At 37.8% G+C, this 143,771-nt stretch overlaps 6 protein-coding genes and 1 pseudogene across 8 annotated transcripts; 2 read left to right on the top strand and 5 right to left on the bottom strand.

Moving 5' to 3' along the window:
* Positions 1–88,571: 88,571 nt before the first annotated feature.
* Positions 88,572–100,084, top strand: LOC106639328 (diacylglycerol lipase-beta). Its single transcript, XM_014352882.2, has 14 exons — positions 88,572–88,741; positions 92,175–92,273; positions 92,754–92,966; positions 93,786–94,108; positions 94,874–95,017; positions 95,741–95,909; positions 96,415–96,538; positions 96,679–96,822; positions 97,127–97,238; positions 97,317–97,409; positions 97,773–97,927; positions 98,085–98,231; positions 98,705–98,823; positions 98,915–100,084. The coding sequence occupies exons 2-14, from the start codon at positions 92,179–92,181 to the stop codon at positions 99,075–99,077; spliced, it is 2,001 nt and encodes a 666-aa protein (XP_014208368.1). The 5' UTR covers positions 88,572–88,741; positions 92,175–92,178; the 3' UTR covers positions 99,078–100,084.
* Tif-IA (RNA polymerase I-specific transcription initiation factor RRN3 homolog Tif-IA) lies at positions 98,043–102,463 on the bottom strand. 2 transcript variants are annotated; one of them, XM_014352883.2, is made up of 8 exons: positions 102,297–102,463; positions 101,769–101,972; positions 101,415–101,634; positions 101,221–101,329; positions 100,999–101,151; positions 100,424–100,915; positions 100,103–100,275; positions 98,043–100,023 (listed from the first exon to the last, which is right to left on the bottom strand). In XM_014352883.2, exons 2-8 carry the CDS (start codon positions 101,970–101,972, stop codon positions 99,578–99,580), a joined length of 1,797 nt encoding a protein of 598 aa, XP_014208369.2. In that variant the 5' UTR covers positions 102,297–102,463; the 3' UTR covers positions 98,043–99,577. The 2 variants fall into 2 exon arrangements, with proteins under 2 accessions (XP_014208369.2, XP_014208370.2); XM_014352884.2 differs by lacking the exon at positions 102,297–102,463 and adding an exon at positions 102,131–102,174.
* Positions 102,464–102,746: 283 nt separating this feature from the next.
* On the bottom strand, positions 102,747–103,548 carry Tom7 (translocase of outer membrane 7). Of its 2 annotated transcripts, XM_089593201.1 has the most exons (4): positions 103,487–103,548; positions 103,253–103,378; positions 103,112–103,160; positions 102,747–102,961 (listed from the first exon to the last, which is right to left on the bottom strand). In XM_089593201.1, the coding sequence occupies exons 2-4, from the start codon at positions 103,356–103,358 to the stop codon at positions 102,946–102,948; spliced, it is 171 nt and encodes a 56-aa protein (XP_089449327.1). In that variant the 5' UTR covers positions 103,359–103,378; positions 103,487–103,548; the 3' UTR covers positions 102,747–102,945. The 2 variants fall into 2 exon arrangements, with proteins under 2 accessions (XP_089449327.1, XP_023245027.2); XM_023389259.2 differs by lacking the exon at positions 103,487–103,548 and having other exon boundaries at positions 102,748–102,961; positions 103,253–103,480.
* Positions 103,549–119,548: 16,000 nt separating this feature from the next.
* Positions 119,549–125,660, top strand: LOC149374472 (uncharacterized). The gene is made up of 8 exons (XM_089593567.1): positions 119,549–120,401; positions 120,484–121,350; positions 121,450–121,622; positions 121,722–121,863; positions 123,695–123,746; positions 123,807–123,871; positions 123,947–125,230; positions 125,316–125,660. Exons 1-8 carry the CDS (start codon positions 119,549–119,551, stop codon positions 125,369–125,371), a joined length of 3,492 nt encoding a protein of 1,163 aa, XP_089449693.1. The 3' UTR covers positions 125,372–125,660.
* Positions 125,661–126,615: 955 nt separating this feature from the next.
* LOC149374471 (uncharacterized) lies at positions 126,616–131,116 on the bottom strand (annotated as a pseudogene).
* Positions 131,117–136,913: 5,797 nt separating this feature from the next.
* LOC106637704 (Gustatory receptor-like Holozoa) lies at positions 136,914–139,947 on the bottom strand. Its single transcript, XM_089593566.1, has 7 exons — positions 139,942–139,947; positions 139,529–139,705; positions 139,178–139,416; positions 138,721–139,101; positions 138,445–138,625; positions 138,045–138,260; positions 136,914–137,581 (listed from the first exon to the last, which is right to left on the bottom strand). The coding sequence occupies exons 1-7, from the start codon at positions 139,945–139,947 to the stop codon at positions 137,339–137,341; spliced, it is 1,443 nt and encodes a 480-aa protein (XP_089449692.1). The 3' UTR covers positions 136,914–137,338.
* Positions 139,948–140,304: 357 nt separating this feature from the next.
* l(2)34Fd (nucleolar protein 10 lethal (2) 34Fd) lies at positions 140,305–143,267 on the bottom strand. Its single transcript, XM_014350587.2, has 10 exons — positions 143,141–143,267; positions 142,989–143,034; positions 142,660–142,874; positions 142,449–142,585; positions 142,170–142,382; positions 141,869–142,097; positions 141,107–141,803; positions 140,766–141,021; positions 140,543–140,639; positions 140,305–140,463 (listed from the first exon to the last, which is right to left on the bottom strand). The coding sequence occupies exons 1-10, from the start codon at positions 143,204–143,206 to the stop codon at positions 140,365–140,367; spliced, it is 2,055 nt and encodes a 684-aa protein (XP_014206073.2). The 5' UTR covers positions 143,207–143,267; the 3' UTR covers positions 140,305–140,364.
* Positions 143,268–143,771: the final 504 nt, after the last annotated feature.

The raw sequence follows: 143,771 nt of genomic DNA, 5'->3' as shown, positions 1-143,771 counted from the left end.
GTAAAGGCGTATGTGCTGCATTGTGCGGTAGAGAATTGGACGGAAGAGAAGGCAAAAATGAAAAAGTGAGTTTTTACATTTTTTGGGAGAGGAAAAGGGCACGTTTTGCCTTTGCACAGACTGCGTTTGTCACTTAAGCCGTCTGAAATTAAACAAAGTGCGTTTTTTCGCTTTGTCTGGACTTACTTCAAAGTCTTTATTTTTTTTCTTCTTCAATTGTGGGTTTTGAAAAATTCTCACCTCCTTGAAGTTCATACATACCCTCTACAAGGCTTAGTGGTGCTTAAATTGTCTGAGTGTCTCCCCTAAGAAAGTACAATAGTGTTGGTAAGATGCAAATGAAGCAGTGAAATTTTAAACAACGACTATATATACATAGTGTCAGAAAACTATTTTTTAAGTATCTCTCCACCACATAATTTTTATCAATGCAACCATTAAGTTTGAAGTTTTTACATAAGACCTTACCTAAAACAATAAATTTAGGCTCATGTTGGCTAAAAAATTAAAAGTATAAAGACAATAGGACAAACATAGTAATTGACATATAGAATCGAGCACTGCTCCTATTTAGAGGAAGTGGAAGTCTCTTGCTCTGTAATTATTTAATTGTTCCTCGCTTAAACATCCACCTTGTTATCAACGTTTTTTAAAATTAAGTTTCTTTATGTCCTTTACATTTTCATCTCCACACATCGTGGACTGTATTTGCAGTACGAGCTAAACTATGTAGCATCGATACCTCTTTCACCTCAGTCTTTTTATAAATATATGTTCTCTAATCTTCATAATATATATCTTGTTGTCTCTGGGTAAACTCCTTAGAGTCGAGAGCCCGCAGGTACACTGTCGGACAACGAGCGAACTTTTCTCAGTCATTCAACTGACTCCGACCGAACCACCACATTGGATGTATTATATACATGCAGGGTTGGTTGTACACATTGCTCTCTTGAACACCGGACACGCATATCAGTCTCGCGCTCATATATACACACCTACATCGAGAAGACGCGCTTTAATGCGAGCTCGTGCGAACCGAGTGTGGGAAACCGCGACATGGTCGGATCTCTTTCTTCTCCTTAGACGACTTTTTTCCTCGATGCTTCACTTCGAGAGAACGTCAAGTCTTTTCACGCGCGCTCTCGCCAGAAAAACCAAAACGGTATGCACCAAAGCCTTTTGCTCCTCCTCCTTCTGGTCGTCTCTAACGTATATAGGACATAGGAGTAACCGATGCTCCCTTTCGCCTCCTCTTTTTTTTATGTTAACCATACTTGATGTTTGTGTAAAATGACTTTATTGGCTTGCACAGCGCATGCACTCGATCATCGTCAAACAAACTGAGAGCCCCAGCGTTTCGTGTGAACCCGTTCCAACGAAGCGGATGGATTTCAAAGCGAGGAGTTACAAGTCACGATGTAAAGTAGCGACGTTTGATTTGCAAAAAAATACTTTGCTGCTTTTTTTTCCTCTAACGATGCATCCTTTACGATCGACGGCCGACTAAAACGATCTTGGCGATGGAAATCTGTGTGCAATTAATTTTCTTTCCAAACGAGGTGTAATCCCTGATGTGGACCCACATATTTTTCCAAAGAGTATCGCAGTCTCCGTCTCACCTCCCACCAATGAGGAACAAAAAAAAAAATCATCATCATCATCGTCATTAGTCATCCGATAAATCGCCCCAACCATCATCCCAAGGATATCAATTCACGTTTAACACACACGAATAACTTGTGACTCTTCTCCCTACCGCCGAGACGAAATCAAAATGAATAATATATTTGCTTGAAAATCCAATATATATACATATATATTACGTGTGCGTTATATACAACAACTGATTAAAGTTGTATTAATAACGTACGCTCGATCTCGGAGGCATTTAATCTGCACGCAACCCACCCTGCAAATGAACAATGAGCGCGCAATCGAAGGCGTTCCGAGATACCTGTGTTTCCACGCCGTCTTATCTCGCTTGTGAAGTGTGTACACGTGCACACAATAACGTTTATTGTACGGGTCATCTCGATCCAGCGCTCGTTCGCCCCGAACAAAAGCCTCTGATGCTCGATCGCGCGCTCGCTCGTACGTGAACACGTGTAATCTGACATCGCGGCGGCGACTCGGGAGAAAAAAAGGAGTGTGTATACGCGAGCAAGAGGATAATAGAGAGAAAGAGCAGTTGTAGGAGTAAGAGGATGACCACGCGAGAATCTTGTAACCATTGGATGGGCTGACGATTTGTGTTTCAATGTGTGTGCTTGTATAGGATGTATACTGTCCATGAGCTCGAAATGTGTCCTTTTCTGTACTATACTTGCGGTGATTGCGTATACTCTATGTCCGAGTCCGGCCGATCGTGCGTGAAAACGTATACCTACACAAAGAGAAAGGGAATAAAGAGTAAGCGATCGACAATTACGCAGCCAAATGAGGACTTTTTTTTGTTTTACCAATTCGCCGGATTGATCTTAATTAATGATTTGACAAGCCAACCAGAAACGCGCGCTGTCTTTGTTGTACTTCGAGGTATGTGTATACCGATTCCATGAGTCTTATCTGCATTCGAATCGGTTGGCTTATTACCCAGACTTTGCGAGAGAGAGTAATATACTTAGTGCTCGTCATGGCAATTTCGTCGTTTCTTTATTTGCCCGTTTTCATGACCTGCATGGGTTTTTCGTTTCGCGTTGCGTTCGCGTGCCTTGTGAGGATCGAAGGTGCAAATATCATGATTAATTGTACAAGTACCGTATAAATACTACGAGATGGTGAACAGGAAAAACAGGAAAGACTCAAAGAATTCAGCTCAGAGATCTACTGCTCCATCACCAGCACAATTTCTCACTAATCAAATGATACTTACGTGAATTGATGAAATTTATTCATTACCTATTGGTTAAAAAATGTCAACGAAAAGTTTTTTTACAGAAATTTTCACACCAACTGTGAGTATTTTCTTCATGTACCTATGAACTTGTTTTATTATGCTTGTATAATCGTACTTATCATAAGTATTATTATTATTCATATTGATTTAATAGAGATATTTAATCAAAAATTTACTTTGTCGATTTCTCGATCAGCGGAAAAATCGGTACTTATCCGAGGTTTAGTTAAAAAATTTAGCTTAAAATCATATTGACGTTCATAGAAAACATATAAATAATTTGTATACCTAGTCATAGGTAAAGACTAATTCAACGTTTTTTTGTTTCGTAAGCCTCACGGAGATATTATATATACCTACTCAATCGTATCCTTAAAAAAAATCAGCTACACCTATTATATCCAAAAACGTAGTTTCTACACGTTACTAAGAAGCCAATGCACGAACGCACATAAGAGACCAACAAATTTATACGGAACCAAAGTGATATCCATTCCAGCCTCCTCGAGTCCTCCACTGCAGTAAGAGCTCATACCGCGCAGCTATATTGTAATTCGCTCGAATCTGCCGAGAGAGCACAAATCGCACGTAGCACACGCATACCCAAATAATACACATGCAGTCGTACTGGTATACACGATGTGGTACCCACATGCAAAAGCACCCGAGTCATGCTACGTAGGCGCGCACGTGCTGACTCGCGTATGGATTCCCCAGAGACATGTACCTGTATACAATATATTATAGTATGTATAGGTAGAAAAGAAAGAAATAGAGAGCAAACTGATTGCACGCCGCTCGGGACTTGCCCCCCCTTCATTTCATCGGTCGTCTCCAGACACGATTCGATCTATCGCCCGATTTATCATACACACCAGACGCACGTGCATATAATATACACGTGATGCACATGCGAGTAAGGTATACATAACATGTATGCCAGTGCGGGGTACATCTTCGGCTTCGATCTCCAAACGATTTATTGGCTTTTTAAGTGGCTGTCATTGAACTGTCGCGCGGTACAAAGGCACGTGCACTAGTTCTTTTGGTGTGGTTCAGAGAGATGGTGACTTTCGCATGGCTCAAAAATAATACAACGCACACGAGCACACGATGACCGGATGGAAAAACAGCAGACGGCAAGAGCTCGAGATGTTTCGGCCGGATAAGAGAGCGGGGATGGGAAAATTATCTTGATTGCGGGGAGGGGGAGAGTGTAAGAGATTGGCTGTTGGGTGATCCGGGGAAAATTGCTCGTATTTAAACGCGTCGTCTTGTAATATTGATGATACTAATGACGTCTGATCTTGACTCTGTAGTGGGGGGATGGTGAGTCTAGACAACGCATGGAATCTTGCTCAAGGAAAAATTTTAATGTCAATTAAGATACCACATCAAGGATTTTCTTTTTTGTCTCGGATTTGCTGTGACTTTTTCCCTATTCTTTTATTTGCACCTATTAACTACAGTTTCATTGTATAGTGACTATAAATTACAAGTTTCAATAGTCCTTGAATAACTTAACAAGGACAAAAATTACCTGTGTCTCTAGAAATAACTAATATTTACAGTCGGGTACTATGGCTGATTCTATACGGTAGGTCAATGTATTTCAAAATTCAATTGAAGTTTGTCTTCTCAACATCAGACGTCCATAATTTATTTTTTTTTAACTGCAGATTATTACTGTTATCTGTACAAGCTAGTTTTTTAACGTAGCACGATTCTGTGAGTATCAGATTTGTTTCAAGTATCATATTTCTGATGAATATTTCTGAAATCGACAAAATTAACAAACAAAAACACATTAAACTGGTCAATAGTACAAGGACATTTTTTTTATCTATGAAAAATAATTATGCGACGAGATATTGAAAATTTTATAAGTTGAGTTCGTCCATCCATTTTTTCAAATGGCACCCTTAAACATGAAATCATAGCGTTAAAGTGTTGAAAAAAAAAAAAAAAAAAAAAAAAAAAAAAAAATAGAAAAGGAAACAACTCGCATTCGGATGAATTCAATCATGCAAGAAAATGGAGAGGCAAATGAGGTAAGGTAATACTGAAAAACAACCACCGGATCATGGGATGGAAAAAAAAAAAAAACGATCGCTAAACCTCAATGAGAAACCCAAGAAATCACGTATCAATCACGCGTACCAACGAACACGACTCTCTCCATCAGGCACATGATAGCCAGTAGTCCACCCCACTCGGATCAAAAACACACTCGTCTCAATCTCACACACAGCGCATCTCAAAGGGCTGGGGGGAGGGGGAGGAGCTCAAACAACAAACGCAAAGAAAGAGGGGGAGAAAAAAAGGGATTAGGAATCAAACCCACCTACTTATTTATTTTGCTTCCCCCTAAGCTTTACACCACAAAATCCGTGCACTGCTCGCCGCCAGTAGTCATTAAATTTCGTTCCCGAGAGTCTTGGGTGTATTGTTATTGGCCCCCATGTACTCTTTTCTCACTCTCCTCGTCAATGTGTGTGTATCTATGTATACATGTATATATAGAGATGTCGACAGGTGCCCCTGTAGCCACACGAAGACAGGTGTGCGCGCACGAAGAGAGGCGCGTGAAACCTTATATATATAATACATCCCACTATTGGCGGCACCGACATTAGCGCTTTTCGGGGATGATTTCGCCGCCACCTACGGCGTGTGGTAAGGAGGCCTACATGTATATACAAGTGGAGGTGGGCTGATCGCGCGAGTTCTGATGCGTTAAATTAAAGTTCGAACCCATGCGGAGGGAACTAGAGCGTAGACGCTTTCTCTCTCTCTCTCTCTCTCTATACCTTCGTTCGGATAGATTAAACGGATGACGCTCCTTTATCTCCCTCTCGTTCTCTCGTATATATACATACGCAATACACGTATACGCACGAATGTGTATGGCGGCACATGCAAGGGGCACGCGGAGAAAAAAGAGAGTTGCGGTAGCAGCTAGCCAAATTGATTTGCTCGCTCCCGTGTGCTGTGTTCCTGTTGTTACTGCTGCTCCCCTTGCGTGGGTCTTGTTCCGATTTTCTTCTTTTTTTTTTTTTTTTTTTTTTTTTTTTTTACTTCTCTCTTGTCTTCTTTGCTCTATGTGTATATACGTATATCGGTAGGCAGGTAGATAGGTGGGCACCTGCTGTTGATGGTTGCTTTGGCCATGATTGTTTTCTTAGGATTGGTGTGAAGGTATTAAATTCCAATCATGACGCCTGGAAAGTGGGGGGATACTACTCTATTTTTATAAATGAGCTAACGTCCATTTTTTTTATTCCTTTTTTTTTGTGTGCGTTGCACGTAACAGTATAAGATATTGGGTACACAAACAAACTATATCGTCATGAGTAGAAGAAAGTACTGATACAAAATGGCATATGGATACAATGCCATTAAATTTTTGTGGTTTAATACTTTTTAAAATATTTGTTAATTTTCGAAATCACTTTCAGTAAAGATAATAATTTTAAATATATTTTTCTATAATCACTACTTACAGTCATTGCGATACACATCCCCTTTATGTAATAATATTTTCATTTACCTACGAAAACGGTTTCATTCCTAATTTAAGCTAAGGATGAATACCCTTTAGCTACCAAGCCATCAAAAAATCTATACTTACAGTAACCAATCTAATATTAGTACCTTTTATAGTAAAGAACAAATTACAATTGTATACTTGGTTTATAGATAATCTAAAAATACATAAAATTAACTTATTTTTTTATTAAAATACAGCAAAGTCCTCGTTTCCCTGATACTAATCGTTTTTTAAGTAATATTGAAACAAAACATAAATTTTTTCAATAATAGAACCACAAAAAATTTTTCTCAAAAATTAACCACCGAGTCCTAAAAAGTCTTCGGCAGAGCCAATAGAATAAACTTTTCACCCAATCAAGAATAACCAATCACAAAGCTGACGTTAAAAAAAAAAACCCCTACTCTCCTACTTGTATCCCTCCCTTGGAACTTCCTCCAAAACGTGAATAGCGAAGGGCCATTAAAACCCACAGAGGAACAACCCAACAAAAGTTCACGAGGCATTAATCACTGAACGAGCTTAAACAGTGTGGAGCGTCAAAAAAGATGTAGGTAGGTATATCAGCAAGCTAACTCTCGCCCCCTCTAGTGGGCCGTCGAATTTTTCCGGTCCTCCAGTTCTTTGCAAAACAACGCTCAAGAACAAGCTCCAGCATCGCGAGTCGTTATCCACGCGTATACCCGTGCTTACAACATCGACTTCAGCGGGGGGGTAGGTAACCGAGCTCTTTTTCGGGGGGGGAGTTCGCGGAGCCTTTTTTAAAATGCACCCTTCTCTCCGAGGCTTCAGCGCCACTTCCTCCTCTTTCCACGCACGAGTGAAACTCCGAAGGCGGGTCTCCTCTCCTTCAACCCTTTTCCTTACTTAAATCCAAATAAAGGCTGAGATTCTTGAGCCTCTCGACGCTCCGAGGGAGAGACGTACGTGCACACGCGCGCAAAGAAAGAGAGGGAAAAGAGGCAGAAACGAGCGCGAGTTTCCCCGGAACCCGAGAGCCTGCCGGGGTGTGTACCCACGTATAGCGTGCTCTTGCGTTTTAGGGGCTCGATTATAAAGTACAATTAAAGCGTTCGGTCCCCCCCCCACCACCCGCGCCCTTGAAACAAGAAGGGAGCTTCGTTCGTATGTGTATTTATTTTTTTCATTCGTCGTTATTGAATCTATGCCCACGTACCCTTACACCTTATAGGCAAATACGCGTGGGTCAGAGCTTTTTTAATAAAGACCCCTAAAAATATAGGAGCTCCCCGGCTCGACCAAGATGCCCTTCTTCGTTAATACTGCACTTTTACGCGGTGCATAACACATCGTCTCTGATGTACGGATTTTGTAACATCAGCGAGGTAAAAAGATACGACGAGACGCGGAGTTACGTCGTATTTATGAGTGTACGTGTGTACGCACGCGGTGGCTAATTAAACCTCAATTCGCGATTCACGACTTATTAATTAAGCCGAAAGTTGCGGGTATCATCGGCGTATTGCGGGGTAAAAGAAAAAGAAACAGACGAAGAAAGGGAGTCTCTTCTTTTTTTTGTCTTTAAAACGCGCAAACGTGAATTACGTGGTAAGGGGGTGGGGGGCATTTCCTCGGGTAACGATCGTGCAGAGTCTCACGCGCGTCTTCCTTTAACGAATGAATAATATCGTTCAATTGCTCCTCGAGAAGGTAGAGGAAGGGGAGGGGGGGTGCAGAGAAAGCAAAAGAGAGAACCGAAAGGAGGGTGCAGGGGTGAGTAAGGAAGGAAGGAAGGAAGGCTTTTTTTTAATGAAAATTCAGCATTTAAATGTACTTTGTCTCTCCAGCCGGGCTTCGCGTATAAATAACACCCCCACGTAGCCGGTACACCCGCTCGCACGTACTTACACGCGCACACAGCCAGCCACTCATTTGCACACGTAGGTATATATACGGCACCCAGAGAGAAAGAGAAGCCAAGACGTCCCGGCAAAAGAGATAGAAAGAGAGAGAGAGCGGCTCTCACCCCCCTAAAGATCGGATGCGGGACTCTTTCCCACCCAGCCCTCTCTCTTCCTTAGCCTCCGCACGTTTGTTACACTCGAAGCAGAGCTTCCATCTCCCTCTTTGCCTGCGCGCTTTTCTTCATTCTCGCCCGTCCACCTCACCCCCCTTTTCCTGATTCCATCCAGCGCAACACCCTTTCTTCTGTTTTTCCTTCTCCGCCGAGAGCCTGTATACGTACATGCCCATAAGTACATGCGCCCCGTCAGTCCCGTGTACAGTAGGGTACTGTACACACGTACACGTGCACTCGTCTTCGTCTTGCCTCTATCCATCTCCTTGCGTCCCGAGACTCTTTTTCTCTCTTCTCCTCCCCCCTCGTCTGTGTACATGTCCTCCCCCCCTCCCATCTCCCCCGGCGTCTCCTCGCGCCCTCCATCAGCCGAGCCACCTCCCGCGCTCGGTAACGAGAGGAGAAACACCCTCGCTACTTTTAATCGACCCGCGCTTTCTTGCGCTCGTACACCCACACGCGTATACCCTGCCACCGCGCCTCCCCTTAAGAAAAAGCGAGAATGAGCGGAGGGAGGAAAGATCTCTCGGGCTGCTATAACGTCGGCTCTTGGACTACCTCTCGTGTACACATTACGTTTTTACCGTGTGTATAATACAAACATATATGCGTATGTTTATACATCACGAGTGCGTGTACCCGCGGCCGCGTGTTGTACCGCGAGAGAAGAAGAAAAACCGTGGCGTTTTTTTCTGCTCATTTCTATGTGTACACATGCATGCGCGTACCTGTGCAGGCTCTCGTATTTTACCACTGTGACGCACATATAAGCAAGGGCGTTGTCTGAAGACGATGAAAGAGAGAGAGAAGGCCGTGTACAATGTCCGTGAAGGGTGGCCCAGTCGATTCCGGAATCACTGGCTCTGTAATCTTGATGCACATCTAGCTTGTTTTTTTTTTTTGATCGAGTGGGAAAAAAATTGGAGGCGCTGTAGGACAGCGGAGATGAGGAGAAAGCCCATCGAGGACCATCCTGATGTTGAAAACCGCGGCAAGAGGGGGAGGGGTTGTTGCTAGCTCCTTGGCCCTGTTTCTCCGCTGATATTGCTCATCTTTGGCTTTTCTTTTTTTTTTGTACATTATTTTTAATTGAAAGCAGAGAATTGCCGATCTTCATTAAATTCGCGGCGATGCAATCTGAGATTTGGTGTGTATAAAAGACGAGAATGAAGTGAAAGGAAGACCAGGGGGGGGAGGGTATATTTTTCTCAGGCTGGTTTTTCTTTTTTTTCCCCCGTGTTTTTCCCATCACCGGGAGTTTATGAATCTAATTAAAATTATCGAAGACACGCGCTGCTCTATACATATACATCTCAAGGGCTATTTTCCTTTGTTTCGCGGCCCGACTTGTGGTCCTTACTCACCAACCTCGATTTTTCTTCCTCCACCTCCTTTTTCCCCCTTCATTCTTGCCTTTTTATCGTGTATAGCTTGCATGCATCGTGTTATATACACACCGGTGGCAATTTTTCGCGCGTAGACATTGAAATTTTAGATCTACGAGATTACTTGTCCCTTGCCCAATAGGTAATGTGATGGGGGTCATGAATACTACGATTTCAAAAGGGTCTTCAATTGACGCAAAAAGTTTTAGTGGTTAAGATACAAATTACACGGTAAATGGTATAATTTTATCCGACACGTTGTTTGTTTTTTCAAATTAAATCCACAACTGTGAGCAAATCACGTAATAATCAGTTATCAGTTTTTAATCACCTAATCACACTTTAAGTTTTCATCTACGTGCTCTTACTTTGTTTTCATTGCTACCTACCGCCTTGCTTTTCTAATCCTTGTTTCCGTATCGTTTACTGCATAATCATCTTCATGGACCAGATAATGCACAATTCAATTAACTTTTCGTAATCCTTAATGACTTTTACGCTGTTTTACCTTAATTCCACAATTTTTCTTACGTTAAATTTTCCCCTATTACAACCTCGCTTCTTCATTTTTTTAATGTTCCGATCTGCAGTGCCCGTGACTAGATCTTCCAATTTTTAATTCCAGACTTTTATATACGTCAAACTTATCATGTAGGCACTTCCGATGGCACCTCTTTTTTTTTGGCGTTGCTCACGTTTCATTCTCATGTCATTTCTATTCCATAACACTCTCTGTATGTATTAAACTATTCGTACTTAAAGCAAAGCAGCTTTTCAACAAAGCTACCGATTTGTGAGATGGATAAACTCAGAAAAACACCTATGAAAATACTCTTTTCAACTGTACAGCCATCACTCGTTATCATAGATAAATGATGAAAAAAAAAAAAAAAACATTTTACCCGAAGACTACGCTTTTACCGCTCATTGAATTTCCAAGCCACCACAACTGCATGGATCGTAATATCCAACACGCAATCAATAACCCCATTAACATCCACCCTCCGATGATTTCAATAGAAATGCGTTGTAAAGACGTTGCCATACAAACATCTCTAATGGCTTACCTACTTAGCCACCTAATCAATGCTAGCCAGCTAGGATGAAAAAAAAAAAAAAAAAAAAGAAAAACACGAGCGAACGATGGAAGCGACGAGCGTTTATCGCGAATCACAGGCAAACCCATAGCCGGTACACCGTGAAATCCGCGGCTTGTACCGCGTGCGCGCCTCGGGCAGGATACCTATACATGTACGTGGCAGCAATTTTCTTTTTTCTTCTTCACCTTTCCTCCTTCCCGAGAAAAACTCTCCTCTGCGTAGTAGCTCGAACCTCGAATTTGAAATTCATACGTGTCTCAGGAATGCCGTACACGCTCGCGTGTATATTACAAACGCCCATGTATGCACGCTCGTGAACGGAGCTATCTCGTCCGACTTTATGCTCCACGGCAGTGAAACCCGCGCACACATATTACGCATTGGGCGCAGGCTAGGGAAAAGCTGTAAGATAGAAAAAAAAAAAAAAAAAATACCCTCTTGCGTTAAACGCTGGTATGGGAGCTTTAACTTTTATCCGTATAGATTCGCATACGTGTAAGGGTTCACGCACTCGTAGCCGGAGAGAAAATTGAGTGCAGAAGAGAGAAGAGTAGTTTCGTGGGTTTATGACCGATTTTGTACATACGCGTAACATAGTCCGCGTGTATATGTATATGGTCAGGCTGATGGTTGTTGAATATACCTGTGATAGGTACTACCAATATACCCTGAGAATACCGTGCACGTGTGTCGATCGGTTGCTACCGATCCGGCCCTACGAACCTTTTGTTCTCTCCCTCTCTCCTGTACAGGTGAAAATATCAGGGACTTGCAGTACGCGTGTTATTAGCGTAGGCGATAAAAGCCCGTGGCCTTTATGTTGTTTTAAAGACGAGCTCTTCCTTTTTACGTTCTTTTGCATTTTTATCCGGCTCCGATGGATTTTACGAGCGCGCGCGTTATGACGCACATCGTAGTAGTTTTGCACAGTGCGACGTGTGGAGTGCAGTTTTCCTTCTGTTTTGCGCGTATACACGTCCGTTTTGAAAGTTTGTCTATTTGCGTTTTGTGCGCAAACTCTTGCGTAAGATCCATACATATGCGAGTTTAAAACGTGTGTGGGCACGTATAGTTGTTTGAAATTGACTTTAGTTACTCGCAAGCTTCGTAGCACTGATCGGAAAGTGGTTACTCTAAAGGAATATTATCCTCGCAGTCCTCGAAAAAACATTACGTAGAAGATAATCGAATGAGAAGTAGGCTTGGCTTTTTTTTAAACTGTAGAACAATTTCTTGGCTCTTTATTGAACTAGCAAAACGACAAATATAATGTTTTCGGTCGACTCTAAAGATGTAACAGTATATAGCACAAATGACTGAATTGCCCTTATTGAAATAACTGTGAGAATCACAAAGTTTAACGATTGAGTTCATGAACTTTTAGTCCACGATAATAGTCATCACGATGTCAAAAGAGCCGTGTAAAATAAATACGTAAAATTCAGGTTTTGCAAAAAAAAAAAAAAAGATATTTTTTGCTACTTCATTGTTTCTGATTGTCCAATTTGTTGTGCAATTGAGATAACAGCGTGTTAGACACTTGTGCACCACACGATCAAAGTACACGAGCGTCGACACCTGAAGCCCATCCACTGGATCACCCAACATCCATCGCACGTATCAGCTAGCCGCACATGTGAAAAACAAGCTACTGCAACCATGAGTTCCGTATACAAGGTGTATAACACCACCACTTAGCCAAACGCGGGCTCGTCGCTCTCAGCTCGTATACCACTGCACCATTAGCGCTCATGCACGACTTTCACGAGATGGGCGCGCATTACACTGTTACATTTATACACACGTACCTCGTGAAGTATGGTATAAGTAGGTGTACGCCTTCCGCAAACGTATACGGACGTGGTGGTGTATACGGTTCGCTATTATTTCTCCCAGTTTTTTTTTCCCCCTTCATACATCCGAAGTATCGCTCGACTGCTCCTATTTGGCGTATCCACGAGCAAGCAGGGCCTTTCACTTCGTGGTCCAGGGAGCACGCGGGGCCTGTGTGTGCGGTGTGCCATCCGCGAGTGATTTTTCCCACAGAGCCGGCGAGACGAATCCTTGCCGCGGGAGATGAGCTCTCCGTGCCCCACTCGCCGATGGTGACGCTGCTTCGCGGAAAGATCGATGGGATCATCGTGGGCCAGCGCAATGCTCCTTTTGTCCCTCGGCTTTTGCTTGTTTATTGTACACCCGCTCGCGTTGCACTTGTACTTGCACTTTGTTTCATTGCTCCGTTTGGGATCGCGCCATGAGAGGCTACGCCTCTTTCACGTGTTGTTGTTGTTCGACCAAGGAAGTTTACTGATTGCCGATCTGCTTTTTGTAGGGAGGATCGTTGAACTGGTATATTTTTATGGATTTTAATGGGAATCTCGATTGCAGGGTGAGGTGATGGTGTACGTTGCGTTGCTCTGTGATGCATATACCTATAAAATTGCGTCAATTAACCCAACTCGCAAAGAAAATTTTTTTTTTTTTCTTTTTCATTCGTTGTTTTAAAATGCTACGGTACTTTATGGCTGGACGACGAAAGATCAAAGGAAATTTTGCACAAAATCTTCTTTCGGTTGCACTTTGGCTGTGAGATGATTAAAATAATATGGTTTTTGTACAGTTTTTTTAATTGACATAAGCAATGAAAATTTGTTGAGGCCGTTACGGTTAAGTTTCTTCAGAATCCTAAACATTTATAGAAATACGAGAATGTCTTGCTTTCTACTTCATAAAAAATGAGGCTAACGACACGCAATGAAATATTTTCGTACCAAAAATGCTTAGTTTCGTCATTTTTATTTATAAGAAACATATTTTTGTCGTAAAGAACATGAGTAAAAAGTAATATTTGGTGTATAGTATTGGATATGATTACAAACGTTAATATTGAGTTGTAGTTGATGGGACTGGGTTATTGGTACTTTTGTCTTCTTTTAACCTTGTCAAATTCGTGAAACGTCATTTGTAAGCGTAATTTTCTCATCTATTAAAAAAGTATCTTTTTTCCAGTAATATATTGGAGATGGATTGTTTACCAGTGATTAGAAGCAATTTTTTTTCATAAAATTACCACGATATTATGTCTTTCTAAAGTACATAGTAAACATATGAGCCCCACCGGTTGAGTGATCCAAAAAAAGTGATTACGACTCCGATTCGACAACAATTAAGTTGTTATCTTCCGACTATGACGAACTCGATGTCACCCTCTGGCTCCTTATCATGGATCAAAAATTCGTAGGATAATTGCGTGAAACTGTCTTTCGATACAGAGCCGTTCTCTGTCATTAGTCACACTCGTACACAAGTATCGGAAAAAAATACTTTCTCCGCTTTCACGCAAAAAGTAACCACCACCACCCAACATCACCACCCGTCTTAGCGACAATATTGAAAAAAAAGTACATGCTTATAACCCAATAGTTCTGCTCCGTAGTTACGCAAGGATATCCTGAAAACCACGCATATATATACATATAACCGTACACCGTCAGCTTTCCCCAGAGTCGATGTCGCCCCGCGAGAAAACAAGAGCCGCAATGAAAGAAAAGGGCACGCGTGGTGTTGTAATTGTCGGTGATCGAAGCCGGCGTCGTTCGAGCGGAATTTCACGGAACCGGGCCCCAAATGGGTTATGAGGAACAAACAATTTACGGCAAATAGCGAGCCTGATTGCTCGTAAAGTTGTCCTGCTCGGCGCTTTGCTTCGGTATACATGATACCACTCGCAGCTACGCGTATATATATACACAGACGCGAAGGTAAGAACAGTTCTTCATGGTCCCTCCGCTCTCGTCTTCTCGCACCGCGTCTCTTTTGGGCTTCCCCATCCCCCTCTGTACGAGGAGGACCACTGCTACGCCCTCGCGAAATTAGCCTTAATCAGCTTCAATTAACCCTTTCTGGCCTTTTCCTCGAGCTCGGCTGCGGGATATGGCCTCCCTCGGGGGGATTTCACTTTTGGTATTTACTTGGGCTTCATTTTTTTTTTTTTTTTTTTCCCACTGAAAGTTAGGGGTGGTAATATCTTCACTCCTAATATTGCATCGTAAGGTTGCGGATTATACGAATTTTTTTTCAATTACTTTCCTTTCCGTAGACTCAACGAAACTCCATGTGTAGGTTATTGAAAATCATCATATCCAGAGCACCGATAATTCTCGTTGTAAAAGTTAAATTGCTTGTACATAACTTCATCTTACACGTGTAATGGCGTACCGAGAAGTATGCGCAATAATACGAGTAAGCAAGTACGTGATTATTATAATAACTCGTGAACTGTGCTGCATACCACATAAAGTGTTTCTACACGATGGTTCAACTATTTTTCTTGTATTCAATTACTCAAAGGCTCAATTGCGATAATATGTTTTTGTTTTACCTGTAATTTTGAACAATTTTCAATTCAATACTTTGAGCCAAGGTTATTGAAATTCGATGGGGTAAGAAAATTTGGTTCCACATTGCAATAGAATAAAATACCGAGTGGTATCGAAAGGAGATATAAAATAATGTTTTCATCTTTCCTAAATCATAGAGATTTTGTACGGAATCATAGTATCTGTATATCAGAAAGATCTATGAAAAAAAGTCCTGCAGGATAGTATATATATTTGCAGGGGGTCTCGTGAGAGCCAATGATTGTAATAAACCAACACACCGGAGCGAGTTTCCACGTGAAACCCAAGCTAAAAAAAAAATTATCTCATGGGTTGGTGGTTTTCACGATTGAGATCTTTCTAAACAATTAACTCCTGATGCTTTGTCCTCGTCTCTCTCGACCTACCTGTATGTGTATACTGCCGGGCGCTGGACATTGACAGCTGTTGTTGCCAAGTCGAGACGTCGGTTCCGGACGAGGTGATGTGGTGACAGAGAAATCAGCGGTGCCTGGCTTGGCGAGATCTGGAACAGATGAAAAAAATGCAGAGAGTACGAAAAAAATTTATGCGCACTAGTCCTCGCTGTACGTACGTGTGGATAAGAAAGAGGCGGTGCAAGCTAAGGCTCTCACCTCAAATGTACTTTTACCACTCTCTTAGCGAGCGTAACTACGTCTCGGATGTACTCTTTTTTTTCGTACGAACTTTCCAAGTAAAAAGATTAGCTTGAGCAACTACTGGGGCCCTACTTTTTTTTTTTTTTTTTCTGTCGTGATAAATACACGGGATGTCTTGTGTCCTTTACTATTGACTTTGGGCGTATCTTATGTGGTGACGCCAATACAAGAATACAAGTCAACACACCAAATTTGTCAGCAAAAAGCATTAGACTTCAAGAAAACGTGTACACTTTTGTTTTTTACAATATAATCGAGATGAAATCATATTGATTAGTTCCTAATGAATAAAAATGCACACTTGTTTTCATAACTTCAAATACTTTTTATGGATTAAGTTCACGACTGCATTACTGGTGGCAATACGTACAACACAGAGAGTGTCAAAGGAAATGATAGACAAACTTTTTTAATCCATTAATTAGTATCTTTCGTTTTATACAAGTTGCGTGGGAAATACATGAATATACGCTGCGTGACAAATATGTTTATTAATGTTAAAAATCTCTTTTGATACATATTTTTTTATAACTACCTGCAAACAGTAGCTCGATTGAAGTGTTATAGTAGTTTCTACACATAATGGGGATGTTTAGGGCACTAAATTTACAGTTGAGTGATAAATAGATATTTACTTGATTGCAAAACAATTATATATTGTCGTCAGTCGAAAAAAATTTTCGAAAAAAATCTAATGTTGTGAACATGTTGGTTAACACTGATGTACAATTGATCAATTGTTGTAAGTACAAATCAATGGATCTGTGATGGGTTTGAAATCACACCAAATTAATTTTTTTTTTTTTTCACATTTTCTGGTATCTTTATTCATCCAAATCATAAATTCCCTATAAAATCAGATGGAACTTTCTTTTTTTAGTAAATAAACAGAGCACAGTATGGTATTCAGTAGCATATGCTCTGACATAGTCAGACATGTGCCGATGTACGAAACGATTGTTTCGCTGGATAATTTTGAGCAATTACAATAAAAAAAGTAAAGTCTTCTGGAATTTTTCACTCAAGTACATCAAGCTCGTGCGCATTTCTGTAACAAATGATAACGAATATCGTAGGATCAGGTGTGCAAGCCTATACAGTTAGCAGCAGTGAACACAAGCTAGCTACAAAAATACGTGAGGAGTCACGCGCGCGCGCGCGCGTGTAGCGACAAATGCTCAGCGAGAAGAAAAAAGTGTCGCGAATGGGAAAAAGGGGGCGGGTAAAGCGATTGTCCCGTCTTCCTCGCACCTCCGTTATAGTGTAGTTGCAAGCCGCGGTAGGGAGGAGTGACGATGTGGGTGGTGGTAGGGAGAGAGGAAAGCGCGCGTGACAAAGCGAGAGAGACGGAGGGAGGCTGCATAAGTGGGAGGTCGGCGGAGTGCTGGTGGGAGAACCAGCGGAGGAGGAGGAGGAGGAGGGGAAGGTGGAGGACGACGACTTGACGACGTGTCGTCGTGCGTTGAAGTCTCCGGTGGTGCTGCTGTGCTGACTACAGCTAATTATAGGGTTACTTTTTTTTTTTCTTTCTTTTTTTTTTTTTTTTTTTATGAACATATACATCCGTTACACGGTTACCCTGGTTCCGTTGGATTTTCTTGTGACAATGGGTTTTAGCAATGGATGTGGGTTTGAGCAGATGTTAGTTGATGTATAGTGTTGGGTATTGGATTAAACGTTGACAATGGGAGTTTTTAGCATACATTCTTCATTTTTTAAGTATTACATGCCTGTACTTTTATTTTTTATCTTTTATTGGTTTTTATAATAACTTGTTAATAGTAAAATGGATCCTGAAATGAAATAATTTTGTTCTCTAAAAAAGGGGGTGCCAACGAAAGCAAAAGCTTTTTAATAGCGTCTTGGAGTAAGAACATAAGTAGTAAAAAAAGTGTCTTATTGTATTTATTTTTGATTAAGCTGTCTGACTGAAAACACAGTTATTTTAAAAGGTTTGTTTGTGTACGTTATATTTGTTTTCTTTCGTTTAGCCATTTTTTTTTTTCCACGTACAAAAAAAAAGATCATGAAATGGTCTTTCGTCACTTTGGTATTATTATTAGAGGTGAAAATTCTCAGTGTCGTAAATCTTTTTTGAAATTTGTAGCTATTAGTAGCCACTTATAATGTGAAGATTAATTCATGTATATTTTTCAAAAAAATAGTGCACGTTGATAAACACAATAGGATAGTACTAAGAGGTTTATTGAAAACAAATAGTTTTATCAGGCACTAAAAGTGCACATACAATTAATACAATGATAATACGACCAGTTTTAATGTTATATGAAGTTCATTCTCCACAAAAAACAACATCTAGTATAAAATACAAGACTATCATTCATGTGATCGAAATCATATTTCGTAACAAAAGAGAATCACTGTTACTTATACATATGTAAGCAACACAAAAGCTATTCAGAGGATACGTGTACGCAGTTTCTGTATTTCTTACATCAAATGACTCGACGAAAATAATGAAGTCTCATGTATTACACACGTCTACCTATCCACTACTATGCAGCAAACAACATGATGTTTAATCAAGCATATAATACTGTATGGATAGACATTAAATATGCTAGGATGTTTAGTGCCCCTTAAGCACCGATTCATTACATACGTGATACTCTCGATTGCTTAATCAACGGCATTTAGGTATAAGTAGAGATCACATATCCATAGCTTGCTAGTTCATCCATCCTCTATGAATACTCTTGGTAACAATGGCAATAATAATAGTAAAAATAATGATATAATAATAAAAGTAATAACAATAATATAACTATAGTAATAAAAAAAATAACGATAATAACGATTAGAGCAAAAACTCTCAGAGACCTATTTACGTCTTCGTAAATCTGGTTTAGCTTCACTTATTAATGTGGTAAATTTTCGTTCGTGAAATATCAAAACCGAAAAATAAACGACTAATCCAAATGATGAGCAACGGTATTTTCTTTACATGTATTCTCGTCTTCTATGCATGTATATGTCTATCTGTACACTACTCCTTTTATATTCTTTTGTACCTTTTTTCGTATCCATATGCTAACGTGTTTATATTTATCTCTTTGCCTTATTACACTTTTGTCTTAAAATTTAAAAAAATTAAATTTCTTACTCATCTTTGTTTATTTCTGTCTCTGTAACAGAATTAAAAAATTGTTCTATCTATTATTTTTCTTGTTAATCTGATACCATATTTTTTACACAAAAATGTCTTTAAAGCTGTGTCTCTTTTTTTTTGTTTCTGAGTCTTCCTCATCCCAATTTATGAATTTCTGACATTTGTGGATCTATGATCTAATCACCAAATGACTTTGTCATTGTTACTGGTGCTATGTTCTAGTCTTTAAATTTTAATAATAATTGTGTAAAATATTTTTACTCAATACAATATTTTCTAACTTTTTGGCAGTACCCTCTTGCCCCTCTTGCCCAAAAAAAATTTTAAGTGGTCTTTTTACAGACCTTTTGCTGACCACTGCTTTTTCTAGGATTAGGAAAATACATATTTGAGTTATGGAACATAGTAAAAGAGTCAGACGTCACGAAGACAAATATATCGAGACAGAGGTACAATTACAAAAATGTAGAAACAAAGAAGCATGAATATTCAGATACAAAAACTAAAACACAAGTATCGAAATAGAGAAATGGAAAGAAATTAAAAAAATAGCAATCAGAAAAATAAATACAAAACTTTGTGCGAAAAAATTAAGACAAACATGTAAAATAGATTCATGGATACTAGAGTAAAGACAAAACTACCGAAGTAGATGCTATGAACAGGATTGACTCAGAGAAAGAGATAAAGGGTCAGTGGTACAAAGTCGGAGATAGATAGGTATTTAGTTATTAGAGATATTCAGTGTTGTTCTCACCTATTCGCGTACACGAAACACGCCGTTGTTTTCATGTTGAACATAAATAATTTTGCGTGTAACGATTGCGTTTTATTACTTTTGTAATCGACCAATTATTGTTTTGGAAAAATAAAATTTTTATTTCACTAGACTAGCATAATCATTCATTAGTGCCAGAATGTAACGCGAGTAAAGAGCATTAACTAATGCTGCACATTAATTCAATAAAAAAATCCATATCTGTATCCATGAGAAACATCACAATCTTAATGAGCTTGGCAAAAATTTTAAGAAAGCCCCTTTTGTTCTTTCCTCATCAAGTTCGATTAAATCCACACACATGCGTGTATCAATCTATATCTCGGGGCGCATGAAATTTCTGATACATGCATTAGATTGCCACTATCGATACAATAGATAAAACTAATAAACGCAATGTTTTCCCAGCGTAGGCCTGAAAGCCAGGACCCCGTAAAAACACGTACGCTCGACGAACAGAAGAAAAATCATTTCCATTATTCCGTACTTATCTTGATGTTGCCTCATACACATGGTACGTCAAATCATTCACGCGCAAGAAACTTCACGAATACGATATACTTTGCGCATATTTGTCTGGTCTCTTGGCTGCTCTGCACCGAGGCGTGTGTTTACAGCAATTTTTCATCCTCTCCGTTCGACGTGCAGAACCTACCTACCTACGTATTAAAATGTTACACGATCGAGGCGTGTCTCATGAACGATGCAATACGTGCACCAACACAACGTAATGAAGCATACAGACGGCCTTTCTTTTTCACTTTTTCTACTCCTCATGTCGGTGACCTACATCCAACTTGGGTGAAGGAGGGCACCTTCTTGCGGTACACCATCACATGTCTTTTTCATCCTACATTAGCATGCATTAATTACGTGATTCAAAAAACATATGCATGGGTTTGATCATAGTAGATTACTGTAGCAAAAGCTGTTGAACATGTAATCTCAATATCGCCATCAGCTTCGTATAATCACAAAGGATTGTTTACTTCGTAAGGCTGTTTATTCTTAAATTTTTTAAGTAAAAAAAAAAAAAAATGAAAATCGTCAACTCTTTCAAACAAATATTCACGTATCAGTAGCAGTGGGAGTGAAGTAGTCCATACACACCAGCAGAGTTGCACGATTCCTCGGTTGCACTTGTCACGCTACTCGGGACAAGAGTACACACTCGCGCGTGGACGAGCGAACCCACTCCTTGGCAACAATCCTCGTGAGCATTGAGTCCGAGCGACGGTACAGTACGTATAGGGAGCAGGTATACAATAAACGCGCTCAAACACCACCTATAGGTATATGAAACTGGGGGTAATATTGTAAGAGAAGTTCGAGAGCGGACTACAGTCGACCTCGCGACCACTGTACGAGGAAAAGGAGCGCAAGGCGCCACGCCGGTGGCACAGGTGCACGTTATATGCGGCCTACACGTACGTGTACGTACAATGCTCGGGGTGAAGTAGCTCCGAACTGCTTTTCACTTGTGTAGGTGAGCCGTGAACATGTGGGGGGAAGAGGGGCAATGATCGTGCGAGCAACACTGGGAGAAAGAATGACCTGGTGCATGGAAAGAGAAAGAGAGAAAGATCTCGTGAAGGTTGTACGTACTTGTTTTATACCGAGCTTCCAGTGCGAGGAGAGCAAGCAAGAATTCCGTCGGAAGCTGTGTACAGTCTGTACGAGCGGTGATTCCGGCGAGAGAGAACGAGGCACGACTCGTACAATATATGTGCATGCATCTCGCAGAAGTTTTTGCGGGGCATTATCTTTCTTATTTATAATATGTATCACTGGACGGGTCGGGAGTCGTGATTTTGTTGTTTTCGAGTTGCTTCTTTTAAAAAGCTCGCCCCCGCGAGATGCGGATGAACATTAAATGCGAAATTAAATTTCCATCCGATGCCCATCACTCGACAGAACGATTCACATTTTGTGTTGTGATCCAACATACTATCCTACGAGTATATAATTAAACCAATGAAATTTATACAATAACAACATACTCGTGGCAATTGTGGATCCACGTGCGAGCGAGTCTTTTTTTAAATCTCGTTTCGTAAATAGAAATATAATGATTGGACGAAGCCCACAGTGCCATGATGCGAAGGATCGGTGCGCAGTCACGTGTGTGCTTCGCCAATCACGGAGTGTACACACGTGCTCATCTCGACTTTTAATACGTCTCCGATCGATCCTGCACCGGTACTTAATTTCGCCTCGGAGCGACGCACGTATGAGTTACACAACGGGCAACGGCAGCCATGATTACACGCATGCCCAGCTCAAATAAGAGCGAAATGAAATAGATATACCTTCTGAAAGCGCGGGGCAGGGGGAGGAACAATGCAAATTCAAAGCTATACAGTAGAGACAGCGGGTGCATGTGGATAGAGAGGCAAAAAAGGAAGGGGTACGGGGGGAGAGAAAGAGAGGACAAGCGCGCAAACGACGAGCACCCGAGAGCCCAGTGATTACGAGGCTGATTGGCCGCGCGGAGATGAGACGGCGGTGTCCTCGGCCGCGACCGCAGCTCGTGACGACGACAGGCAGTCAGTGGCGGCAGCCTCACACGCCCACTCATATCCTGCGCCATGCGGTCCAGCCAGCGCGGCTTTTTTTCGCGTTGTGTGCACCGTCTCTGGTCTAGCTCTGTACGTAGCGTGTGCGCGGGGGAAACAAATAAACGGACGCGGACCGACCACCGGCGACAGGATCGTATATAAAAACGAGCGACCGATGAGGGTGGGAGGGGGGGGGAGTGGATTACCACCTCTTGCCGAACGTAATTTTCGTCCCTCTTTTCCTTCCTCCGCGCAAGCATGGATTCGCGAGTGCGGTATCTACGTGTGTAGGTACTGTACATAGAAGAGATACGTGGGTTAGAGAAGAGCAGGAAAAGAGGAGACGGGTGGCGAGGCGGCGGTGCGTACATGCGCGCGACACACATGGTAACACTTTGCTGGTGCTTACGCCACGCCCACCTGTGTGCCGTACCTATATGCTTTGGCCAGGTCTGCTCGTGTTTCTTCTTTTTCTACTGATGGGCACGGGTGTTGCGTGATCGTTCGTCTGGCCGTGCATGGCTGTATCTACTGATTTCTATTCATCTATTGATTGTCGGTATTGCGCACGGCATATATCGGGATGTATACCAATGTCATCGATTTATGGGTTTTTTTCAACTGTATCATATATGTACCTCTACACTTTTCAACATCTCTTTGGGGTTGTGACTTTACATGAATTCTTTCAATCGAAAAAACTACCAGGACAACTCTTTTATCTCAGCTGTCCTTTTCCTGGTTTGCAAAATAAATCTAAAATTACCTTCGGAGCTGTCGTTTCACTCGGCTCGCAAGCAAACAAGTCTTAGTCAATGAAAAAAACCGTAATGGTATATTAATAACAATGAGCCCCAAGCAAACAGAGGTATAGGTACACTCGTCGTGACCGTCAGCGCTCGGCTCGAAAATACACACGCACCGGATTGCGCCTCTCGGTGTATCATCACCTTACGAAACGGCGATTCATCGTCTCACATCTGACTCCTTGGGCTGTAATAACCCCAGCCGGGGACAATAAGCGGCGACAGTAGCAATAAAAAAAAAAATAAAAAAAAAAAAAATAAAAAAAATCAACAACAGTATACGTATATATGCTGGAATGCGGGAAAAATCGTGATTGTGTCTCATCTTGCGCGCGAGCGCGGAATTTCAAAATTCCAGTACAGCAGCAGCCGCAGCCAAGTGGAATGGGCACATGTACGACACGCCAGACGTCCATCACACGCAGACACGGCCAGCACTCTGTCTCTGATATATCCGCCTCCTCCTCATCACTGTGTGTGTATATGTGTAAGATGGTACGTGTATCGCAGCGGCGCGCAAGCATCAATTTCCGAGAGAGAGAGAGAACGCCACCATCAGTGCCGGCGCTACAGTATATATATATATATACATCTGCAGCTCGCGAAACCGCAACACGTGACAGTCCTAACTGCTTTTCGTTTAAATCCCAAGCTGCGGCCTCCACCTCCTCCCCCCGTGGAGGGTATATAAGATTCGGTCGTGCGCGGCCACTCATCTGTTCGCATGTATATGCACATGCACCTGACGGCAGCCGGACGACCCTGCACCGGCGCCAAGTAATTGCATCGCCAGGCGCGCGCGCGCGAGCGACTATTGTTTTTTTTCTTTTTTTCACTTAGCGCCAAAGGCGAATTGAATATCTGCAAATGATGCGTGGAAGGCGTGTCTTTGTGGATTTTTTGTTCGCTCGAGTTAGAGCCACTTGCGAGGAGGACACAGGGAGGGTGTAGGTGTAGGAAAAAGCGATAAGACAAGGTGTGCGGGGGGATAAATGCAGTTTTCCTAAATACACGTTTTCTTCCTCGAGTTGGCGGCACACGGGTACGCGGAGATGCATAACGTGGTCGTGCAGCCGCGCGAGAGTAAAAAAAAATTGAATGACGAGAAGAAGGGAGAGGAGGAGGAGATGCCGCGAACGTACATCCATCTATGTGGGTTGACTGTCGCGTAAGTGATGGCTTTGCGCACGAGAGAGTCGAGCGATATTTTTTTCGAGGATTAAACACAATGCCGGTGCTTGGCCGAAGCGCCTTATGCCGTCGTCGTCGACTCGTCGTGGATTGTCGCCAACGACATTTTTGCGGCTGAGATTTTTTTTGTTTGTTTGCTTTCTTTCGGGCTGCCGCGCCGCGATTAGACCTCCTCCTCCTCCTCTAAAAACATGTACCTACCGTGTATTAATTGAAAATTGCGTTTCTTTTGTTATACGTGAAACTGCTTGCTTTCGCGTGCACATGTATCTATGGGAAAAGGCGGAGGAGGAAGAGAGTGCACAACTCTCGGAGAGACGGATGGATTTTAACGGTAAAAAAAAATTACTTGATGGTTTCGTAATTATTGTAATTATAGAGGGGTGGTGTGGGGGAAAGGGGGGGGGATCGCGATGTCTTTCATTCGATGAATAATGTACGGGTGCAGTGTTGTCGCGCGGATGGGTATATTGTGTTCGCGTCAAATTGTTAGAGGCTGAACTCGTGAATCTGACTTACACTGTGGTTGCGCAAATGGGGAATTCCGTTTACTACTATTATTGATGGTGTATACTTCGTGAATACCAGATGTTGTAGAGAGGTAAAATTTATGAATAATTCAAGTTTAAGGAATAAGTAAATAAATAAAAAGAGATGACAAATTTTTTAATTGCCAGATGTATGTAACGAAAACTGTGTATACTTTTTTTGGTGCATTTATTAATATTTTGGTCTATGATTGCCAACTCATACATTGACTTTTTATGACACAAGTATTTTTCATACCTCATGCATGTTCCGCAATAAATTTGTTTATTAGGGATCCTTTTTGTTCTTCAAATATTTTATGCTGTTAATCATCGACATACAACATAATATACGATCACAAAAAAGCCCGAGATAAAGTAGTGCTTAAAAAAGTTTCAGTGGGAATCGAGAACCCGTGGCACTTCGAGTTCCCTGTACTGTAGGATGCTAGTGTACGTTTTGAGTAGCAAATAGTGCCGCATAAGAGCAAATAAAACTATTTCATTATTCTAATTTGGTTTTCCACTACGAGATAATAAGAAAATACAGAAAAATTATAACAGGGTACAATACTCTCCTCTAAATCTTTTTTACATGACTACTCATGCATCCTATCAGATTAAATTGCTTCTAAGTTCTAGTTATTCTTGATACTATAAACACATCAACTTAGCGAACAATATATACTTTAGATATACAAAATTAAATCTACAAAGATTATTTATTACAATTGAGGTCAGTTTTGATATATTGATACAAATTTACTTGTTTATCCCTGGTATAGATTGGCACCAAATGAAATCTATGTGCATAAAACGTACGCCTAAAAAATTCTTCCCAGAAAATAAGTGGTTCCTGGGAAAATAATATCCCCTCATGCGAGGAACAAAAGTCAAGCACGTGTAAAAAAAAAAGTCCGTACGGATCAGAGCTGCGAAGAAAGTAAAGTGTGCCTATCCACGGATTTACGGGAGAAACAATTTGTAGGTGCAATTTCACATGTTTCCTGCTTGCGATGGCACCGGTGGACTTAACTGTTCCAAGACAGAACGCAGAGTTAAAGGGAAGCCTCTTATACGTACACCGTACAATGGAGAAGAACGAGTTTGCTTCGCTTCATAAACCGCTTGAAAGAGTGCAGGGCAGTGCCCATGTGCGCGCGGCTTCTCATTTTAAAGAGAGAGAGAGAGAGAGAGAGAGATAAAGAGAGGCAAAGGTAGCAAAGCCAGATAGGGCCATTGTGTGCACTTTTTCTTTTTTTCTTTTGTTTCTCATGCCGTGAGATGTGTGTGTGTGTGTGTGTTGCTGCGCCAAGCTATCACGATGGTATATATTATATACAATACATGTGTACAATGGACGAGATAAATTGTATGCACGCGTCTCTCCCCGATGGCTTGCGCTACATCTGACACCTTTTCGAATGGGCTGCTCACGCTGTTTAATGCATTCTTCTGCTTGTTTTGTTGCTCCTTCGAAGCTACTCTGTGGGTAGTTCAAAGTGACAATTGCTTACCGTTACATATGCTCTTGAGGTTTATTTTTTTGTCGTTGTTTGGCTTGTTTGATTACTGGTGATTTTTGCCACCCAATTCATACTGTATATTCGATACTTTTACTTGATTCGTTTTATGTCTCTTACTTACGTTTCGCTTCGTAACGATTTGATAAACATTTGTGAAGAATCTGTTTCTCCCAGTTTCTTGTTGTTGCTAAAAGAGATATTCTTAAACCATCAGAAATATGACTATACATATCTGATGGTCAAATAGTTGTTGTGGATCAATATGTATTATTATCAAAAAGTGAAAAAAGAAAATCTTTGCGAAAACGTTTATCGATTGATGAATCTTTTTTTCCTCCAAATTTTACTGTACCGCGTATAAAACAACGCGTCCAAGCTATAAAATGTCATCCTTCAAAATTTAGAAAGCTTTTCTTGTGCACACCATAGATCATACATCAATGATGTGTCCCCCAATCGAGCATGAAAGTTCACATTTGTTGGCTCGAGACACACGTTCTGCACATCGAGCATATATAACCAGCGCTAAAATACCAACGTCAGTTTCAACGGCGTAGCAGACAAACCATGGGATTGTATCTTTCGTCTCCCTTCGAGAGAACAATCGTTACTTTCTCGCCAACGACGATGTGTTGGCCAAAGAGAGCCATTGCAAAGATACAAGCCAACCAACGAACTATACAATGATCGGCAGCCGGTTCGATAGAGTCCCGAGTCACTGGGCGATAATCCATCGACGGCAGCTCATCGATCGGTTAACCGATTAAATCGCCACACGTCCAAATCGAAAACCAGATCCCGCGAATCGTCTCTCCCTTGGAAATCGCATACGTGAACGCGGTAAATATACACATACGTGAGACGTGTGCACGCGATCTTTGCTCGGGTACAAACTGCAAAGTGGTACCTATATACGTATATAAGGAAAACAGTGACTCGCTTGGTTGAAGCAGAGAAGACCTTTTCAAGCACCACGTTCGGGTATCCAGTTTTTTTGGAATCCCATTGGTGAAATGGCCCGATGCCGTGAAATGTACGTCAAGCGCAATTTTCCAAATATTTGTTTCGTTGACAAAAATGGCCTTTTGTGTCGTAAAAGGTTTCCGTTTGTTTTAGATAAAAATTTTCAAACAATACCACATTGATACATCAGAATGTATCCCGTGGTACTTAGTCAATTACAGGTTGTTAAACAGCTCCAAATTCACAAAGAAATCCTAGTCCAGATCTCTATAAAACAGACGTACAATTTGTGTGGCTGCAACAAGGGGGTACGAGGCGAAATGCTTGTCTCGAGGAGAACCAACACGCTCATCGAAGGTAAAATCCTCGAACCTGTGCTGGCCGCGGTTCATCACGACCGAGTCGCTCGAGGGGCCCGTATAGAGGCGCAGCTCGCGCTGCACGGAAAATTGAAGCGATCGGTCCCGGGCTTATCGCGGGGCAAACCACTGGCAAATTATTCCATTAGGCAGCGTTGCGCCAGCCCGTCGGCGAGCGTGTATACACTTATCGGCTTGGCACGTTGCACTATTCCTTAACGAGATTTCAATTTTTGGAAACCAGCAGGTTGACGAAAGGAGCCTATGGGAGGTTTTTCAGGTGCTCCAAAATTTTCGCAACATCGGCGATCTGCATTTCAATGGGTGTGCGCTGCAATTTTCATGGGATTTTTGCCCCGATGGAGGCTCACAAAAAGTAGATGACTTCGATAGGGAGAAAATAATTTGTTGTGAAATTTTGATTGATCTTCAAATCATCATCAATAACAACAATCGAACATCACAATGGAGCACGTACGAGAATTGTCATTGATTCATTTTACTTTACTCGATTGCTGGATGTAGCTTAAAAAATAGTTTGAAAGTCTCGTTATTTGTAGTATACTTTCACAAAGCAAAGATATAAAACCATACGGTTCTAAAGTACCTCTATCGTCCTTACGATTTCCTGATACTGATGTATCATCATAACACACAAAACCTCGTTATTCTATGTATTCACCAAAGATCTCATTAAAAACCAAAACATGTATAAATTATATGGAAACAAATGTAGCCGCAGCACTTACAGACGATACTGGAAAGAATAAAGTCGACAGTATCAAATCCTTACACTTGTACAAATACATGTGCTCATCCCTCGAATCCTATTTGTTCGACTTCCTGTACAAACCTCGGATATAATTTATTGTTGCACCGAAAGTAAAAAGCCAAGCTCACCCTCGTCCAATTTCATCTCATGAAGCGAGTCAGTTGGTCGCGCACACGCGGACTCCTCGTATACGCATCACTTGTACAACACAACAGCAGCAGCTCAATTTCATCTCGGCTTCCTTCCTCTCACTCTCTCTCTCCCTCGCATCCCTTTGATCTACCATCGCCGAGAAGAACACATGTAAGCGACGCAGCATCCGACCGCAGACCAGATATTGAAAATGGAATCACGCCTCCGTGTGTAAGGGACTCGAGTGATCATCGAGCCCATGTATCCCTTTTCCCATACTGTCCGTCTCCCATCCCTCCCACACGTCGGACCTATACGTGAGCCGCACGGTAGGCCGCTACTGCCGTATTTACTACCGATCAAAGAAGCCACGTGCGAGAGGGGAAGGGGGGCACAGCACATCGGGACCCTCGCTCGATCGGATACATTGGCCCATTATTATTGAAAACGAATTACGGGCGGCCGAAAAAATCTTAAGTTGTTTTTCCAAATCGCGCGCGGCAGCTTCCACGTACACCGTACATGTGAACGTGTGTGTGTGTGTGTGTGTGCAGGATCGATCATTCGGTACATCATCGATTGCGGCTTCAGGCAGGGGGTAATGAGGCTCAACGGTACTTCTTCCAAGGGCCGCGTAATGGGAGTTGGTGCGGAGTATTGTGTGCGTGTCGTTGCTGTTCCGTAATATCATCAATTAGGGGTCTTCTCTCTCCCATCGCCTTTCCGACTACTGTAATATTTTTTTCGAATCAGCGAAATCCTGTATCTGTGTAGATGCGGTTCCTCACTTACTCGATACTCCTCGATTTTAGGGAACACCGGTTTAATTTAGAAAATCATCATAGATCCTGACAGGCTTTTGTTTCAGTTAGCATGAATTTTCATTAAATTCACATCTCAATCAAGGGATAATTAGATTGATCAAATCTGCGGCAGGGACCCCAAAATAGTGCGTAAAATTTCAGTATTTTTTTAAGAGCTTTGCTCATGTGATACACGTGTTTTTGCAATGTTGATTTAATTTTAAATTTATTTCTCAGTTTTTAATTTCGTGTACCAAATTGCTCGAAAACGTGAGAACGAAAAATGTTGTAGTACGTATCGTCAAACATTACTATTAAACAAACGTTTTCATACATCCCATGCCAATCATGAGAAAAAGGGAGCATTTGAAGAAAAAATAAAATAAAATAAAAATTCGTAAATCATAATTTTATTCAGCTTAGGAGTATAAAACCAGAGGAGGCACCCAATAATTGGCGCACAAACCGTGCAGTAAAATTCTCGTGGAGTATAATCTGTGCAAATGAATTTTAAAGCTCTTTTGTACGGTATAGCTGAGGAAAGAAAAAGATTTACACTCAGTATATACGTATCGATCAACTTACGGAAGGTACCGAGTTGAACCAGTGGATTCGTGGAAGATCCTTTCACGAGCCATGCATCTCAATTTATCGCGTGTATTCACGCACGTAAAGAGAGAGGGAGAGAGAGTGAGCTAGTCCTTCGAGAGGAAATTTATACGAGGCGCTTCTCAACATTTCGAGAGAAACGGGGCAAACTGCACCGAAGTAAAAGAAGACGAGAAAGAAGAGGAAGAAGAATTTCGATCGCTTCTACCGAGAATCTCTAGCGCGAGAGCTTTGGATGTACATACGTACACCTACTCCCGTGTGTACATGTAGACGCACGAACACATACGCATGGGTCCGTGATTCTTTGTACTCGCAATTTTTCTCATAGTATAGGGTGTATTACGGATCATCGGTTTGAAACGTGACTCAGGGGGGGGGGAGCAGCTTTGCCTTTTATTAGTTGCTTGATGTTCGAGCGTTTTGCGTAAAAAATGTTACAGATATTTTACTACAGATATAATGTATACATGTTCACGATTGTTGGGAATATAGTCTCAGACCTGGCATGCCTATGGCAATGTTTTAGATGATGAGAAATATTACTTGTTTTAAATGTATCTTTTACTTAGTTGTTGTCAAAATTTTTTTACTTTTCATTGTTTTGGTGCTCAAGTTGAAAATTTAATTAACGATATTTAACGTTATTATGGGAGTTTAATCGAAGGTAAACAAAAATAGGAAGGCTTTACAAGTGCATGTGTCGTCATGTCTATCTGTTTGATTTTCCCTGTCTCTATGTGCTTATCTTTTTTAGCCTGTGACTTCATATCTCTGTATCTTTTACTATCACAAAATTTTTATTCATACCCTCCTCCTTGCTTTTAATCCGATTTGTACATTGTATTTAGTGTTTTGGACCATTGAAATATGTATACTTTATACAAGAGAAATACTTTTTTTATAATGTACCACATATATCAACATGATACGCATTGGAAAAAAAGCTATTATTTTTAAATAAATAGTTTCTTTCCCAAAAGTATAGGATTGAAATAAATGATACAGATGTACGCTTCTTCAGGTAATAACATAGTATCAGACACGTATTTAGAACAAGAGGAAGTTGTTGGATATAAGAAGTAGGTATATTTTTCTAATTTTGACCTAATTAGGATGGCTCAATCTCAAAAAGTTTCCTTTGACAGGAATTCCTGCCTTTTGTTTGAAAAAAAGGAAAAAAAATGCTTCTGCTTAAATTAATAGTGTCTTAATAGAGTTAAACGTATTTGAGAGTAATTGCACAGAAAAGATAACGAGAGGACCGAAAAAAGGGCCGATTCATTGACTTAAATTAAAAAGATCTGCGTGTACGTGCCCATGTATCTTTGGAAGCCAACGAAGAAGGTCCAGAAGTTGAGAAATAAGGGAAGCTTAAAAAGCAGAAAAAGTATAACAGGTACAGGTAGAGAAGCGGAGTAATGGAGTACAAACTGCAAGGCCGGTATCTCAAAGATTCGAATTAGCCGAGAAGAGAGACAGGCATGTCATTATCCCTCGAAGCGCACGCTCGCGCCCTCGTAAGTAGGTATACATGTACACTGCGCTGCACATCGAATACCAGCGTGTGCACGTCCTTTCGCGTGTGTTGTTGCTCCTCTCTTTCTTCTTCCGCTCCTCTCTTTTTTAACGCTGCTGAGCCCTGACTGGGCCCTTGTTTTTTTTGTATTGTTCGTGCAGCGGTCGTCCATCCGGTGTGTAGGAGCACGCAAAAATCACACGTCCTGTCTGTCATGCTCTGCTTCTGATTATTCTTCGTGCTTCCTTTCTGAGATCGATTGTCGCTACATAGCCAATGTCTTATTATGAGTTTTATCCTTATCGTTGCCCATGTGACGCGAGCGTGGGAGCTGTCTTAGATAAGAACTATAATAGAAGAAATAGAATAGATAAGAACTAGAAAAAATATGTACATATTTTCTCCATTTTTTGCTGATAAAAGAGTATGAGCTACATAAAATAGTATTTTCAAATTTTATATATTTACTGATGGCTTGAGTCACATTTTCTACACGTATTACGCTGCGTTATCAGATGAGCCGTGTAATGAGTCTAAATTGCACGTATCACCTATCAGGTACGTCGTAAGTGCGCAATCATTAAAAAGGTTTTCTTCACTCGGCTTATACCGTACCTACAAACATCAAACATACATCGTGATTGATGGCTCATATTCTAATTTGAATAACAAATTTTAATTCGCGTAATTTGTAATTAATTTGTTTTTGATATCTTTAAAAAGATCTTCTACTCACTTGCACGTTCATAAAGGTTATAATTAAAGAAATTTATTAATAAGTAAGAAAAACAATCTGTTGCTTGTTAAAATGCCAATTTTTATAATTTGTTTTCTCTACGGAGTCAAACTTATACAATTTTATCATTCATGTGCCAACACAATATTAACCCCTATGAAATTCCGCCACAGAAACATTTAAGTACATACCAGTACATACCATTAGTATAAATTAAAATGTCTGAGAATCGAATCAAATAAAATCCCTACGACACAGCGTACGGACAAACTGTGCACGTGTGATTTGTCTTCGGGCACAATTGGTTGATCTACCCTCAAGTTAAACCTCAAGCGAATCGACGTGCGATGTAACAGTTGTTGGTAAAATAAGTGCAACCACAAGGCTGTTTTCTTACGACGGCAGAAGAGTATAACCAGCAAGTATCATCTATTGGCTCTAGTGTAAGTGTACGTGTGTACATATACCGTTCGCGCGCGTGAGAAAAGACGATCAGCTGCGATTTCTCCGTGTGGCGTGTGCACTGCAGGCACGTGACGTCCGTCTCCGGTCTTTTCGTCTACATACATACAGACGTGTGCGAGTGTCAATTTCGATTTTCAATTGAGGAAGCACCTACTTTTATGTTCGTGTATTGAAACGAGGGAAAATGAGCCTGCAGTGCTGGACGTGAGTGTCTTTTTTTTCAGGTATCCACGAGTGGGTTGAGCATTCGATAGACTGTGATTTAAGAAAATTTTCAAATGTAACACAAAGAATAAGTCTGATTCTTTGTCAAAAGTTCTCGTGAAATTGGCAATAGAAACAATCGCGAATCGACAGACAAATATTTTTGTGCCAAGGGTAATTTGTCTGTGCATTATTGTTAATGAATTCAGTAAACTAAGTAAAGGGTCATCTAAAATTTTACGTGTCCAAGTCATAAAGAGCTTTGCAGTTTCTAGAGATACTTACAGGTTCGTCAGACCTGATCTATTCACTGAGAAAAGTGGTGTTGGAAAACGTATTATAATTATAATAAAAATTACTATATTTTTTAAGAAAGCTGAGACATACTCGCCTGATGACGCAAATGACTACGTTTACAGTAGTTTTCATTGTATTTTTGATAATTATTATTAATATAATTATATTTTATTATGCACCATAGTAATTATTATAATATGGCGAGTAAGCCTTGGCTTTCATAAAAAATATAGTAATTTTTATTACAGTTACAATACTTTTTCCTAACACTACTTTTCTCAGTGAATGAGTCCTCAAATTGAATATTAGTATTATGATTTGGAGATGCAAGAAAAACGAAAAAATTGCAACCTATTATGTCATAATAATTACACAAGATTATACCTTAAAGAGCACCAAGTTGTCGAATGAGATGATGGATTACCATCAACCAGATCATTCGCATTAAAAACAGCTTTGAAAGATCAAGGTATTAGCGACACGAATGAAAAGCTCGGGCAATTATAGTTGAATCGTTACAAAAGCCCAAATTGGTTTTGAAAACTTTTTTATCTCGACGTGACAGCTCCCTCGGACCGAGAATGTCGGAAAGAGTCGTCTCTCTTCTTGGAATCGCCAATTGAAATTCACCGATAACTTTCTTCAGCTTTGATATATATTTTTCCCTTCCACTCCCCCTCCTTTACTTCGTGATTGAACGAATGCTTCCTGCCGATTATGGATGCTAATTTCACAAAAACAAAGTACTTTATTAGTCAGAAATTATTTCTGCTTCAGCTTAAGAAAGAAAACAAACCACGGCTGACTGGTTATTTCGCAATTAGCATGCCAAGCGTTAATTTTCGGCAACGAGGCGCTCTCTTCGCCACATCCTGACCCTTATCTCGAGTTCCTTTTTTCGGTTTCCACTTTTTTTTCAGATTCCCATGTAAAGAGGAATAGTATATCACGCACCTAGTGAGCGAGGTTAAGAATGTCGCAGATTTCACGTGAATTAACGGACAACGTGAAATCTAGCACATTTCTTAACCTCCGAACGTAGCGCGTATAATATTTTTCTGCATACCTTCGTCGAAAGAGCTGATTATCTGTTTTGGAGCAGGGCAGATATAAAGCACTTTCGGCGGGGTTGGGTGTTAGTTTGTTGATAAGAGCTTAGGATATTTTATTAATATCATTTTTTTATTTTTCCTCCATTGTCGTAAATAAACTTTTGACCCGACAAGTGGGGAGACGTTCATTATTTTTGAGTATGAGTAGGATCTTGAATCCTTCACTAGGCAGCCGAAATAATCTAACTTTATGCCTTATAAAATTAAGCTATTTCTATAGGTTGGGTCCACGTGGCAGTCACGTACATCGTACTGTGCGCATGATTTTTTAGATTTACTAAGATTACACCATTACGTTCAGTGCTCGTTCGATATCCCCTATAGTATATGCCTTAAATCATTATAATTATCCAAAGTAATAACTTGAGTAAGAAAAATATAAAATTTCGTACACTAATAAGAATGTAGTCGTGGTATTTTTCTACACCTGATACAGATGTTAATATCTGAAAAAGATAAATTGTCATTTAATGTAACTACGCATAATTTAGATATTAAAGCCATTATTTCTGTTATTTCTTATCTTTGATTGGCTTTGTTTTATGCATACTAGTCACATACCAAAATGTTTCTTCATGTACAATCTTACAAGGTCGAAATTCGAAACACGCAGTTCGCACTGCCTTCCGTCAGACCAGTGTTCTTAAGAAATATTATTAAAACTTTGCCGACTAATATCCATTATAACGCTATTAACATTTTTTTGTATATCGTTAAAAACTAATTACTTCTCGGGCTTCTGGATGATGCTTCAAAATTAGTTATGCTTTGTCTTTACAAACGTATCACTGTTCGGACTTTGGCTTTTTTTTCTTTTTTCTCAGTGCTTCTGATAGTTTCTTTACGAAATACTTTAAGGTAAATTTAAGTGATAATATACAAGTTTTGATATATTTTTTTAATACAAGTAGTGATGCATATCAAGGGAGTGTAAAATCAATTCCTGAATCCAAGATACGAATACCATCTACTGTCCATTGAACAAGTGTAGAAAATTCGATACAACTGGTACTGGTACAGCCTCAAAAACGATAAATATTAGGATTAAAAAATAATAAGGTAAGTTTGTTTAAAATGTAAGCATGACCTTCCTTCATAAATTTATTAACAAATAGTAAAATTGAACTAAACTGCGGTCGCGTATTAAAGTTCATTCAAGATGATATGATTAACGTTTTTATTTGTTTATCAACAGAAAAACGACTCGTGAAACAGATAAAATTTTCCATGAAACCATAGCACCAACCATACTCAACTTGAAATAGAGAATAAACAGCAACAACGACAACGAAATCATCGCCAAGCAAATTGAAATACAATTCCAAGTGACCTGCAGCTTCTGAGGTGCATCATGGCTGACGGTGAAGGTTTCTGTCAGGGTTTATACTTGTGTGAAATTTGTGGAAAATCGTGCCAAGATCCCTCGGATTTCAGGACTCACAGGCGTACCCATGTGAGTCAGGTGCTCTTTCGCTGCTATCGGTGTTTAAAAGAATTCACCCAAAAAAGATACCTTGAGAGGCATCAAATTATACACACGACTTTAAAGTCACACTTCTGCACCATGTGCCCGCGAGGTTTCACTGAAAAGTACTTGTTGACAAGACATTTAAACTCCCAACATCCCCACCATTGCAAAATCTGCTTACAAATATTCGACATAACAACCGATCTTGTAAGGCATATTAGAACCCAGCATGTCTTTCATTGCTACTACTGTTTGCAGAAATTTGGGGCATACGAAGATTTAACAACACATATGTACACGCACTTTTGCTGCGATGTATGTCACCAAACGTTTCCCGAATCTCTTAGTCTCGCGAGACACAAACGAGACACACACCCAAATTAATCACGTAATGACTTCTCAAATGTTATCTCCAATGGTCCTGGGAATATCCATTTTATTTCAATGAAATGTTTAAAGTTATTCTAGTGCGGATGTCAAGCATAAGCTCAAAATCATGTTGGAAGAATTGAGGGTTGTTTCGACTGTTAAGACAGTCTCTTCTACTACTGTAAGTAATAAGGGGATTGAAGGTTAATTTTTTCGACTTTGTTTCATCATGTAAGTTGTACACATTTTATACGGACATAAGATCTACGATATTTTAAAATTTTTGGTAATTTATAATTTTTTTTCTAAAATAAAAATGTATTTCTGCTTAAACAGTATTGTTTCACAATTCTTGTACTCATAATTGAGTTATGATAATTGTTTTCTTATACGTGTTTAGCAACAAAATGGGTTCAAGATATGTAGATACTTGTATTCTACGGAAATAATAATGTACGTAAATAATAGTCAATTATAAATTGATGTATAAGTTGATACTTTTTACTTTTTTTTTTTTTTAAGTTATGTACAGGGGAGTTCTTTCTTACTGTGGTTACGGAGGGATACTAGCGATGACCATTACCATGGTTCTTATTATATTTGTACGTATGATTTTAAAATTTATTTGTAATTATGTCATGTGTACACATGTATTAGACAACAAATGTTACATTGATTCTGAATAATATTAACAATAAAAAGCAGCATGGAAAATATAAATCGTTTATTTCATCATCAAACAGAAAAATTAAAATTTACTCAGTTGTATTAGTTAAAGATAAAATTTTACATTTAATAATATCCACGGTTAGTTATTTTTCACATTTTATCAGTTTAAGAGACGCAATTTATAATGAATTAACCACATAAAGATACGCGCTTCAAATACTTAGATTATTACCTATCTCTGTGATTAAAAACTCCGTCAAAGCTACTCTTACATGGAGCTAATTTTTCTTTTCAATCTTATGCCGACGAAAAATTAAATAATTTCTTCTTCAAAACGTGAATCTCTCGTAAATTTAATGTCACAAACATCTAAAACGCAGGCTACATTAAAAGTAATGAGTACAGCAGCTGCACATCACGGAGCTACAACAAAAATTGAGTTATGACGAATCACAGCGGCAACTACTGTTGGGTGCGCATTTCTTTCTTTTTTTTTCTGCGACTCATATTTCAACGTCCATTTTTCGAGGAGCAAAGTTTTAAAACTCTATTACTACTGGCTCACGTTCGAGGATTCACCCCATAAATCTCATCGAGGGGAGCGAGCGAACGAACGAGAGAGAGAGGAGTCGATGTGTTGGTAAAGAGGAGGGTAGGGGCAGAAAAAGGAGAAAGGCTGGACATGAATTTCAGCGAACAAAGTGCAACAGTTGAAGGGTTAATGCACCCTGTCGTGCATACATGCATTTAAGACCATGTGTAACTAGAGATGTATGTGTATTGGTGTACCTACGACAAGTGCAGAGGTGGGTTTTTTTTTTTTTTTTAAATATGTGTATAAATAAAAAAATAAAAAACTAAACGAGAGGAGTTACAGCGTGAGCGTGTACGTCACGGATGGTCACGAGCAACACTCCTCATCTTTCTCTCTTGAAACTACTTATATGCTCTGGGTCTTTATGCGCTTCTTTTCGTGTAAAAGAGACGAGAGAGCCAGTACTTGCTCATTGTACGTGAGAGCGAGGTATGCAGTCTCTCACTCGTGACACGTGTACGTAAACATGCATGGACTCATGTGCGTCGCTTTTTGTTGTATTACGTTGTTGTTGCTCCACAAATTTATGGCTTATCCTCTTACATAATATTATCCCTTATGTACGCTTACTGTATCGGTTCTGTTAACTTGCTGATGCCAGTAAAAGATTTATTTTTTTATAATAAATAATGAACAATATAGTCCACCTATTTTGTAATACGTGCTGCTTCCATGATATTGCATAAATTTTCCGTTTATTCACTTTCATACTCCCATTTAAGAATTTAATGGCCTTTACACATTTAGGATTGTCAAAAGTTTCTTTATTTTTTTTTTTGTGAATCTTTGGTGTCCCTAAAAGTGTTTAATAAAAAAATGATTTGTTATGACTATTTAATTAATAAGTAACATTGGTATTTTGAAATATAATAGGATAAAGGTAATGGACTTGAGTAAAAAAGATTTTTCATAAACACAGGCTGCCCTGTTGAGCTTTTGTTGAATACGTTTAGAAGAATTCAGTAAAAAAAAAACATAAGGTTGTAATAAATACTTTATGTATATGCATCAAAATTGTCATGTAAAAATTGTGTAATTGGTGTAAACTTATAGTCAAAAAGAAGAATATAAAATTATGGATTAACGCAAACATCTGTAGGTTATACCAAACTTGAAGGCAAGTCCTTTTTTATCATTGGTACTATTGCATATTTAAGACATCATTAAAAGCTCAAGCTTCTGAAACGTTTTCAATAAACCACATCAGTCAAACCAAGAAAACATTAACACTCGAGCTAAACCAGAAGTTCTGTAGCCCATGATTTAAATATAAATAATTTCCTCCCCCCCCCCAAAAAAAAAGAAAAGTGAAATGGTTGTGAGAGTGAGAAAAAATATATTAAAACAAGTGTAGAGATTGTCTTGTTTTCTGACGCCCCGCGTGCAAAAGGAAATGATAAAAGCCGAGATAAATTATTCGTGAGTTAAATCGAGGTAGTTTGTATACATGTTGTGCATGCAGCCGCATGAAGGTTATAAAGATAAAGAAAAAAAAAGAAAAAAAAACATCAGCAACACATAACGCACTTCTCACGACCCGGACACACGTCGCGTCTCCTCCCCCTCACACATGTGAGAGCTGAGGTGTTAGGTTACCCCCCGCGTGCTCGTATACCCACAAATGTAGCTGAGCTGTTCTCTCTTCCTCCTCTTGCACGAGAACGAGATAAGGAACGGACCCAACAGGTTCTTTTTCTCATCGCTCTCCCCTCATTTTTTTGTACATTATCTCGTCCGCCTCATCCTTATTATATACCCCTGCGCCTTCCCTTCTTTTTATTCTCTTTTAATTACATTAGTGCTGGACGGCCCTTACATTTGCTAAGCTTCGGCTCTCTCTCTCTCTCTTTTTTCATCTCACCTTTCAAATTAATTACATTATGAGCCAGTTCTTGTCCGATACATCTACACATTCCACTAACAAGTGTTTACTAGTGTTTTGTATTCAATCGAGTTTTATGATCTAGATATACAAATGTATGGTTATATAGTTTGATATTTAAAAATAAAACGTCCAGATTACAATACATTTTAGCACCGATTTTTGTAATTGATTCTTTTAAGTGTTGCATCCTAAATATTTATGGAGAATATTCATCAACTAAATCACAAAGTTTTTGTAAATACCAAGGATTAATCGAGTGGAGTATCTGCTTTAAACATCCATAATTTATCAGTGTTATTTCATTAAGCATATCCATCGCTTTTGTGCATAGTCAGATGATTTTAATTTTACGCTGTTCTTTTTGAAAAAAAAAAAAAAAAAATGTGTAAAAGAAATGTATCACATAGCACAAATTGGCGACCAATAAAAGTACAAGTTCAATAAAACTATAATCCTCAGGGCCCAGATGGAAACAAAGGCGCAACGGACTGACCAAATAAATTACAATGGATTATTTCCTCCTTACGGGCGGCTTATATACATTTTACAAACCACCGAAATTTTCGCCCCTGACGAGCAGCCGGCCTTATAATAAACCCATTACACGATGAAAGGCGGAGCCGCCTCAATTTCGCCATATCCGCGTGTGGTGCTCAGTCTATACAAGTATACATCGATACGTGTAATTTTAGCGGGGCTTCGTCGAATAATCGATCGATCGATCGATCAGCGAAACCAGAAGCCGATTTCTCGAGGGGCTCCTGCGTGCACTCCACTCAGGATGTTGTATCGAAAATTAAAAAAAAAAAGTCTACGATGCGTGACGATCCCACCACCACGAATCTTTGGCCAAAGTTTCGATTCTCTCTTTCCAGTGTGTACCTGTACGTGTGTACAAACACCGCCTAGAAAATTTGGCCACGCTTAGCTCCTCTCGGGTAAAAGTGCCGACGCGGGCGCATCACGCGATCACTTCACCACAACGCCGCTGGAACCCTATGGCTCGTTATTGGTACAATTATTTGGTAACGAGATGGAAAAAAAAAAACAACAACAACAAAGAAGAAACCGACTCGTCTCGGTAGCCTTTGTGCAGTTTGAGGTTAGGCGTAATTGACCGCAAGTTTATATATAAATGTTGTATACGATCACCGTAATCGTGTACAAAGATTGGATTCGTTTTCAATAGTCATGTTATTGTGTGCGCTTTTTTCGATTTTATTTGCCATGTTTTAAAAATTCGTAAAAACTATACTGTTTTAGTTTGTTGCTCTGTTTACTTTGTTAAAGTATTTTAGTTCTAATTACGAAGTTAAAAAGAAATAAATGTAAATGTCAGATAAAACAAAAGAAAAAATGAAAATTTGTACAATCTGACTACTGTCTAGAAGCTAAAGTCTACAGAGTAATGTTCATAGAATCACTTTTTTGTGGACAGCATTGCATCAGTTGTTTTTCTGTAACCCTCAAAGTGAAAATTTTATTGCAACTGTAACAGCATAACTTTTAAGTGAACGGCACATTGTTAGTTCTGTTGTAACTGATGTAGCTCCATCTTCTTCCTTAGTCCAAGGCTCAGCATTAGATCTACTCAAAGTATAACAGCACCACTTTTTTCTGGATTACCCATCGTTAGTTCTTATGTAACTGGTAAAGCTCCACTTTGGCAAAGAAAAGAGAAAAACGAAATAATACAAATAATCTGAAAAACACTTGTTTCTGGTAGACGTTTCAACTTAACAAGTCCAATGATCTTTTGACGCTACCAAAAGTCAAGAGCCATCTTAAGCTGAAAATAGTATATCCAAACGATTTATTTTACAGTCATTATACATTTGCGTCATACAAAATAAAAACTATGAACAACAAAAACAATCTATCCAAATGTAAAATCGAACAAAACGTAAAGTTCAAGGACAAGCCTGTTTTGTTAATGGAAAACAAAAAGGAAGGAGGAGCGAGCATAAAGTAAATTCATACTTAACCGAGAGAGAAAAAGAGCGCGCATGCAAGCGCAGTCGTAAAGCCGAGGCGGGAAAGATTTCGTACTGTCGATTGGCTCGGTTAAAACGGGCAATTGCATCGATTAATGGGGTAATCATCATCTCGCAACATTAAATTTCTGTGGTTCTCATGTGTTGTTCACGTGCACCTACTTTTCTTCTTCCTCGAACCCTACCTCTCCTGAGCCTATATACGCGTGAGGGGTCATCGGATCGGTGCAGATCACAGCTGTGTCATCAATTATTAATCGGCAACGTACACGTTTACGGTTGACAGTCCATCGATAGGTATACCCGAAGCACATTGATCGCCCTCTTCCATGCATACACACATTGTACCAACTTTACGTGTGTACATGCATGGAAGTACGCCTGTATTGTGTACATAGTATCGGGAAGGAGAAACTAGCCAACCGATTGGTTGAATGGAAAGAGATGTTATGACAAATAACGCGGTGCTTAATTCAGGGACCAGATAGCGGAGAGTGCATTTGCCTGGTACGATATCTGCCCTCTCTACCACCATCAACTTCGCCCCTCTTTCCTTTTGCTTTCACTCTCTCCGATCTTTTTCTTTTGTACACGAAGTGCAATAGGTCAACGAGATCGCGAAATAATTTTTAAAAGGTTGAGAAATGAAGTTTTCATTTATGTGACGTGAGGTGTCATCCAAGAAAGGATCTATGTGATATTTTCAATCCACAAGAATTTACTTCCACGATTCTTGTATGACTCGAATTTACACCCCTACCATCGTTACTTTGTGTGGTTTTAATAATTTAAGAATTAATTTTAGACCAGCAGTAATTTTAGCTACACTTATTACATTATACGTAATATAAAACATGAGTCTTGAATCTAATTTATAATACTTTTTACATTTGTTGTTGCACCTATGGAATATTTTTCGTAGGTATAAAGTTTGTTGTATTACTTGATGGACAAATATATATATATATATACATATCGTGATTATGAAAAGAGAAAAAATTTGTCTCTGTCACTGTTAAACAATGAAAATTTATTTTTTCAACTACTGTCGTAATGCGTGATTGATTTCACGATAGGTTGATCAGTAGTGTTGAAAAATAATTTTTTATTTATAGTTCAGTATTCCACTGATCTAATATCCTACTGTTAGTTTAAGGCTATTGTTCTGGTACGAAAATATGTTCTAAATAATATATTCTAAATACATCCAGAAGCAACTACTTCCTAATTTATCGCCCTGCAACAACACCCATCAGATGCTTAACAACTGATTTGTATTGTTATTATATCTTTAAATGATGGAAAAGTGTATACTTGTCATGTTGCCCAACTTGATAAGATATAAATGATTTATTTAAGTATCATATAAGATAAAAAAAATGTATAATTTCTCATGTACGTAAAATTCATCAAATCAGTAAAGACAATGCATTTATTTGCTTTACAGCCACTGCACCTCCAATACCAGCTCCAAGTCAGCCATGCAGCGGAAATCGTCTCCTTGCGTTAAAAGAGCACGCATTAAAGGCGCATTTCCTGCTCAGCCGTAAGTGGTATCAGCCTCGTGCACTGCAATTCGCACCGATGGACATTGATGGGCGAGAGAAAATCGTCGAGACGAGCAAAACTCGTACGTATTCGTTTGCCTTGATTCTTGCGTCGCGTGTGACCCCTGCATGAACTCGCGTTAGCCAAGGTCAGGTTCATCCTATACCCAATGGTAGGTGTATGCATGTGTGCATGCAAACTTGAGTGAAACGCGTTTTTTTTGTTTTCCAACAGTAAAAGGGGTACGGTGGCAGGATGGTTGTTTCTCTCCCTCGTTGTATTGGTTATATTGGCAATGCCTGCACGTGCACGTCGAGTTTTCGTTTCCAATGTAACACTTAAGTACTCGAGAAGATAAGCTTTGAAAGCGAAAGCACTTCTACAACGCAAGTAGTATGCCCTTAGTGTGGGAGTTGAATGAGCTTTGTGAATTTTTTATTTCCTTGGTATTTTAAGTGATAAATTACATAGGATAAAAATTGATACGAGGATTAATCGTTCATACTATATGTGAAATTCGAAAAATCTCTTGTAGAAATATCTTTTTTTCGAAATGTTGTAAATTTTATTTTATGGTTACCAGTATAATAAAGTTCACTGATTCGATCTTTGACTCTTAGACGAGCCTTTCATATAACTCTAATTGTACTTTTCAAATTAAGCCATTACCAAACAGAGCCCCTACAAACGTGTTAAGTTATTAATTTAGCATATTTGTGTTTTTGGTTTTGAAAAAATGATCAAAAATCTAAGAGAAATGCTAATAAATCATTTTCTAAAAGTGATTCGTTAGATACATGTAACAATAGTTATAAATAGTAAACTATTTATAATTTAAATGTATTTTACTACCAAATAGCTGTTGAATGAACTTGCAAAGTATTAACTTCAATTATAATTATACAACATAATTTTCTAAAATTTTGAGTGAGACATAATTGTACAACATTTTGCACACCTTACTGTCAGTTTTGCAAATGTCCTCAATTTAGCAAAGTTTAAGGTTGAAAATTGCTAAGAGAAAATAAAACGCCGAGATTCTAGAAAACGATCCTTCAAAACGTGGGGCAAAAATCTCAGTTTACGATTTCCTAGTTCGCAGAGATTCGTTTAAGCGCGTAAAGGGTGAGTAAAACCGATTTTTTTCTTTGCTTTACGAGTGCGATGCTGGTTCATTCTAGTCCAAAGTGATGATCGACTTGCCCTTAACGTCGGACGCGGAGGAACGAGAGACTCGTTCGTTAGACGCAAAGGAGAGAGCTAAAGAAGGATGGAGAACAAGAGAAAGAGAACTTGAGCCTCTGCCGATCTTCTTTGTTAAAAAGAGGGTCCGAGCCTCTTTGTTACTCCTTGACTCTCTCCCTCCTTCCTCATGTCCGTGCCCCCCTCTGGTTTGCTTCTCCCATCCTCGCGCACATGATCGTCCGGAGAAGGATTATTTTTTCGCTTCCGACAGCACCACACGAATTTCTCCCTCCTCCGACGTCTCTTTTCCCGCACGCCGGCCTTATACCGATCTCCGTGCAAGCGCGCGCGTATGCACACTTTTCCAGTATCCGTAGCCTTTTCCCACGACGTGTGTGTATATATATATATGTATTAAACCGTACTCCTCCTTTTTTAGCGAAGCTGCCAGTTGATCGGCTTGACCGATTTTTTCATTCCAGTGTCCACTTCCGCGGAGTTTTCTTTGCCATGCGTGTCTCTTCCTTTTGCGAACACGAAACGATTCTAGTGCTCACTGTGGCGGTCTGATTTTAGGATGATTCTATAATCATGATACGTCAGTATAGTTGCAAAATATAACTAGTCGGTCCAGCCCTCACGAGACCGGGTTTATTTTAACGATTTTGAAAAGCATTAAGGATCGTGTCCCGATTGATATCCGATTATCATAAATAAATTATGTGATAGCAATTATCTTGGATATTATTGCGGATGTTAATATTTTGAGTGATATGTATTTGTCTTGAATTGAAGGATGATAGTCATGAGGGAACGAGGAGTACGAGTGATGAAATATGAAAAATCTTAGTTTTGATTATCTTTAAAAAAAAAAATATTAGGATTATTTAAATATCATATCCACGTTGATTGAGGTAAAAATGGTTAATATTAAGACGTATCCTGGTAAACGCTCAAATAAAAGGAATGTGTCCTTAATTTTTTTTCTTCCCACAAGAATAAATAAAACTCACAGGTCCCGTAGATCGCGTACAATATGCGGAGATGTAAACACGGCAAAGAGGGTGTAATCAATTACATTCGAGCACACGTCGGTCAATGCATCAATGTCGCTTGCGGCAAGATCGGTATCACGGCAAGCCCACCGTAGGGCTTTTGAACCATTAGCGACGAATGTGTTACAAAGACGACTGGTTGTGCCCGTGACAACGAAACTTTGACGTGGCGTACTTTATATCATGGCTTCGGCTGCGTGGGGTCTTTATATACGAATATTGCAGACGTCGTTGTTTCTTTGAACATAAGTATCCACGCATGCAAATGCCGTGTATGAACGTCACTACTGAATTTATTTCATAAGCTTGAGACAATTCAGCTGCTCTTGCATTGGTCGTTTCATAGTTTGTTAAATGAAATTTCTTGAGAATTTTTTGTTAAGTATACAGAAATAAATAAACGCTGACCATCAGCAATGTCATATTTTCATTAATCCAAATAACGTGGCTGGTGCAAAATAGTATAGATAACCCATATCTTTACAAGCATCTTAATAGGAGTATCAATTCAAAGGAGTTAACGAATAAAATACATAACGAATATTACGTGTTGCCACTTTAAATTTAGTATGGTGTTCGATACAAATTAAAAACTAGTCATATTGTTTATAGCACATCTTGTTTGAGTATCAAATGAAGTAATTTTACATTTAGAATGAAATAAAATGAGTAGCATTATTCTTAATTCAATATTGTGACTAATAAAAAATCTTGAATGGCCTGCTTCTTTGGAAAAACCATGCAACTGTCAAAAAGAAAAGTATGATATAGGTAAGTTTTTTTTATTGAGAACCCGAAATTTTCTAATCAAATTTATTGATTGCTAGATTACTTGAAAAAAGTAATTGATTGGTTAAATGAAAAATTTTGTACGTTTTATTAATATTTTATCACATAGCACAAATGAAAAAATGAGAAAACTAATCACATCGTAACGCAAAATTAAACCATAAAATGACTCGACTGTTCATTTCATATTGAATGATTCATAATTTTGAAAAGAATGGCACGTTATTATAAAGCCATAAAAACACTTTAAAAGTAGACAATAACAATGGAAAAAACACAAACACGCAAGCATATTTTAATAAATTATATAAAACGAGCCACATCAAAAGACACTTTCCCCACAAATGTAGGGTAAATAAAAACACCGCACGCAGTTTACCTACAGGACTTTTTTAAAGAAAGAAAAAGGGCAAAGAGACAAACAGGGGGTTGAAAGAGGGAAATCCGTGCGTAGTATATCCCCCTATGCTCGGAGAAAACCTAATCTTCCAATTTTACGACATCACTTGCTCGACTCGTATGCTCCTCTATGTGTATGTATACATATAGAGTAAGCCCATGCCTTCGATTCAGTTTCGAGCGTTGCAGTGAAGCAACAGGTGCAGAAGCGAGAAGGAGCTAAGGGGGGAAATTCAACGGCGGCTGAACCACCTTGTGGTTGAAATTCACGTAAAATGTAGCTTCTTTGGGTCCCCCCTTTTCTTCGTACATGTGCCACACGAGTACATTTATGGATGCTCTATGTGTCGTCACCCTATTTTTTCGCGATTTCTCATATCGCTGTGATATACGATTTTCTCGAAGAGTCAACAAAGGGTATACCTATAGAGATAGATAGGTATTATATATATATGGACTGCCACCCGAGTGTAGACTCCAGCACGTAGGTTTCTTGCGTGCACATACCGAAGGTGCACGTATAGCCATCTCGGCAAGGGGATTATGTTCACAAGAGGCTCCTTGGCTTTAGCCTCGCTGTTCTCGTTTCCTTTGTCTCCTACTATACGTTTGTTGAAAATAGCCACAAGGAGTGGCGCTTTAGGGTAAAAGGAAATAGTACGGCTGAAAGAGAGAGAGAGTGAGGGGGAGATGGAAGAGAAGGTGAGAAGTCGACGGTGATAGCGTTGAAATTTGATAACTATTAAAGTGCCGCAGCACACGTGCGTTGGCTTTTGAATGGCTATGTCAGTGATTGTGCCGTTTATTGTTATATCCCCATTAGATGAAGACACATGTAGAGGTTGTTTTGCTTACATTTTTTTTTTTTTTTATGCATATATACATCTATTTTAGTTTGTGGGCAAGTTTTTTACCATCATTTATTTAAATGAGACCAAAACATTATGCAGTTTGTACGGTGTGGGGGTACCATTAAAGTTGGTAATATTTACAAGAAAAAATTTGTGAAAGTCTTTTTATGGAATTTATTTTTACATTGTACACCAAGTGGGATTAAATGCATCAGTTTATTGCAGAATGTTCGTGATTTTTTTCTTTTTTTTTTCGACTGTCAAAACTAAATTGGTATCGTAGATATATAGCCTTTGATTAGATTAGTAAAAGAAGCGTTTTTATAGAAAAAAAATTCAAAAGTCAGTTCGCTAAATTATTTAGATAGTGATCACCAATCAAATTATCAGTTTAATTACGAACCACGTAAAACATATAGAATAGTGGGTTTCAAAATTTTGTTAGTAAATAGTAAACGATAAATCCAAAATGTCTAAAAATGCACTGAAATTGTTGCTTTTGTATGAAAATTTTGAAAAATTGATATTGTATGTTGAACCTTTCTTGCACAATTGCAAGTGTTTATTGAATCTTTTTTAAAAATTAGTTTTTGCCGGGGAATCGATTTAATGACTTCAATTTTGTTTGTCAGAAATCAGACTCGAAAATTTCTCATTTTTAGAACATTTACTTTTTTAATAGAAAAAAAATAAAATGCGCTGTTGAATACAGCTTTAAAAAATTAGAATTAAAAATGAACTATTGAAAGAGATTTATTATACTGGCTGTAGATGCCCTCAAAACGTTAAATAAAATGCACAGAACGTAATATCTTCACGAGCTACCTCAGTTGAAAAAAAAAAATAATAATAATAATAAAAAACGTGGTACTACGAAGCCAAGATATTAATGATTTTTCGACCGCAAGCGGTTTTGAGGGCGCGAGATCGGATTTCGCGCCAGCCGCACGCAAAGATAAACCGATCTCGTAGATCTCGCAACTTCTCATTTTAACTAAAAACTAACATCCTTTATCTTTTGTCGTTAATTTTAATCATCAGTTGAGATAATATCTAAAATCTTAATCATTAAGGGAACCACACGTGGTTATTCCATGAGGTTTCAATAAAAGGTTACTCTAATATAATCCTGAATTTCTCAATCTTGTCAGTAAGCTAATAGAGATTGATTATTTTTAATACAAGAGATTGTAATCTCGATTAATCATCTGCTCACTGCTTGCGATGCTAGTTTAATTATATGTGTTGGTAGGCGAAAAGTAGTTCTTAGCTACATAAAAAAAAAGCTCATAACTCATGTCAAATTTAATACATAATATTTATTATGTACTAAGTAACTAGAGAAACGTAACCTATTAATTACCAAAACTTATTTGCCAAATCCACAAACAATTGTAACCACAGTATGCACCGATTTTCCTTATTAAAAACAAAGAGGAAGGATAAGTTGAGTTTCAGCACGGAAAAAACAAAGTCGAGAAAATGATGACCCCGCCGCAAGTGCTCATCACTCGGCGTAGCAGAGCGCGAAATCGAAGCTCACATGTGTAGCAGAGCTAAAGAAAGAAAAAGAATCATCAGCAGAGCCAAGAGTATCCTCGTCCGGCTCCTCCTTGGGGGCCCTTTGTTTTGTCTTCCCTCCGCACCCCCATCCTCCCTCTCGTTCACTTATAGAGCTTGCCTCCTGACTTTCTCTCTCGTTCACGTGCGTGCCGTGCAATGTTTGCCGTTTACTTCCTTACCCTCTGCTCTCCACCCCCCCCCCATCTCTCGCTTCGGTAAAAGCATTTTTCTTCACTTACAGTGTGGTAGGACCTATACATTGAGGTACAAACATTACTCCTTGACTTGAGCGAGCGAGAGAATAGAAGAAGATAGAAGTAAAGGGAGGAGGAAATTCATACAGCGAAAAAAAACAGAGAAAGAAGAAGTTTTTCCTGCTGTTGCTTGCTTCACTGTGCATTGTCTCTCGCGATTCACCTGAGCGTATAAGACCAGGAGGATGAAGAAGAGGGTTTTAACTGACGTGTGAGCGCCTCTACTCTCTTCGTGTGTACACTTATTTGGTTTTTTTTTTTTTGTTTTTTTGTGCTATTTGTCCTGAGTCGCGTGTGTTTAACGACGTACACGTATATATTATTATGTCGGAGGCGTTATTTTCTTGTTTTCTACACGTGAGACAATGAAATATATTGAAGAAGTCTCGTTGTGTCGACTGTTAACTTTTAATTTGATTTTAAGTTTTCAAGGATATTTTCAAGGTAAAATTTTTAATGGCTAGGTCCATTCACGTACCGAATTTTCAAAGCGTGTAAAAGTTATTTCAGTCATTTTAAGGTCAAAGTGTTAAAATAATGAAATGTTTCGTAATTTTTTAGTTTGAAGCCCATCAGAAATTTCATTTTGTTAAAATATTTTGACCTATAATTCAAGTGGATTTTAAAATTGCAATTAATCCTTATTATAATACGGCGTGGGGTTACTAAAATTGGGTTTAATAGCATTTAAAATATCAGCGTAACATTAAAATGATCTTAAGATAAAATTCAAGGTCATCATTCAGTTTCCTCCAAATAAGTTGATGTAACTTTTGTTTGAAATTTTATTCTATGGAATGATATCCAATCAAAATACTTAATAGTCTCAAGAAAAAAGATTTAGTACATGGTTGTCTAGTTGTACCTGCAAGTATGTATATGTTAACTTTAGTACTTTTTGTTATCTTTGTTTCCTTCATTAATTCTGGAGGGCTCGTTATTTATGGGATTAATTTAAGAAAATTATCTTATATTTGTGCCCTTGTTTTGTTACAGTCACAGATTTTCAACCATAAATACGCAAATGTTTACTGCATACAAGAGCCAAGCAACTTTAAAATACGTGAAAACTGAAAATCTAAAATAACACTTTGTCTTTGGTATGGATAACACGCTACACGCTCATATGCAGAGAAATGTATCATCGCTGGTAACATACACGCTATAGAGTGAGTATATGCTCACTTTGCTCACTCGCATTAACGTCGTACATGCGAGCAAAAGCAAGATATTAAGATGAATGAAGATAAATGAAGGAAAGAAAAAAGGCATCGGAAGAGAGAAGAGACGGTGATTTCACGAGAGCGCTCGAGAGTCACGATTTCCATGGCACATCCTGACACGTGCACAATCACATGTATATGTATGCTCGCAGGATCGTACAAGCGTGCAATACGTCGTAGACGATTATCGCAGGGGGAGAGAAGGACGAGGGTAAAGTTTTGCGAGCAGTAACATGCATCGTAGCACACACGTGTGGATGTAAAAAAAAAAAGAGAGAGAGAGCATCGGAGCAGAGAAAGAAATCAGCTCTGCTGGCGCTATGTGCAGTCACGAACCCGTTGTTTTCTCGGCCCATCCGCATGCAAAGAGGTTTGCTCTTTTTAGGTATGTTCGTCGTATCAAGTGTACATGTATGTGCTGTGTGTTGCACGACGCCCTTGCGATGCTGTGCTGTACGTGCAAGGCGTGTGCACCCGACGTACGAAGAGGGAGGAGGAAAAAAGAACCCCGACTCTGTAACTCTCATTGTTCGCATTCATTCGATGTTTAAGAGCTCCATTTCCTTCTTATCTTTTTTTTCTTTCTTATTTTTTTTTTGTTTTTGAAAAAACAATGAAAAATACACCAGAAAGGTATTGTCTTTTTTATCTATTGATAGGTGAGTGAGTTTGCCAAGAGAAATATGTTTAGGTAAAGAAATCAATTTCTTTCAGCTAATTTCGTTCATTTATCCTTTAAAAGGAACAACTATAGACGAGGAGGGTACTCGTTTACTTTAACTATTTGTAAAGTATATAATTATGTAATATATTAATTCGTGATTAGGTCCGATTCTGAGATCTCATTGCTTCGACGAAAAACTTATTGATGCTTTTCTCCCTAAAATTTGAATACAGTGTCAAAAAAGTACTTAGAAAAATAGCATTACAATTCATTTAAAGTATATTCTACAAACACAAATAAAAAAAACTATATCGCAGATAAGTAACTTGCCCCCCTCTTGTTTTGTAGAACAAAGTTTTGAGATGAAAAGGAAAAAAAAAAGGATAACACTGATGCTGATAGTAAAAAGTACGATTAGTGGCACGAGCATGCATAACTTCTAACTCACACGAGCCGACACGGCGGAAGCAGCGATTTTCCACCGAGCAAAAACCAAGTTCGCTCGAGAATAAACAGAACTGTGTGCCGCACGTATACACTTGTAGCAAAGCTCCAATGTATAAGGTGTGTGTACATATACGGCACCGGGACAGAGCAGGGGCACAGGGTATAAAAGCTCGCGATTTGACGATTTCCGACAATTGCGAGTAATGAACGCGTCTCGTGCCTCGCGCCCATAAGTATCGTACGACTTTTTTTTTTTTTTTTTTTTTTGCCCTTAAACTACGGCTCTGCGGCCATAATGCACCGAAACTGCGAAACTGCCGGTATAAAGAAAGAAAAGAGTGTACGAGACGAGGGTGAGCGGGAGTACCTGTACAGCGAGCATGCGAGTCGCGCTTGGCGCACGACGACATGCATCGAGGGAGTAGGTACGTATACACTGGAGAAAAATAAAATGCGAGTCGAAAAGTGAGCTTAGCAGGAGGAGAGGTAGGAATGAAGATGGATTGAGGAAATCTAGGATGCTAGGGAGAGGGTAAAGCGAAAAAAAAGAAAGAATAAATAAATAGAAAAAAAAGAGTAGGTAAGCGAGGAGGGATGGGTGAGAGGAGCTTATGACGCGAAACGCGTGCGTGCCGCTTAAAGACGGATCGATGGTTCTTTTTATTTGGACCTGCCAGGCAATTTTTTTCGTTACTCTTTCACGTGTACGTATACGCTTCGTTCCAAGTGCTCACGTATGCGCTTTATATACGGTCTTGTGGGTGTACATAATAGGTACGCTTTCGCGTGCTCCGACGAGATTTGTACGATTACATGGAGCTTGTATGCTTTTTATGTGTAAAACAATGATTGATTACTATTTTTTTTGTCGACTGTTATTTCATTTTTTTCTAATGTGTCAAAGAGACATTGTGAACAATGTTGATGCGATGAATCACAATAAGGGATGTATACCGTAATAATTAGTCTTACTAAAACAGTTGTCTAGTACTACAAGTCTATAGTGTTGCTATTACAACTAATTTTTTCTACACCACACAGGTTTGTAAGATTGACTAGATCATGGGAAAATGTTGTAGAAAAACCTACAGAGATTCTACAGAATTACTGTAGTGTTTTTGTCCATAGCTCTCACTTTTCATGCAGGAATCATTAGATTAATCTTATCTCTTATTTCACACAAGAAGAAAGCATTGCATTTAATGATTAGCTAGATTCTGTACGAAAACTGCAGAAAATTTTTCATAATATTTTCAGTCTTTCAACAGTTTTTCCCAACAAATTTTTTCACAAAAACAAGACCCATTACATTTTTTCATAGGTGAAGAAGTGGTGATATAGATGGGAACTCAAGTTGGGTCAGAAATAGCTATTGATTATAAATTTGATTTCGATGTTTCATTTCTGTTCCAAATCTCTTATATTTATCAACAAAAACACTTCATTCAAAGATAAATGGGTATTGAGACATGTTTGAATCTACATTCATTAAATATTGAGGAGTACATTAGACTGAATTTAATCCATAGCGATTAAACATACAAACCATCGACAGAATCATCATAAAATATTTAGTAAAACTACGAACAACATGCACAAAAACATAAAATTGTTAATAAGATTGTGGAGTGGATTTTTCGATAGACCAATCAAATAATAGAAACACATTTTTAAGCCCTAGCCTACGTAATAAAAGTACATTTTTCGTATGCGTTGCAATAAAAATTAAACATTAATCAACTATATCCCATTGTTCTATCGCACTGAAAAACAAAACAACCACTTGTAACCCCACGAGGTCATCTCACTCGAGCTCCATTCATGCCCGAGTGCCATTGACTCTAAACGTAATGTAAAAGTAGCTCACCATACCGAGGCCGGACTCGAGAATGGGCTTCGCATTGACCCTGACTGCAACGGCCGGCCGGCCGGCGTGGAGGCCACGGCCTCATCCGATGCAAAAATATGCAAGAATCCCCTAATCCCCTCCCCCTCCCCTTCACGAGAGAAACCGAAAGTGACTTTAATATCGGCGTGTATACGTATATATGTGTATCCCTCGCAGAAGCCAGGAGAAAAAGTTCGGGAGTATTTAGTCCGTAACTCGGATCGGATGGTGGTGGGGGGGTTGGTCGAGTGGAATAGGGGGGGTGGCGAGAAAGACAGAGCTAGAATCCCCACTCTTAGTTAAAAAACGAAGGGAGGAAACGAGAAGAAGAAGTAGTAGTTGTAATAGAAGAGGAATAAGAGGAGCGGTGGTGGTGGTGGTGGTGGTGTGTTTGATCGCCAGGCAGCGATGCTTCGTGTCGCCCCTTCGCATGCCAGAGAGAGAGAGAGAGAGAGATAGCGTAGTGGTATTACAAGGGTTGGTAGCCGGTTGGCTTGGTCCTGAGCTTCCTCCTTCGGCACTGCGGGGCGAGAGAAAGAAAGTTTCGCGATCCTCCGGCACGACAGAGAGAAAGAACTTTGGTGGCCAGAGGGTGGGAGGAAAGGCTCTCTTTCTCGCTAATGCATGCGCCCCTGTCGCTGGTTGGCACTACCACCGCCGTGGCGGACTATAAAAATCAATACCTCAAATTACCGGGCTCTGCTTAATTTTCTTCGGGGTGGTGGCCCACCGCCACCGTCGTCAGCACGCGCGCCTGCAGCCTTTCGCTTCTTTTCTACCCTCTCCTGTGCGCTGTAGTACAAGTACACCCCCATACGGTAGGTTCATTTTTTTCTCTTTCTCTCGAGACTCTCTCTCTTGCTAATTATTTACATATGGATAGATACGTACATGTACATGTAGCTCATTGCTTGTAGTACAAAAGTGAGGTAATAAAAAAAAAAAAAAAAAAAAACGAAAAGGAAACCTTACAGGTCACGGGTAAGGAGGCGTTCATAGTTTTTTTACCACATTGTCAATGGACATCACATGCCGGGTGCTGCACAAAATTTTCAAGTAACAGCTGTGATCTGATACCTATCAGCTGGCCGACGAATGAAAAACGACGGCATTGCTGCAAAATTGTATAACTTTTGTTTGGAAAACAAAGTCATCGCGTATAGGGGTGTATTTCAAAGGGACGAACGAGTTGAAATTCCTCACCGGAAAAACTTTAGATTTTCACTATGATCTCAGCTTTGGCCGTGGAAAAGCCATTATTTTCATGAAATTTTTATCCACATGCGCGTTACGAACAATTTCCCAATCACCGAGCGCCTTCCATCCACCGCTGCATAATTAAATATACACCAAACAAACGATCGCCGACTCGGAAAAATTCCAGAGCCGGCGTTTTATCCCATCCACCCCCCCTTGCTTGCGCGGAGCCCATTAACTTTTCCCATTAAATCGCAAATCCACTTAACTCCGTGCCCCGCATATACATTACCCCGTGTACAGCGTGGCGGAGTGGTCCTTGTGTGTATACGTACGAACGCACACTACCCCCCCACCCCCTAACGCGCAAAAGCTAATTGAAGAAAAGGGCGCGAGCAATCGATAAGACGCGCGTCGTCTGGCGCCCGGGAGATTTTTCACGCTCGTGTACACGCGACGCGTCGCCGAAAATCAATTAGCTGCCACTGCCGTGTGCCCCGCGAACGGAAAAATTTACCCGTACACGCTCCTCGAACCCCCACTCGCAGCTTCTTATTTTTCCGAACACAACCCATTAATGGTACTCAAGCTTATTTTAAAGTTCTCCCCGGGGCTCCTTGTGTACGAGTGATCACACAGGGGAGCGCGCGAGTCGTGGAAAAAAGTCACGTACGCGACGTATCAGCGTTTCCATACTCGTACCCTCAACCCCCCTTCTCCTCCCCGTTTTTCCTATGTTGGTGCGTGCGCGTACTTTTTTATATAGATGGATGTGAGCGAGGAGGCTGTTTTCAAAGTTTCTCCTGCTTGGGAGTTATTATTTCTTGATGAGAGTTGAATTATCGCTGTTGGCTTTTCACCTTGTTTGTGTGTGTGCTTTGTACTTCCCCCTGGTTATTATTTACGACAATGTCGACAACCACGCAGAGAGAAGCGAGGCCGGTTTTTCATCAGCATCGATTATACACGCGTCGTGGAAAACATTGGTTTTGCTCTCGTGTGACATTACACATGTTTTTACCGCGTGGTTACGAAAAAAAAAAAAAAAAAAAAGGGAAAAATTTCTCAACATCCATTGGGTTCGTGTACTCGATGCCTCTACAGTGCTAACACTCGTTGCAAAGGGCTTGCTCGACACAGCCGCCCTTGGAGCGAGTGTCATTGTCAATGCCGCAGTGAAAGGGAGGAGGAGGAGGAGGAGGAAGAAGAGCCAAAGAAGCTCCCGAAAGAGCGTCAAGTGGTCCTACAGGGCTGTACATGTATATACACACGATCTCTGCACTCGCGATTTTTCGGCAGGGCATTGTGTTCCGTACCCCCGCCCGTTTTGCGCGAAAAAAGCGGAGTCGAGAAAGAAAGCTGAGAATGGTCCCTTTCTCCCTTCATCTCGAGTATAATATACTCGCGAAACAATACACGCGTGTGTCTGTCGTAATATTATATACTGCGTAGCCACCCTCCCTTCGACCTCGGCTCCTTTTACCCGGGTGCCACCCTAATTTTTAAAATGTGCTCGCCCTCGTTACTTTGAGTGTATACATATACGCGTTCGTGAGCGAGCATGTATTTTTTAGACGCATGTGCGTCAGGCGCGTATTATCGAGTGGCCCATACATACGATGGAGTCTCGGCAATCGTCGATCAGCCCTGTGTGTGTTGGTAGTAAAACGCGGGGAGGGTGATTTTTGTTTTTGGGCTCGGTTGAAGCTTCGGTGTTTAGGGGGTCGTGGGCACGGGCTTTATTGAATTTTTTTTTTTTTTTTTGTTCACGCAGGGCTTTGGAATTGTAAGTGGTGGGTGAAATTGAAAATTGTTTTTTGAGTATTCGAGTATGGAGGTATATTGCCTTTATTCGGTTACAGGTGAGCAAGATACTTTACAGTTTGCATGAATTAACAGAAAAACGTTATTTATATAAATGGATTTGTTCATGACGAGTTACAATTACGATTTCATTTGTATTTGATGTAACAATAAAACGTAATTTTTGATTATAATAATTTTGAATTAACGATTAGAGATAATTGGTAATCAAAACAACTTTTGATTAACAATTACATCTGATTGTTGATTTTAAAAAATTTCTCACTAACAGTTATATCTAATTCCTTATTGGAATAATTTATTTACTTTATTTACAAATTATTTACTTGTTAATAGAAACGATTTTTTTTAACAATAAAATTCAACTGTTAACTAAATATTTGATTGAGAACCTAATTGAACCGTTCCTTCAAATTTTTAATCACCGCTTGAATTAAATTTTGTGAGTTAAACCAACTTTCTATTAACAACTAAACTCAACTGTTGGTTAAAGTCCGGACAAATTCAATTTTTATTTAAAGACTAACGACTTGAGACTTGGTTAAATTATTCAGAACTATATCCGAGATATATTGCATACTTTTTTAACAAGTTGTTTTTTTTTACAGTGCATCCATAGTGAATAAATATCCGATCGCGAATCCTCGAGACGCAACTCTTGAAAATTCCCGAGCCCTAATCAACCTGCAACAATTACGATTTATCGTTTCTGAGGTACGATATACGCGATTGAAAAACTCCATCTTTAAAGGCTTGCGGAACGAAAGTCTAATAGTCCAAAATCCGCGTGATGTACGAGCTTAGTCGACATACGTATCGCGGGAGAATCAACAGGCAGGCACATAACTCAATCTTTGGACGGACGGAGCCCCACACAATCCGTCATAATCTCTTCGGCTCGCCCGAAAGAACCACGAGCCGCGGGGATAATCAAGTGAGCCGGGCAATGAGCAGCCGAGAGAGAGATACCCCCTCGCCCTTGAATCTCGGCCCCGCTGACCAGTGATGTACACACATCTTGCGCTGGTCATGGTCCTGGCGACCGAGTCGGAAACTTTCTCCATTCTCTTCCGCCTGCGCTCTCGTTCTTTCTTCCCCTCCTCCCTCTGTCTCCTCCCTTCGACTTTTTCCCGGCTTTCGCCCGATGCCCCCTGTACTTTTCCCCGAGCTCATCTTTCTCTCAACGGCGGCTCTTTGGATTTTCACTCTCTTTTTCTCGCTTCCACGTGGCGCGTGCAGGGGGTGGGTGCAAGGGACTCCGTTTGCCCTCGTTTTGGGTGCGTAAATCGTTCCGGGCTCACTGTGGATTCAAACAATTTTCAGCTCTGGTGTTGTAAAAATTTACCCCCGAGAGCGCGCGATCTATCGTCGCGATTTGCATAATCCTTTCCATACCATTTTACTTTGCGGCAGTGGGTATAACTTGTTTACACGTCGTTTGCCACATCGCAGGCCACACGAGGATTTAACCTATGGTTATAGTTTTAAATTGCATCATACATGAGTTGTGCGATTGATTTTTGGGGGATTGAATAATCATTTTATGAAGTAGTATCTCACGGTTGACACAATTTTTTTTTTATTATTTTTTTTTTTTTATTGTCTCATTTTGAGGTTAATTACTCCTATTATTACTTTAATGTATTACATTGGGCAAAAGATGAAGCAATTCTTTTGTAAAATTTTAAAGATTTTTCATTCATAACAATACTAAAAAAATGCCCTAGGAAATCTCTTGCACATGTCACTAAGGTCTTGACCTATGCGTTCCACAAAAAGAGAATTACACTAGTAATAAGGTAATAGAAAAAAGGGATGGAGAAGCGCCTTTGGGTGTGTTCAACGTCTGAAGCGGGAAAAAGGATTGTACAGGGGATGAGGGTGATGAATTGTTATACATTATTACTGGACCCAGTGGCACGTGCTCGAGCGAGCCGGATTTCTCTCTCCCTTTTTTTTCTCGACACATTTTTTCCCCATCATCCGACGAAAACTTTCACATCTGCATGTATTATAATCCAGCTTGCCGGTCACTTGTAGTGTGTGTACACTGTACACGCTTGTGCCAAAGAAAAACACGTTGTAAGCGCACGTAGGTTTGGGGAGCTTTGAAATCATTACACATTCACGAGGGCTACCTCCATCCAAATGAAGAGGAGAGAGATTACGGAGTGCCACCCACGTAATACACGCATAATGAAACCCACTTGTGAATGTTAGTACATTAAATCAGAAGAGGGAGGAGGGGGAACGAGTGAGCACGTAAACAGTCTGCCAGACTTCCACCACGTCTGGGTAATGTAGGGCGTGGGATGTTTATCTTTATCTTGATGTCAGAGTTATTAATTAAGGTTAATCACATGTATGATGTGACTTTAGCCACCCTGGAAGCCTTTTCTCTTTCTTTTTTTCTCTCTTAATATCTCTCTGTTCGCGAGATGTCGAATGTACTAATTTTATATTTTGTTTTTTAGCGATATTGTTTATGTAATATATAACATTCAATATGTAATTGCCATTTTTTACCAATCGTGTGCATAAAAACTACGTCAATCAATTAATCTGAGTTTATATAAAGTTGGATTTGTAACGCATGGAATTTATTTTTTTCGCAGTGATAAAAAAAGGTAATTCAGTCCATTTCAATTTCTCTAGTAGTCGTTATTTCCCCTCTTACAAATAATAATTAGCTTGCACTTATATTAAATTTGATGCGTAACTACATGTGTAATTTTACAAACCGCAAGGTACAGATCACGCAGTTTTGTCAAGTTAGGAAAGCCTACACACTTCATAGTGTTTTACCAGAGGTGATATCCACATAAGAATTTGTAAGTTATACTCTGAGGATACAAGTAACCATATACTATTACGATCTACTCTTACGGAAGAGCCATAGATTACTATAGATGAGGTGTTCATATTGTGAGAACAAACAATAAAAGTGTTCGTAGAGTTAGGGTAGTAAATGAATTGTTGGGTAAGTCAAAGTGATGGTGGGAATACCAGGTGAGAGAGACGATGAAAGAAATTAATCCATAAGAGGGAAAAAGTAAACCATTAATTTTTAAATACCATGTATGAACTGCCATGATGACACTGATAATGATAATAATATGTATATAGTGATAATAATAATAATAATAATAATAATAATAATAATAATAATAAAAATAGAAGTATAATAAGAAAAACATTAAAAGTTTTTCTATGTTACTTTGTGATCACTTTTTTTATTTGTAAACTAAATTTTAGTTTTTAACTCAGTAATAGCTTAAAGATCCAGTAACTAAGTACATAGTGTATCTCAGATTTTGCATATATGTACGCACGTAACGATATCACTATATAAACCAACTACGTGAAACACGTGCTCGCACCGTTTGCTATAGGTACATAGCACAGAAAATCCAGCCATATCATTACATACACACACACTCACACAGGCAGAGCTGCGCGTGCACGTGTGCGTATGTAGATACATTACAACAGTGTGGCGTGCCTGACAATGTATAGTACGTATACCTACCTACCGCATAGACTTTATCAAGCGATCGGTATCTACTCTGCACGCGCTCTCTCCCGCCCTTGGCAAGCTTCCTCCTCTATATCTCACTCGTCTTGCGAAGCTGTTGGAAACCATATCCTTGCGCTGGGGTTTGTGTAATTAGGTATTTGTGCGCACGAAGCCAGCTAGTTATAGATTTGAAGCACGAATGTGATTATTACAGCGAGAGGTCCTTTTGAGGTGTGAGCTGCTGTACCAACGAAGCCGATGCAGCCTTAAATTACACATGGCCACGAAATGAGAGTTGCATGCCCGTATATATGAGTCGCATGTGGGGATAGTTTCGGTGTGCACATAGAAATGGTAATTTAATCGATTATTATTTAAGGTTTTTTTTTTAGGTATATGTTTTTTATTTGGTAGTTTATTCAATTTGAGTCGTGATTTCGTAGATTATAGGTTAATGACAACTGAACGTTCACGTTATGAATATTTTTTTTAAAGATTAATTTATCGATTCTAGGATGATTAATTCAAAAGTATATGAAAAATTAAAGTTGCTTATGTAACTTTTAAGAAAAACAATTGTAGGAATTGCATGAATCAGTGTAATTCACGGACAATATTTATTGATTAAGTATAAAAAGAAGGGCTTTTTAATTTTTTGCCTGATTCAAATAGAGTATGCGATTTTCACTGCAGATGGTAACCACGCAGTAATGACGTTTTATATTGATATGTATTTAACCACAAGATAAAATTCAATATTAGATATCGCTTCATTTCCAATAGTCTCATATGCGTACGAGGCTTATGTACGTCACACTTGCACAATTTTTACACCTTTTCCTTCGTGCTATGGTAGTGGACATAAATTTTGCAACAAGATCTTGTGTATGTTTATGTCTTGCTGACACGCACATGCTCTGAAGAAATCCAAGTACATACAACACACACATACACACACATACATTCGGACTGATCACGCGAATTAACTATAAATTAGGAGATGATAGAAAACTGTCGACTGTGAAAAAAGGTTAATTAATTAACAGCTTTGATTTCCGGCCAAGCTATCAAATTTGTGACAATTGCTCCATAATACAGCGAAGAAGTGACGTGTAATGAATTTCAATGAATCACGTTGAACGAATTAAAGGGGAACGATTCAATTACAAAGACGATCGGCAATCAGTACTCTAGTGGAACACCGTGATTAAAACTTTATTTTTGACAAATTGAACGTAGTATCTGATTGAAAGTAGATCTTGAAAAAATTGATACCTCGACAAACTATTTTCAAAAAATTATTTAACAACGTTAAACATGATATATTGTATTGATGAGAATTGTAATTCAAGACAGTTTTATTAATGGTACTCGTTATTTTTTTTTTTTTTTTTTTTTTTTTTCAATTTTATTAAAGACACATTTTCAACCAATGTATTATGTAACATCAGAGTAATTTAAGTTACACAAATAGTTACCATAGTTAATCTCTCATTTTAACGATACAATAAATACTTTATTGAATGAGATAGTAGGCAGCACATCTATATTTGACATCATCACAATGCAATTGTATAAACTTGTGAAATTATTGAGTAATAAAAATTATCTCGATATTTCCCAAAACTGGTGCTCGTTCTTTGAGCAGAAAAAATAATTGCTTTATTTCGAGTATGCAATAAAAATGCCTGACCACATTATTTACAACATCTTGCACTATCTTAGCATGAGAGACTTAAAAAAACTGGGTGTAAATAGTCAACCACAACTTTCGGATTGAATTAAAAATTAATGGAGCGAAAATGCGTAAAAACTATGAATACTTTATTTTTTTAAATTAGTTGTTTTGCTCAAGAATGTGTTATCACGTTTGAGATAATTGTTGAAAAATTTGAACACATCCCGTACTTTGGCTTTTATTGGTTGATTATACATAAGATTAGTGTTTTTAATAAACAAATTACTCATGGAGTGAAGTGCTTTATTTGGACAACGCAATTAGACAGACAAACACTTCCTCCTTTTTTTTTAAATATTAGAAAGGTAATATACAAACGATAAGTTTTTTAAGTCCCTAAAATAATTATCCTTTCAATACGTAGTTTTTGATGTTAGTAATCGTGATAAGAACTGAATTTAATAGTCAAGTAAGGGAAATCTAAGGACTTGGGGTGACTTAAATAATGCTGCTAGAAAATAGTATGACAAAGCTGTTCTTTTTTATTGAAACCATCCCAACTTTAATTTTTATCGTTACCTTTCAACGCTAACCTATGCGTTCTATATATAATAAGACGGTCATCTTCGTAAGGTACTTCAGTAAAACAGTCGTGTCTGAAGAGCAACAACAATCGATGAACAAACCAAACCAGTGGGCAACAATCACAATACGTGTACACGATACAGTTGGGTAGTAATACCACACAGTAGGTAACAGCACAGTATACATACACAACCCCTGAATAAACGTCCTGTCCCTTTCCCTCGCACTTCCCGCGCTAACGAAGTAGCTTCACTAAACATCATCTCTCGCTCACATAGTATACGTATACTCATAGATCGTACATTGATTATTACATTAAGTTTCGAAGTCCCAGCGATTCGCTCGCGAGTTACATACCCCTCACAAACTTGACGCTTTCCTCCTGGTCTCTTTGGCTTCGCAGTTCCTACGTTGTGCCATTACATACAAGCGCGGCTAGTCGCGCTAATTGTAACTTCCACAGTCGTCCACGTGCAGAGAAGCACAAACAGCACTTGATTCAGTTGTGGGTTAGTGCTGATGTAACCGATAAGAAGCAAAGCTATACGTCTATACAACGCTACCCTCAGGTAGGTTTTGTTCTTCGATTGACAAGCAATTTCAGATTACATAATTGTATGTATTAATGGTTTCCAGTACGCAAACCACGAGGTTACAACGCCATTTTGGGACGATCGGTGTGTAACCCCGAGTGCTTTTTACCAACGCGTAAACTGATTGCTTTGCTCACAAGTGCACAAAAACCCACTACTTTGCACACGTTGACATGTCACCAGGTACCCAAACTCCCTCTTTCTGCACCCCCTCGTTGTAAACCATTTCTTGAAAAGACATCTTTGAAGCCTCTACTCTCGTATTATCACGCAAACGTTTTCCATACTTTTATGTGTGCGTAAACACACGCAAACAGCTGAATGGCCATGTGTTGTGAGCAGTGGTGCATGTTTGGAGCGAGCCGATGTTCTGAAGAATGGCTGAAAAGAGATGGGTAATCGAGCGATGGAGGGAAGGGTGGGGCTTCTTCAGTTTTTCGAGACAGAGACAAAAGGTCTCGAGAAGGCTGCAGTGGCGCCAATGAAAGCGGAATACATCGGCTAACTAAGGACGTTAATTTATTCGATGGCAAAGGAGCCATGAAAAATGTGAGCACGCGCGAGTCGAGGGAGGAGACGAAAGAAGATCCCGAGAGTGAAAGACGAACGCCCCGGGCATCCGTCTGTCTCTCTCTCTCTCTCTCTATGCCACTGAATTCTTTCGCTAATGTATACATATATACGTATAGTGCACAGTGTCACTTGGATGGTAAAAAAGAGTAAAAGATTGGGACGTGCTGTATATACCTATACACCATCAATGCAGCTGCGTACATATTTAATGTATTCAAATGCACCGGAAGCGGATTATTTCTAGGGGTTTTTTTTTTTGTTCTCGTCTCTAGTAACCTTAACTATATACGGTCTACCGTGAGTCGTACGTAGAGGGTGGGTTCTCTCGTCAACTTCACGGATTTTAGGGAACATCGATTGGCTCTTCATTTGACTTGTGTATCGTATCCGGGCAGTTGGTCGATTCTACGAGCTGATGAGAAGTTGTGTGGAAATGCCAGTCTCGATTCCTTAATATTACCGTCCAATGTATCTCTAAATTTTACTATTTTTTTTTTCTCTTCGCACTCTTTGAAACCAAACGATTTTCTTTAATAAGCCTCCATGTTGACTCTGACATTTTCCTCAAACTACACTGCGTGTGATACTTACAAAAAACTCGTACCTAAAAAGTCTATTTGAGTACGGACTGATGAAATCTTTCCCCGTTTTGTGCAGAGTAAACGCACGATTTTCCATTTCCGTGGTAAGCTCGGTTCGGCTGAAAACTCATTTTCGCCATTAAAATCGAAACACTCGGACTTGTACGAAAAACAGATGAACCCCCTGAAAAGCCCCAAAATCGAATGCACGGATGTACTTTAACTTGGTATACACGTGGTGAAAAAATTCATGACTCCAACGTGCCGAGTTTCTTCATGGCACTCCACCTATACACGTATTACATCTACAGATACAGAGCAAGGACGAGACACAGGGCACCACGAATAAAGACACAATGCAGGACCCATGACAAATAATTGTTTCAGATCACAATTACATCCATAGGGGCTGGAGGGTGGGAAGGGAGTACAGAAGTGGAGTAATAGGAGAGAGTGGGTCCGACAGGGAGATGCCGGTGTACGCGTGTAGGAGAACTTTGATCAACTTAAGTAGTCACGGAAATCGATTGTACGGACTCTCTGGCTCTTGCTGCTCGTGCTCTCTGTCTCGCATTGATTATCCCCTGGCCTTTCGGGAGAGAGGGAGGGAGGGGGGAAGTTGGAGTCGAGTCCCGAGAGCGCACATGTTGTGTCCCACCTTGCTGTGTAAATTTCGACTTGGTGCTAGTCTCGGCTCCTTCAAGAAGGAAGGAATGATGCATTGAAAGAGAGAGAGAGAGAGAGAGGAAGCTAGTCTGCGGAGAGTCGAGTCGTATGTATGTATGCGAGGGCACAGAGCTGGTCAGTAATGTAGTAAGACGAAGGGTTGATTGCCTGCAAGCTCTCTCGGGAGCTCGGGAGGGAGACTATCTCTTTCTCCGCATCTCGTATACAACCCAGAAGCAGTGGAGTATGTATGCCGTAACGCATGTGTATATGGAGATGGAGAAGAAGAAAGATGAAGCCAAGGAGCTTACGTACGTGTGGTTTACATAGTGAGAACGAGGCAAATGATGTACGTGGCACGGGGTATACACGTACGCGAGAGATATAGGCGCCAGAGAGCCAAGATTGGCGTGTACGGACGATGTATGTAGCAGCAGCGTGTATACTAAGGCGAGAGGCTGCGAAGTAAAGGAGCACAGTATAGAGCTGGTGGATACTAAGGGCGAGTTGTGGTTTCTGCGACGATAGATAGGGTTGCCGGCCGCTCGCTGGCCCTCCCCCCTCCCCAACGTCTTGCTGGGCTCCTGCGTCCTTTAAGGTCCAACGGACGTGTTCTTGCCCAGCATCCCACACCCCTCTTTCATATAATCGGACACACGCTCATGTATACACCTCGAGCATGTGTGTATCGTTGTCGTCGTCGCCGGTGACTGGACGCTCCTTTCTTGTGGGTCTGCGTTTTCCTATTTCTCGTGCCGGGCGAACCACAGACAGCAGACCACCTCCTTTTGTGTCAGTTTGTACGCAAACTACGTAAGAGACGAGAGAACAGCTTTATCATACAGAACAAGTAGTAAGTGTGTATAACATATACATAAAATATATGTCTTGCGTGGAGTTCCTGCATACGTAAGAAAGGAATCGAGGCCGGTGTCGCGATAATCTATACGTGCATACTTGGCAGTCGCGGAAAAGTTTGTATCGCTCGTGTGTGTGTGCGGAGGCGCGAGGGCGCGTACATTTGAGTACATGTATACACGTACAACAGCACTTTGAGGGAGAGAAGATCAAAGATCGCTCTCCCTCGCTCTGCTATGCTCGCGGGAAATGAAACTTGGCGTAAATCTTGTGCGCCACCGCGGCGTGCGGACGACAACAGAGCAAAATACTATGGTTGAGGAGCTAGTACGAGATTTTAAGAGCGATTGCGCGAGAGAGAAGTGGAAGCAAACTTTTGCCTTTTGGGCGATGTGTTTATGTAAAATTAAATTCACTGCATGCGTACCGCACCCTCCCCCCCCTCCCCTTGCCCCCTTTCCATGCACTACAATTTACCGCGAGTCGTACTTTAGTGTCTTCTGTGGATCGCATACCCTCTTGTGCCTTGATGTTTTTTCGCGGGAAGAGTTTTCGAAGATTCGCGCTCTCTTTCTTTTGAGGTTCTGCGCTTTTTGTTTGAATAACTTGTGCTTTCAAGTTAGGTCATCGGTTGAAACGAATTCGACTCTTTGAAGTAGGTTGAATCCCCTTTTTTCGAGATGCAAATAATAGTACATGGAATACTAGTGAACCGTATGGGCATGAATGCAATCACATTTCAAAGTGTGAGTCAATCCTAGAAAATTAAGTAGAAAAATGCGTTTATAGTCAGACATACATGTCGGACAATCTTGAGCTTTAAAAAAAATGTATAGGCAAAGGTACAACAGTATTATTTTATATTTATGAATTGGAGAGTTCGTATCAACACGAAGTGATAAGGTAAGTACAAGAAAATTTAAAAAAATTAAGTAGAAAGTCGTGTTTATGGTCAGACATACGTGTCGGACAATCTTAAGCTTTAAAAAAAATGTATAGGCAAAGGTACAACAGTATTAGTTTATATTTATGAACTGGAAAGTTCGTATCAACATGAATTTATAAGGTAAGTGCAAGAAAATTTAAAAAAATTAAGTAGAAAGTCGTGTTTATAGTCAGACATACGTGTCGGACAATCTTGAGCGGTGAAAAAAATTTAAAGACAAGAGTAGAACATTGTATTGTGTTTGATAACTGAACAGTTTGTATCCATACAAGAAGATGAAACAAGTGCTATAAAATTCTAAAAAATTAAGTAGAAAGTTGTGTTTATGGTCAGATATACGTGTTGTACAATCTTGAACTTTGAAAAAAATGTATAGGCAAAGGTACAACAGTATTATTTCATACTTATGAATTGGAGAGTTCGTATCAACATGAATTGATAAGGTAAGTGCAAGAAAATTTAAAAAAATTAAGTAGAAAGTCGTGTTTATAGTCAGACATACGTGTCAGACAATCTTGAGCTTAGAAAAAATGTATAGACAAGGACATAATGGTGTATGACGTTTAATAATAAGACAGTTTGTATCGACAAGAATTGATTTTAAGAATGTGAGGAAATCTTAAAAATGAGTAGAAAAACATGTTTATAGTCAGACACACATGTCAGGCTATTTTAAGCCTTACCAAAAATACATACGTAAGAATAGAACTGTGTATTGTGTTTAATAATAGATGGTTCGTGTCAACATGCATTAATGAGACAAGTGCGAAGAAATTCTGAAAAGTTAAGTAGAAAATCGCGTTTATAGTCAGACATACGTGTCAGACAATCTTGAGCGGTGAAAAAAATTTAAAGACAAGAGTAGAACATTGTATTGTGTTTGGTAACTGAACAGTTTGTATCCATACAAAAAGATGAAACAAGTGCTATAAAATTCTAAAAAATTAAGTAGAAAGTTGTGTTAATGGTCAGACATACGTGTTGTACAATCTTGAACTTTGAAAAAAATGTATAGGCAAAGGTACAACAGTATTATTTCATACTTATGAATTGGAGAGTTCGTATCAACATGAATTGATAAGGTAAGTGCAAGGAAATTTTAAAAAATTAAGTGGAAAATCGCGTTTATAGTCAGACATACGTGTCGGAAAATCTTGAGCGTTGAAAAAAATTTATCGACAAGAGTAGAATAATGTGTTGTGTTTGATAACTGAACAGTTTGTATCCATACAAATAGATGAGACAAGTGCAAGGAGATTTTAAAAGAATAAGTGGAAAATCGCGTTTATAGTCAGACAAGAAACAAAAGAGAGACCTAGTCACAAATGTCAAAGCTTTTTTGTCATCAATTGAAGGTTCGCCACATAAATCAACAGTTTTATTGATACCTCGTTCAAATAAAATCAGCAATGTGAACGTCATATTATTTTTCACAAGACTCAAATCGAATAAAAAAAACCACAAAAAGCAAGAGGGCTGCAGGACATTGTAGACGAAACAGCCCAACTACATCACGAAACGCCTCTTACGGTCCCTTTTACGATGACCTAGCCCCACATTAAATCAGAATACCTAATGGCGGAGAGGATATACGTATATCCGTAAGAATCTCTCAGCGAACGCGCGTGCACGTCCAAGTCTTGATGGTACGATGGTTTACACACAGGTCTTGGTCCGGCCGTTAAAACGACTAGTGGCAACAGCAGCAACGTTAGCTCGACGCCTTAGCTCCACGAGAGCTGGCCACTGAAAACAAGAAGGGCAGGGGGGAAGGAGCGCTCGTGTATGCGCTGATGCCACCCAGTTATGCACGCCCTGGGGATGTTAGCGGCAGAAGCAGTTGATGGTTCCAGGCTCTTCCCTCCCCCCCCCTCTCTCTCTCTCTCTCTTTGGCTGGACTTCTTAGACATTGTTGTTCTGACTCTGGTGCTGTACACTCGTGTCAGGATCTGAGATTTTAGGGATAGAGCGTACATATATATACATGCCGAATACGCATACTAGCTCTTACGGGGCTTTACGTAAGACGGGTTAGGATGCTCTCGTACGCTTCGTTGATTGATGATGATGCGTGAGTTGTGGAATCAATGTTTGGAGAACTTGCTTATCAAACGCTCCGAACACACCTTGGACGAAATAATATACTTTTCAAAGATTTTTCGGAGTGCTGATAATTGGTATAAGGTCCAGTTTCTCATTGGAAAACATACGATTCTGATCATTAGAGTCAATAAAAGTTGGATCTTGATAAGGCTGACCATTTAGTTGAAAGTAGCCTATTCTACAATAATTATCCTCAAGTTTTTTGCAATTCAATAAAAATCTCCAGTGTCAGTCAACAAGTTTAGTAAGGGAACACAATATATTATACCAAAACGTACGAGCGTAAAACAATTTTGATGATTCTTAAAGTCCACCCAGCACATAAGACCAACAATTCATATTTACTCTCATATGTGTATACACGTACACAAATGCTATACGAGTACAGTATATATGTCAGTGCACAGACACGCTGAGATTAATCCTGAAATTTGGCTTTAGCCTCAATGCATACAAGTAAGAGAAGTTTCACGACAACATTTACCGTACGCAGGTATAATATACGATATCCAGGCAAAAGATCAAAGATTGATACTAAAAGTAGTCGTAAATAGACACGTTCAAAGGAAGAATTGAATGGTGTTGATGGCAGTAGGGCAGAAAAAGGGGAGAAAATTCACTTGACCAGTTACATAGGGTATGAATAGAATTTATGTTCATCGCATACATATACATGCACGAACGCAAGTATCTTTTCTCTCGCAATATACGTATTTAACTGAAACTCTACCTCTCTCGTAAAGCTATATCCAAAGACGAATATACACACACACGACGGAGCGTTTACATAAGCGAAGCTCCTTCGGCCAGCCCGTCGCTCGAGCAAGTGTACGAGAGAGCAGGGCTGCCCAAGGTAAGAACGAGCCAGCCAGAGCTCTGGTCGAGCTTTCTCTCTCCCTCTCTATCTCTTTCTCACTCTCTTCTTACAGTCTTGCCGGCACAAGTCGAACCGCCTCTAATTTGCATTCCCCTTAGCTCGGACTCCCACCACACACATCTCGAGAACTAGAGCTGAAGGAGGAGGAGGAGGAGGTAGTCTCTCTCCCCTTCCTTTGACACCACCACCACCTTCAGCCGGCCCTGCTGTGTGTGTGTCCGTCTTGAGAGAATAAGGAGAAGTACAGAAGAGAGCTTGCACGGGGCTCACCCATACAAACCCATACACATTCGTTGGGGTCTCGTTGTACAGAGACGATGTCCTCCTATGCCACGTATCGGCATTCGGCCGGTCCTCGGGGAGCTACGATTATTCTGTACATGCATTGGAAGATGCTTGACCGAAGGAGCGATGTTTATTTATGAGATGGGAAGGGGAGATCGTTAGTTAGAATGGCGTTGAACATTTTTTAGGACGAGCCTAAGAATCATGTGGTTCAAGGGGTGTGGGTTTTACTCTGATTTAGGAGTGTTTGTGAAAACGTTGGATAACTTGATTCATTTTTTGTTAAAAAACTTTAAAAGTGACTGATGGATATATTTGTAAGTACTGTGTAAACATTGGCTATTACAAGCAAAACTGTGCCTCAATTACTCTAGTTAGGTATGTAAAGGTCAACAAATGTGAGAGATATGTAGCTTCAGGGTATATTTTTATGGTCTTTTTAATTATATACCTTTTTCCACACATTCTTCATCGAAAGACCATACGTTTAACCACGTCGCGATTGTCTTAACAGAATACTTCCATGGATGTGACGATGTGCACTTCGATGCGAATGTTGTCCATCACGTTTCTGCAATTGGCGGAATGAGCCCACAATTTAATTAACAATTTGGTTTATTTAAAACGTTGGCAGTGTAACGCCGAGCAAGTCTAATGCTTGATTAGGAACGGTAGCATGCTAAGTCCAAAATGCAAATAAAACCTCCCCCTCACACGTCTACACGTACGTACGTACGAACCCCCTCGTATTCCTTCGAAGAAGATAATGCACAACTGGCACAGCAAAGAGAGAGAGAGAGAGAGAGAGAGACCTAACACTTCATCTCGTCAGTAATACCAGTAGTCATAATCTGGAAGCCCCATATAATCTATACACACAGTCCCTTACGGCTAAGCGCATCATCGAGGGGGCCCCCCCTTCCCATATAAATCCAGCAGGGACCTAAGAGTCCTAAGACACGAGCATACACACACACACATAGCCCAAGATTTCTTCGGTAAGTAAGGGGACAGAAACGTCGACGGGGTCGTGAAAGAGGGACGATGTATAATAATTCGCGGACGCGTCCTTACAAGACGCAGAGATAGCAGTAGCCGAGGGGGTCCAAGGGGTTATACGAGCAAGCATCGCTCATCAGTGGCGGCCATATTGCCACCCCCTTTTTAAGACGCTAGAGAAGAGAAAGAAAGAGATACAGCCGGGAAAGGCTGCGAAAAGAAAAAGAGAGAGAGAGACAGGACGAGCCCTGATGACTCCCCTTCCACTTTCCCATCCTAGTCCTTCCGTTCATTTGCATACACGTGCACCGCGCACGTACACACATATAAACTTATATACGTATCAACATGTGGGTGTAGTAAAGTAAGAAAAAGGAAGGGTGGGGGTCTGCAATTTCTCCTTCCTGCCCTCTTCTTTTTGGCCAGCTCGGCTGTGTCTTAGTCTTGGGCGCTTTCTTCTCCTTTTCTCCCTTCTTCTTCTTCTGGCGCTGGTCCGCGGCGGAGTAAAAGAGAGAGAGGGAGCATCAGACAATTTTCCTTCTTATTTGAAGCTCTGCACCACCCCCTCCCCCGCTCGCGGCCGGCGTCGTACTCGCGCTGCTGCCCAGGATGCTTAATGAGGACCCCCTCCACCCCTTTCTCCGCGAACCAGTGGAGACTTTTGCTCGGCCCCTCTTTCTCTCTCCTGCTTTTTCCAGCGTCCGTTCGTCCCTCCTTCTTCGTCCTCGCGGTGTAAAAAGGCGCCCGCCTGCAACCCCTTACCATGTCCCCGTCCCCTTAAAACTGGAGAGAGAGGGGGGGTAAGGAAATCCTTACCTCCTTGTCTTCCTCATCTCCGTGGGGCCGTCGTTTTCCTCCTTTTTCAGCTCCGATGCCGTCTCCGTCCTTCTTCATTTGCGTCTTTCGCACTCTTAGCTAGGCAAATGAGAGAAAGCGAGCCCTCCTCTCTTTCTCTTTTACTTTTTCCGCGTGTTACGAGTGTGTACGCGCACTGTACATGTAGCATATACGCACACGCTCGGCCGAGGCAGTGGGGGCACGAGGAGCGTTAAGAGCAAACGAGTCGGGGAGCACACCTACACGCAAAAGAAGGAGCGAGGGGGCGCACAGACGTCCCACCACATACGCGAAACATTTTAGACTTTTACGGTATTGATTAGCGAAAAATTAACATCCAGCTCCTTCGTCTCCCTCCTCATCCTCCCCCCCCCTGACTCTCTTTCAGCCGACGACGACCCACCCAACTGCTCTGCCCCCTCTGGTTTCTTCTTCGGTGCCGTCTTCTTTTATGTAACTTCTGCGTGGCCTATACTTTCCCAACAACTCTCTGTACATGGATGTGCGTGAAAGGCATTAAGACACCCCTCGCCATACCCCCTCCCCCGTGTAGCTCATCCGCGCATGCATGGGCTCCCTTGTAAATATGGGGATGTAATTTCTTTTTTTTTTTTTTTTTTTTTTTTTTTCGTTGGCTCATTTTACAGGGATGCGAGACTCTTTGTGTACAACTGAACAAAACAAGGAAAAAGTAAGAAAAGCTGCGTTTTCCAACAATTATACCCCTTCGAATGACTCAATTGTGTTTCTTCTTGTGTGCATTGTTGGGTTATCTTTGCTTGGTTCCTCGATTGAAACTATTTCGATACCACGATAAAAAATTTTAAAATATGCTTAAAAAGATGTTTACGTGGAAAAAATTGTCTGCGCACGTCACGGTCGTCGTCGACAAATCGTCTTTGAGCGGAGAGCTTTCGAGGAGAGTCATTGAAAGTTTTGGGTGGAGAATTCTCGCAAAGGCTCGGTCCCTCCTCGAGATGCGTATGAAAATTTTATGTCTTTAGTGTGAACAGATTCACGCTGCAAACGAGTATTGTATTTTTCATCAAACGTCGATCGCTGGATGGTGATTAATCGATGAGCTCGTATTCTTTTGCTTGTTGACCTTCTGAAAATATTACTGTAAACATAAGATTGTTGACTCTGACAAATAATTTGAGAAACATTGATTCGTTCAAACAAGTATCTATACGCACATGCCGCTTGTACACCTACTGCTTGGATGTACTATTGGCAGCTGATGTCCAGGGGCGTCCAATGTTGAATGATCGTGATAGTTCTACTTGGAAAGGGTCGTAGGCGAATTGGTTTGGACCAAAGTGACACATTTTTAAAATGTTGAGTTATCATCATTACATGCAATTTTGAACCATCATTTATTGCTAATAATTAAAAACTGATGTAGTATTTATAAAATTGATTTGACTTGAATCGTGATGATGCTCTTAACTTATATGTGTCGTAGTTTACGATAACTAACAGTACTTTAGAGCTTTAGGAACATTAATGATTGAAAATTTTTCACGGAAACTAACCATTTTTTTCAAAGTATTTAGAACACTTAATTCTTTAACAATGTAGTCTTCATATTTACATTATCATTTGAGTTTTAGCCAACTTTTAAAGTTTCTGTAGAGATATTGAAAAAACTGTACAACTTTATTCAGCGCATAAAACTTCCAAATACGTAAAAAAGATTTGTTCCTCTGACATTCCTTACAACACGACAATTGTTAAATAAACAGTTTTATTTATAGTTTACCGAAAATTTTTACTATGTACTGGTCCTTTATTTAATTAACTAGGACTAAAAACAGAATTTTTATTATTTTCTTTCAAAAATTAATACTAAAATGCCATCAACACGCTTCATATATTTTTTACGATGTCTTTCATCTTCAATACTGAAAAAACTAAAAGAGCTTGCACATTATAAACTTTTTCCAGCTCATGCGTTTGGAATAAAAAAAAGTTGCCTAAAACATACGTCTGTCTCCTATTTTTACACCCTCCCACCACATACGTACAACTCCAACAATCACGCTAAATCGCAAGGGCTATAGAACCAGAGATTTTCGGTCCAAGTGATCGATGCCGGTGAGCGTGCACGGACAGATTAGATTCTTCCGTGAGAGAAGTCGACTTACAAGGGTGATCATTACGGTAGCTTGCGAGTCCCTTCTATTGTGCTCTTGACCATCGTTTAACCCTAGGATTCGGATCGATTAGAAGGCTGAGGATCATGTTCGAACTGTGCGAGGGGAAATTACACATGTGGTCATTTCGATTATTAGTGCTGTAGCCTCATGTACTGCGAATCGGGAATGATAAGTCGACCCACTCGAGTGCAATCTGAAGACAAATGTTGTAGTAAGTAGAATTTCTATTTTGGTGCATTATACTGTTTCCACGGGCTTGAAGCCGTTTTATCCCGTTCGCATAAATATCAAAGTATAGATATCGCGAAAACCGGGGCCTATGTCAAATATCATTGATAAATTAAGAGCAACCAAATCATAATAAAACACCATTGACTAACTACCAATGCGTTAAATGTATTGTTTTCTAAAAGTAATATGATATATTCTCGTTGAATGAAAATATTATAATATATTAGTTCAGCGCTGCTCTATTCAAACTTAAAATCAAATAACTACGAGTATTTTAATGTAGATAAGACAGGGAAACTATGATTAGAATGAGTGCTGCCACATGAAAAAATTATTGTTAAATAGCTATTGTTTTAATTGATACAAACATACTTTTTTTTAATACGTGGCATTATTAAAAAAAAAAAAAAAGAAAAAAATTGCAAGGTTTTTCAACATAAGTTTTGTAGGAGTAAGATAAAAGTTCAAGAAATATCCTTGTCTGCATATCATAAACTGAAAATTAGTAGTGTGCTACGAAGATTGAGAAAAACTGTACTTCAAAGATAGAACTTTCCTCCTAACAAACTAGAGTGCCATTTTATGTTTCTTCCACCTATACAGATGACTGTTATTGTCTTGTTACTTGATTTTGTCAAAAGGAATTTAGAACGCATGTCGAAAGGAGTAATACAAATTGTACACGCGATCAAAACTGCTGGATGTACGCACAATACAGAACTTTTCTTTAATTATAATGTAGCAGTTTAACTAAAATAAAATTCCTAGATCAGATGAAAACAACTTTTTTTTTTTTTGTAGTAAAGGTGCACAAAGTTATTGAAACTCGAGATAAATACGTGTTGGTTAGAAACAATACATGACAATGACTGCACGTCTCAAGTTAAAACATTAAGAACTCGAGAAAAATAATAATCACGTATATTTGTGGTAAACGGAATCTAGCACAACTAGCCAATAAACTAGACAAAGAAAATAAAGATATTTTCAATGACAAAATTGTTGTCTTTAACTTTTTATTTATTTTTTATAATTTCAGCAAAAATGATTTAACTAGACTCGATTCGGAATATATCAGTACAACTACAGCAAAATCTCATTGGACTGAAAATGCCTATCACCCCCCGTACCAATAAACCCCACATGTGTGCAACAATAAAATCGCACTGCGTAATGACCACGTAAATCAATACAAGCAAGAAAGACCACGGAGATACGCACACCGAGCAAACCCCGGCACACATAGCCAGTCGCTTGTATCTTCAACTTCTCCCTGGGCTTTGTTTCATACGCGGGGCGAAAGGGTGAGTCGCCTTCGTCTTACTCGGCATCTGGGGGGTGGGGGCGAGGAAATAAGGGGAGAGAGATCGAGGTGGCTGCTGCGCCCGAGCAAGAAGAAAATAAGAGCGGGTGTGTACGAGGCGGCCGCCCCACGGGTGGGGGAGAAATTAAAGACGAGGCTGGCACAAAAATAACGACCCGCGAGCCCGCGGACCCCCTCCACAACCGGTGCTCACCGTCTTCTTTTACCCCTCCGAAGCCGCTGCCACCGCCATCAGCATCTCCACCTCCATACCTTTTCCCTCATCGTCGAGCAGCCCCCTTGGTTATACATTCCGCTATTCCCTTCGTTTTCTCGCGGCCAGTGTACAGCAGCACACACGTCCTCGGAGCTTTTACGTCCTCGATCGTGGGCTTTCTCTTCCTCGCGCTTTTTAAGAGAACCACGAGAGTCGGAGGAAAATGAGGAAACGAGCAAGGAGACTCGAAGCCGAGACGAGTCGAGATGTGGCAATAATCTTCCCTACACGTCGTAAAGCCGGGGAGGGTAAAAACTGTGAGGGCGAATCGGATTTTGTGGAGAGCGGGAGCGGGGCGAGTTGGGAAAAAAAAAGAGAGCGAGTACAGGGGGGAGCTTGAATACCTTTATGCACAAGTGCAGCGATATCCGTGGAGCGCACGTTTCATGTGCGCGTGGGGACGTAATTGGAGGGCTTGTGCACTTTTGGGTAAGCGTATGGAAGGGGCGGTCACGACGGAGGTCAACTATTATGGGAGGGACAGCATTTCAATTTTCTCTTTCAATTTTACTGTGGGTTGGTTTCCATCAAATGGGAAGCACTATATTTTGTAGGGCATGATATTTTGAAAGAAGAAATTATTTTTTGTTCGGAATTCCTTTTTTGTATGGAAATTGTTCTCGTGAGGTTAAAATATATCATAACAGTAAAATCCTATTTGAGGCGTTATGATCAATCATATGCTCAGCTTGCATATACAGTTTTAAAGTTTAAAAGTCCATGATCAAGTGTTGCATGATATTTAACTTTTAGAAGTATACATTTTTAGCATTTTAATCAGTGACCCGAAATGTCTCTTACTATTCAACTCAAAGTACGTTTAATACAATTTTTATACAATATTTAAGATGTATTGTAATGTAAGTTACTTTATTATTTTTTCAATAGGCCCTAATTGATTTTTATCTTTTGGTATTATTTTGTATTATTTTACACATGTTATCATAAAGAGAGAGTGGCAAGTGTATGTGTATCGTTACAAACATTAGGCTGCTTGATTAGTTAAAAATTAAAATTTTACTGCCTCAACAGTCATAAATCACGGGTGGATTAAGAAAATTAAGATTAAGTAGCTTGTAAAAAATCTTCTGGGACTAATACCTCGTTTAGATTTTCTGCATTTTAATCGAGAATGAAAAAACTGTTGATACGATTGCAAATGAAAAGTCGGTTTTTAGTTTAACGACTTTTTTTTACATCTAGTTCAACGGTGATATATCATAAAAGTTGTATAATATTTCACACGATGGACAATTGAAGATTCGCACGAAACGTGAAGGCAGGCGCCATCTCCCCAATAATTTTGAAACTTATAGCGAACTGCCTCATGCTGGTCGGTAACTCGTGAAGAAAATTATAAATTTTTTATTCAATATTATTTTTTTTATCGTTAAATAATTTGAGTTAATTATGAGGGGCTTTTTCAAATATTTATGCATGACTTTTACTTTCTTGTAAAGGAAGCTTATGTTGGCATATGTTCTACCATCACGAAATTATCAGCTTTGAAAATCCTGCATGTACGTCAGAGTTTTCGAGTCATTGGCTATCGGTTTTTGCAATATCATTCATCAATCTGTGGAAGCTCGTTATTATTTGTTTTAGTATATTAATCTTTAAATAGTTCTGCAGATTAATTTTCTTACATTTCAAATTTTATTTTATCATTTTTAATTTCTGCAATTCTTTTACTTCTGCATCTTTAAATTTTAGTTCTTATCTCAGTTTTCCTTTTCTTAAATCCCTATGTACGAAAGTTTATTTGAAAATATTTTATGTTAATTTCTCATTCTTTAAGGAGGTTCCGTCAAAAAAATAAAAAATGTTAAATAACACTGAAAAAAATCATGTTCTTTTCAAGAACATAGCATGTGTGTATGAATTTTTTCAGTGTGTGAAACTACCCCGGGGTTACTCGAGAACAAATCCCAGTCATGTTTGTATTTTGAAAAGTCAACCTGAACAAAAACTGAACCCGCGCCTCTCTAGAGCAGCAGTACCTCAGATCATCTCCTAATGAACTGAATTACTGTTTTTAAAAAATATGATTCATTATCTTGATCAATACTTATTATTATTATTCGAGTGCACCAAAACTTTTAATTAAGTGTCATTTGTTGTAAGTGTATTGTCATTCGTGATTTAATTTTTTATCAATTTTCAATCCTTAAAATCACAAGGTGATTGTCACGTGGGACTGATGACGTTTTGTAAATTTTATCACGTGTAGCAAAAAAAACTCAAATAATAGGGACATGTTTATCCCACCGATCAACGCTAAGCAACAGACAGCGCAACGCTCGCTCGATCGGCGTAAAAATTTATTGAATACTGGATGAGCTTCAGAGCCGTTCGAAGACGAAATTTCGCGCAAGTAACTGCACAAGAAGCCTTTCATTCCTCACAATCGGTTTAAAACGCGCGTGTACGCACATAAGTAGCGTAATTTTGCGAGTGTCCTTCGGAAACTGAGCTCTCGAGATCGGAAATTCCTGATCCAGAGTGTGTTGTGGTGAATTTTCACTGCTGTGGACGAGTGCAATACGTTCTCTCGTGCGTGCATTATACCTGTATCGAGTCATCATGGTGTTACAAACGCGACGAAACCAGTATTTCTCTCTCTTCGATCGGTTTGCTTGTTTCTGTTAAGGTCCGTGGCCACTTGTTTACACTTACTGCTAATAAAATCGTGTTGACAAAATCCTCCCAAAATTATATAGTTTTTCAGTAAAAATTGTTTATTTATTTTAAAAGACAAGATCAATTTTTAAAACCCTGAATTTATTTTCCCATCCACAATGTGGATTCATCACTTCTTTCTCATATTCGTTCCAATAATCAACTTCAACAATATAAAATCAAACCAATCGATCGATTAGTCTTATGCAACTCAAAACATGTGATTCGAGATAACCGATCACAAACTTTTCCAAAAAAATGTAGAAAACTTTGGTTCGCAACCAATAAGTAAGTATTTAAGAAAAATTCTGTAAATAATTAACCCTTACTTGAGTAATCAGTTTCTTTACAGTAATTTAAAAGTATCATTAACGAAATAAAAGTGATGAAAAGGAATGGAGATCGTCACTTGGAAACCACGAAAGACCACCCTACATTTCGGTACTTCCTTATAAACAGTACAAAAAAAGAAAACGTATCCAAGAAATACAATTGCACCATCATTAAAAATAAGTTCTTGTATTTGCAAAACTAACGAACGTTAAAATGTTTTTCCCCTCGATTAATCCTTAACTGGAAACCGATTTTTCCCGAATCCAGCCAAAATTCGCGGACTCCTCTCACAAGCATCTTCCTTTCAATTACCGATCGTGTAAGTCCTTTTTTCTTCTTCATCTTGAAGACAAACTCGCTGAATTTCTCGTGCCGAATTCCGCGAATGCAAACAATCGCACTTCTCCTTCACCCCGGTTCGCATATATAGGCATATATATGCAGCGCAGTCCGCGAAGAGTCCCATGTTCCACTGCGCTCACACCCACGTAATATCGCAATACACGTGTGCCCACACCAGCCAAAGAGCGTGTACACAGTACCACGGGGCTCCTATGTCGTCGAGTGGCTCGAGGGGAAAGTCCCTCCTTCTCCTCCACCAGCTCGCGGTCCGCGCATCGTCTTCGTCGTCACTGTCCAGTGGAGGTTGTAAAGCATACTTACACACCGCAACAGCCCGAGAGCCACTAGTCCCGCTCGCCGACGAGAGAAGGCCCCGCAGTAGCACACTGGCACTCCACTGGCTCTTGTACGCTCGCGTACTTAATCCTCCGCGTACTGCCGATGGGCTATTTTTCTTTTCTTTTCGTTCGGCCGTCCGACACTCCCAAGAACCACCGTCTTTCCATACGTCATTATTTTTACGTGGGTGTGAGCGCTGCCCGGCCGGTGTTGCGAGACGAGGAATTTCTTTATTGTTTTCTCCCTTTGTACGCTTCTCCATGGTCTTGCGTATACAGCTTGAGTGCTGTGAAGGAAAATCAAAGCCGGAAAGTGCTCGGAGTCTATGATTTTTATGGGTGTATTGTTTAATGTCTTTTAATGACTCTTTGCACCACGATGAATTGAAGTGAGACACCTGGAGAACGAGTGAAACATCGGTGGAAGTGGTCGCCCACATTGCACGCATTTAAAAATCAAAGAGGTGCAAGGAGCAACTTGAAAACGATCGTAAGTTTTACTCGTTATTTTACAGTATCACATCCATGGTAGACCCGATCACAGTAATAACGTTTTTTTTTATGTGATTAGTACCGATGAAAATTCAATTTGTCACTTCAATCCAATGCACCCATCTTATACTTTGCAATTGCTCACGGTTTTTATATCAAAATCATACTGATTTGTCTCCTATCGAGTGAACCATAAGATTTTCTTTGAAATCGCGAAATCTCTGCAAGGATCTCTTTTCATTGTGACGAATAGCTATACAAAGACCTGTAAAAATGACTTATGAATAGCACCAGTACAGTCAAACAGTTATAATAAATTTAAAAATACGTACGAACCGAAAAAATGGACCAACGAAAGCTTGAAAATTTTTCGCTTGTTGTCGACTTAAGGTATAGAAGACAGACGGCTCAGTCCCACGAGAGATGCAAGAAAAGCTCGGAGCGCTCGAGAGCGCCGCAGCCATCACCATCGCCAAGAAAGCAGCAGCCGCAGCGAGCTGCACTCGCGGTCCAGCGTCGCCGGCGACCGCAATAAACCGGCCCTCGAGCTAAAATCGGCACAAAAGGGCCCAGCGTCGACGTAACTACTCGCAGGCTCACACACATACCTGTATATACACGTGACATTACGTCCTCGCTCTCGCTGCTCCACACACGAATCCGGAACAGGTGAGTGGACTCCAAATGCAAACGTGACACACGTAGCCTAAATACATGTGCACACGCATTGCACGTGCAAGAATTGCGCGAGTGTGTATACATTTGTTATACGTATAGTGTGCCGATCGTTGCATTACGACCGGGAGCACGAGTGAGCGAAAATTACGCCGATCGAGTGTATAATTATAACCGAGAAAGAGAGGGGGGCTTTCTCCTCCTCCTCCTCCGATCCTTGTGCACGCGGTGCAGCTGCACTCACATATATGTAACATATTTAAACGCGGTGTAATATGCCATAAGCGCGCAGCCCCGGAATCGCATGCAGATATCTCGCGGTGAGAGACGCTCGGTTGGCTTTATGTAGGCCGATTCCGACGACCATAATACCGATCTCTTTATTGATCATTTCGTTTTTTATTTTTTTATTTTTTTATTTTTTTCCTATTTTCTTTTTTTCCTCTCTTTTTCGTTACCTCGCTCGAGTTAACGAGCAAACTCGGCGTGCATGCGTGAGTTATCGCAACGGGGCTGGTCTTGCTTTTTCTTTCTATCGCTCGCTCCTCGCCGTGGACTAGTTCTCGCGACGATGGAAATTCAATTCGGCTGGTTGTGCAATCGGTACGTAGCCGCATTAAGGTCGATCATCCACTTGCGTTGAATCACCGGCAGTTAGCCCAGCGCGGGTATTGACTTTGCGAATTACGCGTCTCGAGAAGAAATCGGCATTTGAATCTTCGACGTTGAGCCCACAGATTTCGCGGTTTCTCTTTCTTACCGGTCATGAAATCTTAATTGTACACGTCAAGTGTTCACCTTGAATGACATCTACATTCGCGGACGGAGATGCAAAAAACACGCGTTGCCAGGCGAAAAAAGCGAACAGCGTTCGTTCGCAGGCTATCGCCAGTAAAGCCAGTCGGTGCAATTACGACGGCTTCTCGAAAACCTGTATGGCTCGCGTGTGCGCGAAGGGGATTTTCGCGCTAATGCGCAAACAAGCCGAGGAGCCGTTGAATCGGCTGTCGTTTCATGGAATATTGCTTACGCGCGGAGGTTTCTGGCTGTGGAGAATCGCGCGGAATATTATTATTGAAAGCTCGCACGCGTGGATCGGTGAAGCTGTGCGCCGTCGTGTACTGAAATTGATTGGTTGCGCAATGACGTTGGGTGGCTGGAAGAAAACGGGTGTCGTAAAATGATCGTTCTGCTGTTTTGTTTGAAATTTGATTTGATTGATCGAGTATTCAATTAAAAGGAGTCTATTGGTATTGGAAATCAGGATTTTAAGGGAACTTTGCCGATTTTTGTCATCCCAAAATCAAACAAAGTGTGTTTCTGTTTAGGCTTATTTACAGCGATTGGTTTAGCTTGAAAGAATCTTCAGAATAAATACTGTATTAAGGTTGGAAAAAAATTTTCTATATGGAGCTCCCTTACTAATAGATTCAGATTCCAATGTCGACTATAAAACTACCTCCACAAAACTGAGACAATACTTCATAAGATAATGCTTTACAAATTCCGATAAAGGAAGATCGTATTTACGTTTTGAAAGAATTTTTTTTTTCCCTTCGATAATGTCAATAAAACGTATTTTAGTAGTATGGATAAAACTTTTGTTTATATCGATTCAAGAAAATGCCAAATGCGTTGACTCGACGCATATAGTCTCTGAAATACAATACGAGGCGAAACGTTGCGACGAGACGACAGGATGAAACGTTACCGAGAAATCATGGTACTCGAGAACAGTAAGCAATATCTAATCATATCCAAGTGACGCGTCAAAGTAGTAATCGGCACAATGAGATCGTTGTTAAGACATTACACGCTAAAAGTTCAGTGATGGATCACTTTGATCAAAAGTTTTTTGTTTTCCTATATTAAATAAATGGAAATAAAATAAAAACGAAGAAAAAACATGTTTTTAAAATAGAATACTTTTTGGATGATAATGTTGTATCGCGTAAAGTACTTATTTATTTTTAATGGATCCATCGAAGTGGATGCTGTTTTCGGCTGTTGGTTTTACACCCTGTATTCCCGTTTCTCCATGTATTTCAATATCTTGATCGCCTTCCCTGCATCTCATTGAAGTCTCCGAGTTTATCTGTAAAGTAATCAACACGTGATTGCAATAAGTAAAGTTGAATGCTTATATTTGCTAAAACTAACAAATTTTTCTGTTTTAATCATGGTACCATGTGTATGTACCTTCGTTGAGGTAAGTCTTGTCCTCCACCAAAATCGATAAACTTGATTTGTATAAAATTTCGTGGCAGCTTGCTTCTTATTTGTTACTGTCACTGCTCAAACTTTCACTTTTAATTTTACTTTGTGTATCCCTACTTCGTCACTAACCTTAATTTTAAAGGCACCTTCCACTGCTCTGGTTCATTTTTTCATGGTGTTTTTTTCAGTGGGCAGAAATTTTTGTAATGGTAACAGTTTGTATGGCATTAGTTGTTTAAACAAATTAAATATTTGACTGAGTTTTGAAATTTGAATCGTGACTACTAGTCATTCAGTAATTCAGTTCGATCTTTTTTTGTGCCGTGTTAACATTATAGGGAAAAATTAAGTGTAATGCCCTATTGGTTTTTTAATTTTTTTTTTAAATTCATCTATTAAAGTATTTATACGTATCAACACACTTTTATTTGTTTGTCTCCAATTACAGAAGAAAAAAAGGTTAATGTCAAAAGGCGTATCCGATACAAACATGAATAAGTCTTTTTTTCTGGGATTCAGAAATTCTTAAGCTATATACTAAGTTTTAAAGTCATCGATTGAGACGTTATAAGTTATTTACTCAAATTATTAGGTATACAAACTATTTTACTATTTTATTTTTTAATTTTTTTAATGTTGTGATACTCGATTAGGTAAGACTTCCGATTTGAATTCATAGGTGTTCTCTAGATTTCCAATGTAAATAGCAGCAGGATATTGATTTCAAACATTTGCAACCTTTGTACGTAGATACCGCACTTTTTTGTGGTGGCAGGATAGATTGATGTCTCTCGACGTAACTCATGCTTTGCGGAAGCGGAATAACCAAGTAATAGCGAATTTGGTTTCGCATTTGATAAAAGTAAAAATTTTAATTAGCTTTGTTAGCAAACATTAAACACAAAACAAGATTATATTCGAATCTAACGTACCTACATCCCGTACTTTATTCACGCGGTTGATGATACTTTGAATGATCAGACTTTGTCTCAATGAAAATTAACTGCGTGTGTACACAAAAAGAGCACGTATGTAGTATACAAGAAACGGGAAAACCATTTCCGGAACCATTAACATCCAAGCACAATTTACTTGTCAACCGTCACGCATGCACCGAATAACAATTTTTCGCTCTTTTCTCTCGCCCATCTTATACAAATAAATCAATGACACGCAATTGAGAGCCACGTATAACGTTGGTCCGTTGGCGCGTGCTTAGAATCTTAATACTTACGTTTACCTACATACTGATGGATATAAATACTAACTCGAAGCGCAAGCAAGTCCACCGAAAAAAGGATGATTTTAAAAAATTCGCACAGCGTACAGATTGCGGTTCAACTTCAAAGGATTGTATGTTATATCCTACGAACTGTGTGGCATTGAGGATAGCGGCAAAGTAAATTATAGACATGAGATGTGCACTAGCGGCTGTGTTCGGAAAACTTGATGATTAAACTCTTTGTTGTTTGAAACAAAATTCACTCACAAGTTCATCAAAGGAAGAGAATAAAATTTTCTTCTCGTGAAAGCAATACTTGATTGATATTCAGCTGGTCATATAATTATCGTCTACGCTAGACAATGACTTACTCTCCATAGATGCGTATATATATACATGCAGACATGTGTCTCTAGTTGAGAAGAGTGAAATTTAAAAACGGGAATCAGCTATACTTCGAAGAAAGTTCCTTACGAAGCGAAATTGGAGCAATCGCGTGAGAAAAAAAAAAGGAAAGCCAAGTTGACACAAGTTTCACCGAAAACGCGAGTTTCTGGTTTTTCATTCTCGCAAACGGAGGGGCGAAACGGAAAAAAAAGGTTTGCTCAGATAACATGACCGAAATACAACAGAGACAAACAATCGAAGCAAAGACGAAGCACGAAACGATTATGTTACATAAAAACACAAAACAAGAAAATAGCTGTGTCGGAGATTTAACGATTTTTTTACTGCTGCGACTCTGGTAATCAGGGCATTAAGTGTCGAAAGCAATTCCCCTTGATTTGCTGTCCATTTGGTCCGTTGGCCACCAAAATGTGCTTACGCGACAGATTAGCCTTCCGAACGGCAAATTTCGCAGCGCACAACAACAAGCAAATCCACGAAAATCGAAATTCCTTGCTCACTGAATACATTCTGACTGTTTTTTTTAAATTTAATTCTCTTTTCTTTCTCGCTGACCTTGAAATTCCTGCACTCCATGTTTACGTACACCTTTTGATGCACGAGGATAATGAACCGAGACACACGAGAAGCAAAATAACAATTCCCCGGCCTAACGTTACGAATTTGCCATCCGTTTTTTCCCTTTTTTTCCTCCATCAAATGATGATCGCGTGTTTTTTTAATTACCAGTTGCACGCGAACAAATGGGAACCAAAACGCTCGTGCCGAGCGACTTTTTTTCTATTTTCTTGTCATCCGACAACGACACTTTTCACGTATACAGTTGCGGTAAAAACAAACGCGTTATGTAGTTTTATTCCTCACACGCGGAATATTCATAAGCGAAAGCGGTTTTTTTGCGCCGGAAGCACCGTTACGCACTAGGCCGTTGGTTGGTTGTGAAAATTGAGGTTTTTAGTTTTTTATTAATTTGTTTTTCGAAGAACCAAGGAGCCGACAAAGTGGGTGGGTTAGCATTGATTTTTCAGCAACACGCCTGCACTACAATGCGCTCAAAGGTAGTCGGTTCATCGGTGTAAGTCTGCCTCGCGAATCTCGTCCGCTTCAGCGGAACCTGTTCGGTGCCTCGTCATGCTAAAAACATTCAAACCAAACGAGTGACCGACTTCACAGAACCAACGTTGCGACCTAATTTTTTTTTTTTTTTTTTTTTTTGGGGGGTTCTACACCTAACTTTCTCGAGATTCGAGTTTCGAGTGATCTAAATTTCGGAAAGTCCACCGAAGTAATAAATCGTACACGCAGTTTTCGCACGGTATTCATTAATCGCAGGCTCGGGTAGACTCGCGCACATGTTATACCAGTGTGCTGTGCGTTATACCTTACGCAACTGCACAGTTGCTACCTACACGCGGCGTATCGGTATAAAAATCGGCACACGGAATTTGTTTGTTGTTCATGCGAATGCACGATAAAACTTGCATCCGAATTTCCGAGCGATATTACCATTTTCGTGGACTACCGAGACATTGCATCGTTATCTAACGCATCTGTGGAGTAAAATTGTTTTGCCATACCCGGAAATAGACAATCACAAAACTTTGGCTGTTAATGTTATTTTCTTGTATATAAAAGAGAAATAATCGAGTGCTTGAGTAAAGTCTGATTTCTGAGTTTCGATAATGTCCCTTGGGGGGAAAAAAGAAATGGAAACGAGAGAAAAACCATACTTCCGGAGGAGTACAAAAAAATTACCGAAGCGAATTGCTAGGCACAAAGTAGAATCGTTCATCTACTCCTGACACACTTTTCAGGATTTTACGTGTATAATATAATGTATGCATGTCAACGTGCTTCATCGGGCTCTCGCCTGTCCCGCGTGAAAGCATATTTTTTACCTTCTCGCAGCCATTTAAATGGTACACCGATGCATATGTATATATTGCTAAGATTGATTTAATAGTGGCCATTGTAAGCCACTTGTTTACTTGAGTAAACGCAAGAAAGAGATCATCAATTATTCGCATCATTCTTCTCCACGCGTAACACATCCAGCGAGTGTGTCCAAAAATAATAATGGCAGGTGCACCTACGGACACCTACCTCGTGCACATTGGTATTTCTCACGATTTTGTACATTTATACGTATATCGATACGCACGTATTGCATGCGCGTATATGTATACACATAGGGACACATGCATAGACGCGCGAAACTTTCACTCGAGCGCAGCAACAGGTTTTCGATACATAATACTTATAAGTAATACCAATGCCGTGCAAGAGTCGGGAGGCCCCGTTACTATACACACTTCGTATGCACGAAAAGTCAACCATAGATGAAAAAATACGTGATATGTTGTTGGTTGATCCCTTGGTGTGCCGATAGCTTCTGAGTTTTCGAAGATTAACTGAATTATTCTGATTTAATGGAGACAAAGAGCTTGTAAGATGGGACGCCAATTATTGAATAAATGTTTGGAATTCCTTACTGCTCAGTGTAATGTTAAAATTTTTAGATGCAACTACTGGTTAACCTTATTACAATTATCTCAATAGTTAATTTGTATTTTTTTTGTAAACAAATTACAAAAAAATTAAAAAATGCGGGCAGTACTTGTTTTGTCCCTATCAATTATTTAAAATTAAAAGAAATACTTTCTTGGGTGTGGTTTTTATACAAAAATAGACAGTTTTATTATACTTATGGATTTAAATTTTCTAAGAGAGTTTTAAATATTCATGTCTGCTGCTAAAATAAATAATTTTATGTCCTACGCTGATAATATTAATCGTTGGTTCTTACATACTATTAATCAATGAATCTACTTAGGTCTAATACATATTTAGATCAATCATACCATTGATAAGTCCTGTAAAATAAACACTTTGGTAGAGAAATTATATAAAGAGCAGATAGAGATAAAAAGTTTCTTTAATAGTCACGTAAATCGTATGAAAAAAGTTTTTTTCGGTAAGTTATTGATGTACTATTGGCAATTTTTTTATTTCCCATATTCTCTTCAACAAGATACTTATACTACCTTTTTTCTACGTACCTTTATGTTTAATTTTTTATGACCGTTGTTACTTCAATTAACGGTTACTTAAGTAGTATTTGTTATTCTTTAGAAATTTTATACTACGTAGAAGTCTTTAGTAAAATTAAAGGCTAAGATTTAATTGTTGTCAAAAAAATCCTATACTTTAGTTATATGTTATGCGTTGATTGGAATTACGATGTGTGATACTTTGACTTATAAATAAGTTGAAATTGTTTGGATACAATTTTTAAATATATTTTTGTGTATGTTATAATAACGTAGATTATAATTATAAAAACATCACGTTTAATAGAAACAAAAATTTACAGAATTTCTCTTAAAATTTGACTATAAAACTGTACTTTTTTCAATCTTCATTGAATGATTTAGCTATTATACTTATTTAAATGTGCATACACTTACTTTTGTTTAAACGCTGTGACAAAGAAAAGTGACTAGATGATACTGAAAAAATCTCTTTCATTTTTTGGTTTGTTTCTTTGTTTATTTCTTATAATCGATTAATTTTTTAAAATACAAAACTATGTAAAAAAGTGATGTACAACATATATTTTAAAAAATGTTTAATTTTTACTGGCATACAATTTTTGTAATTCATAATTGAAACTCACAAATATTGTAACGACAAAGCTTAGATAAAGAGGCTTTTTCCTTAAAAAAATTTAAGAAAATACAAGTACTGGAAAAGAAATAATTAAATTGTAGTGTAAATATTAAATAACAAAATGAAATACTCGAATTGTTACCTTATGTAAAAACACATAGCATTATTGATTTTCTTGTTATGTTTTATTGAGTGCATAATTAAAAAAGTAAAATAAAATACTGGAAATTTACGTTACGCAACCAATGATAGTTTAAAATAAAATAAAAAATACTCATCATTAGCGCAAAAGTGAGCAAAATTACCAACGAAGAAGCTCCTACTAATAACGATAAGACGGTTACGAAACCAGAGGCATATTATTTCAAGGGTCACTTAAAAGTGAGCGTTGTCGTCCATGTCACACATCATCCACATTGTGTGAAAATACACACTGAAATGATTCTCACTCAGCCGCGGTAGCAGAGTCACGTGAGTCAGACGTACTCGACGAAAGGAAAATCGAAGCAGTTGTATAGCGTAGCAGTGCGACGGCCCTACCGAGGCCTCGTGAATAATACATCACTTTACTTGCTCGATGGGCTCGAACGATTCACGCACGTCCATTCGAGTGCGACTCATACACGCGGATGTACATACCGCATGTACATCTGTACGTGCATCTGCCAGAGGAGGCGAGACTCGTGCAAAGTGAATTTGGAGGGAAAAGTGATGTGATGAGTCCATTTTACGAATAAAAACAACACTCGTGTGTATGTGAGCAGGTTTTAGTGTTGGCACTGATATTTTTTTGTTCTTCGTGAAAATGCAGATGCACCGATCGTCATTGGTGTCTGTGGTATTGATTTTTTGCTGCGATGCGAAAAAATTTTAGCGCTGCTGCGATCGAGTTTCCTCGATAATGAATCGCCAGGTAAATATGTAGGGGTCTCATGAAATATAAATTAATGTATCCATTGATCCTTACATATCGTAGAGCGAACACAGAAAAATGCCAATTAGGTGGGTGAATTTTTTTTTTTTTTTTTTTTGCTAGAGAACTTGATAGAGAGCAAAAATTTTCATTAACAGCAGCATTCTTCAACACGCATTCGCATCGGTGATACAAACTGTGGTGCAGATGCAAACCTTTCATACATTTTATTTCGAGACCTGTTATGAGATGCCTCATCTTGTGATCTTACGGGAATCCCGCGAGTTGTTACGCACTACTCTGTATTATAGGATCGTCAAAGCAACTTTTATTAAAAAAAAAAAAAAAACTCACACGCAACTGGTATCATATTTTTGTCTCTTATTGGATTCTTAAGATGTGATGTAGGGCTAGCCATATAATCTTTCCTCGTGCAACTTTCCTTGTACGAGATCGAGGACTCATTGTGCCTACCTGTTACCTGAAAGGCGTTATACTTGAGCTAGCAATGCCACCGGAAATTTTCCACGCCTTTTTTTAAAGTTATGATTATTTTTCGATAGAATATTTTTATTTTTTATTCCTTTCAGTTATGTATCATCAGTTTGGTCTCCCATAGTGAGGTGAATTGTTTTTTTTCTTAAAGTTTGATGGACAACATGCTCAATTACATCGATATTACTCAAACTATCTCAATTGAAATCCTGTTGGGTGATTTCTTGTTATCATAAGATTTTTAGGTCAATCGGAATTTAGTTGTGCAAGTGAATTTTGTTTTTAAAATTGTAAGAAACATCGAACTGTCAGCCACGAATGAATTGCTTCAACAATTTTTTGCCAGACTATTGGAATCACTCCGTTTTATCGTATCTTTGTCGGTGACTTGACAATTTGTCCGTGTTCATTCCTCTAGTCTAAGCTTCGTACAGTTACTCATAATACATATATCTACCCACACGTGTCTCTATCATCGAATCGCAATCTCTTGGTATTTGTCTGTGTATGGGTATTCTGAATCCATCAGTATTTTTAGTCTATGTTCTTATTGGTAACAATATACATCTTTCGCGTCTCTTATTTATGGATTGAATCACTTCACTTACCAAAATCTTATTAACTATTTTCTTGCATCCCTACTAATTGTACATGGAGCAGTCAAACGCATGTCGTGTACCCATATCCCGTTAAGCGTAACAAATTGGTAACAAAAAGCACTCGTACGCATGAAAAAATCGAGCCGACTGAAAACAAAACGAAGAAATTTACAAAAAAAAATAGGGCTGCGAGCGTCGAGCTTACTGGAGCGCAAGGAGGCAATGCTCGCTGCGTTTCCGGGAGGAAGATGCGTAGAGAGAAAGCCGTTACATTATTATGGGTGCACATACGCATTACTACTGTGCGTATCTAACAAATGCACGCGAACCTCCACTGTTCTTTCTTTATACTTCCGTTTCTGTACATGCTTCTTCTGATTTCGCGAATACGTACTCTTTGTCATTTCTCGGATTTTGTACTATCGAACGACAACTCGTTTTTCGAGAATGCGTGCTTTTTAATATTTCACCGCCAAAGAAAATATTTGCACTAAATCGTTTAACTTTTTTTTTGAATAATTTAGAACACAGCTTTATCGTTCGAACTTACAAAAAAACACATCTTTCAATACATTCAATTCATTATAATTAGTAAATTAAATTAACAATAATAGTAATAACAATATTAATAATAAAAATGTACTTAACAAAGGATAATCTATAGCAATTTACTAACAATACTTGGTATTTTTATTACAATTTATAGTTTGCGGAGACCCAGCTTGTAAAAATGAAGCGAAGAACAATAAATCATCGCAAATTAACAAACTAGAATCACAAAAAATTTTAATCAAATTTCATTCTTTAACTTTACGATATTGTCCTTAGTACTTGAAACCACGATTATACCAGCAATAAAAATCAATCTGTCGAGTGCACGAAATCGTTTTACTGCTCGTAATTACTTCAATCAAACCCACAACTCGGCCGAACCCTTGCGATCACTGCACGCTCGTAAATGCTATACACTTAGAAGATGTAGTCCAAGCTTTTTTTCGTGTCCACGATAATAAAGAGTACATAATTGCTCGAATGAAACACGTCGCCAGGTATTACAAAACTCACCTCGTATATAATTTTGTAGGCAATGTAGTGGTAACAGTTGCTGGAAAATGTACTATCAAAAATCCATGTGATTTGTGGCTCTGATTGCAAGTTAGTTTTTCCGTGCAGCAGCTGTAACGGCACTCGAGAAAAACATGGTAGTCTTATGTAGTTGTAGCTTTTACGATGACAATGATATGTACGTAACATACGACGGAGATGATCGAGTGTCCGTCGAAACATGGAAGACGTGACGCGGCGGTTAATTTGGCGTTTCATCTTTCGAATGGTATTTTGTTGCGCTGATTGTTTTTCGATTTTATAGCGTAGTATTAAATACTCCGAAATCGGGTAAAAATTACGAAAAAAACAAAAAAAAATTTTCCCAGGAAAACTGTGAGATGTGCAACGTATGAAAAAAAATGTACACATTTTAACGCACTTTGCAAGTGAAGCACGCGCACAAAGGCCGTAGTTTCTCGTAGTTATGTATATATTTTGTATCATACAGCGCATCAACCGATGTATTTTTCTTTCCTTGTCATTCGTGCTATATACCGTTCGTTTGATCCGACGAAGTTTCGCACAAAGTGGTTGCGACAGAAAAAAATTGCCTAACGCACGTAGCTGAAGGAATCCGTATCTGTACAATAAGTTGCGCGGAGGGTAAAGAAAAGTCACCGAGAGTGTTGGAAACCCAATAAGTCTTCCCTCTGCTTTTCTGCGCAATAGGCGTCTTGAGCAATTGCGGGCATTATGAAAAAAACATCTGAGTGGTTGAAACGAATGGGTTTTTACGACAATTACGAGACCATGAGACTCCTCGAGAATCTGGATTGCGTGTGAATTTTTGCTCTACCGTTATTACTTTTAATGTCAACCAAATCAACTAATGTAACGATTTATGCTTTCGTAAAGGCTGTACTTTTAGGTATCTCAATAGTTGATAGCGAAAATTCTTCATCGAATCTCTTCAACGTGAGTTTTTGTAACATTTTGTTAATGTACGTGGGTTAAAGTTGATACTGAGATTACAAATTTTTATTTCATAGTTTTTTAATTATATAATGTTGAAAACTCGATTAAAAACCAACAAGTATTGCAAGATTTTACCTTAAAACATAAAAATGGAAACATTTTAATTTACTATGTGTTTTTTTCATTTTTAATAATTCGAGGTGGAATTTGGAACTTGAAAAATATTTTACAAACCACAATGTTGAGTCGTAGATCTGAAATTTTCGAAATTGAAACAAAACTTTTTGATATTAATTAAATTTTTGTTTTATTTTTAGGAAAATGCCAGCCCTCAAGCTGTTTGGAAGAAAATGGCTGACTGCAACGGACGATCTCGTTTATCCCGGTCTATTCGAAATATTCATCAGGGTTGTTTGGTAATAAATCCATCACTAATTACAAAATATCACAAGTTATATACCAAACGAGAAAAAATCAAGCTATTCCAAAGTAAATAATTATGACATCATGTAATAATCAACAATTTAAGTGCCACTGTGACGATCGATAAAAGTAAACGAAAAAATGGCACTCTGAAAAAACTATCACTGCAATTTTTATGACAGATCGCGTGAATGACATTTCACTTGCCCACAAACAGCTCGTAACTGCACACACGTGCGAATAATAAAACGTCAACTTGTAACCTCCTACCTCACGCACGACTCGTTGTTGTTGGCGAAACAAAAAAAAAATCACCATCATCATTCTAAACGTCAAAACACTTTTTGCTCGCAACCCGCAAATCATACACGTCGGCATAAACGACTCGTTTGCAATGATGAACAGAAAAAAAGGTTGTCATTATTCCCCTTTGCATTATTCGCTTTGTTTTTTTCCTCTCCACCCGAAAACAGGTTGGTACTCATTGGAATAGCCTGCTGGAAGTACTACGGCGAGACGTGGAGGTGCAAATCGGGGGGCGATCTCGTGCGAGTCTACCTCGTGGGCGAGCTCGCTATATTGGGTAGCGTCACGATTCTCCTGCTCTTCATAGTAAATCACAGCGCGCGCGGCTCCATCACCGACACCTATGCCCGCCGTTACGTACAACCTATGCTTACGCTCAAGTAAGACGCTTGTGATAACTTTTTTTTCCCTATATCTCTAACTAGCCTTCCTGTCGGTGTACACCTTAGCTTTGATAAAATATGCACTAATGCGCGGAAAATTATCCTTTTGTAGTAGTTTTTTTTCTTTTTTCTATCCGTTTCAACGGGTAAAACTTGAAAATAACTTATTCTCATCTGGATGATAGTTCACCCTCTGTGTTTATAACTGGCTAAACATCCGTTGAATGATTTAGTGGTTAAAGGAAAATCGTTTTTATATGTATAAAATTGCGACTAGATAATAAGTGATGGATGATGACTTATTTATGGTTACACAAGTTAATCAGGGATACAATTTTTTTTTTTTTTTAATAAATAACTATTCGATTCATTGAATAAAAACGTACTACATCAAATTAATTTGAGAGTTGGGAGTAAAATTGTAATATCATGTTATCAGTTGAATATAGTCACTATTTTGTCCTGTGACTTGATCACTTTTAGATTCGTTTAGTAAAATTTTATTTTGACTGATTAACACCTAAACAAACTACAACCATCAAAGATTATTTGGTTTTAAATTTCATAAAACGAAATTCTGAAATGCCAATGATTTACTGCAATAACTATATTATGTAAACTTTTGTTTCTCTATACTTTCACACAGTAAATTTAAATCTCTCGAAGCATAGCGTAAAAATGCTGTACTTTACTACGAATTCTGAAAAAATTCCACCCAATGAAGAATTTTAGGTATAACGTTGATATAAAAAAAAAATAAATAAATAAAAAAAATAGGAAAATAGAGCAATAGGTAAATACCGCTTCGTTTTGCAGAATATTATTGATAGCGCCCGAAATAGTCTGGAACATTTTGGGCTCGGTATGGCTGTGCAGCGACGTGGTGCAATGCAGTCGGGAGCACTACACGACCGGAGTGGTGGAGGCTCTCGTGCTCTTCGATTGGGTGCTAATCGGCCTGACGATACTTGGACTAGCTCTGATCTTCGATCCTTTGGGCTCCCTTGGCTTGACGGACAAGCAGCTCGAGGACTCGATAGAGCACGTCAAGATATCCAAGATCTGGTTGAGGCGCTGCAAGTTCTTCTGGTGGATGAGGCGTGACGAGAGCGCCAGCGAGACTTTTGAACATGTTGCTGGTGAGATATAGGTACATATACGTGCATCCGCCGCGTTTGGTAGACAGAAAACACACTTTTTAAATATACCTTAAGTAACGACACACTGGCAGTTCAAAGAGTGCTTTATCCTGTCTTTTTTTTCACTTCGCTTTTTATGATTGACGTTATTGTTTTTTCCATGCAGATAGTTGGCGTATTAAAAAAAAGAAAAAGTTTAAAGCATAGTGACATTTGTATACTTTTGAGAAACACGAGACTTGAAATATTTATTTATGCTGATTGAATGATTTGCTGTAATATTCAAGTTTTGTGTTGAGGGATGTTTAAAAAACATTTAAGAATTTCAGCAACATCAAAATTTTTGGTTTTGCATATCGTCTAAAATAGTCTGTTACGACCCGGATTATCATCATATTATAGGACTGCTATCCAATTATTCAATAGATTTAAAAGAAACAGATTTAATAATTCAGCCAAGCAACCCATATCTCTGATGGTATGAGTACATTTAACGTCATAATAATTATATCGTCAATATTGACGATTCTTAATATTAAAAAGAATAAAATTTGTTTTTATTATTCGACAAAAATTTATTCTTCTAGCATAACGCGTTAAACTCTGAAATGTATGATTTTGTACGAAGAAGCATATTTATTTATCTTTTTTTTTGTCGATTTGCAATGGTCAAATAAATTTTTGCTCAATCACATGTAACGCATTGATACGCATCAAAAAAACTCTTATACACACACAAAGTCCAAACTAAAAAATTTCTTTCAGGCTTACTTAGTGCATTATTTCGAGGAACTGATCTGGTACCATCTGACGTAATGGCAGGATGCATCCTGTTGCGGGTCCGGCAAAAGCGAGAGACCCTCGAACTCAGAAGGCTAAATATTTTCGAGCGACCCAAATACACTTCTGGTACAGTAACTATTTCAACAATATATTAGTAATGGCTTTTTGGAATAAATCTTCATTAAGTTGCTAAAAAAAAAAAATCAGCCGAAAGAACAACTGGCTCAGTGATGCAAATATTTTACTTATCTTTAAAGTGTCTTACGTTTTATTATGTGACTTTAGAAATTCAAAAACTCACGAAATTTCTTCTTATTCCGTGCTACCGTAACTAAAAATTTCTCCCGATGTCTTTGGTGTCTCAGGAATTTTTTTTTCTTTTACTCACCTCAAATATGTAATAGTGAGACACTACATCATTTAAAACAGTACAGTTCAATAATTTATTTTTAATAAATTGGTTATTGAAATAAAATTTCAATTATGTTTACTTGATATTAAATGGTTTTTCAGAGTATTTTTGATACTTGTATGCTAAATTATTTTGTTTCATAAACATAATTTTATTCGTAAACTCAAATAACGAATAATTTCAACAAACTTTTGGTACATCAAAGGTACGATTACGCAAAATCCGTAGGAAAACCTAAAACGATAGATTATTCTATATGAAAAATTAAGAAAAAAGAGTTTCCAGAATTTCTTTTTTTAACAGTGGTAACAATAAACTGACTGAAAAAAAAGTTTAATTAAAGCTAACTTTAATTGCTTAAAAAAATACGTGTATATTTAAGTATATTACAAAAATGCAAAAAAAAATTAAATAAATAAAAATCGCTAAATTTACAGATGGCATCAGTATATTTGCAAACGCACCATCGTGGATGTCACTGGAATGGGCTCACCACTACATGCGACTATCGATCGCCTCTTACAGCTGGCTCTACGTCATCTACAGGCACGCGTGTACCGGCTGTTTTCGCCTCTTGCGCGAAATGACCTGTTGCTCATGCTTACGGTAAATTTTTTTTTTATTTTTTACAACTCGCACATAGATCCCTATAGTCTTATCTGGATTTTTGTAAAAAACCATGACCATTTGAAAATCTCACAAGGCTCTTTTCTAGGGTTTTGCATACTGCTTAAAGTATATGTTTTATGGACAAATAACGTTGAAAGTAGAAATTGGAAGAAAAAAAATTATTTTTCGAAATATTTCCCATTTAGCATTTTGTTATAATTCTTATGTATTACGTGGCTTCAATCAGTGATGTTACATCTAAATAAATAAAGTAATATATTAATATTGCCAAAAGCTGTTATAAACCAGTATAGTCCACCAATTAAATCCAGCACTTTTAACATTTTATCAACGTGTTTACATTTTTTATACAATGTTATTTAAATACATTTTATTTTTTGAAAACAACAATTTCAAAACGTTGGGTGCTACAAAAGAACAGTACATCTTCACATTTAACCATAAGTACTTGCAACATCTCACTATATTGTTTAAAAAAAAGGAGGAAACGCAACGTTGTACTGGACGACAACTGCTGCATGTGCAGTCTGGCCGGTGTGAAAACGCTCTCTCAATTCTCGGAGGACGACATACTGTTCGCTTCGTTCCGGAACCACTTGTGCGAGGTAACATCGATTTTCCACTGGACGCCAATTCGTAGATATATATATATAAAAAATAAAAAAAAATCGCGCACGCCGATCGACGGTCTAACGAGTCGATAACCGGTTGCACGATTGTAAAGTAATGTATCTTTTTGTTGTAGATACCATTTTGCGTGCTTGCCGATCACAAAACGTCTAGCATCGTCGTAGTCATTAGAGGCTCGCTGTCCCTCAGGGATCTCATCACGGACATCGCCGCAGCTTCCGACTCTTTCGAGACCGAGGGCCTACCGACCGGCAGCATGGTGTGCAACAGATTCATTTTTTTTTCTTACGTTGATCATTGACATTTTCTTGTTATGCTAATCCCGGTCTAACGGCACTGTAAGTGACGTATCATTTTTTTCCGAGTAAATTTAACTAGTTTTTTAATGGCAAATCTTGTTTTATCTCATACAACCGAATAAATAAATAAAAAAAATTTACGAGAAAAATACCACGAAACTCTATCTCAGTTTGTCACGCGGCAAATTACGTTGTACTAGATTGTATAACGATTTAGTCTTGATTTGTGCATGGAAATAAGAGGAAGTTTAATTTGTTTTATAGGCACACAGAGGAATGATCCTAGGAGCCAGAGTACTGTTGAGGCAGCTTGATCAGTACAAAATACTGGAGAGGGCATTCGAAACGTATCCTCATTACGATCTCACGCTTACAGGTAGATATAAGCTACGGGCATGATTATTTCAACTCTGTTCTTAAATTGTTGGCAAAAAAATCGTGATTTTCTTTGCAGGTCACAGCTTGGGTGCTGGACTAGCAGTATTATTGGGTACATTGATCCGACCTCGCTATCCTAAGCTCAGGGTGTACGCTTTTGCAACGCCAGGTACGTCACAAATCGATGAGCTTGACCGTTTCTCGTGAGAGTTTGTGGTGTTGTTACGGTAGAGCATGTATTTCAAAAACTTAATTTGGTAATTAAAAAAGTTATAATTATTCATGTAAAAAGTTCTCCGAGTTTTCAAGAAATTTGTATATTTTTTTATAAGAATATCGAAATTGAGTCGCAAAATTTTTTGAAGGATTTTTTTAGTTACAATTAACTTTAACTTTTTCATGAAATTATTAAGTGTCGCGTTCTTGAAAATTAAAAATTTGATATGCTTATATCATCACGTGATTTATTTGGAGTGGCTATATAAGTAAAATTTGTTACGTGGTTTAAGTGAAAAAAAAATTTTTCTTGCAGCTGGACTACTTAGTAGGGAAGCTGCAAGAGTGACCGAGGAATTTGTATTGTCCATCGGTCTAGGGGACGATTTAGTGATGAGACTCAGTGTGGATAGTACGGAAAATTTTCGAACGTCGCTGTTGATCACATTACAAGCTTGTAAGCTTCCAAAGGTAAATTTGTTATTAGGTTAATCAAATTTTAACACATGTTGGTAAATCTATGGAATTTTTTTTTGACTAGAGTAAGCATGAGTGTTTAGTGAATAATACGTTAAATAAATCAAGGTGAATGATAATATACAATATATATTTCTTTTTTTAAATGCAGTACAGAGTTGTTCTCAACGGATTTGGCTACATGCTGTTTGGAGTTCCTGACAGAGATCTAGACAGAACCTGGAGAAATGGCAACACCATGAATTCGATTCCAGGACAGCTGCCACTACTCTCCGATTCGCTTTCGATGCGAGAAACGGTATGGAAGCACTTATTGCGATTAAGACCAAACAAGTAAAAAATTTCACATTTTCATGTAATATTCTGTAGCAAACATTTATATAGAAGCGCATTAGATAATTTACACAGTTTTTAAAAATCAGTACTTAAAAAACGATCGATTCTTTCTTAAAACGTTCATAAATAACTATGCAATCAAATTCGAAATTTTCTTCAAGCACGTAAAGTTACTCAAACATCAAAATAAGTCCAACGCAATGAGCATGCAGTTTTTCGAATAAGAATTTTATTCAACGGCCCAATACATACACAGTATTACTATGCATGTCTTTTTAAAAATAAATTGTTCTATAAGGAAAGAAAAAATCATTTTCAGTTAAAAAAAAAAAACCGACTTAAATTGGATCAAACTAGAAAAAAATTTGTACAGCAAACGTATGAAACGCTTATTTCAAAGTAAAGTTACCTATTCAACTGAGGCATTGTTTTCAGGAGACGACAATTTTAGAAAGAGACGTCACGAGAAGGAGATACTCCAAGGTCAGACTGTACACAGCAGGCAGGATACTGCACATAGCTAAGTGTAAACCAGCATCGAAGGAGAAAAAAAAGTAAATATCAATAGTAAAGTAAATAAATAATTAATCATGGCGTATATTTACACTCTCGCGGATACACGTAATTCGTTTATCTGTTCCGCAGGAAAAAAAACAAAGAGAAACAGTTCGAAATGCGCTGGGCACTCCCGGAGGAGTTTATGGAGCTGTCAGTAATGCCTCGTATGCTCCTGGATCACTTGCCCGAAAACCTGGAAGAAGCGCTGGCGATTCTACTCAAACAGCAAGAAGAATCGACGATACTTTGATTCATCACGAACGAGTCGAATTCGCCGAGCTCTTATGTTACGATGATCGGTTGGGATTACATTGTTCGAAACGAACCCAAGCGTGCAATTATTTGTTTTTACAAAAAGTATTTTTTTCTTCGATGACGATTGTTTACTTAAGCTAAGGACCCGTCAATAATTTTTTGTACGCCAATATTTATGTACATAAGTTCGAGTTTCGATAATAACAAGACAGTAATGTTTCTTTTGCGTCGTTCAAGATAGAAAAGAACAGAAAAATCCATTACAATGTGTATATAAATTTTTAAGCCTTAATCTTGTTATGTAGGTACTTTATACATAGTCTTTTTTAAATGTTTAGTATTGCAGGTGCGATCAAACGAACGATCGCATGTTTGCTGTAAGTCCGAGTCTTGCCCTCATTGTAAATACAAAATATAAAAATAGGCAACAAACGATTCGTTAATACTTGACTATTCCCGGATAACAAAACCCCATTAATCGCCATGGACGCGCAATCAAGTGTACATGAAACCCGGTGAAGTGCTGTACGAGAACTTGTCTATGTGATTTTTTGGCTCCGGACTGCAAGACAGGAAGCTGTCATCCATAAAGTCATTCTCGTCGCACGACTTGTCTTTCGCAGCGTTCGAGTCGGTAGCGTTGCTGTTCATTGCATTGGCACTGCTGTTGTAAATAGGCGCTATCCTACGTCCGCTTAACGGCAAAAGATACGGGTCAAACGGAAAGAAGGTTTCAAGCGCAGTAACGGTGCAGTTCGTGTTATACAGCACTGGTAAATTGCTCCGCGAGTTTCGGTCGATTACCGTGTAACAGTAGGCTACCTGGTACTTTCTCGTGACTGCGGCGAAGTTCTGCACGACGGCTGGTTGACAGAACTTCAGCGGGTTCAGTCTGCTTGTGACTATTTTTGTGATATTGAGTTCTTGCAGGAATAGTAGATCTGAAAAACAAGGATATTGTAATTCGAATAAAATAATATTGTCAATTTCAATTTCGTAAAATTTGTCTTGACGACTCACTTTTTTTTCCTTCCGTCAAATCCTTATGTCTAAAGGCTATGAGATAAAATATTGCATGACACATGGAGTAAAAAAGAGCATGAGCTGTGGGATCTGCGGACTCGACGCTATCTTGTGAACTTATGTAACTGTGCACCCATGAAACTATTTCCGAGAGCACGCCTTGGATCAAACTAAAATTTAAATTCAAAATTTAGTATAAATAACAAAACTACAATGGTACTGATTTTATGCATTTCACGGAATTTCGAACATACATCATTTAACTATTACAAACACATTATTACAATTTTTACGACAGTTGCGTTTTAAAATACTCACTTGATTCGTAAATACGTTGCTCTAGCTAATAAACTAGCTATATAAGCCACAGACGTTTGCCTAACTGGAGTAATTACAGAAGGACTCGATACAGCCTGCCATAAGCGTCTGATAAATGTTTCTGCTACTAGTGTCTTGAAGCTACAAAGGTAGAACATTATAAACTGAACGTGATGACTGGACTGTGTCGTAAAAATTATCCTTTCAAAGTTGTGTAATAAATCATTGTAGATGCTTTTTATCGATTCAATTTGTAACTGTCCATCGACGTGGCAGCAGTCATATACATAAGAGAATATCTGCTCCATGCACACGTCCAATATTCCAGCATCTGGATGTTTCAATTCTGTATCTTTAAAGGCCTTACTATTATTTTTGTCATTCGCGTCGTCCATGTCGAACATTTCATCGTCATCATCGTAATCATCATCGGTATTTTCATCATAGGCAAGTATCTCCGAGGGAGGAATGGTTACATCCAAAGTTGTTAGCCTAGAAAAATATTTTTATTTTTTACATACCGTTGTAAAATAAAAGTCTATGTACGGATTTAAATTATATATTTTCAAACTAACTTTCTAATAATGAGACCAAGAATTTCTTTTCGTAATTGGGGTGCATAGCTCAGAATTTGTATTAATGAAAACTGATACTGTTCTGCAACTAATATTCCTTCATTAGTACGAGGATAGTGGAACTCCAGAGTTTGAAGAAAAATTTCTATCGACCTAAAATTACGTAACAGATTAAGAAACGTTATAGCTAATTCAAAATGTATAACTGTATTTTAAGCATACATTGGTATAATCCTTAAAAATTTTTTTAACAAATCGTGCACATGGTTGGATTTTGTCAAATATTTTTCTGGGCATTTTCCTTCACACCATTTTGTATCACCATCTTCAGCTATGTAACAAAAACAAAAGTTGTATTAAAAAATCGTTTGCTTAAATTATTTTTGAGATGAAAAAAATATTAAGTCGATACTCACTCAATTTAAACTGGTTAACAAGATTTTCAAATATTAGTTTTGAATGATAAATGTGTATACACATTAAATCTTCGATGAATTTTTTATAACTGGCAATAACTTCGGAAGATCGACTGGTCCAATTGATTTTCAACATAGCTTCAATCAAAAATTTGTGATTTTTGCCTAGCATTGACACACATTCTTGAAGACTACTCAAAAATTCGAGCAGATCATACTCCTAAAATTCATTAATTTATTTTTATAATGCTTAAGATCATTAAAATTTTTAAGTTTGTTCATTACTATGAAAAAAAAAAAAAAATTAAGACTCATTTCTTCTTAAGTTAAAAAAAAATTTAATCAACAGTTTACCTTGATACTTGTGTCTCTGATGATACAAATTGTATCTTGGTACTCTTGACGATTGCACCCATTTTCGTAATTCGTAAGGATAACTTTCAAGTTTTTAGGTAACTTGAAGCTTATCTTTTTTTGTGCCCTAATTAGAGAAGTTCTTGCACCAGAACTTTTTAAAATAGAAGATACACTGCTGTATGGCGTCGACACGACAGACATCTGTGAATTAAATAAAATTTTGTTAAAACTTTAGTCGTACACCACTTAAAAACCAAAGCAATTGATCGGTATAATTTTATAAAAATCTATTAATAGGAGAAAGTTATGGAGTTGCAGTCATGACACAATATGGTGCCACATAACGACGAAAAAATTACTATTCTTAAAAAGTTGAAAACGAAAATAACACGAGTGTTTTTAAGATTCAAAATAAACTCAAGGTACTTAAATGTCCTTTTAAATCTGATAATCGGTAAAACTACTTGACAATCGTGTGCGCGCTCTCTCCCCCTGTCAAATGCAGGTTAGAAAGATTTTACTTACGATTTCTGTTGTGAAGCACAGTTGTGCTGGCCCGATTCAACGAAAAAAACACAAATCTTTCACTTTACAACTCGAACGAGAACAGAACAACAACTATTAAAGGATATTTTGAATAAATAACAAATAGTCCGTCGCAGCATGACCGCGTGGTGTTCACTTGGCTCGGTTTTACAGATGACTCGTGTTAAAGGCGCTTGTTACACGTTTATCACATACATTTGTGGTAGTGGTTGCCGGCTTTAAGGCGAGCTGCTCTCATCTTAGCGAGAGCAGTGTTAAAAAAAACCTTAATTTTGCAATCTAACGATGTATACATAAACAAAAGTGTTTAATCCAATTTTGTATCATGTCAACGTTATCAAAAATATACAATTGTCAATGGAAACTAACATAAATAACGAGTAAGAAATGCATTAAATTAAATCTTTTATTTTTTTTTTGTACATACTTTAAATTTTCAAGTACTTTGCACTCAAATATTCGACATTCAATGCAATAAAAATTTCTTTCGCGTCATAGCTATATACATTTTGTACTAGTTTAAAGTAACAGTAACTGTAAAAAATCTCATAATGCGTGAATTTACAAGAAGCTGCCACTTTTGCTGGAAATGCTTTGGATTCTCACTTGAAGGAAACGTGAACTTTTATTACTGCCAAAGTAAACTGTAACAATAAAAAATTTTTTTTTTAAATTGTGTTATATTTTTTCATCTTCAGTGATACAGTTTTGCTTACAATAAAATGTAATGGCAAGCATAAAATCAAAATTCATTGAGTAAAAATATTCAAGTAATTTTATAAAAATTTACTCACTTCATAAATGACAGTTCAGGCATACCGGGATCTGCACCTTTACGAAAACCTGAAAGGCAATGATTACACGTTATTTCATGAATAAAAATTACAATACTTTTCGTCTATTAGAGATTTTAGAGATATTTTGGCAAAGCTAACCTAAATACAACACCGCAGGAATGAAGCCCCAATGAAACACCGTTTTCGAAATGCTCATCACGATAGCTATTTTCTGCTTCGTCCGCGGAGTAATGGTGAGGGCCATTTTGTCGTTCAACTTTTGGGCTGCAATTTTTATGTTTTTAAGAAAAAAGCACCATCAACACACGCGAGCGTACGAATTGATAGCGCAAGTAATATACTTGCGTCTTGCGATTGTGGGATATATATTACTTATGAGTACTACTTATTCCGCAAAATCTGCTATCACGCCATCAGCTCGGTGTGTAAAGACGCAATAACCTCTATGAGCGGGATGTTCTGCCGTGTGGCGGCGCTCGTGAGGGCATGGGGGTAAAAAGCGCCAAAGTTAAACTAAATTAAATTTCTAAATTTTTACATACAAGAGACAGATACAGAGTATGAAAAAAGACTGCAATATACAAAAATAATTTAAAAAAAATAGTTATAATTGTTCATTTCACATATATAGCAAGAGTTGGCACATGTAAATATAACCTACTCATTACATGAAGTACCAGTAATTTGTTAAATATTCAATACAAGTTATGTGAGCTTTTTGATGCTTCTTTCACCGTCCCCCATTTTTCATAATTTTTATCATTACACAATGGATAACTGTAGTAGTAAAAACTACGGAAAATGGACCAACAAACAATTAATTCTGGAGCTGAAAAAAAGAAGTGCACAGACAACTGGGAAGAAGGCTGATTGAGTGCAAAGGTTTGCCGCGTATTTAATGTTTATGAAAGATGATGGTTCATCATTATAAATTTTTTATAGGCTCATTGATTACGACAAAATATGTATTAAGGCTACACCTGAAATTGAAGAAGAATATACATTAATTACCCCTGATCCTAAAAACTACAGAGACTTGAATGCGTCGTATCCTTTATCACTACCAAATAACTTTTATGTAGGATATTTCAATTCAATACAAGTTAAGATTCATAACGAAAAAGGAGAAAAAATGTACAATGATAATTACTTGCTGTGTCTTAGAAGCGCTGTAAATCAAGAGAATGAAACATTTTTGCTGGCACGAATTGCTTCTCAGTTTAGAAAAGCTATTGTTTACAATGTAAATATTAAAATTACACCTCTAAATATTATTTCTGATACTCAGTGTGAGTGTGCTGCTGGTAAGGGACCAACAGCTCATTGCAAACACGTATTTGTGGTTTTTGAAGCTATCAAAGACTTTTTGATGAATAAAAGTATAAAAATAAAGGAAATATGTATAGAAATATTACAGACATTTCACCAAGCTAAAAAACACCTAGGCTCACCACTCAAAAAAAAAAAAAAAACCATACGAACAAATGTGATTTCACATAAAAAGAATGACAACCAGCGTTGGCCGCGATGGTCAAAAGTTTGCTGCCGACCGCAACCTTTAGACTTACAGCGGGTGTTTTCGGCAATCGTCACCAGCAAGTAATAGGGTGTTTTCCGCAATCGTCACCAGCAAGTAATTTAAGGTTGCGCTCTACGCTATACCATCAGGTCGGTAAGTCAACTACCTTGAATTAACTGGCGCTCTGTTCCGTAATCTGGCCAGTTAAAATAGCAGACGACAGTCAACAGCGATGAAATCCTCGCTTTTTCTCGCATGGCCAGATTACGGAATACTTATATTACAGCGCCAGTTTAATTCAAGGTAGTTGACTTACTGACCAGACGGTAACGTAGAGCGCAAATTTAAATTACTTGATGGTGACGACGATTGCGGAAAACACCCCAAGCGGCGTTACCACCACGACCTACGTAACTTTACAGCCTCTGATTTTATCATTCTGGTAAAGAGAGCACGGTGTAAGATGTACGTAAAGTTATGTGTAGTAATTAAAGAAACTACTACTAAGTAATGCCATATGGTCGATTTTATTAAACCATATGAATATCTCTATTTTTAGAGGTCGACTTTTAAGTAAAAAATAGATTGTAAACTTGCCGCAAACAGCACAAACTACGTCAACTTTTTATTATCTATCTGTAAGATTAGTTGCGGCTGGTTTGTAATTATTAAAGTGACTTTACTGTAAGTAGCAATAATTATTTTGGATCAGCGCCATCTAGCGGTCTTTATTTTTTGGTCAAAAGAGGCTCCTAAAATTCTCAATCAGAGCATTCGGAATTAGAGCCATTTCATCAATTATAAACCAGCCGCAACTCATGATGAAGCTATAAAATGAAAAAATAACGATATATGTGTTTTTAGCGGCGAGTTAACAATCTATTTTCTACCAAAATTAGACCTCCTATGTGTTTGTACTTTTAAAGATAAATTTTCAAGCATAAGATAAATTGATAACTTGCCGCCTAAGACACGCATACTGTAATTTTTTCATTTTATAGCTTCATCATAAGTTGCGGCTGGTTTATAATTGACTAAATAGCTCTAATCCTGAATGCTCTGATTGAAAATTTTAGGAGCCACTTTTGGCCAAAAAATAAAGACCGCTAGATGGCGCTGATCCAAAATAATTATTCCTACTTACAGCAAAGTCACTTTATTAGTTATAAACCAGCCGCAAATAATCTTATAAATAGACAATAAATTCTTAACATTCTTTATGATACTTGCGGCGAATTTTTACATCAATATTCTACATATCTTATATGGCTCATAAAATCGACAATATTTACAAAATTACAATACTCTTGACCTTTTACCATTAACTCACGTAAGCACAAATTAATCAGTCCATTAAAGAGGCAACCGACGAAAAAAGGCCTGAAAAAGAAGCACAGTCACACGAAAAGTCTCATATAAGAATGGAGCATTGGATCTCACTTGATCAGAGAAGGTTGGGTTCTTTGTTTACTTATAACACTTAAAATTTACATCTCTGTAATGAATGTATTTTTCAATTAGTAAGATCCGATGCTCCATTCCTAAGAGACTCTTCGTGTGACACCGCTGGTAGTATAGTCCGGTTTCCGGTAGCTGAAGCAATCAATAAGGAACAAATCGGAGATAGCGTCCAAACTTTGCAGATCGCTTTGTATTATGGTCTGTAAACATGGAAAAATAGTTTTGTCCAACCAAACCACGGGCTTCAATTGTTATTAAACAATTCGTAAAAATTTACCATTTTTTTTCTTAGTTTTTCTCATATAACTTTTTTTGTGGCTGTCGGATTGCAAAAATAGCTAAAGATATTTAATCGTTATTTAATTATCTACCAATCTGTGTAAATTAGATCATTGGAAGACTTTTTTTCGCGAAGTTATATTGCAAAAAAGTGCAAAAATCGTCGTTATAAATTGTCATTTTGAAACATCCATAACTTTTATAATGTTTGATGAAAATGCTTCAAAATTTGGTATTCGATAGCTCTTATAGAGATCTTAAGCCATGCTCAAGGCTTTTCTTGTATTATGAAAAATAACGTAAATAAACTATAATTAATTAAAAAATTCATTTGATTGTCCTGATCGTTAAAATTGAGCTAGACTGAAACTTTAAAATGGATTTTATTCAGAATACAAAGGACTTCAATATTGTAAAAAAAAAACTTTTTTTTTCAATTTTTACCCCAATTTTTTACAAAATTTAATTTTGCAATATTAACAAATTAACATTACTCGATCATTTTCTATTGTGGAGAAGTAGAACTAGTTCCATCTAATATTGTATATTTTTACACAAATTTACAAAAAAAAATTTTTACGATATGATGTTTTTAACTATAGTTATTAACAGTTTAGTGTTTTTTGCAATTGTTTAATTTCTATCGGTTTTTTCAATTAAAAAAAAATATTTTAGTATCTACATAGCATCCGTTGTTGTTATATATGACTTACAGATTTTTTAACAAATAATTGACAGTTAGAAAAAATTACTTATTTATACAGTTTTACGTGCGATAACGGCCTGTGTACGGCGGATTGCATATTTCAGGCGTTTCCATACCAGTTCGAAAAATCATATTATTTGATCTTTTACTTTTATTATTGTTTTGTAATAACTAAAAATACATAAACATACATTTTTATACAAAATTTATTATGTGAATGCAAGAAAATACGATGTACATGATATTTGTTGCATAAATTTTTTATAAAATACTATTTCTTATATTTTACGTTTTTTTGTTACTGGTGTGTGATCACTATCACTCTCGGTGTCATCTTCTATTTCGGCGAACAAGATGTCATCAGAATCGTCTTCTAATACTAATTCACTCATCTGAATTTGAATTTGCTCATGCTCTACGTTCTGAGTACTGTATATGTCGTTATCATCTTCATCTTCACTAAGAGACACTATTCTGTCTTCCATGTTAGCACAATTTTTACCTTCACAGTAAAATGCTTTTCCTAATTATATAGTATTAGAAGACGATTCTGATGACATCTTGTTCGCCGAAATAGAAGATGACACCGAGAGTGATAGTGATCACACACCAGTAACAAAAAAACGTAAAATATAAGAAATAGTATTTTATAAAAAATTTATGCAACAAATATCATGTACATCGTATTTTCTTGCATTCACATAATAAATTTTGTATAAAAATGTATGTTTATGTATTTTTAGTTATTACAAAACAATAATAAAAGTAAAAGATCAAATAATATGATTTTTCGAACTGGTATGGAAACGCCTGAAATATGCAATCCGCCGTACACAGGCCGTTATCGCACGTAAAACTGTATAAATAAGTAATTTTTTCTAATTGTCAATTATTTGTTAAAAAATCTGTAAGTCATATATAACAACAACGGATGCTATGTAGATACTAAAATATTTTTTTTTAATTGAAAAAACCGATAGAAATTAAACAATTGCAAAAAACACTAAACTGTTAATAACTATAGTTAAAAACATCATATCGTAAAAATTTTTTTTTGTAAATTTGTGTAAAAATATACACTATTAGATGGAACTAGTTCTACTTCTCCACAATAGAAAATGATCGAGTAATGTTAATTTGTTAATATTGCAAAATTAAATTTTGTAAAAAATCGGGGTAAAAATTGAAAAAAAAAGTTTTTTTTTTACAATATTGAAGTCCTTTGTATTCTGAATAAAATCCATTTTAAAGTTTCAGTCTAGCTCAATTTTAACGATCAGGACAATCAAATGAATTTTTTAATTAATTATAGTTTATTTACGTTATTTTTCATAATACAAGAAAAGCCTTGAGCATGGCTTAAGATCTCTATAAGATCTATCGAATACCAAATTTTGAAGCATTTTCATCAAACATTATAAAAGTTATGGATGTTTCAAAATGACAATTTATAACGACGATTTTTGCACTTTTTTGCATTATAACTTCGCGAAAAAAAGTCTTCCAATGATCTAATTTACACAGATTGGTAGATAATTAAATAACGAACAAAATATCTTTAGCTATTTTTGCAATCCGACAGCCACAAAAAAAGTTATATGAGAAAAACTAAGAAAAAAAATGGTAAATTTTTACGAATTGTTTAATAACAATTGAAGCCCGTGGTTTGGTTGGACAAAACTATTTTTCCATGTTTACAGACCATAATACAAAGCGATCTGCAAAGTTTGGACGCTATCTCCGATTTGTTCCTTATTGATTGCTTCAGCTACCGGACTACTCGTACAACAGAGCTACAGAGCGCCAGTAAATTAAAGGTATATATAGTTGACTTTCCGATCTGACGGTAATGTAGAGCGCAACTTACCGAAAATTACTTGCTCTGGTAACGATTGCGGAAAACACCTCATCACACGCATGATGCACGTAGTATATTATACCACGTGTGATTGTCTTCCCCTGTGTGATAATGATTTGACAACAAATAGATAGACGGACAGCTCAACATACCGCTATCTCTTTTGCACTTGGTATAACGCTCGCCGCTCTCGCCGCCCTCGCTGGTGAAGTATTTAAAAACAATAAAACATATTTAATAAAGTAATGCATTAGAAATACCTAACTGGTAAAATGTTGAAGAAAAGCTATGACTGAATGCATTTTATTTTTTTTTACTAAAAAAATATTATTCAGTAGTGTGCGCAAATATCACGTTGTATACTAAAATAATAAAGGTATTGGATACATATACTTTTCGTCTTTACCGCCACTAATATGGTAGTCGAGCGTTGTGTAACAAATCCAGCTATTTGTTGTCACATCATTATCAACACATTATCAGGATAAGCTTTAATGATGTGACGACAAATAGATGAACGACAACTCATACACTTGTCGTCCATCTATTTGTTCCCAAGTCATTATCACACATTGTCAGAGTAAGCACAAGCACACATAATATAATAGTATATCGCGTGAAGTTGTGAAGAAAGTTATAGCATTCAGTTTTCATCAGCTTAAGTATAACGTTCGTTAGCAGTGTGATTCTACGTGGCAGTAAATCGTAATTGTTGAGTCGTGATCAAAGTTTAGAACTGTTTTTTTATCAACTAGTAAATTTGCCTTTTTTTTTATTAACACTCGTAAAATTTTTCAATAACATTTGCAAAACACGTTTGTGTAACTGTATTTCCGTCGCTTATTTCAAATTAGCCCTATTTCATTTTCGCGGGAAGCAACGTTTGTACCCTCGAAACTTGTTTAAAAATATTGACATTGACAAGTTATAAGGTTTTTTTGTGGTATAGAAATGAATCAACTTATAGAAACCAGCTGCGAGGTAAGTCGACTTCCATTCAAATGTTCGAGCATATTCCGGAAAAAACCGGCCGCATGATTTTTAATTTGAGAAGTAAAAGAAAGAAGCATTTTCTATCAGTTTTGAGGTAAAGAAATATTTACATATTGCAAAATAGATTAATTTTCGAACGCAACTTTATGTAGCTGTAGCTACTAGCTAATACCATGATGTAAAAATACGCGGTGCGGCGTACCGACGTCTCATTTTCGTGCCGTTTTGCGCCTTCCATTGCGACGCCATATTTGAGGGAGACGTGGCTATATACTACAGCGGCGAAGAGCCTGTACAATGAAACGAAGCCGCTTAAGTTGAAACTAAAACTTATCCCATGCATCTCACCTCGAATTGAGATATATATATTTATATATTTGTACATATATACGTAAAATGATCATCGTTTACCTGTTTGTTCAGTTTTTTATGTGCAAATATTGCCGAATTGGGTGTTTGGTCACTAAAACAACTGGAATGAAAGTATTGAAGCAAAAAATATACATTGTTTCACGAGTTTCTTGATGCTAATATATGTTTTATATTTTAAAAACTTTTGAAATCCGCAGACAGACATGGCGGCGCGGTGGAAGCCATGATGTAAGAAATATAATGTGTGGCGTTGCACATCCATTTTGATTCGCACCGCCATGTCTGTCTGCGAATTTCAATAGCTTTTAAAATATAAAGCGTATTAACATCAAGAAACTCCTGAAACAATATATATTTTTTATTTCAATATTTTCAATCCAGTTGTTTCAGTGACCAAACACCCAATTTGGCAATATTTGCACAGAAAAAACTAATTAAACAGGTAAACGATGATCAGTTTACGTATATATACACAAATATATAAATATATATATCTCAATTCGAGGTGAGATGCGTGCATGGGATAAGTTTTAGTTTCAACTTTAGCGGCTTCGTTTCATTGTACAGGCTCTTCGCCGCTGTAGTAGTCACATCTCCCTCCAATATGGCGTCGTGTTGAAAGGCGCAGAACGGCACGAAAATGAGACTTTGGAACGCCACACCTTATATTCTTACATCATGGTGGAAGCATTGATCAATCAAAATGGATGCGCAACGCCGCGCGGGCCGCACCTTGTATTTTTACATCGTGGCTAATACCATGTGTTTTTATATATATATACATGTGCTTACACTGACATCGAATAGAAAGATGTTAAAGGAAATGGATGATTGTGTTCGCAATTTTGGATCCATAATGGGTCCATTTGGTATAAAGTACTGGATGATGACATCACATGAATACGTGAAACGCATATACCCGTCACATCTATATATGTGTTTATAGTAACATCGAATAGAAAGATGTTAAAGGAAATGGATGATTGTGTTCTCAGTTTTGGATACATATTGGATCCATTTGGTATAAAGCACTGCTGCACTGGACAGTGGTGGGTTTCCGACGCAACTCGGAGGTTAATTCTGACTCAGACTTGTTCAGATTAATTTAAAGTTAGATGAGAAAGGTTTATAATCAGATGTTAAACGAACGACGAATAGTTGTCTTTTATTTCGAAGTCATGATTAATCTCACTTAAGTCAGGCCTCATATTTATTTAAAAAAAAAATGCATGATACTTCTTCTTTCGTCAATTAATTGCATTGATAAAAGTTGATTATACAAATATCACCACATATCGCTTTAATATTTCCGATTAGTTCACAATAGTTTTACTCGTTTAACCATACCGTTCTATGGATAACTTATTGCACTTACAATAAATAATTTATCCTACTAATTTTTTTAGGAACGAAAGGATTGACAGACAGTCGACAAGGAAAGAACTTAAATTTTTTCCGGACTGTCCTTAAACACTTGTATACACTAAATTATTTTCCAGTTAAAATTTACTTGTTTGTTTGTTTTATTTATATCTGAACGATAATTATATCAATAGAACTATCTTGTAGACACATACTCACCTATGAATATATCTGTACATGGTTTGGTTCTCAACTTCGAATTCAAAATCTTGTGATAGGATTCAAGTTTATTATTGGTTCTATCTACCATATTAAATATGCTAAATACTTCCGGAGTAACTTTAACCATCCATTCATTTCGAAAGTAAACATCCCAAAATCTTTTCCGTTTAGCTAATTTCTTCTGATCATTTTTAAAACTTTTTTTTATAAGTTTTCTTATTATTTTAAATGCTTTTTCAGCTTTATCAGCTGGAAAAAGTGGTATTAACAAAATTTTCTTCATAATTTCATAGCCAATATTATTGTTCTCCTTATTATTTTGTCTCAAATATATCCTATATTTTTTTGACTTAGCTTTTCGTATTACAGCCTAAAATAAAAATATGCTAAATTTCAATAGTTTAACTTGCATATATGTAAAATTCATGAAAAATAGTGATCAGGAATTAAAAAATTTTAAAATTATATAAGACGTAATCGATTTTTTTTTACAATATTTATTACACTGGACATGATTGGTAGGTTAAAACTTATTTATAATAATATATTACTTGGCAGTTTAAACATTAAAGAGTTAAAAACTTATTAATAATTAAAAATAAATTACGAATATTAAAAAGATTTAGGAATTTAATGTATCTATGCAATTTAACACTTAAAACTGTAAAAATGATAAGTTATGAGTTTTGTCAATTTTTTATTTGCTTACAACTTCTACTACCGATCTAGTTATGAATGGTTAAAAACAGCATCAACAAGTTTCGAATGGCTTAGAGCTTTTTTCCAACCAATTATAACATTTGTTAATGCGTGAGTGCAAGAGAAATGGTATACATTCAAAACATAAATAATGTATATAAATTATTTAATTATGATTGATGATTAGAATTTTTTTTTTTTTTTTTTTTTTTTTTATGTGTAAGGATATCGTTGTTACACGGATGCTATTAGGCATTGTGTGATTATTTTTTAATTTCTTTTTTAACTTGGCATTTTTCAATGTTTTTTGATATTATAAATCTAATTATTTTTCACAAGGCTCATGATGTCGTTAGTCAGAATGCGTGATTTTTCCAAAAATCGAACGATATATATACTACATTTTTGCGCTTTATAAATGTATGGTCATATTTTTTAACCTACTAAGTTTCTTTCTCTATGTTAGCAAGCCTGTAATGGGGCACTTTCCAAAGATATTTGCCGAGAAAGACGTAAAAATTGGCTTCATGGTTATAAATGACAGACGGTATCAGAATACCAACGCTGATGTACGTAAATGGGTCATTCTTTTAAAAACCGAGCACTTTTTGACCAACACATCTCAGAATTGGCTGAATTTTTTTTTTTCCAGACTCTACTTTTAGCAAAAAACATAAAAGTTCGAGGTTTTTTTTTTTTACGTATTTTAGATAATATAAGCGGTCGAAAATTCGATGAAAGCGAGTTTTTAACTTGAAGACTAATTTTCAAAAATTCATAATTCCGGTTCTATTGGAGCTGAAGATTTAATTTTTTTTTATTATAAATTACTATGTTAACTTAATATTCAACATTATGAAAAAAAGAGTATTAATAATATTTATTTATAATGTGAAACTAGACAACTTTAAACCCATTCGGTAATTTTTTCAACAGATTCTTATGTTGAATAATTGAACAATAATGCATTTTCGGTAGTAAAGAGAGAAGAGCCATTTTTGGGTGAGGTAACAGAAATTTTAAAATAAAATATGATTGGAAGATTGCTCTGCCCTGTGAGAGCAATAAATCTTTTCTAACAGAATTTTTTTTTCAACGTCAATCTTTCAATACAAATATATACATACGATTTGCGAACGCGTCCATAGATAATTATATAGATTTAAGGTGGCTCATCAGGCTTGTCCTATCCATTTGTGTGACATTATAGACTATCACACTTGAAAATATTGAGTAGCAGGCTCAATATATATACCTACATAGATACGAATCCGCTTGTTTACGTACTGAGGTTAGCCCCGAGTTTCGGACTTTCTTAGAAAAAAGATTAATCAAACAACCTGCTCCTAGTTTTTTTGTAACATATGGCTCGACTTTTAGCCAAAAAAAGCTAAAAATTTGGGTGAAATAATAAAAATGCCTTATAAGACTAACTCTAGAATTTAAAATTTGAATGCATTTTTTCGACTTTGGTCGGCAACATGCTTTGAAATTCAAATAGTAGATCCGTTGAGTAATACTTTACCATAAATTTTAATTTAGGTGCAATAGCTGCTCAACTTTCATAAAGGTAATAATTCACCTCAAGAATTAACATTATAAAATATGGTGATAAAAAATAGCTTCTTTACCGAATTATATTTCTTGCTCATAATGGTTAAAATTTGGTGCATTCCATTAATATTTGGACTCGTCTTAAATGTAGCGTCTACAAATATACTATTTTCTTCATTAAACTTATTCAAAAAATCCTTGTCATAGAGAATAACGTGGTATCCATGAGATGAAGAGTTTAACAACTCTGCAGAGAAGGAAGTTTTATTGCCTTTTTTATCAATAAACTTTAAGAGCGATGGATTTTCCTGCATCTGCTTGCCGAATTCTTTAATTGAATCGTAGCGCTTGCAAATAGATGTATGTTTCACTTTATGTTGGGCTCGCTGCATAGTTATATGAACATTTTCATAAGCAAAGTATTTGTCTAATCCATCGAGCCTATGAAGTATTAGATTTATAAATAATTAAACAAATAAATCAATATGTGTCTGTGTGTCTGTCTATGCAAATGTATATGGGTCATTAAACAAAAATTGATAAATACGAATTGATAGATGCGATACTTTCACGCCCTAGTTGAGATTTTTTAACTTAAACATTAAGAATTTTAAATTATTTTTTTCAAGTTGTTTGTCATAACAACGGATAAACATGTGTGTACACTAATGTACATGGGACTTTTTGCGTAAAATATCATATGCTATATAGTTTTAATGTTCAATAAACTAAATATTATTTAAATTAAATACTTTAGATAATGACAGTTTTTTTCAAACATCATATGATATGATACAGTATTGCAAATACCATGATATCTCATTTGCTGCTCTTATTTTAATACCATGATTTACAAAATAAATGCATACCTCCATTTTCTTTATAATTCTTATACCAAACGATCTAGCTAAGAAACTAAAAAGAAAAAATTAAAAAAGCTTTCATTTTGTTTTGTAAACATCTAAAAAGTTCAGCATTAAAATTTATGACTTCTCGAGTATAGTTAGCTTGATACATTTATCGACTGATAACGGTATTTTGTACTTGGAAATATTGGCGGAAATTCTGTCTGTGAAAATTTTGTCCATGACCCAATACTTATTCTATAAAGTATATATACTCACCCCGATAGCATTGTGATAGCACGACCGCGACTGTGGAGCACGGCCTGGAGCACACGTGAAAGCACCGTGATGTCCACCTGTCGTAATTTCTGAGCGCACACTGCAAGCATGGTGTGGAAAGTGCATGTCATGCTATCAGACTGCATGGATTGTGTGTATACCAGGGCTGTTGCATACGCTCATGCAAGGTGGTATGCATGCAGTGCCCATTACCCCTAACCTCTTCTATATACTTTTATCATTATTTTAATTTATAATAATAAGAATGTTATTACAAACAATTTATTTATTTTTATTTTAATTATTTTAAATTTATTTTAAGTGCCCCTCGATAATGGATACTTGGATAAGGTTTGTGTTTGGAGATAAAAAGTCGACGTTATTCTCTATGGGTAGTAAGACGTCATTGGCAGTGATACCGCAGAAGTTTGCCATTTGTAGAGGAGTTTTTGTGAGCTAAAGTCGAGCTGTGATGCTGTGTATTAGGAGTGAGGTTTTAGGTGGGAAATGTTGTGGACGTGAATTTTGATTGTCCATTTGGGCAAATAAGGGCGTCTTTATGTTGTTGTTTTAATTGGGTTAGCTTTCGAGAAGTTGTAAAAGGAGGCCTGGTGGGTGAGCTGCTTTTCTTTGGGCGTGTTAATATCTTTTTAGGAGTATTCGAAGCGTTGGAGCACTTTTGCTGTGAAGTTCATCAGTTGCTTTGATAAGATCTTGCATATTGTCTCCCCCTCCTCTAGTCCAGGGAAATCGGAGAATCTTGATCTCTTGTTTCTGCTATTTAGGTCATTGTAATCATGTCAGGCTTCTTCGACTGTAACAGATTTTTTAACTACGTATGTTAATAGTATGCCTTGCTTGTAATTCTGTTAGTGTTTTTTCTTCTCTTAGTTTTTTCGGTAGGATCGTGATAGTTTTACCTTCGAAAAGTAACACTGGTGCAAAACCGGTAACTGTATGTTCTGTTTAATTACATTTCTTTACGCATTCATGTGCTATGGTTGTCCATGGCTGCTTTCCTTGTTTTTCATTTATCTTACACCTGATTTTATTTTTTTTTTACCCAGTTTACCTTGATAGTTCTTAGGCCAAGTCGCCGGGGCTACCCGCTCACCACCTATGTGTAGGGATGTATTGCCGCACCCATTTTCCAACCCTTTTACTGATGTTACACCTAATCCATGGGCACAGTGTGAGTATCTTCGGTGAGACACCTTGCCAGTTAATCTGACACTCTTTGCACCAACGTTGCATCGGGTCTACTCGCCACTGTGTAGCCTTTCCCCGGGGAGGACTCCATATTTCAGGACGTTCACTCCTCACCGGTGAAGCCGGCGACCTCTGCCGAAGCATCGGATCCAGGTTATTTAGCATCCCCGGAGAAGTCTCATGTTTCAGGGACCACTCCTCGTCGGTTAGGCCGGCGATCCCTGCCTGGTGCATCGGATCCGCTAATCCCTACCTCCTATCACTGTTTTGCATTCACTTAGGCCCGAAAACCTGTGGGGCAAGGAAAAAACTCTGGAATTGCTCTGAAGGAAAATTCCATAGAAAATCCCGCCCCAAAAAACAGCCGGGGTTACATAGGAACTTTTCCGAGCTGGGGGTCGTGCAGCTAGGTATCCCGGCTATCCGAAAACGCTGTTCTCTAATGGACAAGTGACTTACGTTGAACTCTATCCCGATCTAATAAATGCTAACGTCTCTGGTGACATACCAGGAGACGTGTTTAGCTAGAGCACAATCTGCTTCTAGCATTTGGGGTTTCATGGCCACTCTTCCAACCGCCCTGGGGTTACCAGAGAAGATTTTGCTACAACAGCAGGCCAGGGAAAACTCTAGAGGGAATCTAACATGGAGAAACATTTGCAGTCTCTTGTTTTTATTATTAGATCTTGAATCAATGGGAATGCTTGCGATTGAGGTATAACTATTTTATTTAGTTCTCGAAAGTCCATACATAATCTAGATTTTTTTCCATCGTCTGTTTAAATGCTAAAGTTACTGAGGCAGCAAAAGGATTAAGATTCTCCTATTAACTAGTATTTTAATAACATTGAGATTTGTTTTTTTATTTCCTTTTTATCTTCAATCGTGCACCTATATAAGGACTTTTACTGCAATATTTATCTACAGTAATAACTCTATGCGAGCTTCGTGTTCTTTAACTGAGCCAACATCATATTTATCTTTTGCAAAAATTGATTTATATTTATCTTGTGAATTCATAAATTTTAGTTTTTTGATGGAAGTTTAGAGCATGTAGTAAGATTTCAAACTTATTTGTGTCTATGTTTTTATTAAAATTTATTTTTTTAGTATAAATACATTCAGAATTTTTTTCTTTTTCCTTCTTTCATAATATTTGTAAATTTTCATTTTGGATTAATTTAAATTCTTTCATCATATTTAATCCGATTAAGAAATCAAACTTGATTTCCTCACTTTCTACTACGAACATATCAAATTGACTTTTCTATATAATAAATTTTTACTCTTATATTTATCATTCCATTCGCTTTCGTTGCACCATTAATCGCCATCAAATTAGCTTTTTCTGTTTTAAGTTTATCATTTTCGTTTTTTAATTTTATCAATTTATAATTTATTAAGGATACATTTGATTCTTAATCATAAATCCCGATTACTTCTACTGAATTGTTTATAAGTAATTTGATGTTAATCAATGGTGGAACTACAAGTTTTTTTGAACTGCGCATCATTTAATTCGACTTCTAACTGAGAGTTGTTTATTAAATTAATTTTATTCTTTTCCTCTTTTTCATCGTCAGCTGAAATTTCTTTTGATTTAAACCAACAATTTGATTCGAGAGTGAAATCGAGTGCCTTTATTTAATTTTTCGCATATTTTATATGTACTGTAAAATTTCTTTTTTTCTGAAGTTTTCTTTCTAACTAAATATTAATTTTTATGGATTTCTCTGTAAAGGTCCTCGACTTCTTTTAAACTTTCTCTATTGTTTTGTTGTTACCATACGCATCAAACCAAAACCCCATAAGCAATTCCAAGTGGAATTCCAAATGTATTATAAGTGTGTTTATAGGTGGAGTTACAAATACACAACGTTGCATCCGAAAATTGATTAACTAATTTATTTATTTTGCAATTATGTAAATATTTCCTCACTTCAAGCCTTATAGGGAATGCTGATACAACACAACTTCTCTCTTTTACTTGAAACCTTTATAAAGTTAAAAATCGTACGGCCAGATAGTAAACCTGAGCCCGAGTAGGTCCTTAATATCATTCAACCTTTCTCGTAGATTCGCAAAACTATAAGCCTTAAGCTACCTTTATGGGAGTCGTCGGATTTTCAAGTTCCGGATGAGACTGTACAAAACAACTCCTGGAATGAGCCACGCTCCGAACAAAGATCAGGTGGCTTTTTAAACAGCGACTGCAGCTATGCCTGGATAAGCTGCGACAAAAGTTTATTTGTAGTGAATGTCACGTCTGGTGAGTACGTAACATCATGGACCTTCACATATAAGATAACCACTGTGTCAGCCTTTCCTGCTCGTCCAGGAAGTTTGCCCTTACTTCTGGTGGGGCTTGATAGCAATGCTATTAGAATTCAAGATTCCGTTGGGCAATTGTGTGTTTTTGATTGTTGCATTTCCAAAATTTTATGTACTATTCTAGTGAGTATAATTTGTTTTTAGTGCCATGTACTAGTTTTATCTCATAGTAGATGGTTTTAGCTTTAATGAGATACTAATTATTTTTAAAGGTACCAGCTGGTGTTGAACAGGCGTGTGTGATGTACGGTGGGGCCGACTGGGAAAATTTTAATGAAGAAAATCGAGACTTAGTTTTACCAGAAAATAGTGGATTAATCTTTGTATCACTCAGAAACTTCCAGCACTTGATAGTTGATCTTAATAGAGATTCATGGTCTAAGTCATCTTACGGTGATAAGCCTATTGTAGCCTGTTTAAAATTTGTTAATTCTTCACCTGCAGTACAACCTCCAAAAAGTAATGAAGTAGAACCTTCAGAAAGTAATGAGCTAGAACCTTCAACAAGTAATGAAGTAGAATTATTCTTTTCAGCATACAATTTGATAAATAAAGGTAAATTTGTAACTATTTTTCTCGCACATAACTGTATTGGTGATTGACAAAATAAAATGTTGTGATTTTAGAAACTGAACATTATATGAAGTTCAATAGAAAAGAATTTGAGGCTACTGCACTGTCCAACGAAAAACTATGCACTGTCTTGCAGTGCTCTTCCAAAATACGTGGATCTGAAATCAAGTTGATGGCCGATCGTTTGTGCAAGCCGTTGTTTGATCAGTCGGGTGTCAATATGGACGAGTTTGAGTTGAAAACGTTACATAACTGTGTTCAGCAACTCGAATGTTTAAAGACCGTTATATCAAAATTACCCAATACTGAAATCAATTCAACTAAACATAAAAGGGCCCTTAAAAAAATAGCAGCCTATTTTCAAGTTGTGTTGTGGTTTTATGATGTCGGTCTGTTGCCGGAAATGCAAAACATCGACGAAAGCGATGACGTGCAAATTTCAGCGCTTACGAAAATTCAGTATCCAAGAAATAAGCTTGTAGAGTCTTACAAGAAAAAAAGACGAGACGCTTGTACGAAGGACAATAAGGAAAATGATGTTTTATTCATTGATCAATTGATTGCCAGAAATTGTTCACCACTCAAAGTGCAATGGAAAGAAGAGTCAGACAGTGAGTGTCCTAGTCAAGATGGTCTTTATCCTCCTCCATCGCTGCAATCTTTGCTTAGGAGTTTTTTAACTGACTGCTATTGCGAAGAAAAAAGTGACGAAGAGGAGGATAAAGATGGTCAATTACCTGAAACGTACACTAAACACTGCATCATCTTCTACTTGCTCATGGACCTGTGCATGATTCTCAAAGACTCAAATTCAGCAGTCGATCAACTTATGAAGTATCCCGCAGCTTTTAAGTTGAGTCCTAGTATTATTAAACTCATCCGAGCTTTTTGGCTTCTCGATCACGAGGATTACGATGGCTTTTTCAACATCATGACAAGCCAAATTGTTTCCAGCAATGACATCGAAGACTGGCAGCATGAACTCGCTATAAATTCACTTTTAAAAAACAATCAACACAAATTAGGTACGTTTTCAAATTTTTAAAATATGTAACATACATTCGCAAGCTGTCAATTAATTTTTTTTCATCATTTCTTTTTTAACAGCTCTAAATTATCTGCTCATTATTAAACCACCAGTGATATCGTCCGATCATCGGCGCATAATGATCGATCTGGCGGTGGAACAGGGTCATCTACTGTTAGCATTCCATGCACGACCGCCATCGGATTGCGGACCGTTACTCACGAGTTTCTTCCGCTCATGTGAAAAACATGGAAAGCTCAGAAAAATTTTGCAACTTTCCTTAAACCCGGAAGAAGAGAAAGCCTTTGACAATTATCTCAAAGAAAATTATAATGACAAAACTAGATTGATCCACTACTTGCTGACGAACCGCCACGTAGAAGCCAGCCACATTTTTTCTGTAAAAAAAAACTTTAACCCACATCAATCAATTGATGAGGAAATAAACTTTAACTCAATCGCTTGGAATTTACTAAATTTGGTTCACAAAAACGTACCCGAAATCTCAAAACGTTTTGCAAACAGCTGGAGAAAAAATACCTCGAAATCGGCCAAGGGACGACGATTTTCACCATATCCCATTATAAGTAACAACAATGAGTCACGTAGATTTCACCATAAACCAATGTCTCAATCTTGGGACATTGATGGTGATGTTTACAACTTGGCAGTAGAAAAGACACTTGAGACGTGTCGCAAGCCCGATCGAGATGGGCTTGGACCATTAAATTATACGCCTTTTCTAACTGCGCCATGCGCAACAATAAATGCTCAACCAAAATTTTTTACTCAAATAAATAACAAGAGTGATACACATTATGTTGTATACCCAAAACGGAAGATCTTCACGAGAAAGACGGCTTTAAAAATGGTAATTGAGCCTGATGATGAAATAGTCAAAAAGCGGCGAAAACTTAACAACCAATCCAGGGACTCAACATTGAATGGTTGTATACTTTATCTATATATATATATATATATATATATATATTTGTGAACCTCGTTTTATTATAATTTTAATGTATTCGTTCAATTGCTTGTTTTAGATTTGGATCAATCGGGATCATCTGACTGTAGGCTTAGCATGACTAAAATATGTAGCACACCACTTGTGCAACGGAAAGAGAATGAAAAAATAAACAACTTGGATACTCAAACGCCGCAATCAATCCTCAGAATTCAGTGCAAGTCTCGTGCGCCTAGTTACGATTTTACTGAGGTGAGCTAAATGTATAAGGTCAAAAATATGTAAAAGGATTTATAAGGCCGCATATGTATATAAAATGATTTAATAAATTAACTTATAAATTAATTAAAGGATAATGTGAACGATGAAGCAGATACCCCAAAAAAACATTTGGTAGCTAAGAAAGTACATGATCAACTCGAGCATACTGAAAGTGAAGACTATAAGTTTTCGTTACCCGAAACAGTTGAAGATGTTCCGGTTATCTCTGAAGGTTTGTGATCAAAAAAGACATATTTACCGTAACATTTAAGGTAGTTGTTTCCCAATGTATAGGTTAATCGTATGTATAAATATACAATAATAAGGTTATGTTCAACTATCATCCCGTATTTGTTTGCGTTATGTTAACCCACAAATGACGCATCTAGCGCATTTTTGGTAGATCTAAAACATGACAGGTATCAGTTTAAATGTAGCTCGGTAAAATAATACACATGACTTATTTAATTGGTTTTATTGATATGGGAGGCTTGTTCGTTACCCCCTATGAACTTGATATCGCCATAACTCAGAGGAAAAATGATAAACGATTGGATTGTACATGTAGTTGTAAGGCTGAGCAAGTGTAAGTATATGTAATAGGTGAACTTGTATATTCAACAAAGTACATTTAGAGGTTATTAAAATGAAAGCAAACAATAAGAAAAATTTCTTATGACATCTTTACCAACATAGGCACGAGAAGTTATCGATTGATAATGCAATTTCCACTGACATAGCACCAAAATGGGGGGAAAAAGCTAAACATAATGTGAAACATGTATACGAGCAATTCGGTATTCGGTACACTGCAATAAAAATATTGCTTCTTCGGTGTAAATTTACTAATTGTTTATTTTCTGCATGTCGTCTGCTTGGCACGATTGTGATTACGATTTCCCTGGCACCACTTAATTCTAAACTTCAAAATAGTGTCAGGTTTTAGTTTTACTAAGATATGCTAAATGCGGCACATATGGGTTAACATGACGAATTTAAAATATCAGAGAGAAATGTGAATACCTCTCCGTACGTAGGTACATAAACATATGCATCTACCTATTTGTAACTTGTGCTCATGTGACAATGTGGTGTTGCTCCTTACGTGATACTCTTGGTTTTACTGTAAAAACTATCAATATTATAAATACTGCGACGGACGTTGAAAATAAAAAGACCTACTCTGGACTTGATATATTTACAATAAGAATAGTAAATTTACTACAGTAATTATAATGCCTGCCATGATGGAGTATTTTACTTTTGCAAGATACTTAATACTCAAACAACAAATAGTGTGAACACGACTGTTATTTCTATTAATGAAGTTTAAGACGAATATAAAGAAACAATTTATGCATGTTTATTTTCTGTATTGAAGTTGTAAATAATCGTTTCGTAAATATAAAATCCTACATAAACTTTACAGTCAACATGGTAATGTTACTACGAGATTTATAAAACTGAACAATACAAGTAGTAAATTTATTATGATGAACTTAGTAAAGTTACTATGACGGGCGTTGGGAATAAAAAGACCTACGTACAACGTAGTACAATTGCAATGGTTGGTATCTACTACTCTTTAGTTGGTATTTTGACTATTACGACTGTAATTTTATGAACAATGTGGTACATATACACAAGACTTTTTTACAGTGTATCTTCCAAAATCAAACGAAGAGCACTATTTTGATTACTATTACTTTAAAACTATGTTGTAAAAAAATCTCAAAAAAATGTATGTGTTTCTTTACTGCCTAAGATAGTTTTCAGTAGTTTTTCAATTATTTATAAATAGGCGGTAAGTTACAATTTTTTAAATAATGAGACTATGTAGTGTTTGTACCATTGCTTTAATATTAAAAGAGTGATTTTTTGACGAGGATATTATAATAACGACGTGGTTAATCGGTCTCAAATTTTTTAAACATATTTCTCGACGCTTAGATTAGTTTTGCTGAAAATTTCGTACCTTTTTAAATACTTTTGATTTAGGAAACAACTAGCTTAAGTAACTAAAAATCGAATTTTGAGAGAATGAACGCAAATTTTATTTTCAGATGTTTGTCAAACGACCACTTTCAAATTTGCACATCCAATTGGATTACAGAAGTAAGTTCCTTCAAGTAAAAAAAAAAATTTCAATGTATTAAATTTGTATGAATTTTTCAGATTTCTAACGCCAATTCGCTTCGATGGGGATGAGATAATGAGTGTCTTGGAACTAGATCATACTGGTAATGTAGAAAACCCCGTGGGAACAACTTCACGGCAACCTCAAACCTATTTTATAATGCCTTCAATATTTACAGACCGAATAAACCAAAGTACGTCATTGCCAGAGGAAATGGAAAAAATATCGGAACATGTAAAAAAAACATCCGATGTTCCAAACATATTCATCGAAAAAGTCTCATCATCGTCTGATGTTGAAGAACCTGAGGAAGATAGCAACATGTTGACTTTACCAAACAACCCACTTATGGAGCCGACGGATGATTGTAAGGAAGAGTATTTTAGAAAATCCACTCTTACAAAACGAACTCGAGGACGACCCAAAAAAGTAATTGAATTATCAGAGTCATCAAAATCAACTACAACAATACGCACGAGGAGAGCTGGATCTTCTACCAAGGATGTAGCCCCTACAGTGAAACCCACTAGGAAAACTAGAGCTGCATCTGTTGCTAAAGAAAATGTTGATTTGAAAACTGACGAAATGTCTGAAGAACAACAAGTATTTACAGTGCGGTCGTCGAGAGCATCTAAATTTAAAAAAAATACTTCGATAGTTGCTGACAAACGCTCAAAGGCCGGATGGATATCCAAGGATGACGAACAAATCACATCTACTGAATCGGTACCTGCCAACGATGATCTGCCAATGTCTCACACTCAAAGTAGAATAGCTGAGTCCGTAGACAATGATAAAAAAGGATTGTCAAAAATAAGACCAACCAGAGCCAGGACCGTATCGAAAAATGAACAACAATCAACCACCACTAGAAAAAAAAAAACAGGTGCGGTAGTCCAGGAAAATGATCAGGCTACACCCACAGCGAAAGAAGATAATAAACGATGTTTGAGGAAGACGCGAGCCTCGTCACTGGCAAAGGAAACCAGTAACAATATCATCAACTTGAGTAACCCACCAGCCAGGGCAGAAATTATACGAGCAATCCAGACTACGAGACCTTCCAGTTCAGAGCCCACAATTCGCAGGCGTAAGTGCTCTGTCCAGTCAGAACCGGGAGACATCGAAAAAATTTTAATTGACACAAGAACTGTAAAGTCAAAGAGTAAAGCGGAAAAAAGGAATACGACAGGTCGAGGTCGCAGAGCGACTAGCGTCGATTCAATCGTGAGTGTGCCTGAAGGTAGGCGTGTAATACGCAGTTTACTCACTAAAACGATCATCAAGGAAGTCATCCCCGAAGAGCCAATATCCATGAAACAAACAAGAAAGAGAAAATATGCTTTTTCTGTTACTGGTAATGAAGCTAAGAAAGTACGTGATCAACTCGAGCATACTGAAAGTGAAGACTATAAGTTTTCGTTACCCGAAACAGTTGAAGATGTTCCGGTTATCTCTGAAGGTTTGTGATCAAAAAAGATATATTTACCGCAACATTCAAAGTGAATAAGAATCAAATTTTGAGAAAATGAAACTTTTATTTTCAGATGTTTGTCAAACGACCACTTTCAAATTTGCACATCCGACTGGATTACAGAATTAAGTTCCTTCAAGTAAAAAAAAAAAGAATGTTCGATGTGTAAAATTCATATGAATTTTACAGATTTCTAACGCCCATTCGCATCGATGGGGTTGAAACAACGAGTATCTTGGAGGTAGTTGATACTGGCAATGTAAAAAAACTTTGGGCCAAAATTCAACCGCGAAGCTGTTTTATAATGCCTAAAAAAGCGAAAAACAAAGAACAATGATGTGTCAATTAAATGTTTTTCATTTAATCTGTTGATATTTTGTCGTTTTTCGTTTTTTTTTATTTTTTTCCAAACGAGAAAGCAGATTGTAATATACTTTTGTAAATAATTGATTAATACATCATCATAGTTTTATAAAGGTTTGAGTCTAGTAATTTTTAAGCAAGTCCTAAATTCCCTTTCATACATACCTCATAGATCATATCAAGCAAAAAAAACATGTTAAGATCATGGAATTTAATACATATCAATCAATTGTCGTCACATGCTAAATAAATTTTTTTGACACTCAACATTCAAAGCCACTGATAATAACAGTACTTTACTTTTTTCAGGCCACAAAATACGATATTTAGTATTATTGGAATTAAGCATCCCTTGAACGCTACTTTTCAAATTCGGTATAAGAAAATAAAAATAACGTCAGCATTTCAGATCTTATCAATTAGTTCATGTAGAAATTTACCATACAATTTTATCAAAAAAGGCATATGCTACAGATTCTTTTGTCTCTTTCGTTGTTTTTTTGAACATGAAGTCTATGAAATCCGAAATAGTCATCCCATGTAATATAAATAGACAGTCACAAGAAAATAAAACAATAGCTATTGTATTAAAATTTCTCGTACTTATCGTTTTATTTTTCATCTACAATTTATGTGATAAATTAGGCAAATTCGTTATACATATCAGTTGGCGTGCAAAATAAATAACGTTTAATCGTCGATTCGACATTTTGACTAGAATGGCACAAATGTAAAACGCTCAATATATACGTGTGTATATGTATATATCAAACAATGAGAATAGTTATAAAAGCGGTTGTATACAAAAACAAGGTCAATTACCTCCATAAGCTGAGAGAAATAACTTAAAAATACTGCAACAGGTGGAAAACAGGGAGGGATCGAACACGTTATTTATGTACAACATAAGTAGATAGTGGGAACTACCCTAATATCCAAATAAAAAAAAAAAAAAAAAAAAAAAAAAAAAAAAAAAAAAAAAAAACAGTTGCTCGGAATAAAAATAAGAATCAGTAGCGCGCGTAGCGACTGTAGTAGTTGGCTGCACGGCCACCCTCGATGGGATTGCAGGAGAAGAGTGCGTCCCCTCGGTAACCCTCGGCGCACCTGAAAAGTAAGTGATAATTTTTTGTTTTATCAATTCATCGATACCCACGTATTGAATAATTTACATAAATTTTATCACTCTTAATGTATTTTTTTTATACCTCCTTGATACTTGGCGTGTATTTCTTTTAGTATGATAAATAATACTTACTGGCACACTGCAATGTGTCTTCTAGGTGTACAATTGGCATTTAAACCGCACTCATGGCCCGTGCACGGGTTCTGACAGGCAAAGTTGATGCACGCCTGATTGTCCGGGCACTCGTTGTTGGACAAGCACTCGCCCCTCTTACAACTGATAACACAATATGTCATACATCACTTAAATCAGATCAAATTGCATACAATGCAATATATATACACACGTGTACCTGATTAGCGCGTTTCCAACATAGCCGTGGGGACACCTGCACACCGGGCGCTTCTTACCCGTGTTGTCATGGCCCGGTCGGCACTCGACGTTGGCACCGCACGGATTCCCGCTGCACAGGTCCTCTGCAAGTCAATGAACATTGTAGCCCCAAAGAGTTATTGTTGTTATCGGGGGCATTTTGCATAATGTACGCGCTAATATTAATTTAATACACGTATGTATGTATATATTATACAATCGGTGAAGGGCCGACAGAAAACGAAGGGGTCGCCAGTTTTGTCCTTGGGACAACTGCAGACGGGCGTTACGTCGCGGAGCTCGCAATTGGCGTTGGTGCCGCAGGTGCCCTCGCAAGGATCGACGCATTTCTGATAGAGGCAGGCAGGCTTGCCGGCAGGACAGTCGGAGTGCTGGGTGCACTCGGGCTGGCAGGATATGAGCGGGTTACCCAGCCAATTCTGCAAGAATGAGAAAAAAAATTTCAATGGTTATGTATTTTACGTATGTAATGTATATGTGGTTTAAAAGATGTGTATGATGATGATGACCTTGGGACAGGCGCAGTTGGCTCGGTGGTTGATGACGTTGCACTCGGCGCTCTCGGCGCATACGGAGGCGCACGGGCTCTCGCAGCGAAAGTCCTTCGAGCAGTGCTGGTGCTGGGGACAGTCAAAGTCGGACTCGCACTCGTGACGGCAGCCTTCGAGAGGACGCCCTCGGTATCCCGACAAACAAGAGCACACCGCCACGCCGTTCTTGACTTCGCACTTGGTGTTGGCCCCACAAGGATTTGGGCTCTTGCACGGCGCCTCTGTTTGGGATATCATCATGAAATTTACTTTTACGCCAGGGAGTAAATGTATGTAGTTGTTCATAACATTGAGAAAAAAAGAAAAAAAAAAGAAAAAATGTACTTGCCAGGGTCGTAAACGCAATTGTGCAGAGGATTGCCCGTGTGACCTGGAGGACAGTTGCACACCGGTATGTGGTTGACCGTCTGGCAGAGCGCGTTTGTGCCGCAGGCGTAGGTACACGGATCGATGCATCGGTTCCCACTGCAGGTGCGGCTTCCAATGCAATCCTCGTTTACTGCAATTTCGGGGACAAAACAGATATATTATTTCTTTTATTTGCAGGATTTTTAATCCCCATTGATTCCCGTTAAAAATTTTTAAATTATATTTTAGTATTGGTAATTTAAAAAACATATACGCGCTCGGTTAATGATTGTTGATCAAAGTGACCATGCACACCCTTTATTGGATTGCACTATTTTTCTTTTTAACTCGCATTTATTTTATTTTCAGAAAAGAAACGAGTTAATCGGTATAGTAGTTGTTCGAATCGTAATAGAAGAAGATAAAAAAAATAAAATAAATTGTGAGAACTAGTCAATAACGCGATCCAGAAATGTGTGATGAAAAGATTACGAAATAAGGCTCGATGAGGAACCAAAAAAAGGGGCTACGTGACCTTGCGCATTCGCCGTGCGTAATAATATAATCGTTTGCCATGCAATTATGGTATATACAAGTGAGCTTGATACTCCACTTGTATGTACTATATTTCCGTAAATATATATACACGCGCACACCTTTTTATGGTGACGTAAGTGCTCGATGATAGATTAGGCATTGCCAATTAAGTATGTTGCAGGTATACGAAACGTAAAAACTGACATTGTGGCTGATGATGATGATGATGATTATAATAATAATAAATACTTACTGATGCATTCGACACGCTCGCACCTCGTAAGAGGATCGCCATCGTACAGATTCAAACACGAACAAACCGGCCGGCCCTCGCTCATCGTACACCTGGCGTGCTGGCCGCATGTGTGGCTATCACAACTGGTTGCTGTGTGTTTGTTGAAAACCATGTATGTTCATTTTTTTTTCTTTGCAATTTTTGTTCCCAACCCACGACATATTTCGCTTCAATTACAGAAAAAAATTTCACTTTCGTAAAAATGGTAAAAAATGGTAAAAAACGTCTTTCCCCACCTTATAATTATTAGAAAATGGCTCGAAACCATAAAAAAATTTAAAGATTCAAATTGGGGTGGAGCACCACTTCTGCGTAATTACCGCATTTTCCAATTTTAAAATAGCAACAATTTTTTAAATTTATTTTAAGAGAAAAATATTTTTTCCTTATAACCGGCCAAGAGATTTCAAACCATTTCTATGATCGTCGAAAAAAAATTTCCCTTTTTCCGGGATTAGCGCAACGAAATACTTAGTGTGTCCCAAGTCTTGGAAAATTGTTTCTCATTGATTCAAGGTTGATAAATAAATCGGAGGTATAACAATCGGTGCACTTCATAAATAAATTTAAGTCATCGAGTAAAAACCTGTATCAAATGTATACCTCCACGTGCAAAAAATGAACCTTGTATGGGTGTACACAAGTATAGTTTGAAACCAGTTGACCTTCGCCATAGAATGATAATACGTCAGAGGCCCATATATTTATACAAATAATATTACTTCGTCGTTGAAATATCTCAAAAACGAATCGGCTTGCGGGTTTTTTTATTTTATTTTCGATCTTTAAATATTATCTTCGCTCTTCTACGCGTATAGGGATACACTTTACTCGTAAGATTGTTTTTATTTTATCAGTTAATGCTATAGTATACATCAAAGAAAATTTTTTAACGACTGTTCCAATGAACAGATGTAAAAAATTAAATAAAATAAAATTTAGAGTTGCCGGAAAAACACAAGGTATAATGATAAAATCGATTTAAAGCTTCTCCCACTAGTATTTCTGAATTGCTACGTGTAAAAAAAACCTCCAGTCTTTGTTCGCATACGCGGCGAATAATCGTTTCCTGTAACTTTGAGACTTACTCTGCCAAGTACGCTGTAACAGACGAAAATAGGCATTTAAAGGTTGCGAGTTTGAAGGGGCAACGTTACTGTGTACCTCAGAGATAAAACACATGTAATTTGGCTAACGTATGATGCAATGATTGAATGCGGTCGGGTGGGGAGGAGCAAACAGTGAATATACGACGGGGGTGTCGATTTGCCTTCTTTGTGGAGTCATCGAGGCGACTTGTTTAGGCGCGAGAAGCTCGCGGCCGTCAAGCCACCGTTTGTTATCACAGACCTCGATAGGAGCGAGAAGTTCCGGTTGTACTGAAGGTCGAAACTAGCGTGCACAGATGCAGGTCTGGGGCCGTTCAGGCTGAAAAGTAGTCTCGATGACACGAAGAATTAAGCCGTGATGTTTCCTTTGATATCAATTGGTACAGTTTTTGAATTTGGCGGTTTGCTCCTTCACTATCGACGTACAGTGCCCTAACGTCGAAGCTCGCGTGAAACAGGCGAAATGCGGGGTATGGAACTGCGGTAGAACGGAGGGGAGGAACGAGCGCGGCGGCGCAAGGGGCGCGACGCTCGCTCGCTGTGGCGAGCGGCAGATGTTCTCGGGCTGCGAGCGAATAAGGTGCGTATGGCGCCTGCAAGGCTTTGTACTAAACAAATGAATATATTTCCTTTGTAAATCAATTTGTGTGTTTTTAATTTTTTCTCCTGGTGATTCCTGCTTCCGGCTCGTTCCATCGTCAACATACGCGATTGAATAAGGGGTATCATAAAAATTCTTCGCTCCACTTGCTTATATATACAGTGCACACCTATTATTGCGTAATAATTAAAATGATGGACAATTACCTCGAGCACCCGATTGGTTGGGTCTTTTGCGCATCAACAGAACATCAAAAATAATAACCGCGAAAAATAAGTAATTATTTAACCGATCTATATCAATTATCGTTTGAGCGAAGATTTCAATCGCACGAGTTTCAATAGCTGAATTTTCGTGAAAAAAAATTAATTTCCTTATTTACTCAATAGTTGAATGTATAGTGTTGGGGAAAATAAAAACAACAACAAGGGCACTTACCTCCACTGAGTACCTTCGAGCCGTAAAATACGTTGCTTGCCCATGGGCAGCATCGCCACCGCCGAAGTGGCACACAGCGCGACCAGCAGAACTGTAGTCTGCATTAGCTTCATTTTGCTAGCTGTAGACCTTTTCAAAAAGCGGAGAAAAGAAAGTTGTATCGTTTATCGGTTTAAAATATCGGTTTAAAATATCGGTTTTGAAAATTGAGAGATCAATAATTTATATTTTGAAGGCTCGCAATGGAAAAAGCGAATTATCGTTTTCCGCGAGGCAAACAAGATTGATCAAGTATGTACCCAGGAAAAAAAAGGTTCGGAAGCTCACTTGAAGCCGACGACTGATTTGAATGAAAAATCGGCAAGGTAAGTGTATACACAGATGTAACGATCGAAGAGCGGAGAGTACGTATAAAAGAGTACTTATACGCGACGGTTAAACGATCCGCGCTTGGCTGGACCGCGAGGCGAACTGACTCTGAAATCGTCAAAAGCAAGTCACTATATAATCCCATGGCTACAACGTTTAAGTTAAAAGCGATGTGTGTATATATATATATATATATATATATATATATATATATATATGCACATGTGAGTACACCGATGGAATCCATGGCCAGTAAGCGCCCCGGGTTTTGCGGGGATTGGCGCTTGTGTTATTTTATTTATTTAATTAATAAACAAAGCGGCCAGTAAGCGCCCCGGGTTGTGTGGGGATTGGCGCTTGTGTTATTTTATTTATTCAATTAATAAACAAAGCGGCCAGTAAGCGCCCCGGGTTGTGTGGTGATTAGCGCTTGTGTTATTTTATTTATTCAATTAATAAACAAAGCGGCCAGTAAGCGCCCCGGGTTGTGTGGTGATTAGCGCTTGTGTTATTTTATTTATTCAATTAAAAAACAAAGCGGCCAGTAAGTGCTCCGAGTTGTGTGGGGATTAGCGCTTGTGTTATTTTATTTATCATTTTAATTATCAAAGCGGCCAGTAAGTGCTCCGGGTTGTGTGGTGATTGGCGCTTGTGTTATTTTATTTATTCAATTAATAAACAAAGCGGCCAGTAAGCGCCCCGGGTTGTGTGGTGATTAGCGCTTGTGTTATTTTATTTATTCAATTAAAAAACAAAGCGGCCAGTAAGTGCTCCGAGTTGTGTGGGGATTAGCGCTTGTGTTATTTTATTTATCATTTTAATTATCAAAGCGGCCAGTAAGTGCTCCGGGTTGTGTGGGGATTGGCGCTTGTGTTATTTTATTTATTCAATTAATAAACAAAGCGGCCAGTAAGCGCCCCGGGTTATGTGGTGATTGGCGCTTGTGTTATTTTATTTATTCAATTAATAAACAAAGCGGCCAGTAAGCGCCCCGGGTTGTGTGGGGATTGGCGCTTGTGTTATTTTATTTATTCAATTAAATACAAAGCGGCCAGTAAGTGCTCCGAGTTGTGTGGGGATTAGCGCTTGTGTTATTTTATTTATCATTTTAATTATCAAAGCGGCCAGTAAGTGCTCCGGGTTCTGTGGGGATTGGCGCTTGTGTTATTTTATTTATTCAATTAATAAACAAAGCGGCTAGTAAGCGCCCCGGGTTGTGCGGGGATTGGCGCTTGCGTTATTGTTTAATGTATTTTATTAATTAATAAAGCTTGTGATACTGCTTTTAGGCGCGTTGGGTTATTGGGTTAAATAGCTTAGGATTAATTTATCAAGTTATGGTGAAGGAAATGTTGTCGAGTTATCTGGGGTTTTGCGTCTTGCTCCATATAGCCAATTTGAATTTCCCGCAAGTTTGCCAGTCACATTTGAGAGCACTGCGTGTGGCTGCTTCTTTTTAAGACCTTTTTTCTTCAGTTGTCCCTTTTCGACTGATTAATTTACGTGTATATTTGATCGTGATTTACGATTTCTGTAACACAAATTTTGTTATGTACATATCATATAAGTTAACTGTTTATTGGAAATCTAAAGTTGAAGGGCTGTTTTTTCATTAGTTAATGGTAAAAGGTCAAGAGTATTGTAATTTTATAACTATTGTCGATTTTATGAGCCATATAAGATAAGTAGAATATTGATAGTTTTGGAGGTCGATTTTTAGGTAAAAGATAAATTGTAAAGCAATTTAAATTAAGTGAGATCCAATGCTCCATTTTTAGGAGACTCTTCCTGTGTAACTGAACTTCTTTTTCAACTTTTTTTCTTTATTTGTCTCTTTTGGACTTATTACTTTACGTATCTATTTAATCATTGTTCAAGATTTCTGTAACACAAATCTTGGCATGTACATATTATATAAGTTAGCTGTTTATTTAAACTAGAAAGTTAAAGGGCTGTGTTTCTGCGAGTTAATGATAAAAGGTCTAAAGTATTTTAATTTTGTAAATATGGTAGATTTTATAAGCCGTATAAGATAAGTGGAATATTTATACTTTTCAGGGTCCATTTACAGGTAAAAGACATATTGTAAACTTGCCGCAAGTAGCACGAAAAATGTTAACTTTTTATTATCTATTTATTAGTTTATTTGCGGCTGGTTTATAACTAATAAAGTGACTTTACTGTAAGTAGCAATAATTATTTTGGATCAGCGCCATCTAGCGGTCTTTATTTTTTGGCCAAAAGTGGCTCCTAAAATTCTCAATCAGAGCATTCAGGATTAGAGCCATTTAGTCAATTACAAACCAGCCGCAACTCATGATAAAGCTATAAAATGAAAAAATAACGATACGTGTGTTTTAGGCGGCAAGTTAACAATATGTCTTATGCTTTAAAATTTATCTTCAAAAGTACAAACACATAGGAGGTCAATTTTTTGGTAGAAAATCGATTGTTAACTTGCCGCCTTAAACACATGTATCGTTATTTTTTTATTTTATAGCTCTATCATGAGTTGCGGCTGGTTTGTAATTGACTAAATGGCTCTAATCCTGAGTGCTCTGATTGAGAATTTTAGGAGCCACTTTTGACCAAAAAATAAAGACCGCTAGATGGCGCTGATCCAAAATAATTATTGCTACTTACACTAAAGTCACTTTATTAACTATAAACCAGCCGCAAATAATCTTATAAATAGACGATAAATAGTTGACATTTTTAATGCTACTTGCGGCAAGTTTCTACATAAATATTCTACATATCTTATATGGCTCATAAAATCGACAATATTTACAAAATTACAATACTCTTGACCTTTTACCATTAACTAACGTAAGCACAAATTAATCAGTCCATTAAAGAGGCAACCGACGAAAAAAGGCCTGAAAAAGAAGCACAGTCACACGAAAAGTCTCATATAAGAATGGAGCATTGGATCTCACTTGATCAGAGAAGGTTGGGTTCTTTGTTTACTTATAACACTTAAAATTTACATCTCTGTAATAAATGTATTTTTCAATTAGTGAGATCTGATGCTCCATTCCTAAGAGACTCTTCGTGTGGCTGCTTCTTTTTAAGACCTTTTTTCTTTAGTTGTCTCTTTTCGACTGATTAATTTACGTGTATATTTGATCGTGATTTACGATTTCTGTAACACAAATTTTGTTATGTACATATTATATAAGTTAACTGTTTATTGGAAATCTAAAGTTGAAGGGCTGTTTTTTCATTAGTTAATGGTAAAAGGTCAAGAGTATTGTAATTTTATAACTATTGTCGATTTTATGAGCCATATAAGATAAGTAGAATATTGATAGTTTTGGAGGTCGATTTTTAGGTAAAAGATAAATTGTAAAGCAATTTAAATTAAGTGAGGTACAATGCTCTATTTTTAGGAGACTCTTCCTGTGTAACTGAACTTCTTTTTTAAACTTTTTTTCTTTAGTTGTCTCTTTTGGACTTATTACTTTACGTATCTATTTAATCATTGTTCAAGATTTCTGTAACACAAATCTTGGCATGTACATATTATATAAGTTAGCTGTTTATTTAAACTAGAAAGTTAAAGGGCTGTGTTTCTGCGAGTTAATGATAAAAGGTCTAAAGTATTTTAATTTTGTAAATATGGTGGATTTTATAAGCCGTATAAGATAAGTGGAATATTTATACTTTTCAGGGTCTATTTACAGGTAAAAGACATATTGTAAACTTGCCGCAAGTAGCACAAAAAATGTTAACTTTTTAATATCTATCTACAAAATTCGTTGCGGCTGGTTTATAATTGATTAAATGGCTCTAATATAAGAAGTAATACTTATTTGGATCAGCGCCATCTAGCGGTCTTTAATTTTGGTCAAAAGTGGCCTCTAAAATTCTGAAACAGAGCATTCAGGATTAGAGCCATTTAGTCAATTATAAACCAGCCGCAACTTATGATGAAGCTATAAAATGAAAAAATAACAATATGTGTGTTTTAGGCGGCAAGTTAACAATTTATCTTATGCTTGAAAATTTATCTTCAAAAGTACAAACACATAGGAGGTTAATTTTTTTGTAGAAAATAGTTTGTTAACTTGCCGCCTAAAACACATGTATCGTTATTTTTTCATTTTATAGCTTCATCATGAGTTGCGGCTGGTTTATAATTGACTAAATGGCTCTAATTCTGAATGCTTTGATTGAGAATTTTAGGAGCCACTTTTGGCCAAAAAATAAAGACCGCTAGATGGCGCTGATCCAAATAACTATTGCTATTTACAGCAAAGTCACTTTGATAATTACAAACCAGCCGCAACTAATTTTACAGATAGATAACAAAAAGTTGACGTAATTTGTGCTGTTTGCGGCAAGTTTACAATTCATTTTTTACTTAAAAGTCGACCTCTAAAAATAGAGATATTCATATGGTTTAATAAAATCGACCATATGGCATTACTTAGTAGTAATTTTTTTAATTACAGTCATCCACTTGGTTGGACTCGGTTTGAATAGTTTGCTACGTTTGTAGTAGCTCACCAATCCGTACCTATAATACAGGTAAGTTGAGGTAAGTAGGACGTGGATGACTTGCTGGTGCTTACATATTTTTTGTTTTTATTTTTACATTTCTATTTAAAACCAAAGTCCTGCTTCATTATTTGCGTTTTCCCAAACCAAATTCCTCTCTTTTTTTCATTTCCGGGTCATTTGGTTTAAGGGCTGAAGAGTACAGGGTTATGGGGGTCGAAGTACTTGGGGTAAAGGGTTAAGGGGCTTAAAAGCTTGAATTTAAGTTGATGACGTTTGAATTTGCTGCTATCATTTAACATTACCGATATTCGGAGCAAAAGTGAGGTGGAGGGCATCAAAAATGTTATTATTGTGTCAAAGATATAATATAACAAAAGCAATCATTTCCAGATAGTAGCTGATCTTTTTAACGAACCGATTTTTTTTTGTTCGTAATAGGATGTGCCGATTTCAAAACTTTGTACAATACTCCATTAAGTGTCCGGCGAAGTTTATTTATTTACCTTTGATTTTAAGACGGTACTATAATTATTAATAATGTTGGCATTTGTTTCACGCAATAAAAATTTTTTTACTAAAAATCGTTATACATGCGTGTAAACGATAAAAATGGCGTAGTTTTAATTTTTGTGTGCATAAGTAAAGGTTTCCATAAACCCGAGACGGTAATAATAAATCTGTATCCTTCCGAAAGAATCTCTTTATGTAGTACTGAAACGAACGTTTTGCATCCCATGGCCCATGGCTTTTCCTGTACCGATCCGGTTTGACGATCCCAGTAGCGCACCAAATTTGCTTAATTTTTGTCTTCATTTTGCTCCTTAGACCAAACGGCAAAGTTTACGTTTCACGTAACTTAATTGCAGTTTAAAACTTTTATTTAGCTTCGTCACTCATGATCGACGTTTAAAAAACCGTATTTTGAGCCATCATCGTTGTTCCCTGGCAGTTTACCTCAACTATCACACTCGTTCTGCCGCATTGCTCGCCACCTGCTTTTAAGGTATCAAGATGAAGATTAAAAAAGATAAACAATGGAGATAAAGTTTTATTTTACTAATATTAGACGCCCTGATTCGAAAAAAAACATCTCTCGGGTTTCCATTTCAGCCTACGCTACAGTGGTTTCGTAAATATTATTTTGTTTTTTTTCGAATGTATGTATGTTACATATTCATTTTTATTTTTTACAAACAATCAATGAATACACATTATAAAGAATTAACTTTTTTTGCAAAGAAGTTACGAAGAAACAATTGAGTTTTTAGTAAATATAACTCACATCAGACTCTTGTATGCATACGCACGATATGTATACTACACCACAATATAATATGTTATTATCACCATTATATCTAGGAGGGGCATTTTTAATTTGAAACGCGCTTGTACTAATTTACGTACAACAATAATTCGCGATAACGAAATAAAACTCGTGCATACAAACGCAATATAATCAACTAGGAGAAAAATTGACACAGTCCCAGTGTAAGAGTACTGACACTGCCGGCAGCGACGAACAAGCATAGGTATCGGCCTGTTATGGGCACCCTGTAGAGCCTCGCGCACATTTTCAGCGACGACGTGTACAGGAGCAGCGTGTCCAAGTCCTCGCCGGGGGTGCTCTGATAAACGTACGGCCTCACGCGTACCTCGTGCCCGATGCTCTGCATCATCGAGCAGGTGGTGGTCAATCGAGCTGCCTAGTAATTCACCAAAATTACTTGTTGTTTTTTTATATTTTGATCGGTGTGCATGTATACATCCCAAGCGAAAATTATATATTTTAACAAATAAAAAAAAAAAAAAAACAATTACTCTGATTATAAGAATCGTAAATGTCCAGATTTGAGACAAGTCGTTCAATTTTTACCGTTAATTATCACTATCTGATACTTGACTTTTAAAATTTATTAAAAACTAATAAAAAAAAAAAAAAATAAATAAAAATAACAGCTAATAATAAGTTGCGACAAGTAATTGTTTTATTAATTGTCTCAAATCTAAACTTTGTATAAAAATGGTTATAATTATTTTTTAATTTATTTAGATCTTATATTATTTATAGTAGTTATGACCAATTAGTCGAATAAAATTATTTCATCCTGGGATATACACGTGTATAAATATATTATTCGTATGACAAATGAAATGAGAAAAATGTACTTGAACAAACGGAGCTACGGATATCCAGATCCAGAGGCAAACGTTGACACCGTTAGTGTAGCCCAGCAGGTCCATCTTGCGATTGTCCTCGCCTAACTTGATCAGCCACACCAAGCCTGACAGGGCGTAAGATATATTAACGATCGTGTAAATGCAAACAGCCGGGGCGTACTGATCATTGAAGTATTTCAAAAGTTTTCTAAATTCGCTTATCTCCTGTACGAGAGAGACAAAAAAAAAGCCAAAAAGAAAAAAAGAAAAAAAGAAAACAAATCACATACACACGTTTTTTTTTTTTTTTTTTTCAAAATTATTTTTTTACCAATGATGATAATAATAATTACGATCAGTAAGTATATGTGCACACATAATGTATATGACATGAGAATTGTACACACACCTTCATCCACTCGAGCCCGGACATGGAGTGCTGCAACAGTTTGATCTTCAAGAAATTCAAGTGCGATATCAACAGCTGGCCCTGCAGGCAGTAGCTCGTTATGATGGTGCTTTGGACCATGTCGTGCCACAACGTGCACAGGACCAGGAGCACCTGGAGCCCCGTCTTGGCCTCGGGAAACCTGGAAGGTGTCAACAACAACATGTCAATGCAACAAGCCATCGTTTTTCATATCTCTTATAGCTCGTCGGTCGATAGATGGTGTGTACAAATCACCTCTTTTCAAGCCACCGAAAGGACACGGCCTCCCTCGCGGTCATCAGACTGACGGCAGCCAGGGCCAAAAGGAGCCACACCAAGCCCAGACCGATAAAGAGGCCCAGGGTCCTGACCAGGCGCTTCTGACCCCCTCGGTTGGCCGGATTGAAGGAGAGCAGGAAGGCCCGTTCCATGAGGTTCTGCAGCTGCTCGTTGTCCTTGACCCGGAACAGGTAGACCGTGTACAGGTAGGCGATCAGGTGCAGGCTACTCGGGACGAAGTAAGCGAACGCCGGGCTACCGTAGCACAGCTTGTCGTAGTCGTCGCCTCCTCGAGTACTCGATGACAGCCACTCGGTCTGGATCAGCGGTGCCTTGTAGCAAAAGCCTCGGTCCCTCCTGCATGTACATAATTAGATACACACATGTTTTAGGGTACATATTGTTTACATGGGTATATTATAATGTATGATACCTGTAGCAGGCCAAGAACTGCAGGACGTAGCCGATGCACATGAAAATGACGACCTGGAAGGTGTGGTAGTGGATCAGGCAGTTGAGGCAGGCCGAGCGCTCGATTACCTCGGTGTTGGGCCTCAGGCCCATGACGCTCAGTAGGCCCAGGTAGGGCTTCAGTATTTTGTGCTTGCAGTAGTGCAGCACCGCGGACGTGCACAAGTTCTCGTAATCCGGCATCTCGGTTATCTCGCCGATCTGCGGGTGCAAACGTATATATATATGTATAAATACTTACTTTTTTCCGTTTAGAAATGTAAGTTTGTAAATGCATGAAATATCTTAATAAATAATATATTGTTGGACTTGCTTCGTTGCTATGGAGATCGGATAGGAGCGACGGTGTCGAGGATGGGCCCTGCTCTGCATCCTGGACCGGCTGCGACGTAGAGGCTGATTCGATGGCGCTTGTCGGGTTCACCTGAGACAGAGAATTAACGGAGGAGGCACTTTGTAGTTTTTTTTTTTTTATCACTTTTATACATACCTGCATTGACGGCCGTTTTTTTAATATGTGGAACAACAAAAGTTATTTCGACCTCAAGTGATAAATATTGATACTAAAATGTGGTGGGTTTCGTTAATTGTTTACCATGTATATTAGTTGTTGCTCGAGCCCAAAATTACGAGATTATCGGATCAAAATACGACACATGTATAACAATATAATCTTCGACCGATTGATAGGAAAAACACTACGTCGCGGTAAACACCGGGACTTACCTTCATTGCGAGAAAACTCTGCTTAGTGAGACCATGTAGGTTCGGCAAGAGGAAATTTTTCGAAACTTGTTTCACCGTGAATCGCTCATAATCGCACAACTGTCACCAACTCAAGGCATTTTTTCCAAGAATCAAGTCATGATTGCGAGGCGTATACGAAAAATCACGCGTCCACGAGTAGGTATGTGTATCTTTTGACTGACAAGACAGTCAAAGCTGTTGGCTTATGGCCGAGCGCGTATATCAGTGACATTTCACCTTTCGTGCGATAACACGCGTCAAGCGAATCTTTTATAAATTACGCTCGAGTTAGGTTAATTATAAGTTTTACAGACTACCAAGGAATTCACTTTGTTGGGTAGAAATATAATTTATTTACAACTGTACAGAGATTTATTTCCTTTGAAACTACTGTTTTCCCATTCAATATTTCGATTTTTTTCCTCTTCCTATGCTCCCTGCTGGTCTCAACTGATGTCTCATCTCTTGTCTGTTGATTGTTTTGCTTCTGTTGAAGTTTTTCTACAAGGAAAATATTGAATCACGTTTATTAATACGAATCAAGTACGCATCTGACGCAATCGCCGTTAGTGTCATTTACCTTTGGAATTTTGAACGTCATCTCCTTGTTTCCTTTCGTTCCTTTCACCGTGCTCCTGTGCGACTCTTCCAATTCCACTCTGTCACCGAGACTCATCCTAAAAACGCAACGACATGCCATTTAATGAATTTATTAATTTCAACACTTCGTTATTTTTAAACAATTAATTACGCAAACGAGTGTCATCTCCCGAGTGCCAATACATTAACGGATCACTACTCACTTTGCTCGTTTCCTTATGAAATTTGATCTGTTGATTGTATAATCATCCTTTAATTCGTAGAATTTGGGCTGTTTTTTCGGGAAATTCAGGGCTTTTTCCTCTTCCAGTTCCGCCTCCTTTCTCCTTTCTTCGTCTGCGGCTTCCCTTTCAGTGTCCTTAATCAGCTTGTATTGCTTCTTGATATCTTTCACCCACGGTTTTTCATCGTCGGAAGTGTCAATGTAGTCTTCAGCATCAGAGCCCAGACTCTTTTCGTCTTTAAAATAATTCAAATAATACGAAATAAAAAATACTCAATCGATTCTTTAACAACATATCAATGTTGAATATAAATAACGTACCGTCATCAGCGGCTTCATTGGTTTGGTCTTCAACTTCTTGTACGCGACGTTTTCTGGATTTATCCAAATGAGAAAGAACAGGATGGAGTAGAGCATACTCTTGAGATTTGGTGTCGACTTGGAAGTCCGGATTTTCAAACAGAGCTTTGAATCGCTCGTCTTTCATTACGTTGCTCGGGGCGTTCTTCTTTTTCTTTGGATCCATATCCATCTCGGTCTCTATGTATTTGAGTGCCAATTCCTTGTTAACAGCCGGTAATTTTCGTACTTGCACACGCTTGGGGCGCTCTTCTTGAATCTTTTCTTGAATCTTCTTCTTTCTGTACTCTTCATACGAAAATGGTTGCGAGACGCTCTTGGCTTTTCTGTACAATCTGATGTCTATAAAGTGGCCGTGCATGTAGGCTCGCAATAAATTGGTGCCCTTCAAATGCGCCAAGTCAAGTTCCTCTAGCTCCTTTTCGGTCACAAATTTGTAATCGTCGTACAGGTTATCGTAGTCCAGTTCTTCGAGCTCTTCCGTGAGATTATCAAGAAAACCACACCATTTGGGGGCTGGCCCAAGACTGGGAATGTAATACGATTGTATTTTTGGGCTTTCGTTGGCTATGAACATTAGACCAGTATTTGGTACGATACACAAATCGTTGAAAGCCGACTGCGCCTCAGCTGCTTCGATAAATGTATACATTTTTCCCTGAAATTAAATAAAATAGGTATTAAGTGAACATAAATGTAAAAAAAAAAAAAAAGAGCTCTTACCGTATCTTTTTCCCAGATTTTGACATTTTCACTGTCCATTGAATACACCAAATCCATACTTTTATGAAACTCAATGTTTCTGATAGGTAAATTTTTATTATGATCTTTTACCGTAAATGGACTGTTTGACCTTATGTCGTACAATAATACTTGACCGGTAGCTGTTCCAACACCCAACGTTAGAGCTCCCTGACTCTTCAGAGCTGTGACCGATGGTACTGTATTCATGCTAGATTAAAAACATTAGAATACTTTTGGTAAAACAATAAAAAAATGAAAAACTTTTTTAAGCACTTCTTACTTAGTTTCATGTTTGATACAACTAAAGCCACAATCGAGGATTCCTACTTTGTTTTTAACACGGGGATCCCATGCTTCAACTTTTCCTTCATTAGTTCCAACAAATAACAAACTATGCACAGGATTTATGGTACATTTATTTATGGCTGAGCTGTCAGAAATAAACGGTTGTAGAAACTGTCCTCTTTCCAAATTTAATCTGTATATTTCATTACTGCAACATAATTTCAATTAATTAGCTTTTGTTTCGAAAAGATATATTTATAGTAATTTATCTTACCTAGTTCCAACAACAAATAAATCACATGATGGATAGTGATACTGTAAATCTCTACCAAATCTTGGTATCCTTAACCTGTAGTATTTTCCAGGTGCTGAATGAATTTCTATGTATCTGTCACATTGCAAGAACACTATCTGCAAGTTTGGAAGTATGATTAGTAAAAATGTATTCAATTGTACTAAAATAAGAAAACAATGTAGTTATTCACTTTGCTGTAGTCATCGGACAACACTTCAAATGTAACAACTTCCGAGTCAAAACATCTTTCAAATTTCAAAGATAAGTGATTGACATCAAAACATTTGAGTCTGGGTTTGTAAATTCCTGTGGCAAAAATATACTGTCCATCCTTTGACACTCTAACTGATGTGCTGACAGCAGGCATATCAAAGTCTTGAATGAGCTCAATACGTCTTCTAATATCTGGAAACAAGAGAAAAAGTGTGAATTTTTGAATAAAAATCATCATACCAAATAATTTGATTATGTGTGATAAAGTGACATTTTTATAAAATTCTTAAAAAAGTTTCTACTTACTGACATCCTTCTTTGCCAGGTTCCTTCTTTTTCTTTCAGAAAGCCACTGTAAAATAAAAATAAATTTTTATGTTACATTTGTACTTGGGGACATTTCATTAATTCATTTAAAAACATTGTGCAGAGTTAAACAATTGATTAAAGTTACTAACCTCAGGTAGACTTTTTCCAGCACTTAAATTATAAATTTTCACATCATTTACTTCTGAAACTTGCATTTTGTAATATATTAATTAACAGTAATAAATACAAAAATCAACATGCATGTTGTCACCACATGAGGATTGAGGTAAACTGTAATTCACACAGGTTATGTTTGTGGCCTTAGGGCGGTTCACATGTAAGATTTTGTTGCCGGCTAGCACTTTATTTTCATGTAAACTGGTCATGAAGCGATTTGGCGCCAAACTAAATTTGTGAGTACATTTTTAAATATACATACTTAACACATACTTAACAATTTTATGATATTTCTATCTCAACTTGGGAGATGATGCGTATGTCAGTATGCATATTTTTTTCCAATATTAGAATAATTTTTTAACGATTTACTCAAGTTTACCTCTTCACTCAATTTTGAATCCTATATTTTTGAATTTATTTATTTTAAAAATTCACGGGCACTTAACTGCCCTTTAGACATGCTTTTTAAACAATGAAGTAATTACAATACAACACTACACTAACTAATATCAGTTACAAACTGTTTTCCATTGATTGGAAAATTAAAATTTTTTTATTTATTTTTTAGCCTTGGATGTATCGAAAACTAGTTTGTCTTTT

Source organism: Copidosoma floridanum, unplaced genomic scaffold (assembly GCF_036245765.1).
Source record: "Copidosoma floridanum isolate Cflo_tuat_1 unplaced genomic scaffold, Cflo_Japanese_pri ptg000019l, whole genome shotgun sequence".
NCBI classification, from domain to species: Eukaryota; Metazoa; Arthropoda; class Insecta; order Hymenoptera; family Encyrtidae; genus Copidosoma; species Copidosoma floridanum.
The sequence above is the reverse complement of the archived record's forward strand: the minus strand, read 5'-3'. Positions and strand labels throughout refer to the sequence as shown.

Excerpts from the sequence above, each read along its gene's own strand:
- LOC106639328 (XM_014352882.2), top strand. The coding sequence starts at position 92,179 with ATGCCAGCCCTCAAGCTGTTTGGAAGAAAATGGCTGACTGCAACGGAC. Across the intron at positions 97,239-97,316 it reads TTACGATCTCACGCTTACAG|GTCACAGCTTGGGTGCTGGA; the intron begins GTAGATATAAGC and ends TTTTCTTTGCAG. Across the intron at positions 97,928-98,084 it reads AAGCTTGTAAGCTTCCAAAG|TACAGAGTTGTTCTCAACGG; the intron begins GTAAATTTGTTA and ends TTTTAAATGCAG.
- Tif-IA (XM_014352883.2), bottom strand. The coding sequence starts at position 101,972 with ATGTCTGTCGTGTCGACGCCATACAGCAGTGTATCTTCTATTTTAAAA. Across the intron at positions 101,330-101,414 it reads TGTTAACCAGTTTAAATTGA|CTGAAGATGGTGATACAAAA; the intron begins GTGAGTATCGAC and ends TTTGTTACATAG. Across the intron at positions 100,916-100,998 it reads CTTGGTCTCATTATTAGAAA|GCTAACAACTTTGGATGTAA; the intron begins GTTAGTTTGAAA and ends ATATTTTTCTAG.
- Tom7 (XM_089593201.1), bottom strand. The coding sequence starts at position 103,358 with ATGGCCCTCACCATTACTCCGCGGACGAAGCAGAAAATAGCTATCGTG. Across the intron at positions 103,161-103,252 it reads TCCTGCGGTGTTGTATTTAG|GTTTTCGTAAAGGTGCAGAT; the intron begins GTTAGCTTTGCC and ends ATTGCCTTTCAG.
- LOC149374472 (XM_089593567.1), top strand. The coding sequence starts at position 119,549 with ATGGCCGATCGTTTGTGCAAGCCGTTGTTTGATCAGTCGGGTGTCAAT. Across the intron at positions 121,351-121,449 it reads CAGGGACTCAACATTGAATG|ATTTGGATCAATCGGGATCA; the intron begins GTTGTATACTTT and ends TGCTTGTTTTAG. Across the intron at positions 123,872-123,946 it reads CTTGGAACTAGATCATACTG|ACCGAATAAACCAAAGTACG; the intron begins GTAATGTAGAAA and ends CAATATTTACAG.
- LOC106637704 (XM_089593566.1), bottom strand. Across the intron at positions 138,626-138,720 it reads TTTCGGTGGCTTGAAAAGAG|GTTTCCCGAGGCCAAGACGG; the intron begins GTGATTTGTACA and ends GACACCTTCCAG. Across the intron at positions 137,582-138,044 it reads CCGTAGCTCCGTTTGTTCAA|GCAGCTCGATTGACCACCAC; the intron begins GTACATTTTTCT and ends GTGAATTACTAG.